Genomic DNA, 144179 nt, shown 5'->3' on the forward strand with positions numbered 1-144179 from the left:
CATATTAGATAGGGTTTTTATATTTAATACAACAGCGAAATACTACAGGACTATAGTATAGCACAGCTATCCACCTTTTTTCTTGTGTTAGAGTTGTAGTCACTTTAGCAGGCCACATTTGGCTAGCTGCATATTGTTCTAGTGATATAACACGTCTTTATCTATGTATACACATATAGTATAGGCATGTTTAGAGATATACCTTCTTCTCCATATATACATGTATGCTTTTGTATGTAAGGTTATATACTTGTTTAACTACGTTGCTATATGCTAGATGGCCTGTGCATTTTTGGTAGATATTTTGCTTATTATTTCTACGTTTGCATATATCTTTCTACATTCAGGTATATTTGATTTATGAAAGTATTTCATGCCCAAAATGTTTGCCTTCAATCATTCATTCATTTGTTCATTTGTTTATTTCCTTTTTATTTCCTTTTTATTTCCTCTTCATTGTTTGCAGCACACACTCTGGTGTTTATATCTTGTAATGTGCAATGTGAGTGTACATACATATGTACTAACATGTCAGGGTGTATTAGTTCTTTCACTCTTTTACGTTTTATGACCAACAGTGTACCTTTTTTATTGGTCTTAATCTTGTCCAATGAGTGTTGATTTTGTCTTTTAAATAGCCAGCACACTTGTTTCCAATTAGCTATGATTACGGTTTTTACCGAAACATATTAGCGGAACAACCTTGGTAACACTGTTATGCTGGATCCCCCATTTCTTCTTATTGCTTTTTTATCCTAAGTGGAATCTAATAAAGACTTTGGTTTTTAACTGCAGCCTGGATATCAGTTTTTTCGTTTGATATATATATATACAGGGAGTGCAGAATTATTAGGCAAATGAGTATTTTGACCACATCATCCTCTTTATGAATGTTGTCTTACTCCAAGCTGTATAGGCTCGAAAGCCTACTACCAATTAAGCATATTATTGTTACAACACACGAACAAAGGCACCACAAGGGCTATTTCCCTATTATTGTATAATTCTAAACTTAATGTTTGTTAGTTTATGAAATTTATATTATATAGGGAATGGTGCTAAATGCATAAAAATAAATATTCCAAAAAGACCAAGAAGACTCTCACTAGACTGTGGATATCTCCTGAAAGTATGCACAAGTAAGCACTCTTAGCCTAGACTTTTGAGGCGGTTTTTCCAGACCGGAGAAAAATAAAATATAACTTTTATTATGAATTGCACTTAAAATAAGGGTAACACACACATTAAAATTGACACTAGCACTATCATGTAATTGGACTGTATATCTTCACTTGGGTGGAGGATTATAATATCAGTGGCCTATGGTGCTTATCTTAATTCCCCCAGAATAATGTTGTATTAAATATGTTATACTTAGAAGAAAAGAGTCCCACAACACTGTGTATGTTAGGTGAACCTATACTATACACTCTCTATAGGAATGTTTGGGTACCCTGGTAATCCCTGTATATATAGTGTCAGCCAGGAATGGTTCTAAATGAACTCCCTCTGTTTATGTACCTGAGAGCTGTTATTTATTTGTAAAACAGCAATTGCAGTTTTTTGCTGTAGGATTCGCTAAAGCGCTTTGTGGATTCAATATTCTAGAGTTGCCTCTGTTCGCTAGAAAAATGTAACACTATGATGTGTACATTGGCGTTATAAAAAGTGATTTTAATTTTGGCGCAACTCTGATATCATGCAAAGTCTGAACGGCTTCATTTATAAAAGTCACAATATTTTTATTTTGCGTTTTGGAGACGTAACCCTCTCAGTAATTCCCCAATAAGGCACAATTTTTATTATCTTTTGTATATACTGAGGACTTCCAAATGCCCTTATCTTTATTTCAAGAAAACATATCTCTATAATGCCTGTATCGGTATAGTTTGTATTTGGCTATATATGTCTCTGGATTTTATAGGCAGTGTCTTGTGACACAGTTCTGTTCGGTTCTGTGTATATTATTCACAGAGCCTTAGGTGAACTAAGTAACGCTGTTCACAAAGCTTTAAGTCCAGTTTGATTCTTTTGCAGATATCACTATTATTATATTTGTACTGTCATTGCGTTTGCTGAGCTTTCCATACAGCAAATCCTCTCTGGTTTAGTTTAAGGGTAGTTGTTAGGCTAAATAACTCAGTATTGTATATATTTAACCCTGGCTAAGTCTGGCACAACCCAGACTATTCCACAAATTAACTAAGTATAGTTATAATCGTCGTTGGTCTAATTTAACATGAAGTGCTAGGCAGTTAAAAATTAGAGCGCCCAAACGCTCACATAGACTCCTGACTAGTTTCGCCCATCCGGGCTTTGTCAAAGGCGGCGAGCCGCCGATTGTTTGGGGGTATATACCGGTTAAACCGGAAGTCCCGCCTAGTTCTATTTTCAGTTTGGGTACTGATTGGTCATCGTTTTTGTAATGACAGCTTAGTCTTCCTATCAGTTTTTACTGTTATTAGTTACAGTATTATGCTGGGGTTTAGCGAGTTATTAATACATTGCATGTTAGATTATCTTGGGCTATTATTCTGATTACAATTTTGATATTTTCGAACATATTGTTACTGGCTAAATAGATTATAGAGGTACTAACTTATTATCACTCACAACTTCTGTTCTATTTAATTTGATCTTTTATTTGTTATATCCTATGTATTAAATGGGTCTCAATATGACATACTAGTACAATGTTATGATGGATTAATTATATACTCCAACTATATATACGGGTGGATGATCTTTGGTTCACCATAAGTGTATAAGTGACATTTTCAAAAAACTTTAATGTTTATTATTTGTGAATTGTGTTATTTATTAAACGGAATCCTTATGTTGGATGTGTTTTTATGTGTGTTCGATTATATCCTCTGATTCATACTTTACTACTTATAGTAATTTTGTGTGTGCTATATTAATGGAAGTGTGCATTTGAGATTCCTTGTGCCTCAATTGTATGCAGAAATCCTGTGAAAATTCGGTGACCTGTGACATTCATTGAGTGTGTGTGCTCTTAACATTTCTGAAGGGGATGTGCAAACCTTTTGATTTGTGTGGGAAGGGGTGAAGATTTGTTGTTGGCTTGAAATGACTTGTATAATATCTTGTTTGTATTATTATTCAATGATATTATATTTTTTATTTTTGTACCTTTTTGCTTTATTAAGTCTTATATTTAAATTTCACATTAATATCTGTACATAGTAATTCTTCAGTTCGATGAGTTGTACCTCTCCTGTTTATATGGAGTTTATATGGTTCTATATACTGTTACATTAGTATTCATTACAGAAAAATATAATAGTTGTTCTGCTCATTTAACCCATGAGGTTGAACTGAGTTCAGTAAATATATCCACCGGCTCTCAGCTTTTAGTAGAGCTGATTCTAAATTTCCTCCCCTCATTCCTAAACTCACTTTTTCTATACCCCAGCATTGTAGGTCATTTTGGTTTGAGTTATGGAATTTTAAGAAATGTGCAGCTACACTAGTTATGGATTTCATCTCTTCCTTGTCTTTCGCTGCATTTTTAATGTTCCTTAAATGTTCCATTAATCTCAGATGTAATTTCCTTGAGGTCATTCCTACATAGTACAAATTGCATGTACAGTATAGTACATAAATTACACTCTCTGTATTACAACTGATGTATCTTTTGATGCTGTGTTTCTTACCGAACCTGTCTGTAATAGTATCTGTATTGCGCATGTATTTACATGTGCTACAGTTGCCACATTTGTGTGCTCCTGGTTTAAATGCAGTTATGGTTTTCTTCCTTTGGAAGTGGCTACTAGTTACAAGATCTTTTATATTTTTCGTCCTTCTGTATCCAACTGAAGGCCTATCTCCTAAGAGGGTTTTTAATGTTGGGTCCATCATTAAGATGTTCCAGTGTTTCTGTACAATATTGAGGATTTGTGGTGTCTGGCTGTTGTATGTCATGATTAGCCTGGGTACATTGGAGCTGTTCTTATATTTTTTGTAAAGGAGGTCATGTCTTGGAGTGTGTAGAGCTCTATATTTCGCTTTTTTGGTACTTCTTTTACTGTATCCTCTTCTCCAGAGTCTCTCCTCCAATTCTTTTGCCCTGTCATTAAATACCTGGTCTTCTGAGCAGTTTCTGCGTAGCCTTAAAAATTCTCCTGTTGGTAAGCTTTTCATTGTGCTTGGAGCATGAGCACTAGTACTATGTAGCAAACTGTTAGCCGCTGTAGGTTTCCTGTACAGGTCGGTAGTCACATTGCCATCACTTGTTTTGTTAATTGTTATATCCAAAAAATTTATTTTTGTCAGGCTTTCTTCATGTGTTAATTTGATGTTCAAATCATTTTGATTTAGATGTTTTAGGAAATTCAATAAATCATTATGTGTGCCTTCCCAAATAAAGAGGATATCATCTATGAACCATATCCACAAAGGGATACAGTCCGTGTAGTTTTGATTGCTTTCTGTAAATACAAATTCTTTCTCCCACCAGCCTAAAAACAGATTGGCATAAGTGGGTGCACAGGTAGTGCCCATGGCAGTGCCCCTTGTCTGCAGATAAAATTGGCCATCAAATGTAAAGAAATTATAGGTCAGTACAAAATCTAACAATTTAAGAATAAAGTTGTCATGTTCTTTATTTTCTTCAGAGTACCTTTCTAAGAAATATTTTGTGGCTTGTATACCCTGTTGGTGGTTAATCGAAGTATAGAGGGACTCTACATCAGTAGTAACTAGCCACGTGGAGTCGTTTAGAGTTAGATTCTCTAATCTTTGCAATACTTGCATTGTGTCTTGTACATATGATGGCAGTTGTTCTACATATTGCCTCAGTCTTAAATCAATGTATGTACTGGCTTTTTCTGTTAGACTCTCAATGCCCGACACTATGGGCCTACCTGGCGGGTTTTTAGCATTCTTATGAATCTTAGGTATCATATAAAAAGTAGCAATCTTTGGTTTTTCAACTTTTAGAAATTTAAGTTCCTTAGTAGTGATGATTCCTTCTTTAAAGGCCTTATTGATCATGTTAGAGTAGATTTTTGTATACCCTTCCATGGGATTATGCAGTAATCTTGTATAGCAGGATTTGTCTCTTAGTTGTTTATTTGCTTCTTTCAAGTAAAGGTCTAACGGCCAGATGACTATATTGCCACCTTTGTCTGATCCCCGAATGACTACTTCATCCCATTGTGTCATCTCTTGTATTGCCTGTTGTTCTGCAAATGTCAAGTTGTGTTTTTTTGGGGCTAATTTGAGCGCTGTAATGTCACGGCATACACAGTCTCTGAACATTTCTATTTGGGGGTTATTGTAATTTTTTGGTACAAATGTAGATTTATTTCTTATGTTACCTTTCCATTTATCTGGGGTTTTAAGTTCAGACTCCCCTAATAAATCTTCCAGATCATTCAGAGTAAGTCTTTCTTCCTCTGTCCATCCTGCCGTATTTTCTTCTGATGTGAAGAATTTTTTTAGAAACAATTTCCTGGTAAACAATTGCACATCTTTTACAACATCAAATTTGTCCACATTGTTGGTTGGACAAAAAGATAAACCTTTGGAAAGTACTGAAATGTGATTAGATGTAAGTTTTAATGTAGATAAATTTATGACTCTCAGTGATTCATTCTGATCTGTGAGAAGGGACTCTGTTCCCTCCTGGGTGGTCTCCAGTGGCCTTGCTGCCCTCTCTGATATCTGGTTCTGCCTCTGGTTGTTTTTTTGTGTATGCCTCCCCCCTCTGCGTATTCTCCTCCTGACTCGCCTGAATCTAAAAAATCTTTCCTCTTGTTTCTGCTAGAGGATCTAGGTAAAATCAGGTTGGAAGGGGATGTAGTTATCTGTTGGGGGGGATTATTGCTAGAACTCCCTTCTTCTCCATCTGTATCAGAGATATCACTTTCTATGATATTCACTTTGGGGTTTTTATTAGTGTTTCTATAGAATCCTTGTTTTCGCCATTTATACACTCTATTATTGGTGAAATCACTGATGTCTCTGTTCAGTTTACCAGATTTGATGTTTTTGAGTTCTTGTTCATACTTGTCTAATTCTTGTTGGTAAGTTTCATACAGCTTGTTAAAGTCAGGATTTAGCTCAAATCTTTTGAGGTTTTCATACTGTTCTTTGATTTTAGTTTCAAATAGATCATATTCTAGTGTGTCATGTTTTACCAGTATTTTCATTAGTTTCTCTGAACATTCAGAGAGAGCTTCCTCCCACTCTGTTGTTAGACTGTCATTTTTGAACTCAAATGCTGGAAATAACTGTATGCGTAAACCTCTTGGTATGAGTTTCCTTTCTATGTATTTTTGAAAGAAGTGTTTATTCCACCATGTTTTGTCCTGTTTATATAGGGTTCTATGTAAATCTTTTAAGGCCCCATCAAGTGTGGTAGCTACTGATGTCTTTCCTGTACTTTGGCCACTGTCAAAAATATCGTTAAGATCTGCTGTTCTCTTAAGCTGTCTAGCTTGTCTATCTGTGTCAAATGTAGATTCCATTATATGATATAAATAAGTCTATGTGCTCTTTTTGTTCAGAAAAAATCTGGATTTACCAGACGACTGTTACTTTTGTTACAACACACGAACAAAGGCACCACAAGGGCTATTTCCCTATTATTGTATAATTCTAAACTTAATGTTTGTTAGTTTATGAAATTTATATTATATAGGGAATGGTGCTAAATGCATAAAAATAAATATTCCAAAAAGACCAAGAAGACTCTCACTAGACTGTGGATATCTCCTGAAAGTATGCACAAGTAAGCACTCTTAGCCTAGACTTTTGAGGCGGTTTTTCCAGACCGGAGAAAAATAAAATATAACTTTTATTATGAATTGCACTTAAAATAAGGGTAACACACACATTAAAATCGACACTATCACTATCATGTAATTGGACTGTATATCTTCACTTGGGTGGAGGATTATAATATCAGTGGCCTATGGTGCTTATCTTAATTCCCCCAGAATAATGTTGTATTAAATATGTTATACTTAGAAGAAAAGAGTCCCACAACACTGTGTATGTTAGGTGAACCTATACTATACACTCTCTATAGGAATGTTTGGGTACCCTGGTAATCCCTGTATATATAGTGTCAGCCAGGAATGGTTCTAAATGAACTCCCTCTGTTTATGTACCTGAGAGCTGTTATTTATTTGTAAAACAGCAATTGCAGTTTTTTGCTGTAGGATTCGCTAAAGCGCTTTGTGGATTCAATATTCTAGAGTTGCCTCTGTTCGCTAGAAAAATGTAACACTATGATGTGTACATTGGCGTTATAAAAAGTGATTTTAATTTTGGCGCAACTCTGATATCATGCAAAGTCTGAACGGCTTCATTTATAAATGTCACAATATTTTTATTTTGCGTTTTGGAGACGTAACCCTCTCAGTAATTCCCCAATAAGGCACAATTTTTATTATCTTGTATATACTGAGGACTTCCAAATGCCCTTATCTTTATTTCAAGAAAACATATCTCTATAATGCCTGTATCGGTATAGTTTGTATTTGGCTATATATGTCTCTGTATTTTATAGGCAGTGTCTTGTGACACAGTTCTGTTCGGTTCTGTGTATATTATTCACAGAGCCTTAGGTGAACTAAGTAACGCTGTTCACAAAGCTTTAAGTTCAGTTTGATTCTTTTGCAGATATCACTATTATTATATTTGTACTGTCATTGCGTTTGCTGAGCTTTCCATACAGCAAATCCTCTCTGGTTTAGTTTAAGGGTAGTTGTTAGGCTAAATAACTCAGTATTGTATATATTTAACCCTGGCTAAGTCTGGCACAACCCAGACTATTCCACAAATTAACTAAGTATAGTTATAATCGTCGTTGGTCTAATTTAACATGAAGTGCTAGGCAGTTAAAAATTAGAGCGCCCAAACGCTCACATAGACTCCTGACTAGTTTCGCCCATCCGGGCTTTGTCAAAGGCGGCGAGCCGCCGATTGTTTGGGGGTATATACCGGTTAAACCGGAAGTCCCGCCTAGTTCTATTTTCAGTTTGGGTACTGATTGGTCATCGTTTTTGTAATGACAGCTTAGTCTTCCTATCAGTTTTTACTGTTATTAGTTACAGTATTATGCTGGGGTTTAGCGAGTTATTAATACATTGCATGTTAGATTATCTTGGGCTATTATTCTGATTACAATTTTGATATTTTCGAACATATTGTTACTGGCTAAATAGATTATAGAGGTACTAACTTATTATCACTCACAACTTCTGTTCTATTTAATTTGATCTTTTATTTGTTATATCCTATGTATTAAATGGGTCTCAATATGACATACTAGTACAATGTTATGATGGATTAATTATATACTCCAACTATATATACGGGTGGATGATCTTTGGTTCACCATAAGTGTATAAGTGACATTTTCAAAAAACTTTAATGTTTATTATTTGTGAATTGTGTTATTTATTAAACGGAATCCTTATGTTGGATGTGTTTTTATGTGTGTTCGATTATATCCTCTGATTCATACTTTACTACTTATAGTAATTTTGTGTGTGCTATATTAATGGAAGTGTGCATTTGAGATTCCTTGTGCCTCAATTGTATGCAGAAATCCTGTGAAAATTCGGTGACCTGTGACATTCATTGAGTGTGTGTGCTCTTAACATTTCTGAAGGGGATGTGCAAACCTTTTGATTTGTGTGGGAAGGGGTGAAGATTTGTTGTTGGCTTGAAATGACTTGTATAATATCTTGTTTGTATTATTATTCAATGATATTATATTTTTTATTTTTGTACCTTTTTGCTTTATTAAGTCTTATATTTAAATTTCACATTAATATCTGTACATAGTAATTCTTCAGTTCGATGAGTTGTACCTCTCCTGTTTATATGGAGTTTATATGGTTCTATATACTGTTACATTAGTATTCATTACAGAAAAATATAATAGTTGTTCTGCTCATTTAACCCATGAGGTTGAACTGAGTTCAGTAAATATATCCACCGGCTCTCAGCTTTTAGTAGAGCTGATTCTAAATTTCCTCCCCTCATTCCTAAACTCACTTTTTCTATACCCCAGCATTGTAGGTCATTTTGATTTGAGTTATGGAATTTTAAGAAATGTGCAGCTACACTAGTTATGGATTTCATCTCTTCCTTGTCTTTCGCTGCATTTTTAATGTTCCTTAAATGTTCCATTAATCTCAGATGTAATTTCCTTGAGGTCATTCCTACATAGTACAAATTGCATGTACAGTATAGTACATAAATTACACTCTCTGTATTACAACTGATGTATCTTTTGATGCTGTGTTTCTTACCGAACCTGTTTGTAATAGTATCTGTATTGCGCATGTATTTACATGTGCTACAGTTGCCACATTTGTGTGCTCCTGGTTTAAATGCAGTTATGGTTTTCTTCCTTTGGAAGTGGCTACTAGTTACAAGATCTTTTATATTTTTCGTCCTTCTGTATCCAACTGAAGGCCTATCTCCTAAGAGGGTTTTTAATGTTGGGTCCATCATTAAGATGTTCCAGTGTTTCTGTACAATATTGAGGATTTGTGGTGTCTGGCTGTTGTATGTCATGATTAGCCTGGGTACATTGGAGCTGTTCTTATATTTTTTGTAAAGGAGGTCATGTCTTGGAGTGTGTAGAGCTCTATATTTCGCTTTTTTGGTACTTCTTTTACTGTATCCTCTTCTCCATAGTCTCTCCTCCAATTCTTTTGCCCTGTCATTAAATACCTGGTCTTCTGAGCAGTTTCTGCGTAGCCTTAAAAATTCTCCTGTTGGTAAGCTTTTCATTGTGCTTGGAGCATGAGCACTAGTACTATGTAGCAAACTGTTAGCCGCTGTAGGTTTCCTGTACAGGTCGGTAGTCACATTGCCATCACTTGTTTTGTTAATTGTTATATCCAAAAAATTTATTTTTGTCAGGCTTTCTTCATGTGTTAATTTGATGTTCAAATCATTTTGATTTAGATGTTTTAGGAAATTCAATAAATCATTATGTGTGCCTTCCCAAATAAAGAGGATATCATCTATGAACCATATCCACAAAGGGATACAGTCCGTGTAGTTTTGATTGCTTTCTGTAAATACAAATTCTTTCTCCCACCAGCCTAAAAACAGATTGGCATAAGTGGGTGCACAGGTAGTGCCCATGGCAGTGCCCCTTGTCTGCAGATAAAATTGGCCATCAAATGTAAAGAAATTATAGGTCAGTACAAATCTAACAATTTAAGAATAAAGTTGTCATGTTCTTTATTTTCTTCAGAGTACCTTTCTAAGAAATATTTTGTGGCTTGTATACCCTGTTGGTGGTTAATCGAAGTATAGAGGGACTCTACATCAGTAGTAACTAGCCACGTGGAGTCGTTTAGAGTTAGATTCTCTAATCTTTGCAATACTTGCATTGTGTCTTGTACATATGATGGCAGTTGTTCTACATATTGCCTCAGTCTTAAATCAAATCCTTTGAACAAGAAACTTGACAACCCCAGACGATCGTTTTGGCCTCCTGTGGGCCTCGTCAGTGAGGTGCAGCCATATTCCTCTAAGCTTCACTTGGCAAGGAGTCCATGTCTGGTTTCCCCTATCAACCTTAGGGAGACCTCCCCAGGGTCATTATTTAAATGCATACAAAGAGAGAAACGCTCTACCAGGAACGAACAACAGCTCAATAGCTTGTTCTTTGGAGCAGCCTCTTTTACTCTATTACTCAGTAGAGCGCTAATATCGCTTTTAAAAAAAGCGATATTTAGTGCTCCACTAGTAATCTGGCCCTTAGTAGGCACGTTACATTCCCTAACGATACATACTGCTAATAACGATCAAGGCTGGCGGAATCGGTTTTTATAAAACGTAGTAAATTATTAAAATTGTAGGTTCATTACCAACAGGACTGATTTCTAATAATCCCCAGGAAGATATTTATATATCTTTATATATTTTATTTTTTTATACAGGGAGTGCAGAATTATTAGGCAAATGAGTATTTTGACCACATCATCCTCTTTATGCATGTTGTCTTACTCCAAGCTGTATAGGCTCGAAAGCCTACTACCAATTAAGCATATTAGGTGATGTGCATCTCTGTAATGAGAAGGGGTGTGGTCTAATGACATCAACACCCTATATCAGGTGTGCATAATTATTAGGCAACTTCCTTTCCTTTGGCAAAATGGGTCAAAAGAAGGACTTGACAGGCTCAGAAAAGTCAAAAATAGTGAGATAACTTGCAGAGGGATGCAGCACTCTTAAAATTGCAAAGCTTCTGAAGCGTGATCAACGAACAATCAAGCGTTTCATTCAAAATAGTCAACAGGGTCGCAAGAAGCGTGTGGAAAAACCAAGGCGCAAAATAACTGCCCATGAACTGAGAAAAGTCAAGCGTGCAGCTGCCAAGATGCCACTTGCCACCAGTTTGGCCATATTTCAGAGCTGCAACATCACTGGAGTGCCCAAAAGCACAAGGTGTGCAATACTCAGAGACATGGCCAAGGTAAGAAAGGCTGAAAGACGACCACCACTGAACAAGACACACAAGCTGAAACGTCAAGACTGGGCCAAGAAATATCTCAAGACTGATTTTTTTAAGGTTTTATGGACTGATGAAATGAGAGTGAGTCTTGATGGGCCAGATGGATGGGCCCGTGGCTGGATTGGTAAAGGGCAGAGAGCTCCAGTCCGACTCAGACGCCAGCAAGGTGGAGGTGGAGTACTGGTTTGGGCTGGTATCATCAAAGATGAGCTTGTGGGGCCTTTTCGGGTTGAGGATGGAGTCAAGCTCAACTCCCAGTCCTACTGCCAGTTTCTGGAAGACACCTTCTTCAAGCAGTGGTGCAGGAAGAAGTCTGCATCCTTCAAGAAAAACATGATTTTCATGCAGGACAATGCTCCATCACACGCGTCCAAGTACTCCACAGCGTGGCTGGCAAGAAAGGGTATAAAAGAAGAAAATCTAATGACATGGCCTCCTTGTTCACCTGATCTGAACCCCATTGAGAACCTGTGGTCCATCATCAAATGTGAGATTTACAAGGAGGGAAAACAGTACACCTCTCTGAACAGTGTCTGGGAGGCTGTGGTTGCTGCTGCATGCAATATTGATGGTGAACAGATCAAAACACTGACAGAATCCATGGATGGCAGGCTTTTGAGTGTCCTTGCAAAGAAAGGTGGCTATATTGGTCACTGATTTGTTTTTGTTTTGTTTTTGAATGTCAGAAATGTATATTTGTGAATGTTGAGATGTTATATTGGTTTCACTGGTAAAAATAAATAATTGAAATGGGTATATATTTGTTTTTTGTTAAGTTGCCTAATAATTATGCACAGTAATAGTCACCTGCACACACAGATATCCCCCTAAAATAGCTAAAACTAAAAACAAACTAAAAACTACTTCCAAAACTATTCAGCTTTGATATTAATGAGTTTTTTGGGTTCATTGAGAACATGGTTGTTGTTCAATAATAAAATTAATCCTCAAAAATACAACTTGCCTAATAATTCTGCACTCCCTGTATATATATATATATATATATATATATATATATATATATATATATAGAGAGAGAGAGAGAGAGAGAGACCCCCTGGCTCCAATTAATTAAATTTATGGATCCAAAAGGTCTCCTTTCTCCTAAGCATTAATATGCGATCCCACCCCTCCCATTTTTTGGAATCACCTTAATCCTAAAAATACTCGGATTACATAGGAGGAATGAAATATAATATTTGGAAACAGAGCTATTTTACAAGTGGCACACTATTGTTAGCATGAGTCACAATAATCAATATCATGTCCACGCTAACTTGAGTGCATATTACAGGGTCAAAGTAAACGCAATTGCTTGAGTGCAAACAAATTTAGCGTGTGTCAGGTTTGCCAATGTAGAGACCGAAAAATGTGCACCAAACACAACATAAATACATTAAAATAAAGTGTTATATATGTATCTATTTTATATATGTACTGTATATACATACATATCTACAAATATCTACACACACACATATATATATGTATATATACTGGGCAATATTTCTTTTAAATAATTTAACCATATCTATCCCTTCACTATGTTGTGTAATAGATTTTACTTGGCTCTGATTCTTACTTCTTGTTAATTCATTTCCCTTACTCTTTCAGTAGTTTCTTGTTAGATTAATAATCCTATCTACATACAACTGTATAAAGATTTCACTTATATATATCATATTCAAATATGTTATGAATTTTCTGGCTTCATCTGCACTACCATCCCATATCATTACACATCCCATATAATAAAAGGCCAAGTGTGTTTGTCCAAAGCTGTCATGCGCAGTAGAGACTGTGCGCGCGAGGACAAACACACTTGGCCTTCCAACTCACCTGGTGTGTCAAGTGGTGGAGTGGGCGTGGCCGGGAGGGTGCCGAGTGGGCGTGGCCGGGTGTGACGTGGGCGGGGCCAGGCGTGAGGTGGGCAGGTCGGGTGTGGCGTGGACGGGGCTGGGCGTGGCAAGATGCCGGCCCGAGACATAGAGCTCTAAACATTGGGATAGAGAGAGCAGAAGACGGGGGATAGAGAGAGAAACAGCAAAAGAGAGAGGGGGGAGAGAGACAGCAAAAGATAGAGGGGGGAGAGAGACAGCAAAAGAGAGAGGGGGGGAGAGAGACAACAAAAGAGAGAGGGGGAGAGAGACAACAAAAGAGAGAGGGGGAGAGTGCACAAAAGAGAGGGGGGAGAGCGCGCAAAAGAGAGGGGGGAGAGTGCGCAAAAGAAAGGAGGAGAGTGCGCAAAAGAGAGGGGGGAGAGAGTGCAAAAGAGAGGGGGGGAGAGAGCGCAAAAAAGAGTGGGAGAGAGAGCAAAAGAGAGGGGGGAGAGAGACAGCAAAAGAGAGATGGGGAGAGAGACAGCAAAAGAGAGATGGGGAGAGAGACAACAAAATAGAGATGGGGAGAGAGACAGCAAAAGAGAGATGGAAGAGAGACAGCAAAAGAGAGATGGGGAGAGAGAAAGCAAAAGAGATGGGGAAGAGTGCGCAAAAGAGAGGGGGAAGAGTGCGCAAAAGAGAGGGGGAGAGTGCTTAAAAAAGAGAGGGGGGAGAGAGCGCAAAAGAGAGGGTGAGAGAGAGAGAGCAAAAGAGAGGGGGAAAGAGAGAGACAGCAAAAGAGACATGGGGAGTGAGACAACAAAAGAAAGATGGGGAGAGAGACAGCAAAAGAGAGGGGGAGAGTGCACAAAAGAGAGGGGGGGAGAGTGTGCAAAATAGAGGGGGGAGAGTGCGCAAAAGAGAGGGGGGAGAGTGTGCAAAAGAGAGGGGGAGAGTGTGCAAAAGTTCGGGGGAAGAGTGCGCAAAAGAGAGTGGGGAGAGTGCGCAAAAGAGAGGGGGGAGAGAGCGCAAAAGAGAGGGGGAGAGAGAGAGCAAAAGAGAGGGGGGAGAGAGACAGCAAAAGAGAGATGGGGAGAGAGACAACAAAAGAGAGGGGGAGAGTGCACAAAAGAGAGGGGGGAGAGTGCACAAAAGAGAGGGGGGAGAGTGCATAAAAGAGAGGGGGGAGAGTGCACAAAAGAGAGGGGGGAGAGTGTGCAAAAGAGAGGGGGTTGAGTGCACAAAAGAGAGGGGGGAGAGTGCGCAAAAGAGAGGGGGGAGAGAGAGCAAATGAGAGGGGGAGAGAGAGAGCAAAAGAGAGGGGGGGAGAGAGAGACAGCAAAAGATAGATGGGGAGAGAGACAACAAAAGAGAGATGGGGAGAGAGACAGCAAAAGAGAGGGGAGAGTGCACAAAAGAGAGGGGAGAGTGCGCAAAAGAGATGGGGAGAGTGCGCAAAAGAGAAGGGGGAGAGAGTGCAAAATAGAGGGGGGAGAGTGCGCAAAAGAGAGGGGGGAGAGTGCACAAAAGAGAGGGGGGAGAGAGAGCAAATGAGAGGGGGAGAGAGAGAGCAAAAGAGAGGGGGGAGAGAGACAGCAAAAGAGAGATGGGGAGAGAGACAGCAAAAGAGAGGGGGAGAGTGCACAAAAGAGAGGGGGAGAGTGCGCAAAAGAGAGGGGGGATAGTGCGCAATAGAGAGGGGGGAGAGTGCGCAAAAGAGAGGGGGGAGAGTGCACAAAAGAGAGGTGGAGAGAGCAAAAGAGAGGGGAGAGATTGAGCAAAAGAGAGGGGAGAGAGAGACAGCAAAAGAGAGATGGGGAGAGAGACAGCAAAAGAGAGAGGGGGAGAGAAACAGCAAAAGAGAGGGGGGAGAGAGCGCAAAAGAGAGAGAGAGCAAAAGAGAGGGGGAAAGAGAGAGACAGCAAAAGAGAGATGGGGAGTGAGACAACAAAAGAAAGATGGGGAGAGAGACAGCAAAAGAGAGGGGGAGAGTGCACAAAAGAGAGGGGGGAGAGTGTGCAAAATAGAGGGGGGAGAGTGCGCAAAAGAGAGGGGGAGAGTGTGCAAAAGAGAGGGGGAGAGTGTGCAAAAGAGCGGGGGAAGAGTGCGCAAAAGAGAGTGGGGAGAGTGCGCAAAAGAGAGGGGGGAGAGAGCGCAAAAGAGAGGGGGAGAGAGAGAGCAAAAGAGAGGGGGGAGAGAGACAGCAAAAGAGAGATGGGGAGAGAGACAACAAAAGAGAGGGGGAGAGTGCACAAAAGAGAGGGGGGAGAGTGCACAAAAGAGAGGGGGGAGAGTGCATAAAAGAGAGAGGGGAGAGTGCACAAAAGAGAGGGGGGAGAGTGTGCAAAAGAGAGGGGGTTGAGTGCACAAAAGAGAGGGGGGAGAGTGCGCAAAAGAGAGGGGGGAGAGAGAGCAAATGAGAGGGGGAGAGAGAGAGCAAAAGAGAGGGGGGGAGAGAGAGACAGCAAAAGATAGATGGGGAGAGAGACAACAAAAGAGAGATGGGGAGAGAGACAGCAAAAGAGAGGGGGAGAGTGCACAAAAGAGAGGGGGGAGAGTGTGCAAAATAGAGGGGGGAGAGTGCGCAAAAGAGAGGGGGGAGAGTGTGCAAAAGAGAGGGGGAGAGTGTGCAAAAGAGCGGGGGAAGAGTGCGCAAAAGAGAGTGGGGAGAGTGCGCAAAAGAGAGGGGGGAGAGAGCGCAAAAGAGAGGGGGAGAGAGAGAGCAAAAGAGAGGGGGGAGAGAGACAGCAAAAGAGAGATGGGGAGAGAGACAACAAAAGAGAGGGGGAGAGTGCACAAAAGAGAGGGGGGAGAGTGCACAAAAGAGAGGGGGGAGAGTGCATAAAAGAGAGGGGGGAGAGTGCACAAAAGAGAGGGGGGAGAGTGTGCAAAAGAGAGGGGGTTGAGTGCACAAAAGAGAGGGGGGAGAGTGCGCAAAAGAGAGGGGGGAGAGAGAGCAAATGAGAGGGGGAGAGAGAGAGCAAAAGAGAGGGGGGGAGAGAGAGACAGCAAAAGATAGATGGGGAGAGAGACAACAAAAGAGAGATGGGGAGAGAGACAGCAAAAGAGAGGGGAGAGTGCACAAAAGAGAGGGGAGAGTGCGCAAAAGAGATGGGGAGAGTGCGCAAAAGAGAAGGGGAGAGAGAGTGCAAAATAGAGGGGGGAGAGTGCGCAAAAGAGAGGGGGGAGAGTGCACAAAAGAGAGGGGGGAGAGAGAGCAAATGAGAGGGGGAGAGAGAGAGCAAAAGAGAGGGGGGAGAGAGACAGCAAAAGAGAGATGGGGAGAGAGACAGCAAAAGAGAGGGGGAGAGTGCACAAAAGAGAGGGGGAGAGTGTGCAAAAGAGAGGGGGGATAGTGCGCAATAGAGAGGGGGGAGAGTGCGCAAAAGAGAGGGGGGAGAGTGCAAAAAAGAGAGGTGGAGAGAGCAAAAGAGAGGGGAGAGATTGAGCAAAAGAGAGGGGAGAGAGAGACAGCAAAAGAGAGATGGGGAGAGAGACAGCAAAAGAGAGAGGGGGAGAGAAACAGCAAAAGAGAGGGGGGAGAGAGCGCAAAAGAGAGGGAGAGAACGCAAAAGAGAGGGGGTGAGCGCAAAAGAGAGGGGGAGAGAGTACAAAAGAGAGGGGGAGAGAGCCCAAAAGAGAGGGGGGAGAGAGCGCAAAAGAGAGGGGGTAGAGAGCACAAAAGAGAGGGGGGAGAGATTAAGCAAAAGAGAAGGAGAGAGACAAGAAAAGAGAGCAGAGAGAGACACCAAACGAGAGGAGAGAGAGAGCAAATGAGAGGAGAGAGAGCAAACGAGAAGGGGAAAGAGAGAGAGCAAAAGAGAGGGAGAGAGACAACAAAATAGGGGGAGAGAGAGAGAGCAAAAGAGAAGGAGAGAGACAGCAAAAGAGAGGAGAGAGAGACACCAAACGAGAGGAGAGAGAGAGCAAACGAGAGGAGAGAGAGCAAACGAGAGGGGGAAAGAGAGAAAGCAAAAGAGAGGGAGAAAGACAGCAAAATAGGGGGAGAGAGAGAGATCAAAAGAGAGGGAGAGAGACAGCAAAAGAGGGGGAGAGAGAGCAAGGGGTGGGACCGCTGTACTGTAAAAAATGGCCCGTGTACACGGGCTTTAGGACTAGTCATCCATAAAAGGCTTATAAAATATCCCATGAGGCAAAAAATAGTTATTTCCCCACACATATCTGTCTTCAGAAGATTTGTCCCCATCGCCATACCAAAATGCTTCCAACATTTAAAATGGTTATGCTCTAAGATAAAATGGGCATCCAGGTGGATTCTCCAAAGTTTTATGGATTTTGGGAAAATAATAAATTTTTGCTGATTTTGGTTTCTAAAAAAAAGTCTAAAAACTTAAACGTGTCAAAAGTTATGATGTGATCACCTAAAACGTTTTTTAGGAAAAAACTGAGATAAGCGATGAAAAATGAGAGATGGGCCACAAAAAGAAAACAGAAAGATTAATAAAATCCCCAAGATAATATTAACAAAGTGTATAGAAAAAAGTTGAATCTTTCTGCTCTAAAGGTAAAAAAAACGTTTTAACTAGCGCTAAATCAAAAATGGACGGATCTCTTTATTGAGGCTACACGGATAATTACAGATGGAATTTATTTATAGCACCAGAAAATATATATATAAAATTTATTTTATGCCAAATATTTTTTCCCTTAAAAGCATTCAATTAAAAAACATTAAATTAAAAACATATATATGAAAATTATAATTGGTTAGTATATCAGTGAGTTAGTATACACAATTTTTTAACACAAAAGAGCACAAATGTGCACAAAACAGCTGATTAGATACGTTATAAATAAATTACCTAAAAGCAGGCAGTTTAAATAAAAACAAAGGAGTAAAAACAAGCATTAATTGCGTTAATTGATGTTATAAAAACCAAATCATTAGGTAAGAGAATAGCAAGGTTAGTTTGCAAGAGGCTACGCAATGATATTGTGCAAAATTGAACTTCCCTCAATAGAATATAATTCACCAGTTAACACTTTGGTAGGGTCACCCTCTAATGTAGATTTTTTTTTTTGCTTTAGTACTCTTCACTGACTTGCATCTATAATGGCTGCAGAATATATTGTCTTTCATTAATGGATAGAACTTACTATTTACTTCTATTATCAAATTTGTTTCATTATCTTGTTCTCCTTTGCTGAAGGAAGTGCATTGCACTACTGGCAGCTTGCTGAACACATCTAGTTAGCCAATCACAAGACACAAAATGAGTGCAGGCACCAATCACCAGCTGGCTCCCCACTAGTATAGGATTTGTGCATATTCTTTTTCATCAAGGGATAACAAGAGAACGAAGCACATTTCAAAATAGAAGTGAATTTAAAAGTGTCTTAAAATGACATGCTCTATCTGAATCATGCAGGTTTAATTTTGACTTTCCTATCCCCTTAAATAAGACTTTTATAGTACATATATTCATTAATAGCACTACTGTGTTAATTATTGTATGTTTTTTAAATGAAGTACTCTGTGAGCAGTTATCCTTCAACTCCTCTTTTTACTGCCATCTGCATGATGAAGAAAAAAACAGCCAATCAACATCATCAGTGTTGAGTTGACACTTTACAGGGATTTTGTAGATTTTGGTATAGTCTCACAAGATTTTACAGTAAACTTCCTTAAACTGAGGAGGGAGGTAAAGTGACTAAGCCTGCACATGCCAGATATACACTCCCTAGAAAGTTATGGGACAATTATTCTGATTGGATGCTTGAATAGACATGAAACCAAACTTTTGCCTTTCACGATTCAGATTATGCATACATTTTTACAGAAATTTCCAGTATTCTTCTGTTACGATATATAATATTATGCTGCTGATGGGTGGCTGCACATATATGCATTTGTGATTGGCTCAATTGATGTGATCAGCTAGCTCCCAGTGGTGCAGTGCTGCTTCTTCAGCAAAGGATACCAAGAGAATATAGCACATTATATTATAGAAGTAATGGGGAAGGTTGTTTAACATTGTATGATATACCTGAATCATGAAAGAAAAAAATAGGTTTCATGTCCCCTTAAAGCAGGGATGGGGAACATTGGCCCTCCAGATGTTTCAGAACTACATTTCCCATGATGCTCAACTATACTTCAGAGTGCCTAAGCATCATGAGTAATGTAGTTCTGAAACATTAGGAGTGTCAAGGTTACCCATTCTTGCTTTAAAGGAACATTAAACTCTTTGTGATGGTAATATAAAATAATAAATCGTATATAAAAAAAAAAAAAAACTATGCAATATATTTTCATTATTTATTGTGTCCTCTTTTCCTGTAATTCCATTCTAAAAAATGTCAACTTTTAGTTTCCCGTTAGAAATCGAAGTGTAGAACACTGTTATATTCCACACAGTCATTGGCTGCACACTCTAGTGACCTATTTATAACTGTCCCTAATTGGCCACAGCAGAGAAGGTAACCTAAGTTACAGCATGGCAGCTCCCATCATTTTATAGAGACTAAAACTTTATACTTATTTTATCACTATTTAAACAACTAATGAAACTTTAAAAAATCCATCTACATGTTATTATCACACTAATCTTATCTTTGAATTCATCTTTATAACTAGCATTTGTTTAGTGTTTAATCTCCCTTTAAATTCCCTTTAAAATGGGATGTGGCTACTAAGGAAATTGTGTGGTGAAATAGCTTCCTTTTTTTTTTATACACTGAATCACTTTCAAGTTATTCAGCATTTGAGTATCATTAATTTACTTACAGTTAATCTGCACATTGAATATGTAGGCATAACATTAATTAGCCTTTTGTGCATACATTAGATATATGAGTAGTCTGACCATATTGCCGCTTTAAGAAGGAACACTTATGAAAAATACATATGTGAGGGTTCTTATACAAAACCATTTCTTTAAAAAGCCCTGAAAACAGCCCTGACATATGTATTTTTCATAAGTGTCCCTTTTTAAAGCGGCAATATGGTCAGCCTATATATGAGAAATAGCTTTAATCATATTATTCTAGATACAGAAACAAGATACAATGTTTTCAAGCTTTGTCATTTACTTTAAAAAGCTCCACATTAAACATATGGAAAATATTAATTGACAGATCACTAATTTACAAAAACAAAGTTTAATGTTCTATTGATTTACAGACCATTTGTGTAAATACTTTCCTGTTAATAGATAAACTGCAGTGCTGCTGAAAATCATAATTGTAATTATCCTTTGCTATTGATTTATGAAAGCAGGAATCAACCATGTTTTTTGGGAGGGGGAGCTGTAATTAGGAAACCTCAGGGAAATGTAAAATCTAGGGCGGGGGTTCCCCCACAAACCATCTTACAATCATTGGGTTGTTAATAACGCATTTTATTATTCTCAATAAAATACATTTTTATAAATATAAATATAAAATAACAAGTAGGCAAAATACATTAAAGGGACAGTCTACTCCAGAATTGTTATTGTTTAAAAAGATAGATAATCCCTTTATTAACATTTCCCAGTTTTCATAACCAACACTGGTATAGTAATACACTTTTTATCTCAGTGATTACCTTGTATCTAAGCCTCTGCAGACTGCCCCCTTATTTCAAATCTTTTGACAGCTTTGCATTTTAGCCAATCAGTGCTGACTCCTAAATTACTCCACGGGAGTGAGCACTTTGTTATCTTTATGACACACATGAACTAGGACTGTCTAGCTGTGAAAAACTGTCAAAATTTACTGAGATAAGAGGCAGCCTTCAAGGCCTTAGAAATTAGCATATGAGCCTACCTAGGTTTAGCTTTCAACAAAGAATACCAAGAGCACAAATCAAATTTGATGATAAAAGTAAATTGGAAAGTTGTTTAAACTTGCATACCCTATATGAATAATGACAGCTTAATTTTGACTTTATTATCCCTTTAAATATAAGGTGTCAAAATCTATTTAAAAAAGTATTTAATATGCATGGGTGCACTTAACAAAAGAGCGGATAAATATGATGAAACCAATACACAGCAAGAATGACAAAAATTGCCTCTGTCATTAACTCATACAAACAGGGAAAAACTCTGTCCTTAAGGGGTTAAAAGTAATTATATTTGTGCAATGGAAAAATAGGTCAACAGAGTACAATCTGACCTTCTTTTGAGAAACTTGGGAATTATGGGCTGAACTTAAAAAATGTTCCTCAAATTGTGGAGGGTTTTTTTCTAGGGTGCAATCATGGGTCTCAACTTGGCCATTAAAGGGACGTGAAACCCAAATTTATTCTTTCATGATTCAGATAGAACATGCAATTTTTTCCAACTTTCTAATTTACTTATAATCAAGTTGTCTTCAATCTCTTTTTACGTTTTGTTGAAGAGCAGGGAGGCAAGCTCTGGAGTGTACACGCTTCTGGCACACTAGATGGCAGCGGTTTTGCAAGAATGTTATCCATTTGCAAGAACACTAGATGGCAGCACTATTTCCTAGGTAGATATCTTTTCAAGAAAGAATACCATGAGTACAAAGCACATTTGATAATAGGAGTACATTTTTGGGTTTCATATCCCTTTAAAGTTGAGGATTTTGTCTAATAGCTGCATGGTCTAAGGTGACTGTGCTTGTCTTTTTCTCTTATTCTCTTTTTTTCATGCATCATTCTTTTCTTTTTTCACCATTCCTATGTTAAGGGATACAACAATTTGATTTGATATTGTTTCAGATTTTTACTACTAATGAGCAACTTGTGGAGTTTGGGGTGTGCCCTGATTAAGATTGATTTTAATTTGTGTTCTATAGATTCCAACATAGATAATACTTGCAAAGTTACATTAGACTGCTAATGTTTCCCCGACTGGAAACCCATATAACATCAAATATGGTTTAATGTAATCTTTGGGCTCAATGTATTAAACAGAGTAGCTGCTTTTGAGCCCTTGCGTTGCAGGGCTGCACATCCAAGCCTACTGTTTGGGGCAGTCTATCTTTCGTTCTATTGCCTTACTGTCATTTTTAACCCTTTTCTCTCCAGAACCACTGTTTTGTTTTTAACACAATCGGCTACATTATGAGTCTTGCGTTAGCCTTAAAAAGCAGCGTTGAGAGGTCCCAACGCTGCTTTTTAACGCCCGTTGGTATTATGAGTCTGGCAGGTACAGGTGTACCGCTCACTTTTCTTCCGCGACTCGAGCTTACCACAAATCCCCTTACGTAAATTGCGTATCCTATCTTTTTAATGGGATTGGCCTAACGCCCGTATTACGAGTCTTGAAAGAAGTGAGCAGTAGACCCTCTCCTGTCAAGACTGATACCGCATTTAAAAGTCAGTAGTTAAGAGTTTTATGGGCTAACGCCGTAACATAAAACTCTTAACTAAAGTGATAAAAAGTACACTAACACCCATAAACTACCTATTAACCCCTAAACCGAGCCCCCGCATCGGAAACACTTAAATACAATTTTTAACCCCTAATCTGCTGACCGAACATCGCCTCCACTTGAATAAATATATTAACTCCCGCCTCACAAACACTAGTTAAATTTTATTAACCCCTAATCTGCCGTCCCTAACATCGCCGACACCTACCTACATTTATTAACCCCTAATCTGCCGCCCCCAACATCGCCGCTACTATATTAAATTTGTTAACCCCTAAACCTAAGTCTAACACCCCTAACTTAAATATAATTTAAATAAAAAGAAGTAAAATTACTACAATTAAATAAATTATTCCTATTTAAAACTAAATAACTGTAAAATAAACCATAAGCTAGCTACAATATAACTAATAGTTACATTTGTATCTAGCTTAGGGTTTCTTTTTATTTTACAGGCAACTTTGCATTTATTTTAACTAGGTACAATAGTTATTAAATAGTTATTAACTATTTAATAACTTCCTAGGTAAAATAAAGACAAATATACCTGTAAAATAAATCCTATCCTAAGTTACAATTACACCTAACACTACACTATAATTAAATAAATTACCTAAACTAACTACAATTAAATACAATTAAATAAACTATAGTACAAAAAAACAACTAAATTACAGAAAATAAAAAATAATTACAAGAATTTCAAACTAATTACACCTAATCTAACCCCCCTAATAAAATAAAAAAGCCCCCCAAAATAATAAAATTCCCTACCCTATACTAAAATTACAAATAGCCCTTAAAAGCTCTTTTACCTGTAAAAAAAAATACAATACCACCCCCCAACATTAAAACCCACCACCCACACACCCAACCCTACTCTAAAACCCACCCAATCCCCCCTTAATAAAACCGAACACTACCCCCTTGAACATCACCATACCTTGAGCCATCTTCACCCAGCCGGGCACAAGTGGTCCTCCAGAGGGGCAGAAGTCTTCATCCGATCCGGGCAGAAGAGGACCTCCAGACGAGCAGAATTCTTCATCCAGGCGGCATCTTCTATCTTCATCCATCCAGAGCAGAGCGGGTCCATCTTGAAGCCAGCCGACGTGGAGCATCCTCTTCATCCGATGACTCCCGACGAATGAAGGTTCCTTTAAATGACGTCATCCAAGATGGTGTCCCTTGAATTCCGATTGGCTGATAGGATTCTATCAGCCAATCGGGATTAAGGTAGAAAAAATCCTATTGGCTGATTGGAAAAGCCAATAGGATTGAACCTCAATCCTATTGGCTGATCCAATCAGCCAATAGGATTGAGCTTGCATTCTATTGGCTGTTCCAATCAGCCAATAGAATGCAAGCTCAATTCTATTGGCTGACTGCATCAGCCAATATGATTTTTTCTACCTCTATTTTTTTATTTTCTGTAATTTAGTGTTTGTTGTTTTTTTGTACTTTAGTTTATTTAATTTAATTGTATTTAATTGTAGTTAGTTTAGGTAATTAATTTAATGATAGGGTAGTGTTAGGTGTAATTGTATTTTAGGTCAGGATTTATTTTACAGGTATATTTGTATTTATTTTAACTAGAAAGTTATTAAACAGTTAATAACTATTTAATAACTATTGTACCTAGTCAAAATAAATACAAAGTTGCCTGTAAAATACAAATAAATCCTAAGCTAGCTACAATGTAACTATTAGTTATATTGTAGCTAGCTTTGGGTTTATTTTATAGGTAAGTATTTAGTTTTAAATAGGAATAATTTATTTAATTGTACTAATTTTATTTCGTTTTATTTAAATTATATTTAAGTTAGGGGGTGTTAGACTTAGGTTTAGGGGTTAATAAATTTAATATAGTAGCGGCGACGATGGAGGCGGCAGGTTAGGGGTTAATAATTGTAGGTAGCTTGCAGCGACATTGGGGGGAAGATTAAGGGTTAATAAATATAATGTAGGTGGCGGCGATGTTGGGGGCAGCAGATTAGGGGTTCATAAGTATAATGTAGGTGGCAGCGGTGTCCGGAGCGGCATATTAGGGGTTAATAATATAATGTAGGTGGCGCCAATGTCAGGGGCGGCAGATTAGGGGTTAATAAGTGTAATATTAGGGGTGTTTAGACTCAGGGTTCATGTTAGGGTGTTAGGTGTAGACATAACTTTTGTTTCCCCATAGGAATCAATGGGGCTGCGTTAGGAGCTGAACGCTGCTTTTTTGCAGGTGTTAGTTATTTTTTCAGCCGGCTCTCCCCCATTGATCCTTATGGGGAAATCATGCATGAGCACGTTTTTCCAGCTCACCGCTACCGTAAGCAACGCTGGTATTGAGGTGAGATGTGGAGCTAAATTTTGCTCTACGCTCACCTTTTTGCGGCTAACGCTGGGTTTAAAAAATCCTGTAATACCAGTGTTGTCTTAAGTGAGCGGTGAAAAAAAACTTCTCTTTAGCAACGCACCCCTGTTACCGCAAAACTCGTAATCTCTGTGTTTGTTTCCCTGTATATATACAGGGCATAGATATTTTAGTCCCTTACAGCTTTGAGCATTTTATTTGAATAAATAATAAAATTTACATTTTATAATATAGGAGTTGTGCACAAACCATTTCCCCTTTTTTCTCTTTTTTTTTTGTTCTAAATCAATGTTATTTTATGTCATATTCAATGTATACATGGGATAGGTTAATTCAATATACCAGTCAGTTCTAATCAGCAGAAAAAAATCTTTGTTTATAATCTTCTTAATTATGTAGAACTTAATCTATACTGTTATTTCAGCTCTCTCTTGACATATGAGCATTCCTTTGCATTAATTTAGTTAGCATTCATTTTACATGACAAAGACAAGAAAATCTGAAATGGTTCTGGTTATCTATTTTCTAGCAGAGTGACCTTAAAAGGGTCTCTGTTTTTGTAATTTACTATTCAGTCTTCTAACTCCTTACCTGTAATAGAGCAATAGATAGTGTACCATTCTAACACATTAACATCTGCCTGTGTATTAAATGAATTCAAATGAATTCAACTGGTCTTCCCAATGGAGTCTGACTTGTAATTAACTATTATTTTACAGAATTATATAGAACTGCAAAGAAGCTGACCATCTAATTTGTAGAAATCCATAAAGGGTTCTGAATATAAATGTTATATTTCTACAATGCCATTTTTTTTCTAAAACATAAAGGGCAGGATTACAAACGGAGCAGTATTTAACGCACTTGTAACTGCACTAGAAGTAAGATTTTTGCATTCGTAAGTTGAAGTAAACTGTTTTTCAGGTGAAAACCTGATCACATATTTTCTCGAGAGCGCTAACCAAACATGAAAATATAAATATATCAAAAGTACACACACACACACACACACACATATATATATATATATATATATATATATATATATATATATATATATATATACACAGTATATATATATATATATATATACAGTATATATATATATATATATATATATATATATATATATATACCCACAACACACAGAAAACCTGGCACTCACCAGCAGATTCACAGTAATGTTTAAAAGCAAAACTGGGGGAAGTCAGTTACATTTGGTGCCAAAGGATCAAGCCCAGGACCACAACAAGGTCTCCCCCTTCCTGGGACCCTAAACCAGCACCCACACAGTGCATACTTCCAAACAAACCAACTGGGGACCCATGCATTGTGTAGGTGCTGGTTTAGGGTCCCAGAAGGGGGAGACCTTGTCGTTGTCCTGGGCTTGATCCTTTGGCACCAAATGTAAATGACTTCCCCCATTTTTGCTTTTAAACATTACTGTGAATCTGCTGGCGAGTGCCAGGTTTTCTGTGTGTTGTGTTGATAATGTTTGTAATATTTCCCTGCGGGCCTGTCACCCAGACTGCTCTGGGGTTAACTGCCTGGGTTGCTGGGAACTTTGCAGCTGTCTGTCAGTTTTCAGGGCTGTGGAGTTTGAGACATGTATATGTATGTATCTCAATGCTAAATCCCTTTGCCTGCCTTTTTTTCTCTAACAACTGAGATCTCATGTTTTTGAGCCCTTATAACGTTTTTGAGCATTTTGTTTTTTAATATTTCTTTAGATGGTGTTATGAGTGTAAATGTACTTTGTAATGTGTTTTGTGACACTTTTCTAATTAGAGAAACAGTTCACCAGAACTGCTTGTGCAATGCCGCCCCCTGCAGATTTGCGGCTGATCGGCCACTAGCAGGGGGTATCAATCAGCCAATCGTATACGATTGGGTGGATTGAAGACCGCAGAGGCAGGGGACCAGTTATGGAGCAGCGGTCTTAAGACTGGTGCTTCATAACTGCTGTTTCCGGCAAGCCTGAAGGCTCGTGCGAAAACAGTGGCATTAAGCTCCATTCAGAGCTTGATAATTCGGCCCCACTATCTTTAAAGTAGTAAAATATTGATTAAACTGTATCATTTCAAATTTAAGTTAATGTGTAATTGTTTATAATTGTTCATAAACTGTAGATTTGGCTAATGGAACATTTTCACTTGTACCTACAGTATTATGAAATATTACAGACAATTTGTATTTATGCTAAACTTATACATTTCTATACGAATTTGCATACTTTACATCTCAGAAAGAAAAAAAAGCCTTAATTAAAGGGATATTCAAGTCAAAAATAAACTTTTATGATTCAGATAGAGCATGCCATTTTAAGACACTTTCCAACTTACTTCCATTATCAAATTTTACACAGTCTTTTTATATTCAGACTTTCTGGGCAACAAGATCCTACTGAGCATGTGCACTAGCACATAGAGTATACGTATACTAGTCTGTGATTGGCTGATGTCTGTCACATGATACAGGGGGACGGAAAATGGGAGAAAAAATAAGTTTGCCAGAAAAAAAATCTACTGCTTATTTAAAATTCAGAGTAGGTGCTATTCCATTGTCTTGTTATTATGCACATTTTAATTATGCAATTCTATTGTATTGCGTGGTCCTTTAAAAGCAATCAGCTAGATAACAAGTTTTGTGTTGTGGCTTGTAACGCTGAAAATATGGCATTTTCAGCGTTAAAACAGCACAACAGCTATTACAAGTGTTGTCGGTATAGCTGTACCACAAACCTTTAAGCCTGTACCGCAACCTCAGTCCCGCACAAGTAAAAATGACGTTTTTTCATGGGATTCTCAGAGCGCCGGTATTACGAGTTTTACGGTGAGGCTGAAAGTGAGCGTTACAGCCTAAAATGACAAGATCTGTACCGCCATCTAAAGTCAGTAGTTAGGAGTTTTACGTTACAAAGCTGTAGCATAAAACTCATAACTAAACTGCTACAAAGTACACTAAACACCAATAAACTACCTATTAACCTCTAATCTTCCTTCCGCCCACACCGCCGCTATAATAAACCTATTAACCCCTAAACCTCAAGCCCCCCACAATGAAATATACTAAAATAAACTATTAACCCCTAAACCAAAAGCCCCTCACAACAAAATAAACTAATTTAAAGTTGGTAACCCCTAAACCTAACGACCCCCTAACTTTATATTAAAATTACAATTTCCCTAGCTTAAATTAAACTAAAACTTACCTGTCAATTTAAAAAAATGTTTAAAACTAAAAATTAAACTATTATAATTATTAAACTAAAATTAAACTAACTATCAATTAAATAAAACGAAACTACCGATAAAAAATCCTAACACTACTCTAAAAATTACAAAAAGTATCTAATTACAAAAAATAAAAACTAACTAAACTACAAAGAAAACAAACACTAAATTACGAAAAATAACAAACAAATGATCAAAAATAAAAAATAATTAAACCTAATCTAATAGCCCTATCAAAATAAAAAAGCCCACCCAAAATAAAAAAAAACCCTAGCCTACAATAAACTACCAATGGCCCTTAAAAAGGTCTTTTGTGGGCCATTTCCCCAAGTTATCAGCTCTTTTACCTGTAAAAAAAATACAAACACCCCCCAACAGTTAAACCCACCACCCAACCAACCCCCCCAAATAAAAACCGTAACTCTAAAATAACCTAAGGTCCCCATTGCCCTGAAAAAGGTATTTGTATGTGCATTGCCCTTACAAGGGCATTTAGCTCTTTTACTGCCTATACCCTAAACTAAAAAAAAACCCACTCAAAAAAACCTTAAAAAAAACCTAACACTAACCCCAAGACGATCCACTTACAGTTATTGAAATCCTGCTTGAAGGATCTATCCAGTCGGCAAAGTCCTCATCCATGTGGCAAGAAGTCTTCATCCAGGCAGCCTCTTCTATCTGTGTTTAGACGTAGGGTTTATGTTAGGGTGTTAGGTTTAAACTGTATTTTTATTTTCCCATAGACATCAATTGGGCTGCGTTACGGAACTTTTTTTTTTTTTGCCGGCTCTCCCCATTGATGTCTATGGGGAAATCTTGTATGAGCACGTCTCAACAGCGCTCTGATTGTGTGCGGTATGGAGCTCAATGCAACCATATCGCACGCAAAAAGCGTATGTTTGAGAACTTGTAATAGCAGCGCTATAGGAAATTAAATAAGGTTACTTTTTTTTGTGCCATTAATTTCTCTATAGCGCTCAAAACTCGTAATCTAGCTGAATGTAAGGTAAGTATTGCCTGCTCTTAAGCATTGTAACATCAATCTATCTGTCTGTCTATCTATCATATCATATTTAATTTCTACTCTCCAGAATGGAAGACCTAGACAACAGAGGGAGACAAAACAACATAAGGATCAGGGGGGTCCCGGAGTCTGTTTCTAATGTAGCTATAGAGCGTTACCTCCAGGACTTGTTCCGTACACTAAAAGGCACACCAGAATCTGAGAATATACCTATTGAAAGGGCTCACAGAGCCTTGAGACCTAGGCCATCCCCTAAAGCCCCACCGATAGACATTATCGTGAAGTTCCTCAGCTACAAGGACAAAGAGCTTATAACCCAAAAGGCTAGAACCCTCAAGAATATAACCCATACGGGGATCCCACTTCAGATTTTCTCTGACTTAAATTTGATTACCCTTCAGAAAAGAAGAGACCTAAAGTTTATCACAACTGAGCTTCAGACACATGGAATACAAATGGGGCTTCCCGGTATGCCTGGTGGCCTCCAATAATGGAGTACAGACCGTTTATAGGTCACCATCTGACCTCCCAGAGTTCTGCAAAATTCTAGAGATTGATATTCAACACCCTGATCCATCTGACATCTCTTCATATAATCACCCCAAATAGGGCGCTAAATGCATCTCGTGGACCCCAGACATTTGGGGAGTGACTGTAGCCCTTCCACTTAGACCCAGTGATGCGACACGGAGACTTTGATAAGTATAACTGTTCTTTTGTTATAAAATCTATACCTGTGCCCATCTCAACTGAGGTCAATAACTTTTTCAGATGGGGTTAATTAACACTTCTTTAATCTGAAACTATAAAGAGATGTAATATTTTGTTTTCAGTTTCTGTTTGTTATTGAATTCTCTGCTTGTTATTGAGCTTGGTACAACAATGTGATACACCTAATGTTGCCAGATAATTGCATTAAACCCTCAGCTTACAGTGGTTGTAATGACAGGTTGAATTTTACTAACCGAGAGCCCCTATATAGCTTTGTAACCATATTATAAATCAGACCGAGTAGGTAGAGATGATGGTGGGACTATCCAGGTTAATGTACCAGTACAAACATAAGGATAACAATAGTGTCCCCTGTTCATTACAATCCCCTCTATCTTCCTATCCCATAGGAAATTCCCCCCTCAGACAGCCTAAAATAGAATATAAAGAAACTAAAATGGTACATTTTTCATCCGTTACCTCTGTCTGAGAGAGAGCTATGCCCCCTCTCCTACCTCAACAAGAGAGACACCCCTGGCCTCTCATGCTTGAGTTTCCACTAGTTTGCAGTTTACCACTAAATATGATACCCCCAGAACGTAATGCACTGGCAAAAGGCCATAACCTTCTTGTTCTTATAGAACACCACCTCAGTACTTAGTAGCTAAAGGTTATCAATAACCACCTTCCTTGTTGGGTGGATAGTTTTAAAACTGAAAAAGGTTGATGGTTCATACTGTAACTGGCTAACTCATTTATTTTTATGTCCCCTGGGGCTGTAATTTACTAATGTTCTTGTTGTTTTCCACACTTTTATATTGATGATGTAAATTGTTCCTCTGCAATATGTTAACTTTTATCCTTCCCACTTTCACCGTCTGACCGGGCGGGTGGATACTGACCCCACACTTACTTTGCTGTACTTCCCAGTCTTCCCTTGTTGTAACTGGGAAAAATAGTATAAGTGTTTTCTGCTTCTTCTATTATTTTTCTCCCTGGCTGACATCTGGTTGCTTTCTGCCTGATTTCTATCTCCTTTTACTATCCCGTTCTCCCTTCTCTCCTTCTTCCCGCTCCCTCCTCTCCCCTGTCCTCTTTTCCTGCACAACTCCATCAGCACCTCTGCCACACACCTACTGATCAGGATGGCACCCTCATTCACACACAATCTGACCATTATGACGCTTATTGTCAAGGGTATTAACATACCCGAAAAGAGATCCAACTTTATACAAGACGAATCCAGGCTACACTGTGACATCCTTTACATACAGGAGACCCACTTTAAAAAAGGGAGGGAACTTAACTCAAAATTTCCACTAACATTCTTTGCATCTGGCCCAACAAAAAAAATGGTGTAGGGATTCTCATTAAGCACTCAGCAGCTTTTAACGTGACACACGAAGAAAAGGACCCGAAGAAAAGGACCCAGAGGGTCGTTATTTGATAGTGGTGGGCACCTTACACAGCAGGCCGGTGACATTGGTAAACGCCTATTTTCCAAACCAAAATCAAAGTAAATTTATGACAAAACTCACAAACAAAATTTTGGAACTGCAGAAGGAGGTACTGCTCCTTGCAGGAGATTTTAATTTGCCCTTAGACCCACACCTAGATACCTCTAAAGGAAAGGCCTCTATCCCAAATTGCATCATCAAACAATGTAACGCCAGATTAGAGGAACTAGCAATTCATGATACATGGAGAACCCAATACCCTACGAAATGAGACTATACATTTTTCTCGCACCCACATGACTTATACACGAGACTGGATTACATATTTACTGACCAACTGACGCTAGCCTGTGTGGCAAATACACAAATTCTTCCTATAACCTGGTCCGACCATGCTCCAGTTCTCTGTAAATTAAATTGGCCTACGACCCCGGACCGCCCCTTCATATGGAAATTTGATGAACATCTACTTAACAATCAGTTAAAAAAGGGAGGAAAAGTTATAAAAGGGAGGATAGAAACCACGCTTACTGACTATTTCCTCCTAAATGACACGACAGACCTCCCTAGATACACTATTTGAGAGGCGCACAAGTGTGTCCAAAGGGGCAAACTGATTAAACAAAAAGCCATTTTGGCAAAACAGACCAGAACCAAGTTCTCCTCGCTTCTTGCTACCATTCGTGACACAAAAAAATGCCATCAGACACCCACACTCTTTCGGAACTCACACAGGCCAGACAGGAGATCAGAGACGTACACACCATTGAACACCAAAAAATGGCACTGTGAAATCAGCAAAAATATTATGAGTTCGGTTATAAACCAGGGAGACTACTGGCGAGAGCCATTAAGAGAAAAACCTTGAAAACTCATATACATTCCCTAAAAGACAGGTTTAACACTGCACATACAAACAGCCCGGCCATCGCTGAGACACTACGAACATATTACCACGACCTATACAACATTCAGCACTCTCCCTGCTCCCCTCTGCAGGAAGATGGGGGTTCGGTTTTCCCCTTATCTGACCTCTTACCTGAACTCTATCTCTTTACCATCTCTCTCAGAAGCAGAAAGAGAAGCGCTTGATGTCCCAATTACAGTGGAAGAAGTATTGAATACTATTGACAATCTGCCGATGGGTAAAAGCCCAGGCCCAGATTGCTTTAGTGCCAAGTACTACAACTCTACAAATCAATAATCTCGCCCCACCTGGCTCGCATGTTCAATTCTATAGACGCCTCCCAGGGACTCCCTCCCTCTATGCTCCTGGCCCACATCACGACTATTCCTAAACCAGGCAAATTACCCAATAAACCCGAAAACTTTAGACCTATTTCACTTCTTAATGTGGATATAAAGATATTTGCAAAAATCCTCTCCAACAGACTAAACAAATTCCTACCCCAGCTGATCTCACCCGACCAGGTGGGCTTTGTACCTGGCCATGAGGCCAGGGACAACACTATAAAAGCTACCCTACTTTGTAATTTCGCCATATTCAGAGGATACCGGCGATACTGGTATCTACGGACGCCGAGAAAGCCTTCGACAGGATCAGCTAGAATTTCCTGAAGGAGGTCCTGTCGAAGATGGGGTTTAGTTCGGCCTTTACACACAAATTTTTTCCCTCTACGCAACCCCCTCAGCACAAGTCAGGGTTAATAATATTCTTTCTGACCCGTTCAATATTTCAAATGGCACCAGGCAGGGGTGTCCCCTGTCACCATTACTGTTTGCCTTGGTCATAGAGGTGCTTGTCCAAAGAATTAGAGATAATGTGAACATTTCGGGTCTCCAGGTAGGAGATAGGGAACACAAATTATCCATGTATGTGGATGACGTCTTATTATCTTTGTCCAGACCTTTGACGTCACTCCCAGAGGCGCTGAGAGAATTTGAAGAATATGGCAAATTCTCAAATTTCCTTTTAAACAAATCCAAATCTGAACTTTTAAGTATCAACCTCCCACAACAGGACCTGGTCCAGCTTTCTTCCCTGTGCCCCCTACGCATCCAAACTCGCTCCCTCAAATACCTAGGGATATTCCTTACCCTGAATGTAGATACACTTTTTGAAGCAAATTATATCAATCTACTATCTGCAATCACAGGAGACCTCTCCTCTTGGAGAAACAAGCCAGTCTCTAGGCTGGGGAGAATTAGTATAGTAAAAATGAATATTCTGCCTAGAATATTGTACATACTTCAGGCCCTCCCGATACCCCTACCTGCTCAATATCTACGTAAGCTACAGGGTGTACTGGAAGAGTTTATTTGGCGGGGGTGAAACCACGCATTGTGCGAAACACTTTATACCTGCCCAAAGACAAGGGTGGTCTGGGGGTCCCTAACCTTGCTGCATATAAAAAAGCAATTACCCTCCAACATCAAGTGGAGTGGTGTCATGGCTCTAAGGATAAAACCTGGGTCCAAAATGGCAAGACCATTGTGGGAACACATAATATGGGCACTTTAGGTTGGATCTCAGCCAAAGTCAGACCAAAGTTGATAAATAATTGCCCATTCCTAAGAGACTTCTTTGCATGTTGGGACCGTATCATAATAGAACACCCCCACATAACCTAAAACCCCTCTCCGCTCACACCATTTTTAGATAACCCAGACTTGCCCTTCACCCGTACACAACGAACATGAACTGACAGAGCATTAATCTCACAAGTGACCTTTCACCGACTTCGCTCAGAACGAAAGCTTATAAAGAGAACCAAACTAGAATGCACAGGGTTAGAACTGTCTTGGTATTTTCACACACAACTTCAGCACTTTCTGTCATCGGACGAAAGTAACAACCAAAAACCTAGACAACCAACAGTGCTGGAAGCATTATGCTTACTGCCGCATACACCTAGACATATGATTTCGATTGCTTACCATTTACTCTTATCACATAAGGATACACCGCCACCAGGGTATGTAAGACAGTGGAACAAAGAACTTGACCACCCCCCTTACAACCAAAGAATGGGACAAAACATTTAGTATCCACTTAAAAGCTTCTTTTTCGGCCAGATTGTTGAAATCTAATTACAAATACCTGTCTAGGTGGTATCTTACGCCTGATAGGCTACAAAAGATATATAAACAGACAGATGGGAAGTGTTGGCGTGGATGTGGGGAACAGGGCACCCTTATACATATATGGTGGAGATGCAGACATATTGAACCATACTGGCAGTCAATCCTGGACAAAATAGAAACAATACTTGGATCCCCTTTGACGAGATCGCCTAATCTTTTACTATACCACGGTCTCCCTAAGTTCAGGGACAAGCCAACCAAACAGCTCTTCCTTATAATGCTTAATAGCGCCAAATCTCTCATTCCCAGGAAACGGAAGAGTGTAGACGTCCCTACATCACAGGAATGGACTGTTCAAGTGGAAAGATACCTTCAGCTTGAGAGTTATAGATATCTTAGAGACGATAGGGCTGAACTGCATGAACTAATGCTTGTCTACTGGAAGCAGGCATTCCCCAATGCAGATGGTAACACATAAACGGCACTCTTATCTGAGTTAAGATGACTGAGACGAGCATCCTCCAGTTACTGTGAGGTCTGGTGAATTCCCCCTCTCCCTCTCCCAATAGTGACCTCCCTCCCCCCTCTCACCTCTCCCTTCCCCTCCCCCCCCCTTTTTTTTCCCTTCTCTCTCTCTCTTCTCCTTCTCTTAGGACTCCATGTCTTTACAGTAGGAATTCTAGCTTTCTTTTACCTGAGCTTCTTGTTATTTAATTATGTTATATAATGATACAGTTGTGATGTTTGCACCTTATTCCTTTTCTGACATACACCGGACTAGATGTGAAAGGGAAGTTAAACAGCTCTTCGGCTATCTATCACTTCCATATCCTGCAAGACTTGTGAAGTCTCTACAATACTGAAGAATGTGATAGGCGATGGGCATAAACTTTCTGCTTTTTGTATATTGTCTTATTCTGATGTATGCAATGTTCCTTTTCTTTAACTTTCAATAAAGCTTTTAAAACCCCCCAAAAAAAAAAAAAAAATTGTAACACAATTCTTCAACAAAAATAGTATTTTATCAAAAATGTAAAATTTGTATGCAAATTAATTTAAATACACTGGATGTGCAGAAAAACTCTTAGAAATGTATACTTTTAAATTCAAACTATAAAGCGTAATTGGGCATATATGAAATTGTCTCTCAAACCCCAACATAATTCTGTAAAGATTTTCGCACTGCAGATCTCACAGTTTTTCCTTGCCAACTAAAAGGTGGCTAGCTTTTGTCAAAAAACTGAAAATACTGAAAGACATTTTTTTTTAGCTCATTTCAATTTACTCTGAAGGGCTGATTTATTAAATGTCGGACGGACATAATCTGCAGTAGCGGATTATGTCCGCCCAACATCGCTAAATGCTGACAGCATACACTGTCGACATTTAACATTGCACAAGCATTTCTAGTGAATGCTGCCCCCTGCATATTAGCGGCCAATCAACCTCATAGGTGGCGACCGCTGTTTATTAACTCTTGTTTCCAGTGATCTTGAAAGATTGGCTGCGTGATAAATCTACCCCTAAGAGTGCGAGGATCCACTCACTTATTTACTCTGTATATTAATGTGTGACTTTTAGGATAGTCGGAACTTACCTAGACCCACTTGAGACTTTTAAGATATACTGTATTATAGATGTCACTGTTATATATGATTTGAATTTGAGATTATATTATAAGTTTGCTTTAGTAAGTTAATTTAATTTTTCCACATATGTAAATTTAAAATTTAAAATACCAGGGCTGGTTTTATGAACATTACCGATCGTATAGGATTTTCATCTGATTTATAATAAACGTATATTGGAAAGGGCCTTAGCGCTACTCTAGTGCATTTTTGGTATTGTATATTTTGTTACCCTTGGGGAGTTAATTATTTTATTTTTTTAGTTTTAGCAGTTTAAAGGTCCGTGAGTCAAACATTAGGGTTGTGTGTGGTTTTTTTTTTTTCTTGGTTTTTTTTTATGTTAAAATGTTCCATGAAATTGCAAAGAAAACTAAAGATATAGAAATAGTAGGAATTTGAAAGAAAGAAAAATCTTACAGTCTCCTACAGAAATGAAGATAAACTAAAGAATAAGTCAGCTCTCCAAACCCTATGTCAACTTCATAGGATAACATAGGCATTGGATAAATTAGCCTCTGGAGAGTTTGCTGAAACTAAGTGACTTCTGTATGAAAACAGTATCACTTCAAATAGTTTTTTTCCTGAACCCAGTTCACTTTTCATTAATGTCTTTAAAAGCCTGACTCAGACAGACCTTTTCAAATTGGGATAAGTGAAACAGGTTGATATGTGTTGTATTGTTTGGAACAGAATTAAGAATGGCTGTGTGTAGAGATCTTCAGTGAATTGGGGAGCTGTAGGAGGTCGCCTGTAAACCGACAGGGCTGAAAATTTCCTGTTTCTATTGCCTTTATTGTTTATGGCATGCTGTGGCCCCTGTTGTCAGAATCGGCTGCTGTCACCAGAGGCAACCACACAAGTAGCTTCCTTATGACCTCCCTCCTCTCAACTTAAATCTTGTATATACCTTTTGTTGTACTAATGACTGAAAGTAAAAGACTGAAGACACTTTTATTCCTTACTCAAGGCACAACAATAGTACCATTTTTAATAGTGACCCTTATAACAGTTTTCTGTACATATGTATGTGACAGATCTTGGCATATAATTGCTTATGTAGAATGTACTTTTCATAAATATAAATTAACATGGTGATATATTATATATTTTTAAAAAAAATCACTGTCATAGTTATTCCAAGTTCAAACATACAACTTCTTTGCTTAAGCAAAATTGAATTTGACTAATGCATTATTTTCTATTATTCAAGCTGAGAGGTGATGCCAGTTATCTACTACTGTTGAGAATGCATTTAAAGTGATGGTCAACTCTCCCCTTTTTAAAATCAGATACAGAATGTTAGGGATATCTTAGATGGAGTTGCATTCATCAGTTGTAATGAAGCTGCCCTATAACTTACTTTTTAATATAGATTTGAAATTCAAATACCCCGCACTCCACCGCCAACTTCAAAAGTCAAATTTTCTGTTAGTGCTTGTTTTCCTGGAGTTCTATTATATGGATAGCACCTGGTTGGCTGACTGATAGCAGACTATACACAAAGCAGAGGTGTTCGGAGTGTATTGGATAACCTGAGTGCCTAATGAGTAGTCGTTTATCTGGAGTATATTAAGCAACTGCAATTACAGTATCATAGCTGTCACAAGATATTGCTCTAAGTTTATCAAAGCATGAATGCAATAGAACATATTCTGCTATGTGAAGAACATTGGAATGTGAAATATTCATATTTTCATGTCAGGTAGCGCACTTGAGAATATGCAATCGTATTTGTGCATTAATGGGGTGCTAGTTTTTCTCTCCACTTTTTGCTTCATTAACTTCTATGGGGGAATACGTTATCTTGTGCGTGATATTTTAAGTTTGGCTTTTTGTGCTTGTCGGGTCATTACTTCTAGAGCAGTTAACATTAGAGTGGAAGCGTTAAATAATGCTCCACTTGTAATTTAGCCCTATTTGTGTAGTTTACATCTATTCACATAGGTTTTATTATGCAGATACTGAACATTGATCATGAATATTTTAATCAGCAATGTACATTTACTGTGTAAAAGTTTAAGTATATGCAGTTTTGGACATGGATTTACAAGTATTCATGGTGTACCTGTTTATCTATACACAGTGCTTGTCTAGTTAGTCAGGCCAATTTAAATGCTAAGTATGTACGTATTGTTGTGTATATGCATGTATATAGTACATACTGAAACTTTTTTAGACCTGGATCCTCTTTGGGAAACATCCCATGATGGCTTAGGGGTTAGCTAAGTTGTTAGTTATAAGTAATGGTTAGCCATTACTTATACTCACAGGCTCCAGTCTTTTCTCGCAGACCACGGTTTGCGAATCAATGTTCAAAAACCTCCTTATCTCCTGCTACCAGGGTAGCTTTTTAAGGAGCCATAATAGATTCAGTTCTTATGCATCCTACAGTGGTCAAAGAATCAGCTGCACTTGGACCAACAGATTGCTCTGGATCTGTTAGTCAAACAATTTCTCTCTTTGTGAGTACAAAGTACTTCTTTGACCCTTGGGGCATTTTTCTTCATCCTATTGTGTCAATGGACACCAGTATTTCTAGTTGGGATGCTGTCTAGAATTCTCAAACAGCACAAGGAGTTTGGTCTCCTCTGGAGGCGAGGTTATCAATCAAAATTCTGGAACTCTGAGCAATTCTTCAAGCTCTTTAGTTCTGGTCTATTTTAAAGCAGGAAATGTGTATCCATTTCCATTCAGATAATATCACAGTGGTGGCCTACATAAATCATCAAGAAGGTACCTACAGTCCATTGGCTTTGCAGGAAGTGTCTCAGATTCTGTCTTGGTCATAGAGTAGTCAATGCTCCCTATCAGCAATTCACATGCAGGTGTGAAAAACTGTGAAGCAGATTACCTCAGCCATCAATCAGTCCATTCAGGAGAATAGACTCTCCATCAGGACATCTTCAATTGGTTAGAGATCAAATGGGTTCTACTGGACATAGATCTGATGGCCTCCATTTAAATCACAAACTTCCAATGTATTGTGCAAGAAATCCAAAAGCTCAAATCATAGATGCCTTGGTGTGTCCATGGAATTTTCATCTAGCGTACCTGTTCATCCCATTTGTTCTTCTTACAAGAGTAATTGCTCACATCAAACAGGGGTCAGTCTTGGTAATCTTGATTGCTCCAGCTTAACCCTGCAGAACATGGTATGCAGATCAAGTGCAGATGTCCTCATCTCCTCCATGGTTTCTTCCACTAAGACAATATCTGTAGTCTTAAGGATGTCTTTTTCATCGGGATCACAAATCTCAAAGTTTAACAGCATGGAGGTTGAACACCTAGTTTTAAAACATAGAGGTTTCTCTGATTCAGTCATTTATACTATGATTCAAGCCAGAAAACCTAAAAACCTTTCACACAAAAAAATATAAAATTTGGAGAGCATATTTTGAATGGTGCTCTTCTAGAGGTTTTTGTTGGTATTATTTTAGGAATCCTAGAATTATCCAATGTTTACAAGATAACCTTGACAAGGGTTTTTCTGCTAGCTCTCTAAAAGGTCACATTTCTGTTTATCTATTCTCTTTCATAGAAAGTTAGCTACACTTTAGGATGTCCAAACTTTTGTCCAAGTACTAGTTAGAAGTGGGCCCCTGGAATTTGAATCTAGTTCTTTCTGTATTACAAGGTGCTCCATTTGAACCAATGCATTCCACTTAAATCAAGCTTTTATCTTTGAAAGTACTTTTTTGTAAGCAATTTCCTCAGCCATGAGAGTTTCTGAGTTGTTAGTTTTGTCCTGTAATCCTCTATGTTTAATTATTCACAAAGATAAGGCTGTACTTTAAACTAAGTAAGATTTTCTTCTTAAGGGAGCTTCTTTTTAAAAAAATATCAATTAGGGGATTATTGTTCCTTCTTTCTGTCCAGATCCTGCTAACTCCAAGGAACATTTTTTGCATAATCTTGATATAGTCATAGCATTGAAGTTCTATCTTCAATCTACTAAAGAATTCTGACAATCATCTAGTTTATTTGTTTATTACTCTGCGACTCATAAGGGGCAGAAAGCTAATAAGGTAGCATTGGTCTCTTGGCTCAAGCAGGTAATTCACAGGGCTTACTTGGTGGTGGGAAAGTCACCTCCTAAGCACATCACAGCTCATTATACAAGAGCAGTTGCAACTTCTTGGGCTTTCAAACATGATGCATATTTGGAAAAGATTTACAAAGCTGCAACATAGTCTTTCTTGAATACCTTTTCAAAATGTTACCACTTTGATGCTTTTGCATCTTTGCAAGCAGCATTTGGCAGGAAAGTCCTTCAGGCTGGAGTTGTTGATAAATAGGAACTTTCAGAAAATTTGCCCACCCATTCTATAACATGAACTATCTGCTTGGGCATTAATCCCACACGTTATTGGGTCCTATGGACCATCATAATTTTACAAAAGAAAACAAAATTTATGCTTACCTGATAAAAAAATTTTTTTTCAAAATGATGATGGTCCATAGGCCCTGCCCATTTCAATTTTCAAGTGACAGTTCTATTTGACACCTTTATAGACCCTGCTTTGTCTTTCCTACCTATATGTTTTCTATTCTCTGCTCAGCTATATGTTGAACTAAATAGAGGTGGGAGGAATTTTAAGCTCTTTTTTGGATTCTTGACCTCCTCCTAGTGGCAGGAATTATATCCCACATGTTATGGATTCCTATGGACCATCATCATTTGGAAAGAAAATAATAGTTTGCATGTTTCAACTAGGTAATAGAAATGTGCATTCTGCAGTTTTGTTCACTCACGAATGTGGTAGTATGAGGCTGCTTTTGGTATTCAGCTCTTTTCTGAGCCTAATATCCTCTTGTGCAAGTGAAACACACTGATATACAGTATGTGCAAATATACATCTTAGTGTGTTTCATTTGCACAAGAGGATATTCGGCTTCGAAAAGAGACGAATACTCAAAGCAGCCTCCAATTTCCGCATTTGGTAGTGAACAAAAATACTGAATGCACATCTCTACTAGGTAATAGTTAGTATAATATTAGGTATAATAGTATAATAATTAGGTAATATTACCAGGCGGCTGAATGCACATCTCTACTAGGTAATAGTTAGTATAATATTAGGTATAATAGTATAATATTAGGTAATATTCCCAGGCGGCTAGCAAGTAATTACCATGGCAATAGTGAGCTCCTGATAAATCCATATGCAAATGGAATACAATAATAGAGGTGGGGTAGCCATTGATCAGGCTATACAATACACAGGGGGCATAACCCCATATTATTTGAAAGAGGTATTGCTCCTCTTTCAAGTATGTGGCTCTCTTTCAATCCATATATCAAGTGATTAACCTAACACAAATACTTTCCAGCATTTTCCCTATTAAATTAGAGGTCCGGAGACTTTAAAGAAGCCTCCTTCAAAGGGGAATATATCACACAAATCTTAAAAAAAAAGAGGAGAAAATTCACTCACTTTTTTACCTTCAGGGCGCTGACTATTTTTTACCCACTATTTTCTAACTTTTGGTATTTCTACACATTCAAGACTTCTATTTTTGCATTATCTGCTGAGAACAACAATGTATGTTTTGTGCAGGCAACTCAGAAAATGAAATTTCTAAAATCAATGTGTAAATGCAATGAGTACAAAAGTCTAAAAACTGCTCAGCAGGGAAAGCAAGTGGGGTTGTGAATTCTAAAAGATCTACAGATGAGAAAGATGCAAACAGAAGGGGAATGAAAGGTAGAAGAGTCTCCTGTAATGGAGTTAAGGGATGAGCTGACAGGCTAGTGAAAACCCCAGTGCAGTGTAGTAGCAACAATGTTGCAAAGTGAGGGGAGGTCTTAGGCTTACCACTTATAAGGGAAGTTCTGGAACAATCTCGCCTCTTCCACCTGGGATTTACAAGAAGAAAGTTTTTGTGCCATCCTTCAAGTAAAGATGTTTCGGTCCAGGAGAAGTGCTGCGGTGCCCATTCGCTTCAGGGAGTCACCTAGGAGATCCCTGAGGAGTGCACCTAGAATAGAGGAAGAGGATGAGGATGTGGTGCCACCAACTCCTGCAGAAATCAGGCCTGTATTATCTGCTATCCCACCCAGCCATGTAGTACCCAGTTCCCCAGCCCCTGAGACTGCATCTGCCGGGCCTGGTACTGCTATGGTTGCAGGCCAGGCGGATGCAGGGAGTTTAGGCCCCTCTAGTTTGGACAGGGCATTGGAGGCCGGCTTGGGGGCTCTCACAGCCTCCGGGATGTCTCAAGAGGCGGCGGCGGCCGTGGTGGGCCTGTTTAAGGCTCTTACGGCCGCCGTTTTGCCTCCGGTAATACCCCAGGTAGAAGTGGGGCCTAGCGCCCCTCATCATTTGGGGCCTAGTACCGCGCATCAGCCAGGGCCTAGAGTTTCACATCATCCGACCGGGCCTCTCAGGCCCAGTCCAGATGCCGCATTGATGGCGCAGTCCGCCGCTGAAGTGGGGCCCACTGGCCTTAACCCTCTTACCACCCAGCAAGGTCCCACTGCTGGTCCGTCATTGGTGGCTAAGTCGGAGCCTGCTACTTCTAGTGCAGGCTCCGGTTGTGGCCTTGCATCTGGCATGCCCACTTCCGGTCCGTCACATGATGCGTGTGACATCACTTCCGGCATCGCGGCAGTCAGACGGCCGGAACAGGGAGCAGTCAGACGTGTTCCTGGGGCCAGGAAGAGGCCTACCCGGGTACTCTCCACAGGTGAGTGGGGAGTATCCAGGCGGGCCTGCTCCGCTGCGCAACACTCTGCAGCATCAGGCCTGGTGATTAGGGCCGCAAAACATTGCAAAGGGGGTGCGGCTTGCAAAGGGGGAGGCTAATGGGCCCAAAGTTAACAGGCAGGCTTATGGGAGAGCACGCAGTTCGCTGAGGTGGAGCCAGTGGGCAGACAGGGGGGGTGCCAGTAATACATATGTGCCCCAACTGGGAGAGAGTGTATTTGCGGATGGCGCACAGGGGGAGACAATGCAGCAAGGAAGCGCAGGGGTGCTGGGGGGCTCAAGGGCTATTGCTACAGGGGCCCAGAGCGCGAACGCAGATAGGGCGCGCGGAGCCAGGGCATTAACCACCGTTACAGGGACAATGAATGAGTGGAGTGGAGAGATGGATGATGAAGTTGCTAGAGGGGTCCCAATTAGGGCCGGGGTCAGCACTTCCACCCCAGTTAGGGGGGGCGGTCAAGGGGGTCATGTGGCAGGCCTGGATACTCCCCTCTCATTTGTTTCTCCCCCACAGGATACAATGGCTGCAGTGCCAAGGGCAGAGATCTCCAGCACAGCAGGAGCTGGGACATCAGTCCAGACAGCAGGAGGAGGAACAGTGGGAGCTGCACCCGGATCATCAATACCTTCCACATCTGCAGTTGGTGAGAGAAATTTACTAAATTTGTCACACACCATTGACACTGACTATAGCACTGATTCAGACTCAGATGGGGGGAGGAAATTTGTGCTCAATAGCAAGGGGCAGCGCCGCATGTTCAGAATGTTGAAGCTGCTGGTTGGAGAGCGTAATCAGGCTAAGGGTTTATGCAGCGTGGATCGGCCTTTGCTGCCAGCAGGGCAAAGCGCATCGGCGGCCTCCGCGGGCAGCACGGCGGGAGCGGAGAGTGTAGCACAGCTGCTGGATATACCAGTTAACACTAGGACGGTGGCTCTGCAGGGGGACTCTTACCCCTGTAAGATTCACTGTCTGCATGCGCATCTCAAGCCCAAGACGGTGCAAAAAATTTGAGAACACAAGTATGTTAATATGTTTGAGCTGTCACTGGAAGCGCAGCGCAACAAGGAGCATAGTGAGGATGGTACTGGACCAAAAAAGATCCAGCGTCCTGATACCTTTCAAGAGTGGAGGCGGTACTTCAGGGTATTCTCCTCCTGTTACATAGAACAGAAGCCGGAGGCCTCTTTAGATGTAATCAAGTATGCAGAGATTATAGAATGTATCTACAATAGATACGGGGAAGGCATGTGGAGGGCCTACGACAATGAATTCAGGAGGAAAATGGTTGGGAACCCAGTACTGAACTTTGGGGTGAAAGACTTGGACCTGTGGTCCCTGCTCATACCAGAGAAAGGGGGGGCAGGGGGATCTCTGCTGCTGACAGGGCCCCCTAGACCACAGAGCCTGGTCAAGCGTCGGGGCAGAGAGTGTTGGAAGTACAACGAGAAGCAGTGTGATAAAGGGGCTTCCTGCTCCTTTCGTCATGCCTGCATGTACTGCAGCGGACAACACCCAGGTGTCGAGTGCCCCAAGCGGAGGGATGGTGGAGCCTTCCGTGGGGCAAATAAAGGGGTATCTGGACATAAGAGCTCCAGCACCCCTGAAGCTGGATGCAATTAGGCCTTGGCTAGCGGCCTACCCAAATAGGGTGGCGGCTGACAGTCTATTAGCGGGATTAGAGACGGTTTTAAAATACCAACCATGGGGGTGGTAGTTGGGTCGGCCTCGCACAAGAATTTGAAGTCGGCTTATGAAATGCCGGGGGAAGTATGGGCGAAATTGGGCAAAAAAATTGCTCTTGGGAGGTTTGCAGGTCCATTTGAGCGACCTCCCATCCCTGACCTGGTTATTTCCCCACTGGGGGTGGTCCCTAAGAAGGAACCCGGGGAAATTTCACCTGATTCAGCATTTGTCTTATCCGAGGGGCGGGTCTGTCAATGACACGATCGACCCAATGATAAGCTCGGTGACCTACCAATCCTTTGACCAGGCATTGGAGTTGGTGGTAGCAGCGGGGCCGGGCACGCTGCTAGCCAAAATGGACATCGAGTTCGCCTTTTGGCTGCTCCCCATACACCCATCATCATTCAGGCTGATGGGATGTAAATTCGAGGGCAGTTATTTCATTGATAAATGCCTGCCCATGGGTTGCTCGCTATCTTGTGCTTTCTTCGAAGAATTTAGCTCATTCTTACATTGGGCTATCGTGGCGGTGGCTGGCGGGGGAGTAGTCACCCATTACCTCGATGACTTCCTGCTGGTCGGCGGCTCAAATACCCGCGAGTGCGATCGGCTGATTGCAGTAATGCGGGGATTAATGGCGAAATTCGGTGTACCGCTAGCTGAAGAAAAAACGCAGGGCCCCTGTACAAGGCTCACGTACTTGGGGATTGAGATTGACACTGCTGCAAGGCTATGTCATCTTCCCACCGACAAGGTGGAAGCCATGCTCTTAGCGGTGCGCAAGGCGATGGCGGCAAGGAGCATGCCATTGAGGGAACTACAGTCAGTACTAGGGTTACTCAATTTCGCATGCAAAATCATACCCATGGGCCGCGTATTTAACAGGAGGATGGAAGCTATGCTTTCCACCCCCCATGGTGTGCGTAAGGTTCCGGTTTCAGAGGACATGCGGGAAGACCTAAGGGTATGGGAGCGTTTCCTGAGAGACTTTAACGGAACGCTGCTATGGCGTGCTCCTCGGGCTTCCAGTCAGACAGTGCAACTGCTGACGGATGTTATGGCGCTTACCTGGACGGGCAATGGAGCGCCGAGCCGTGGCCCCTATCCTAGGTCCAAGGGAGCCTGACGAGGAATCTGACACTCATGGAGCTTTTTCCCATAGTCGTGGCTATGGAGCTCTGGGGGCCAGCCTTAAAGGACCGGATCATTGTGTTTTGGACGGACAACGCAAGCGTTGTGTTCGCCATAAATAGATTGTCTGCTTCATCACCTGTAGTGGTTAGGTATTTGCGCCAGCTGGTGCTTAGGTGCTTGCAATGCAATATTCAGTTTACCGCGAGACACGTCCCCGGGGTCAATAACACCTTGGTGGACGCACTATCAAGGTTTCAATGGGAGCAGTTTAGCAGACTGGCACCTAATGCAACTGCACTTGGTTTACCTTGTCCCCACTCTATTTGGCAGTTGTCGGGGCATGGAGGTCCGTAGGGCACCTCGTGAGGGCGTCCCTGGCACCGAATACTTGGAGAGCTTATTCACAGCACTGGGGGGAGTGGGTAAGTTATTGTCATGAACAGGGCGCAGCGGCAGGAGAAGCCCCTAGGGAACTGTTCTTGAAGTGGCTTGCAGAGAGGAACAGGCAGGGAATCTTGAAGCGTGCTATAGCTAAGAAGATAGCGGCTGTCTCCTTCTTCTGCAACATGCTGGAGTGGCCCAACATCACTAAGGGATTCCTGGTGAGGCAGGTGATTAAGGGTTGGGGTAGACTCGAAGGCAGATCGAAAGATGCTCGCGAACCAGTGACGTTGTGCAGATTATCCAAGCTGCTCGACACCACCGGGGACATTTGTGTCAAACCCGGAGAAAGGGAGCTGTTTCAGTGCGCCTTTTCTTTGGCATTTTTTGCTGCCCTTAGGCCGGGGGAGCTGGTCCCTGCTTCAAAGGATGCGGTTAAGTCTGGAATGCAGCTGGCCCATGTTAAATGGGCAGGGGATAATTTGTTACTGTTTATCTTGCATTCAAAGACGGACCAGGAGGGGAGAGGGGTGTAGTTGAACCTGACCCCTTCAGCCTCGGGTGCCTGCCCAGTTTTAATGACAAGGTCTTACATTGCACAGCGACCACAAACTCCTTCTCAGTTCTTGGTGCACTCTGATGGATCCAATCTTTCTCGGTACCAGTTCGCAGCAGTGCTCAAAAAGGTAGTGCTTGCGGCAGGTTTGGGGACCTATAGAATCACTCCTCATTCCTTCCGGATAGGGGCTGCTACCAGCGCAGAGGCACTGGGTTGGAGGGGGGAACACATCCAGAGGTTGGGCAGATGGAGGTCCCTATGTTATAAGTCATACGTGCGACCCGCCAGCAGAGGCGTAGTGGTTAAAAGGGGGTAAGAAATCATTGCGTCTTTGCAGTTATCTGGTTGTGTTGTCTGTTTATGGGTTTAGGTCATTAACTCTGTAATCCATTTTTAGGTGTGGCTACAGGTTCTACTCGAATCTGGATCATAGGGCACTCTTACGTGCACTGGGCGGCACTGAGGGCTCATTCTCTTCCTGAGGGGCAGCAGTTGGGTCTACCAACACCAAAGGCATCAATACGGTGGTTGGGCCGTAGAGGCTTACAGTGGGATGGTTTGCCTGCCCTCCTCCAGAATGCTGGACATAGATGGGGACAGCCCCACATCATCCTCCTCCACATGGGGGGGGGACGATATAGGAAGTGCACCGGCTTTGGACCTCATCAATTCAATGAGGTCCAATGTCAAGTGGATTTGTACCACGTTCCCAGGGGTTAGGTTGGCTTGGTCCAACATAATTCCCCGGTTGCGTTGGAGATTTTTCCCCACACCTAGAGTAGCTTATAGAGTTAGGAAAAAAGTTAACAGGGAGCTGGGTAGAGCTGTGCTGGCTATAGGGGGTTTTGTGGTCCGCCATGAACTGATCTCAGCGGACAAGAAAGGGCTGTATCGCCCGGACGGGGTGCACCTGTCCGATGATGGGCTGGCGATCTTCCTGGCGGACCTCAAAATGGCCCTGGTTAGGAATATTTAGCTGGTGGCAGCAAGAGCCCGGTTTTGGGGAGTGCCTGTCTCTTGTGGCGGGAGGTCGTAGCCATCAACAATTGAGGGCGTAGTCTGCAGAGGTTACAGTCGGGCTAATGGGCGGGGGTGATGTCCTCAGGTCGTGACCTGGGGGGCCCCGCCCCGCGGGTCTGCTGGTTGAAGATCCTTTAGGATGTCCCTGCCTATTAAACGGAATGGGGTGGGGCCACATTTGCGGCCCACCCTTGGCATTTGCAATTCCACAACATCTGGCTGCGACCTCTTGTCATATGGAGCTAATAGTGATCATTTTACTAGGCCTCGAATGCCGCCACAGGTTAAATATTTGAAGTGACTTCCGTTGAAGTCAAGTTAATCTTTGTTAATAAATATGACCATTGACATGGTCTTAAAACCCAGCTATCTGTGTCGTGTGTTTATTTCTTAGTATAAGTAGTTATTTAAGTGGTTTTGTTAGGGGTTGGAACTACCAAATACAGCATCAGCCCTTATGTGGCATTTTCATCTTACAATTATGGTTACATTCTCTGCAGGTACTAATAATTGGGCAGTTAAAGCTACATTTTTAAAATGAATTAGCAAGCAAAAAAGAAAGCCATATTAACTTAAAGGTACAGGCTAGTCCAAAATAAATCTTCATGATTCAGATAGGGCATGTAATTTTAAACAACTTTCCAATTTACTTGTATCACCAATTTTGCTTTGTTTTCTTGGTATTCTTAGTTGAAAGCTAAACCTAGGAGGTTCATATGCTAATTTCTTAGACCTTGGAGGCGACCTCTTATCTGAATGCATTTTGACATTTTTTCATTACTAGAGGGTGTTAGTTCATGTGTGTCATATAGATAATACTTTGTTCATGCATGTGGAGTTTCCTAGGAGTCAGTACTGATTGTGAAATAAGGAGGCACTCTGCAAAGGCTTAGATACAAGGTAATCAAAGAGGTAAAAAGTTTATTAATATTACTGTGTTGGTTATGAAAAACTAGGGAATGGGTAATAAAGGGAGTATCTATCTTTTAAAACGATAACAATTCTGGTGTAGACTCTCCCTTTAATTCCAACTTAGGCAACATTGGTATAGCTTTTTATTTGCAGTTATAGACTATTTCAGAATTCCTCCTTTTTTTTATCTACTTCAAGAAATGTTTCAGCAAATGGAAAAAAAGGTTTCCTTTCCTCTATGTCTTATTTTCTGAGAACTTTAACCACAGTATGCTCAGTAATCAGAGCCCAGAGCTGATAACTTTAAGAGCTCCCACAGTGCATTCTGTGGCCTGATATTGCTGTACAACTTTACATGACTCTTAATCCCATATGATACACACAAGGAGAGAAATTACCCTCCGCTTAGTTTAGCTGGCAGTCCCACTATATTAAATTGCACCTATGCTTGGAAAATTACCTGCTAACCTGCAGCTATCAGAAACTAGAAAAAGTGTTTAATACAAGGATAAAAAAGGTTTCAGATTGTGATTGAAAGTCTGTAGTAGACATGTGCATTTGTTTTGTTATAGATACATATTGGTGATTTGTTTTGTTTTCATGAAACGAATATCCAAACAAATGCACTAATTAATTTTAAAGAAAACATTAATTATATATATATATATATATATATATATATATAAACAAGACAAGAATATATATATATATATATATATATATATATAAACAAGAGAACCTGAGTACCTGAGTAGATGATCTGACAGACCAAAAACTCGGGGACTGCGCTTGTGGCTTGCCCAAATAAAAGAAGAAAGAGTGCAAGTAGGACTACCCCAACAGTATACTCAAGGGCTAAAATGTGGCTGTATTTACCAGACAAATAATCAGCTAGATTAAGAGTTTTGTCGGTAACGACCCGCGTAGCTAACGCTGGCTTTTTTTCCCCCCGCACCTTTTAAATACCGCTGGTATTTAGAGTTCAGAGAAGGGCTGCGTTAGGCTACAAAATGGGAGGGTATAGCATATTTACCGCCATTGCAACTCTCAATACCAGCGGTGCTTACGGACGCGGCCAGCTTCAAAAACGTGCTCGTGCACGATTTCCCCATAGGAAACAATGGGGCAGTTTGAGCTGAAAAAAAACACCTGCAAAAAAGCAGCGTTCAGCTCCTAATACAGTCCCATTGTTTCCTATGGGGAAACAGTTTCTAAGTCTGCACCTAATACTCTAACATGTACCCCGAGTCTAAACACCCCTAACCTTATACTTATTAACCCCTAATCTGCTGCCCCCGCTATCGCTGACCCCTGCATATTTTTTTTAACCCCTAATCTGCCGCTCCGTACACCGCCGCAACCTACATTATACCTATGTACCCCTAATCTGCTGCCCCTAACACCGCCGACCCCAATATTATATTTATTAACCCCTAATCTGCCCCCCCCACAACGTCGCCGCCAGCTACCTACAATAATTAACCCCTAATCTGCCGACCGGACCTCACCGCTACTATAATAAAGTTATTAACCTCTAATCCGCCTCACTCCCGCCTCAATAACCCTATAATAAATAGTATTAACCCCTAATCTGCCCTCCCTAACATCGCTGACACCTAAATTCAAGTATTAACCCCTAATCTGCCGACCGGACCTCACCGCTACTCTAATAAATGTATTAACCCCTAATGCTAAGTCTAACCCTAACACTTACACTCCCCTAAATTAAATATAATTTAAATCTAACAAAATAAATTAACTCTTATTAAATAAATTATTCCTATTTAAAGCTAAATACTTACCTGTAAAATAAAACCTAATATAGCTACAATATAAATAATAATTATATTGTAACTATTTTAGGAATAATATTTATTTTACAGGCAACTTTGTAATTATTTTAACCATGTACAATAGCTATTAAATAGTTAATAACTATTTAATAGCTACCTAGTTAAAATAATTACAAAATTACCTTTAAAATAAATCCTAACCTAAGTTACAATTAAACCTGACACTACACTATCAATAAATTAATTAAATAAAATACCTACAATTATCTACAATTAAATCTAACACTACACTATCAATAAATTAATTACATACAAATACTTACAAATAAATACAAATACATAAACTAACTAAAGTACAAAAAATAAAAAAAGCTAAGTTACAAAAAATAAAAAAAAAATAATTACAAACATAATAAAAATATTACAACAATTTTAAGCTAATTACACCTACTCTAAGCCCCCTAATAAAATAACAAAGCACCCCAAAATAAAAAAATGCCCTACCCTATTCTAAAATTAAAATAGAAAAGCTCTTTTACCTTACCAGCCCTTAAAAGGGCCTTTTGCGGGGCATGCCCCAAAGAATTCAGCTCTTTTGCCTGTAAAAAACATACAATACCCCCCCCAACATTACAACCCACCACCCACATACCCCTAATCTAACCCAAACCCCCCTTAAATAACCCTAACACTAAGCCCCTGAAGATCTTCCTACCTTATCTTCACCACACCGGGTATATATCACCGATCCGTCCAGGCTCCGAAATCTTCATCCAAGCCCAAGCGGGGGCTGGAGATCCATCATCCGGCTGAAGTCTTCTATCAAGCGGCAAGAAGAAGTCCAGAAGAGGCTCCAAAGTCTTCATCCTATCCGGGCAGAAGAGGAGATCCAGACCGGCAACCATCTTCATCCAAGCGGCATCTTCTATCTTCATCCGATGACGAGCGGCTCCATCTTGAAGACCTCCGGCGCGGATCCATCCTCTTTTTCCGACGTCCTAAGTCTGAATGAAGGTTCCTTTAAATGACGTCATCCAAGATGGCGTCCCTCGAATTCCGATTGGCTGATAGGATTCTATCAGCCAATCAGAATTAAGGTAGGAAAAATCTGTTTGGCTGATTGAATCAGCCAATCAGATTGAGCTCGCATTCTATTGGCTGTTCCGATCAGCCAATAGAATGCGAGCTCAATCTGATTGACTGATTGGATCAGCCAATCGGAATTAAGGTAGGAAAAATCTGATTGGCTGATTGAATCAGCCAATCAGATTGAGCTCGCATTCTATTGGCTGTTCCGATCAGCCAATAGAATGCGAGCTCAATCTGATTGACTGATTGGATCAGCCAATCGGAATTAAGGTAGGAAAAATCTGATTGGCTGATTGAATCAGCCAATCAGATTGAGCTCGCATTCTATTGGCTGTTCCGATCAACCAATAGAATGCAAGCTCAATATGATTGGCTGATTGGATCAGCCAATCGGATTGAACTTGAATCTGATTGGCTGATTCAATCAGCCAATCAGATTTTTCCTACCTTAATTCCGATTGGCTGATAGAATCCTATCAGCCAATCGGAATTCGAGGGACACCATCTTGGATGACGTCATTTAAAGGAACCTTCATTCGGACTTAGGACGTCGGAAGAAGAGGATGGATCCGCGCCGGAGGTCTTCAAGGTGGAGCCGCTCGTCATCGGATGAAGATAGAAGATGCCGCTTGGATGAAGATGGTTGCCGGTCCGGATCTCCTCTTCTGCCCGGATAGGATGAAGACTTTGAAGCCTCTTCTGGACTTCTTCTTGCCGCTTGATAGAAGACTTCAGCCGGATGATGGATCTCCAGCCCCCGCTTGGGCTTGGATGAAGATGTCGGAGCCTGGACGGATCGGTGATAGATACCCGGTGTGGTGAAGATAAGGTAGGAAGATCTTCAGGGGCTTAGTGTTAGGTTTATTTAAGGGGGGTTTGGGTTAGATTAGGGGTATGTGGGTGGTGGGTTGTAATGTTGGGGGGGGTATTGTATGGTTTTTTTTGCAGGCAAAATAGCTGAATTCTTTGGGGCATGCCCTGCAAAAGGCCCTTTTAAGGGCAGGTAAGGTAAAAGAGCTTTTAATTTTAGAATAGGGTAGGGCATTTTTTATTTTGGGGGGCTTTGTTATTTTATTGGGGGCTTAGAGTAGGTGTAATTAGCTTAAAATTGTTGTAATATTTTTATTATGTTTGTAATTAATTTTTATTTTTTGTAACTTAGCTTTTTTTATTTTTTGTACTTTAGTTAGTTTATTTATTTGTATTTATTTGTAGGTATTTGTATGTAATTAATTTATTGATAGTGTAGTGTTAGATTTAATTGTAGATAATTGTAGGTATTTTATTTAATTAATTTATTGATAGTGTAGTGTCAGGTTTAATTGTAACTTAGTTTAGGATTTATTTTAAAGGTAATTTTGTAATTATTTTAACTAGGTAGCTATTAAATAGTTATTAACTATTTAATAGCTATTGTACCTGGTTAAAATAATTACAAAGTTGCCTGTAAAATAAATATTATTCCTTAAACAGCTATAATATAATTATTATTTATATTGTAGCTATATTAGGGTTTATTTTACAGGTATTTAGCTTTAAATAGGAATAATTTATTTAATAAGAGTTAATTTATTTCGTTAGATTTAAATTATATTTAATATAGGGGGGGTGTTAGGGTTAGGGTTAGACTTAGCTTTAGGGGTTAATACATTTATTAGACTAAGGGCGAGGTCCGGTCGGCAGATTAGGGGTTAATACTTGAAGTTAGGTGTCAGCGATGTTAGGGAGGGCAGATTAAGGGTTAATACTATTTATTATAGGGTTATTGAGGCGGATTAGGGGTTAATACATTTATTATAGTAGCGGTGAGGTCCGGTCGGCAGATTAGGGGTTAATAATTGTAGGTAGGTGGCGGCGACGTTGGGGCGGCAGATTAGGGGTTAATAAATATAATATAGGGGTCGTCTGTGTTAGGGGCAGCAGATTAGGGGTACATAGTGATAACGTAGGTTGCGGTGGTGTGCGGTCGGCAAATTAGGGGTTAAAAATTTTTATTAGAGTGTCGGCGATGTGGGGGGGCCCCGGTTTAGGGGTACATAGGTAGTTTATGGGTGTTAGTGTACTTTAGAGCACAGTAGTTAAGAGCTTTATGAACCGGCGTTAGCCCAGAAAGCTCTTAACTCCTGACTTGTTTCTGCGGCTGGAGTTTTGTCGTTAGATTTCTAACGCTCACTTCAGCCAAGACTCTAAATACCGGCATTAGGAAGATCCCATTGAAAAGATAGGATACGCAATTGATGTAAGGGGATCTGCGGTATGGAAAAGTCGCGGCTGCAAAGTGAGCGTTAGACCCTTACCTACAAGAAATACCAGCAGTAGCCCAAAAATAGCGTTAGGAGCCTCTAACGCTGGTTGTGAAGAATAGCGCAGAACTCTAAATCTAGCCGAATGAAAGGTAGCTGAGAAAAGGTTAGAGCAGCTGAGTCACAAAAAAGAAAGTAATATCCCTATTAGACTTCCCAAAAGACAGAGGAAAAGCAAGGTTATTGTGATAAGAGCGCATAAAACCTACTTCCAATAACCACCTAAGAGTACCAGGTGATGCTATACCACAGTATAAATGAAAGCTGTGGAACAATGGTATTATTGTAGTACCAATAAGTATAAGTTAAATATCAAAAACATAAGCAAGATAAAACAGGCAATATTACAAGCAAAATTATCTTGTTGGTTGTGGATATCTCCAATACAGTCTATAATAAAGATATAGGAGTCCGAAAATATAACGAAAAAATGTTGTTAAAAATGTTGCTGTTACAGAAACATATTTAGCGTCTATAATCCAAAAATAATAACTTTCTGTAGCGGAGTTCACCAGAAGCAAATGTATCTGGATAATCAAATGTGCAGATCTTTCTATCCGATTCTATTTACAGGTGGGCACTCGCCAGATTTCACCTCAATCAAATAAGGTAAGTGTATAGCCAGCACCGGAACTCGTCCGTTTTTAAATGGAGTCTGGGAAGGAACTTTATCATGTATCTTTCTCCTTCTTTCTTTTTTTCTCCAACAAAATGACAGGGTAATTATCCAGATAGCTCTGATGTGGATTATATAATAAAACAGCAAGGAACACCAAGGCCTAGATTTAGAGTTTGGCGGCCAAAGGGGTGCGTTAGCTACGCGTGCTTTTTTCCCCCCGCACCTTTTAAATACCGCTGGTATTTAGAGTTCACAGAATGGCTGGGTTTTCAGTGCGTTAGGCTCCAAAAAAGGGAGCGTAGAGCATAATTTTACGCCACTGCAACTCTAGATACCAGCGGTGCTTACGGACGCGGCCAGCTTCAAAAACGTGCTTGTGCACGATTCCCCCATAGAAAACAATGGGGCAGTTTGAGCTGAAAAAAACCTAACACCTGCAAAAAAGCAGCGTTCAGCTCCTAACGCAGCCCCATTGTTTACTATGGGGAAACACTTCCTACGTCTGCATCTAACACCCTAACATGTACCCCGAGTCTAAACACCCCTAACCTTACACTTATTAACCCCTAAACTGCCATCCCCGCTATCGCTGACACCTGCATATTTTTTTAACCCCTAATCTGCCGCTCCGTAAACCGCCGCTACCTACATTATCCCTATGTACCCCTAATCTGCTGCCCCTAACACCGCTGACCCCTATATTATATTTATTAACCCCTAATCTGCCCCCCTCAACGTCGCCTCCACCTGCCTACACTTATTAACCCCTAATCTGCCGAGCGGACCGCACCGCTACTATAATAAAGTTATTAACCCCTAATCCGCCTCACTCCCGCCTCACTAACCCTATAATAAATAGTATTAACCCCTAATCTGCCCTCCCTAACATCGCCGACACCTAACTTCAATTATTAACCCCTAATCTGCCGACTGAAATAGCCGCTACTGTAATAAATGGATTAACCCCTAAAGCTAAGTCTAACCCTAACCCTAACACCCCCCTAAGTTAAATATAATTTAAATCTAACGAAAAAAATTAACTCTTATTAAATAAATTATTCCTATTTAAAGCTAAATACTTACCTGTAAAATAAATCCTAATATAGCTACAATATAAATTATAATTATATTATAGCTATTTTAGGATTTATATTTATTTTACAGGTAACTTTGTATTTATTTTAACCAGGTACAATAGCTATTAAATAGTTAATAACTATTTAATAGCTACCTAGTTAAAATAATTACAAAATTACCTGTAAAATAAATCCTAACCTAAGTTACAATTAAACCTAACACTACACTATCAATAAATAAATTAAATAAACTACCTACAATTATCTACAATTAAACCTAACACTACACTATCAATAAATAAATTAAATACAATTCCTACAAATAAATACAATTAAATAAACTAACTAAAGTACAAAAAAATTAAAAAGAACTAAGTTACAAAAAATAAAGAAATATTTACAAACATAAGAAAAAAATTACAACAATTTTAAACTAATTACACCTACTCTAAGCCCCCTAATAAAATAACAAAGACCCCCAAAATAAAAAAAATGCCCTACCCTATTCTAAATTACAAAAGTTCAAAGCTCTTTTACCTTACCAGCCCTGAAAAGGGCCATTTGCGGGGCATGCCCCAAAGAATTCAGCTCTTTTGCCTGTAAAAAAAAACATACAATACCCCCCCAACATTACAACCCACCACCCACATACCCCTAATCTAACCCAAACCCCCCTTAAATAAACCTAACACTAAGCCCCTGAAGATCTTCCTACCTTGTCTTCACCATGCCAGGTATCACCGATCGTTCCATGCTCCAAAATCTTCATCCAAGCCCAAGCGGGGGCTAGACATCCATCATCCGACGGCTGAAGAAGTCCAGAAGAGGGTCCAAAGTCTTCATCCTATCCGGGAAGAAGAGTAGATCCGGACCGGCAACCATCTTCTTCCAAGCGGCATCTTCTATCTTCATCCGATGAGGACCGGCTCCATTTTGAAGACCTCCACCGCGGACCCATCTTCTTCTTCCGACGACTTCCCGACGAATGACGGTTCCTTTAAGGGACGTCATCCAAGATGGCGTCCCTCGAATTCCGATTGGCTGATAGGATTCTATCAGCCAATCGGAATTAAGGTAGGAAAATTCTGATTGGCTGATGGAATCAGCCAATCAGAATCAAGTTCAATCTGATTGGCTGATTCAATCAGCCAATCAGATTGAGCTTGCATTCTATTGGCTGTTCCGAACCGCTTGGGCTTGGATGAAGATTTTGGAGCCTGGAACGATCGGTGATACCTGGCATGGTGAAGACATGGTAGGAAAATCTTCAGGGACTTAGTGTTAGGTTTATTTAAGGGGGGTTTGGGTTAGATTAGGGGTATGTGGGTGGTGGGTTGTAATGTTGTGGGGGGTATTGTATGTTTTTTTTTTACAGGCAAAAGAGCTGAATTCTTTGGGGCATGCCCGCAAATGGCCCTTTTCAGGGCTGGTAAGGTAAAAGAGCTTTGAACTTTTGCAATTTAGAATAGGGTAGGGCATTTTTTTATTTTGGGGGTCTTTGTTATTTTATTAGGGGACTTAGAGTAGGTGTAATTAGTTTAAAATTGTTGTAATTTTTTTCTAATGTTTGTAAATATTTTTTTATTGTTTGTACTTAGTTAGTTTATTTAATTGTATTTATTTGTAGGAATTGTATTTAATTTATTTATTGATAGTGTAGTGTTAGGTTTAATTGTAGATAATTGTAGGTAGTTTATTTAATTTATTTATTGATAGTGTAGTGTTAGGTTTAATTGTAACTTAGGTTAGGATTTATTTTACAGGTAATTTTGTAATTATTTTAACTAGGTAGCTATTAAATAGTTATTAACTATTTAATAGCTATTGTACCTGGTTAAAATAATTACAAAGTTGCCTGTAAAATAAATATTAATCCTAAAATAGCTAAGATATAATTATAATTTATATTGTAGCTATATTAGGATTTATTTTACAGGTAAGTATTTAGATTTAAATAGGAATACTTTATTTAATAAGACTTAATTTATTTTGTTAGATAAAAATTATATTTAATTTAGGGGAGTGTTAGTGTTAGGGTTAGAATTAGCTTAAGGGGTTAAACAATTTATTAGATTAGCGGTGAGCTCCGATCGACAGATTAGGGGTTAATACTTGAAGTTAGCTGTCGGCGATGTTAGGGAGGGCAGATTAGGGATTAATTCTATTTATTATAGGGTTATTGAGGCGGGAGTGAGGCGGATTAGGGGTTAATACATTTATTATACTAGCGGTGAGCTCCGGTCGGCAGATTAGGGGTTAATAATTGTAGGTAGCTGGCGGCGACTTTGTGGGGGGCAGATTAGGGGTTAATAAATATAATATAGGGGTCGGCGGTGTTAGGGGCAGCAGATTAGGGGTACATAGGTATAACGTATTTGGCGGCGGTATACGGAGCGGCAGATTAGGGGTTAAAAAATTTAAATATAGTGGCGGTGATGTGGGGGGACCTCGGTTTAGGGGTACATAGGTAGTTTATGGGTGTTAGTGTACTTTAGAGCACAGTAGTTAAGAGCTTTATGAACCGGCATTAGCCCAGAAAGCTCTTAACTACTGACTTTTTTCTGCGGCTGGAGTTTTGTCGATAGAGTTCTAACGCTCACTTCAGCCACGACTCTAAATACCAGCGTTAGAAAGATCCCATTGAAAAGATAGTATACGCAATTGAGGTAAGGGGATCTGCAGTATGGAAAAGTCGCGGCTGGAAAGTGAGCGTTAGACCCTTTAATGACTGGCTCCAAATACCAGAGGGCGGTAAAAAACAGCGTTAGGGCCTAATAGTGTAATACTGCATTTATTATGAATAACATACACACATCAAGGGATCCATTGTAAATATGCTTACTAGAATTACCCTCAACAAATGAGGTATGAAATGATTAAAATTGTGTGTCACCAACATATATAGATACATATATCTTGCTACAGTATTACACTATTGATGTTCCATTCTGTTTTATTATATAATCCACATCGGAGCTATCTGGATAATTACCCTATCATTTTGGTGGAGAAAAAAAGAAAGAAGGAGAAAGATACATCATAAAGTTCCTTCCCAGACTCCATTTAAAAACTGGCGAGTTCCAGTGCTGGCTATACACTTACCTCATTTCACCAAATGTGAGTATAAATTTGGCTTGAATATCTATTTGCTCATACCTGAATATGCAGAGGCACACCTCTGTTTTATGCTTTCTTCATAGTATCATCTGGATCCATCTGTGAGGAGGAGAGCTGCCTTTGTGATTTGATCCCTTAAAGATTGTGCATATTACACAGTAATTGGACTTTTTGGAACCTTGCACCTATTGTAATCTTTCAACCACTTGTGTTTTATTACCATACATATAGATGCATGGATTGATCTCAACTGTTTCTGATACTTCTGATATAGGCCTCTAGTTATCAAGCCGTCGACTTTCTTGCTTTCGATGGCACCAATACGCTCGCCTAAGATCGCCTAACATCAGCCAATCGGAATTAAGGTAGGAAAAATCCTATTGGCTGATGCAATCAGCCAATAGGATTGAAGTTCAATTCTATTGGCTGATTCAATCAGCCAATAGGATTGAGCTCGCATTCTATTGGCTGATTGGAACAGCCAATATAATGTGAGCTCAATCCTATTGGCTGATTGCATCAGCCAATAGGATTTTTCCTACCTTAATTCTGATTGGCTGATAGAATTCTATCAGCCAATCGGAATTCAAGGGACGCCATCTTGGATGATGTCATTTAAAGGAATACTCATTTGTCAGGTAGTCGTCGGTCTGGATGGATGCTCCACGTCAGATGTCTTAAAGATGGAGCCACTCCTCGCCGGATGGATGAAGATAGAAGATGCCGCCTGGATGAAGACTTCTGCCTGTCTGGAGGTCCTCTTCTGCCCTGATCGGATGAAGACTTCTGCCCCTCTGGAGGACCACTTGTGCCCGGCTGGGTGAAGACATCGTAGGGTGATCTTCAAGGGGGTAGTGTTAGGTTTTATTAAGGGGGGATTGGGTGGGTTTTAGAATAGGGTTGGGTATGTGGGTCATGGATTTTTATGTTGGAGGGGTATTGTTTTTGTTATTTACAGGTAATAGAGCTGATTACTTTGGGGCAATAGAATGAGAACAGCCAATAGAATGCAAGCTCAATCTGATTGGCTGATCCAATCAGCCAATCGGATTGAACTTGAATCTGATTGGCTGATTCCATCAGCCAATCAGAATTTTCCTACCTTAATTCCGATTGGCTGATAAAATCCTATCAGCCAATCGGAATTCGAGGGACGCCATCTTGGATGACGTCCCTTAAAGGAACCTTCATTCTTCAGTTGGACATCAGAAGAAGAGGATAGATCCGCGCTGGAGGTCTTCAGGATGGAGCCGTTCGTTATCGGATGAAGATAGAAGATGCCGCTTGGATCAAGATGGTTGCCGGTCCGGATTGCCTCTTCTTCCCGGATAGGATGAAGACTTTGGAGCCTCTTCTGGACCTCTTCAGCCGACGCTTGATAGAAGACTTCAGCCGGATTATGGATCGCCAGCCCCTGCTTGGGCTTGGATGAAGACTTCAGAGCCAGGACGGATCGGTGTGATACCCGGTGTGGTGAAGACAAGGTAGGATGATCTTCGGGGGGGTAGTGTTAGGTTTATTTAAAGGGGGTTTTGGTTAGATTAGGGGTATGTGGGTGGTGGGTTTTAAAGTTGGGGGGGGGGTTGTATTTTTCTTTTACATGCAAAAGAGCTGAATTCTTTGGGGCATGCCCCACAAAGGGCCCTTTTAAGGGCTGGTAAGGTAAAAGAGCTTTGAACTTTTTTAATTTAGAATAGGGTAGGGCATTTTTTTATTTTGGGGGGCTTTGTTATTTTATTAGGGGGCTTAGAGTAGGTGTAATTAGTTTATTTTTCTAATGTTTGTAAATATTTTTTTATTTTTTGTAACTTAGTTCTTTTTTATTTTTTGTACTTTAGTTAGTTTATTTCATTGTATTTAATTGTAGGTATTTTATGTAATTAATTTATTGATAGTGTAGTGTTAGGTTTAATTGTAGATAATTGTAGGTATTTTATTTAATTAATTTATTGATAGTGTAGTGTTAGGTTTAATTGTAACTTAGGTTAGGATTTATTTTACAGGTAATTTTGTAATTATTTTAACTAGGTAACTATTAAATAGTTATTAACTATTTAATAGCTATTGTACCTGGTTAAAATAAATACAAAATACCTGTAAAATAAATATTAATCCTAAAATAGCCACAATATAATTATAATTTATATTGTAGCTATATTAGGGTTTATTTTACAGGTAATTATTTAGCTTTAAATAGGATTAATTTATTTAATAAGAAATAATTTATTTTGTTAGATTTAAATTATATTTAATTTAGGGGGGTGTTAGTGTTAGGGTTAGAATTAGCTTTAGGGGTTAATACATTTATTATAGTAGCGGTGCGATCCGGTCGGCAGATTAGGGGTTAATAAGTGTAGGCAGGTGGAGGCGACGTTGAAGGGGGCAGATTAGGGGTTAATAAATATAATATAGGGGTCGGCGGTGTTAGGGGCAGCAGATTAGGGGTTCATAGGGATAACGTAGGTGGCAGCGGCGTGCGGTCAGCAGATTAGGGGTTAAAAAATTGTAATAGAGTGGCGGCAATGTGGGGGGACCTCGGTTTAGGGGTACATAGGTAGTTTATGGGTGTTAGTGTACTTTAGAGCACAGTAGTTAAGAGATTTATGAACCGGCTTAGCCCAGAAAGCTCTTAACTCCTGTTTTTTTTCTGCGCTGGAGTTTTGTCGTTAGATTTCTAATGCTCACTTCATCCACGACTCTAAATACCGGCGTTAGAAAGATCCCATTGAAAAGATAGGATACGCAAATGGCGTAGGGGGATCTGCGGTATGGAAAAGTCGCGGCTGCAAAGTGAGCGTTAGACCCTTTCCTGACTGACTCCAAATACCAGAGGGCGGTAAAAACCAGCGTTAGGAGCCTCTAACGCTGGTTTTCACGGCTACCGCCCAACTCTAAATCTAGCCGTACCATAGGAATCAATGGGATATCGGGCAATAGCGAACATAAGCTTTCGCTGCTGTCAGGCTTCCATTGATTCCTATGGCATCTGCCGCCTCCAGGGCGGCGGATTAAAAACCAGGTACGCTGGGCCGGAATAGTGGCGAGCGTACCTGGTAGTTATTTGATAACTTCCAAAAGTAGTCAGATTGTGCCGAACTTGCGTTCGAACATCTGTAATGATGTAACCATCGATCTGTGTTGGACGGAGTCTGAGTTACGTCACTATATTCTACTTTTGCCGGTCTGTAGGGTTTGATAACTATGGCAAATCAGGCTCGCCACAAATACGCTGCGGAATTCCAGCGTATTTGCGGTTGACAGCTTGATAAATAGAGGCCATAGTGTGCACCCCCTCACATTCTTAGATTACGGCTGAATATCAGCACACTTTGCCAACTCCAGCATTTTAATTTTAAGGCTGTTTAGTTGAAGCCATCCATCATATGGCTATAATCACCTCTGCAATTCACAATATCAAATTTTCACTTATATACATTTATATCATATTCACCAGAAATAATACATTTGCTTAAGACAGCAAATACTCCTATAGAAAACAGGTCAAGGACAAATAGGTATTTAGGCCCCTGGGGCCACTGTGTCCAAGTCCGCTATCCATTGGGCCTCCCTCTGTAGCAACAATTTCTTCCTATTTCCTCCCCTTTTCAATTTTAGTGCTGATCTATTGGGCAGCATCCCAAACTTGACACAGGATGTCTCTTTTCCAAAAAATGCTTCGCCACTGGTTGGTCAGTTTTGCCTGAGTCTATAGCCTGCCTTATGATGGATCTTTGTACAGCCATATGTTCTTTTAATGCACATTCCGTTTTTCCAAAATTAATAGTACACTTTATTAGTAGGCTAAGCATGGTGGATACCAGAGCCTGTGCTAAAGGAGAATATTCTTTATTGCAGGATCTGGGATCCACCGGGGTAAGCCTACTTGGGCTCTGTGAAGAAGGGTCGGGATTAGTACGGCTACCCCCACTTGCTATAGATAAGTATAATCTACAGGTGACATTTTTTCACCTGCATTAAAGGAATAGTCTAGTCAAAATTAAACTTTCATGATTCAGATAGAGCAGGCAATTTTAAGCAACTTCCTAATTTACTCCTATTATCATTTTTTCTTTGTTCTCTTGGTATCTTTATTTGAAAAAGAGAGAATGTAAGCCCATTTTTGGTTCAGACCCTGGGTAGCACTTTCTGAATGGTGTCTAAATGTAGCCACCAATCAACAAGCATTACCCAGGAGATGTACCTAAAATGGGCTGGCTCCTTAGCTTACATTCAAATAAAGATACCAAGAGAACAAAGAAAAATTGATAATTGGAATAAATTAGAAAATTGATTAAAATTGCATGCTGAATATTTTTTTCCGAATGATTCGTCCAAAACAACTTATTCACTGCTGCACAAGTTTAGTTTGTGTTCTATACCAACAAACCTCCATATTCGGAGCATATGAAAAAGCAATACTGAATTAATATTTTTATTTACTTATTTTTCGCATTGTCATTTTATACGTTTTGTATGCATCAGAAAGTAAGCATTGCATTGCCAATGTATTTAAACTGTCATTTTGTTTGCAATATTTGTATTGTTTTGCAATTCTGGGACACACCTCTTGAAATGCCTCTTGATTGTTATTTAACTTATTTTTTTTTTACAGTGACCAGTTAGGGGGACATATAAATAGGGTTGCCAGTTGTCCACTTCAATAATAGTAAATGTTTGGTAGATGACTGGGCACTGGTGATAGATAGAGTAATTAAATGGCCCCTCCACAAATCTCTACTTCAGGCCGCACATACATGTACATATTTTTTACAACTGAGCATAGATTTGATCTGCCAGTATGACTCAAATCAATGATTGTACCATTTTGTCTGCCAGTATCACACACACACCATTGATTTGACCCCCTATGACCTCTAGTAGCACACACTTAGCAGTGATTTTTCCCTAATGGATACACATCCTATGTCAAGCAATTACTGTTCTTTATGTCATTAGGTTATGAATTCCAAAGAATGAAACCCGGCATCTCTAGAAAAAGAAGAAAAATATTTTTTTAAAGCAACAGTCTACACCAGAATTGTTATTGTTTAAAAAGATAGATAATCCCTTTATTACCCATTCCCCAGTTTTGCATAACCAACACTGTTATATTAATATATATTTTACCTCTGTGATTACCTTGTATCTAAGCTTCTGCAGTCTGCCCCCTAATCTCAGTTCATTTGATAGGCATGCATTTTAGCCAATCAGTGCTGATTCATAAATAACTCAACGGGAGTGAGCACAGTGTTATCTATATGACACACTTGAACTTTCAGTGTCTAACTGTGAAAAACTGCCAAAATGTACTGAGATAAGAGGAGGCCTTTAACGACTTATACATTAGCATATGAAACTACCTAGGTTTAAAAAAAAGTATAATGCAAATTTCTATACCTAAGAAAGCTGCTTATATACATAAGATAGAGGGCACATATAAAGTTGATTTGTGTTTACAAAAGGTGTACAAAAAATATGTACAAAAATTGCTAAATAAAAAAATAAACTTTGTACAGATGAAACTTAAGTTTCAATTGTGTGTTCTCCTTTATATAGAATCTAAAAAATACTCTCAGCTAGATTACAAGTTTTGAGCGCTATAGGGAAATTAACGACTGCCACAAAAGCGGTGGCATTTAACCTCCCTGTAGCGCTGCCATTACAGGTTTTGTAAAACCCGGCTTGCGCGGGCGATATGGTTGCGTTGAGCTCCATACTCACCCAAATACAAGCTGTGTTTTGACGTGCTCATGCACGATTTCCCCATAGACATCAATGGGGAGAATTAGCTAAAAAAAATGCCTAACACCTGCGATCGCGGAAACAAAAGCTCTGTAACGCAGCCCATTAATGTCTATGGGGAAAGAAAAAGTTATGTTTAAACCTAACACCCTAACATAAAAAACACATCTAAACACCCCTAATCTGGCTGATTGGAACAGCCAATAGAATGAGAGCTCAATCCTATTGGCTGATTGCAACAGCCAATGGGATTTTTTTCTCTTTAATTCCTATTGGCTGATAGAATACTATGCTATAGCACAGAAGTGAGTGGGGAAGGAGGGAGGGAGAAGGAGGAAGAGGGGGATCCAGCATAATAAATCGACCCATATGTGGGATCTGTGTCTGTAAAGGGAGGGGGGTATGGTAATGAGGGAGACAGCTACACTACGGAAAAACACTTTTTTTTTTTTAAATAAAACTTTTTTATTGAGGTTTTTATCCAATACAACAGATAGAATACAACCTTTTTCATAAATAACAGGATTACAAATTGTTTTCAGACCAAGAGCAATAAAAGTACAAATTGAGATACCTTAAGTACGAATTAATACGGGAGCTAAGTGGGTAAAAAAGAAAAGAGAGAGAGAAAATAAAATAAAAAAACAAACAAAAAAACCCATATGCTCCTACTGTCACTGAGATGCCAACAAATACAAACTTTAAACATGACAATATGAAGGTATCTGCTTATACACTGGGAGTCTAATAGATCTTATTTTGACAAATAATAAGTAACTAGAATGTTAGCAACAAAGTTGTATTAATGAAATTGAAACCTCTTTTACTATTAAATGGCTTTGGAGTAACTACTGTTCAGGTCGATTGTGGACCGTCTGGTGTATTAATCTAATTGCAGATGAAAGTTACATATGAGGCCACTCTTGGGCCAAATAGGGAGTGAACAAAAGAAAAATATTTAGGTAGAACAGCGGACAAAAGCCGCTCAGTAATAGAAGTAGTTATAAATGATATGGGTCTAGCAGTTCAGTAATGTAATAGTATTCTGATGTACATCTTTAAGAGACATGTTGTATCCTACAAAGGCTGCTAAGCAACAACATAATCCCTAGATAGTTCTGGTGCTTCAAGTTATCTGGTGATTCTTCCCTAACTTTCAGTAGACGGGATGCTGCCTCAGCCGCCGGCAGCCCCCACGTTGGAATTACTTATGTCGTTATAGGAGAAAGATACCCAGTAGATTCTAGTTAAGTGGAAAAACCAGATGTCTATTAGGTATTGGTGTAGATAGGGATTGTTTTGCTTGCAAAGGAAAATCTGTGGGCATTCTAGTTTTATGTCCCATGCAGATGCAAACTTGTTATCTTTCTGGATCCTATAGTCTGTAGGGGTCGTGTAATCAGGAGGAACTTTAAGAGGAGTATAAGGGGAGTAAACTAATTCTACGGTCAGCACATATGTAATGTTAGGGGTTTACAGATCCCTTCAGGGAAAATACAAAATTACATAGTAAACAGTAATGGTTAGGATAGGAAAACATTCAAATATATATACAGTATAAGCTTCTAGTTCTTGTGAACACTAAGCATCCTATAAACCTAAACAATTTTCAAAAGGAACATAAATTAATGAATTAGAGAGATGTAGCTGCCACCTCTGTTATAGCATTAGAATTCTACTAACAGCTGAGAAAAAGAAAGTAAACATAACAATTACACAAAGGCCCGTAACAATGAGGGCATGAGCTCCCAGTCACACAATGTAAATAATGTAAATAGTCTGTTTTTAACCAATGCCAGACTTATGTAATTCTAGAGTAAATAAGGTGGTAATGGTCACAGGTCCGTTATGCTGCCTTGTTACCCTCAGTGAAGATAGTAACGAGGGGACTATGTCCTCTGCTTGGAAGCTAAGCAGTCTCTCATTATCTCTGGGAAGGGTAAAAAATGTTGGTGACCGCTTCTTAGGGCATCTGCTACTGACCTCAAGTTTGGGGGCTGCGGGTTTACGCTCGCAGACCCTTACATCTATAAGTGGAATGGCCTCTGGTGACCTGGAGAGAACCGTCTCAGATGTAAGGCTCCAGGCTCTAAGGTAGGGCAGGTCAGGGACTGTGCACAATGGTTCCCGGCAGTTGTCCTCACCTCATGTACTCCCGGGGAAGGCATTTTTGGCTACTGGCAGGTCCTTATGATTTCTCTGGCTTGACATAGCTGGAATGTTTTGTGGCAATAGGATTGCGTGTTCCCAGACTTTGATAAGGCTCTGCTTAAGGTTGTCAAAGGACTCCTGAGCGTTACCAGAATGGTGCATAGCCTTATGATGCATGTAGGAGGGTTCACCCATGTGTTCCATCAGAATACAGTACTTTGACCCAATTAGTAGATGCAAAGTAGATAGTAGGGGTTCTGCAGCCCTGTTCTTGGTATCGGAAGTTATGGTTCACTATGTTCAGGCACTTTAGATTAGAAGCGCACATACATGCGGGTCAGAAATGGCCGTTCGCGCCAGATTAATATGAGATTTCTATGCGATTGTCTGTGGCTTATGTACCAGAACTCCAGTTTATTGTCTAGATCCACTAAGAAAGAGTCACAGGACAGTGATAAGAGTTCAATGCTTCCTAGGATCAGGGCTGCTTCATACAGGAGTTATGCATCACAGCTCCCACTCAGTAAAATCACTCGACTTGGTTGTTCCAAAGGCTTCAGGTTCTTGTAGGCAATATTCAAGAGAAGTAGCTGATCTTATCTCACCTGGGCTCTCAGTGAAAATAAGTATAATATAAATATGATTGGGAGCTCCGAGAAAATGTGTCTGTTCTGTTCACAGGCTAGCTCCACCCCCCTTGTTTTTGTTTTTAAAGTTACCATAATTTACAGCAAACTGGGTACTGGCAGACAGCTGCCAGTGCCTAAGATGGAAGCAAATAGGTAGAGGGGGAGGGTTAGAGAGCTGTTTTGGGGGGATCAGGGAGTTTGGGGGGTAATGGGGGGTTCCTACACTGCAGAAAATAGATATAAAAAAAAATATAAAAAAATAAAAAAAAAATATTTTTATACTGGCAGACTTTCTGCCGGTACTGAAGATGGGGGTGACCATTGAGGGGTGGGGGGTGGCAGAGAGCTGTTTGAGAGCTATCAGGGAGGGATCAGGGGTTAAGATGTGTCAGGTGGGTGGGTAATCTCTACACTAAAGCTAAAATTAACCCTACACGCTACCGAATTAACTCCTTTACTGCTGGACATTATACAAGTGTGGTGCGCAGCTACATTTAGCAGCCTTCTAATTACCAAAAAGCATGTCATAGCTATATATGTCTGCTATTTCTGAACAAAGGGGATCCCAGAGAAGCATTTGCAACTATTTGTGCCATAATTACACAAGCTGTTTGTAAATAATTTCAGGGAGAAACCTAAAGTTTGTGAAAAAGTTAACAATTTTTTTTTTAATTGCATTTTGCAGTGAAATGGTGGCATGGAATATACCAAAATAGGCCTAGAATAATACTTTGGGTTATCTACTAAAATCAAAATATATACATGTGAAGGGTTATTCAGGGATTCCTGACAGATATTAGTGTTACAATGTAACTCTCGCTAATTTTGAAATAAAATGGTTTGGAAATAGCAAAGTGCTACTTGTATTTATTGCCCTATAACTTGGAAAAAAAGCAAAGAACATGTAAGCATTGGCTTTTTCTAAACTCAGGAAAACAATTAGAAACTATTTAGCATGGTAGTTTTTTGGTGGTTGTAGATGCGTAAGAGATTTTGGGGATTAAAAGTTAGAAAAATTGTGTTTTTTTTAAATTTTTCATCATATTTTATATTTTTTTATAGTAATTTATATGATATGATAAAAATAATGGCATCTTTAGAAAGTCCATTTAATGGCGAGAAAAACAGTGTATAATATGTGTGAGTACAGTAAATGAGTAAGAAGTTACAGCTAAGTAGTGATGTCGCGAACCTAAAATTTTCGGTTCGCGAACCGCGGACTCGAACTTCCGGTATTGTTCGTGAACGCGCGAACCGCGCGAACCACCATTGAATTCAATAGGCAGGCGAACTTTAAAACCTACAAGGACTCTTTCTGGCCAAAATAGTGATGGAAAAGTTGTTTCAAGGGTACTAACACCTGGACTGTTGCATGCTGGAGGGGGATCCCTGGCAAAACTCCCATGGAAAATTACATAGTTGATGCAGAGTCTGCTTTTAAGCCATAATGGGTCTAAATCAACTAACATTCCCAAAGTGGCTGTCTCAAAACATCCCGGACAGAAGATAGATTGATAGTGATAGATAGGATAGATAGATATACATAGATTGATAGTTAGATAGAATCGATAGAAGAGAAATAGATAGATTTGTTAGATATATAATTACCCTAATAAATTCTAATAATCAAACATGCGTTCTTGGACCCAACTAGCTTGTGTCAATTAGTACTTTTCTTAGCACTTTAATTCCTGCTCCCCCCCCCCCCTATCGGGGGAGTTCTATATGGCCTGCCAGATTACCCTGAAAAATTATAATAATAAGACATGTGGTCTGCTACCTATTTTAACAAGGTTGTGTTTTAAGTACAACCATTCTTAGCACTTTAATCTCTGTAACTCCCCCTATTTGGTGAGGTCTATACGGCCTGGATGATTACCCATACAAAATATAATTATAAGACATCTGCTCTTCGTCTGCGACCCATGGTAACTATTTTATGTTAATTAGTAATGTCCTTCGCATTTTAATAGCTGTTACTCATACTCACCCTATCGGTGGAGGTCTATATGGCCTGCATGATTACCCTTACAAAATATAACAACCAAACATATGTTCTGGGACCCATGGTAAGTAGGTTGTGTTATATAGTACTGTTCTTTGCATTTTCATACCTGTTACAACACCAAATGGTGGCAGGTCTATCTGTCCTTCATGATTAGCTGCACCCAAACCCAAAAAAAAAGCTGAGTGGTCTTAGACTAACACCCATGGCTAACTCTGTTGTTTCAATTAGTACTATTCTTAGCACTTTCATCCCTGTTACGGGCGGTCTACATGGCCATCATGATTAGCCGAACAAAATACTACAATCCAACCTTTGCTCAGTCTTCATAGGCCCTTCATTGTCTGTATTTTGATAGTACAGTTCTTATTATTTTTATAGCTGATACAACACCGAATGTTGTCAGCTCTATATGGCCTGCATGATTAGCTGCACCCAATACAAAAATAAATCCAAGCGGTCTTGGATTAACACCCATGGCTAACTCTGTTGTTTCAAGTAGTACTATTCTTAGCACTTTCATCTCATCATCCCTGTTACTTCCAGGACTCTCAGTGGTGGTGGTCTACATGGACATCATGATTAGCCTAACCAAATACTACAATCCAACCTTGGCTCAGTCTTCCTAAGGCCCTTCATTGGCTGTATTTTGGTAGTACTGTTCTTATTACTACATGGTGGTCCACATGGCCATCATGATTAGCCTAACCAAATACTACAATCCAACCTTGGCTCAGTCTTCCTAAGGCCCTTCATTGGCTGTATTTTGGTAGTACTGTTCTTATTAGTTTAATAGCTGATACGACACTGAATGTTGTCAGCTCTATATGGCCTGCATGAATAGCCGCACCCAAAGCCAAAAAAAAGCCAAGCGGTTTTGCACTAACACCCATGGCTAACTCTGTTGTTTCAAGTTCTACTATTCTTAGCTCTTTCATCTCATCATCCCTGTTGCTTCCAGGACTCTCGGTGGTGGTGGTCTACATGGCCATCATGATTAGCCTAACCAAATACTACAATCCAACCTTGGCCCAGTCTTCCTAAGGCCCTTCATTGGCTGTATTTTGGTAGTACTGTTCTTATTAGTTTAATAGCTGATACGACACCGAATGTTGTCAGCTCTATATGGCCTGCATGAATAGCCGCACCCAAATCCAAAAAAAAGCCAAGCGGTTTTGCACTAACACCCATGGCTAACTCTGTTGTTTCAAGTTCTACTATTCTTAGCTCTTTCATCTCATCATCCCTGTTACTTCCAGAACTCTCGTGGTGGTGGTCTACATGGCCATCATGATTAGCCTAACCAAATACTACAATCCAACCTTGGCCCAGTCTTCCTAAGGCCCTTCATTGGCTGTATTTTGGTAGTACTGTTCTTATTAGTTTAATAGCTGATACGACACCGAATGTTGTCAGCTCTATATGGCCTGCATGAATAGCCGCACCCAAAGCCAAAAAAAAGCCAAGCGGTTTTGCACTAACACCCATGGCTAACTCTGTTGTTTCAAGTTCTACTATTCTTAGCTCTTTCATCTCATCATCCCTGTTACTTCCAGGACTCTCGGTGGTGGTGGTCTACATGGCCATCATGATAAGCCTAACCAAATACTACAATCCAACCTTGGCTCAGTCTTCCTAAGGCCCTTCATTGGCTGTATTTTGGTAGTACTGTCATCCTTTTGAATAAAAGATTACAGTAAAGGCATTGATTTTAGAAACCCACAGATCATTATTTGCAACCGTGAATTTAGCAAAAAAAATTGATTACACACCCGTCACACTTATTTATGCTCAGGCCTTTTTAATTCGAGGGTCCCGGAGCCTCAACCGAAACAACAGCATGAAAGAGGAGATATGTCATCCTTTTGAATAAAAGATTACAGGAAAGGCATTGATTTTAGAAACCCACAGATCATTATTTGCAACCGTGAAATTAGACAAAAACATTGATTAGACAGCCGTGACACTTATTTATGCTCAGGCCTTTTTAATACGAGGGTCCCGGAGGCTCAACCAAAACAACAGCATGAAAGAGGAGATATGTCATCCTTTTGAATAAAAGATTACAGCAAAGGCATTGATTTTAGAAACCCACAGATCATTATTTGCAACCGTGAATTTAGAAAAAAAAATTGATTACACAGCCGTGACACTTATTTATGCTCAGGCCTTTTTAATACGAGGGTCCCGGAGCCTCAACCGAAACAACAGCATGAAAGAGGAGATATGTCATCCTTTTGAATAAAAGATTACAGGAAAGGCATTGATTTTAGAAACCCACAGATCATTATTTGCAACCGTGAAATTAGAAAAAAACATTGATTACACAGCCGTGACACTTATTTATGCTCAGGCCTTTTTAATACGAGGGTCCCGGAGCCTCAACCGAAACAACAGCATGAAAGAGGAGATATGTCATCCTTTTGAATAAAAGATTACAGGAAAGGCATTGATTTTAGAAACCCACAGATCATTATTTGCAACCGTGAAATTAGACAAAAACATTGATTAGACAGCCGTGACACTTATTTATGCTCAGGCCTTTTTAATACGAGGGTCCCGGAGCCTCAACCGAAACAACAGCATGAAAGAGGAGATATGTCATCCTTTTGAATAAAAGATTACAGGAAAGGCATTGATTTTAGAAACCCACAGATCATTATTTGCAACCGTGAAATTAGAAAAAAACATTGATTACACAGCCGTGACACTTATTTATGCTCAGGCCTTTTTAATACGAGGGTCCCGGAGCCTCAACCGAAACAACAGCATGAAAGAGGAGATATGTCATCCTTTTGAATAAAAGATTACAGGAAAGGCATTGATTTTAGAAACCCACAGATCATTATTTGCAACCGTGAAATTAGAAAAAAACATTGATTAGACAGCCGTGACACTTATTTATGCTCAGGCCTTTTTAATACGAGGGTCCCGAAGCCTCAACCGAAACAACAGCATGAAAGAGGAGATATGTCATCCTTTTGAATAAAAGATTACAGGAAAGGCATTGATTTTAGAAACCCACAGATCATTATTTGCAACCGTGAAATTAGACAAAAATATTGATTAGACAGCCGTGACACTTATTTATGCTCAGGCCTTTTTAATACAAGGGTCAAGAAAGGCTCAACCGAAACAACAGCATGAAAGAGGAGATATGTCATCCTTTTGAATAAAAGATTACAGGAAAGGCATTAATTTTAGAAACCCACAGATCATTATTTGCAACCGTGAAATTAGAAAAAAACATTGATTACACACCCGTGACACTTATTTATGCTCCGGCCTTTTTAATATGAGGGTCCCGGTGCCTCAACCGAAACAACAGCATGAAAGAGGAGATATGTCATACTTTTGAATAAAAGATTACAGGAAAGGCATTGATTTTAGAAACCCACAGATCATTATTTGCAACCGTGAAATTAGAAAAAAACATTGATTACACAGCCGTGACACTTATTTATGCTCAGGCCTTTTTAATACGAGGGTCCCGGAGCCTCAACCGAAACAGCAGCATGAAAGAGGAGATATGTCATCCTTTTGAATAAAAGATTACAGGAAAGGCATTGATTTTAGAAACCCACAGATCATTATTTGCAACCGTGAAATTAGAAAAAAATATTGATTACACAGCCGTGACACTTATTTATGCTCAGGCCTTTTTAATACGAGGGTCCCGGAGCCTCAACCGAAACAACAGCATGAAAGAGGAGATATGTCATCCTTTTGAATAAAAGATTACAGGAAAGGCATTGATTTTAGAAACCCACAGATCATTATTTGCAACCGTGAAATTAGAAAAAAAATTGATTACACACCCGTGACACTTATTTATGCTCATGCCTTTTTAATACGAGCGTCCCGGAGCCTCAACCTAAACAACAGCATGAAAGAGGAGATATGTCATACTTTTGAATAAAGGATTACAGGAAAGGCATTGATTTTAGAAACCTACAGATCATTATTTGCAACCGTGAAATTAGAAAAAAAAATTGATTACACACCCGTGACACTTATTTATTCTCAGGCCTTTTTAATACGATGGTCCCGGAGCCTCAACCGAAACAACAGCATGAAAGAGGAGATATGTCATCCTTTTGAATAAAAGATTACAGGAAAGGCATTGATTTTAGAAACCCACAGATCATTATTTGCAACCGTGAAATTAGAAAAAAACATTGATTACACAGCCGTGACACTTATTTATGCTCAGGCCTTTTTAATACGAGGGTCCCGGAGCCTCAACCGAAACAACAGCATGAAAGAGGAGATATGTCATCCTTTTGAATAAAAGATTACAGGAAAGGCATTGATTTTAGAAACCCACAGATCATTATTTGCAACCGTGAAATTAGAAAAAAAAATTGATTACACACCCGTGACACTTATTTATGCTCATGCCTTTTTAATACGAGCGTCCCGGAGCCTCAAGCGAAACAACAGCATGAAAGAGGAGATATGTCATACTTTTGAATAAAAGATTACAGGAAAGGCATTGATTTTAGAAACCCACAGATCATTATTTGCAACCGTGAAATTAGAAAAAAAAAACAGGCTTGGAAGGCTGTAGAAAAGTGCAATTCAAAGGCACGAGCAAACTGAGGGTTAAGATCATCAACAATAAAGATTTTTTTAATTGTAATTAGTAACTATACTGTGACAAAAAATTTGGATTGGTGTAAATAGTTGGCAAGACGGCCTGGCAAAAAAGGATGGCAGGCAGGAGGGAGATGCAATTCAAGGAAACTAGGAGACTGATTACTGACAGTCTAAACAGTGATGATTGACAATTTTTGAAATACTGTTAACAGAAATATGATTGCTGACAACAATTGGCTAGGTGGGCCTGGCTCACAGCAGGCTGCAAGGCAGGAGGAAAGTGCTATTTAATGGCACCAGCAAACTGAGGATTCAAATCACAGCAACTATTACCAAAAATTTTAATTTTTAATTATTAGAATACTGTCCCAACAAATATGATTGGTGTAAATATTTTTTTAAGTAGGCCTGGCACACAGGCTTGGAAGGCTGTAGAAAAGTGAAATTCAAAAGCACGAGCAAACTGAGTATTAAGATCATCAACAATAAAGATTTTTTTAATTTTACTTAGTAACTATACTGTGACAAAAAATTTGGATTGGTGTAAATAGTTGGGAAGACGGCCTGGCACAAAAGGATGGCAGGCAGGAGGGAGATGCAATTCAAGGAAACTAGGAGACTGATTACTGACAGTCTAAACAGTGATGATTGACAATTTTTGAAATACTGTTAACAGAAATATGATTGCTGACAACAATTGGCTAGGTGGGCCTGGCTCACAGCAGGCTGCAAGGCAGGAGGAAAGTGCTATTTAATGGCACCAGCAAACTGAGGATTCAAATCACAGCAACTATTACCAAAAATTATAATTTTTAATTATTAGAATACTGTCCCAAAAAATATGATTGGTGTAAATATTTTTTTAAGTAGGCCTTGCACACAGGCTTGGAAGGCTGTAGAAAAGTGAAATTCAAAAGCACGAGCAAACTGAGTATTAAGATCATCAACAATAAAGATTTTTTTAATTTTAATTAGTAACTATACTGTGACAAAAAATTTGGATTGGTGTAAATAGTTGGCAAGACGGCCTGGCACAAAAGGATGGCAGGCAGGAGGGAGATGCAATTCAAGGAAACTAGGAGACTGATTACTAACAGTCTAAACAGTGATGATTGACAATTTTTGAAATACTGTTAACAGAAATATGATTGCTGACAACAATTGGCTAGGTGGGCCTGGCTCACAGCAGGCTGCAAGGCAGGAGGAAAGTGCTATTTAATGGCACCAGCAAACTGAGGATTCAAATCACAGCAACTATTACCAAAATTTTTAATTTTTAATTATTAGAATACTGTCCCAACAAATATGATTGGTGTAAATATTTTTTAAGTAGGCCTGGCACACAGGCTTGGAAGGCTGTAGAAAAGTGAAATTCAAAAGCACGAGCAAACTGAGTATTAAGATCATCAACAATAAAGATTTTTTTTTAATTTTAATTAGTAACTATACTGTGACAAAAAATTTGGATTGGTGTAAATAGTTGGCAAGACAGCCTGGCACAAAAGGATGGCAGGCAGGAGGGAGATGCAATTCAAGGAAACTAGGAGACTGATTACTGACAGTCTAAACAGTGATGATTGACAATTTTTAAAATACTGTTAACAGAAATATGATTGCTGACAACAATTGGCTAGGTGGGCCTGACTCACAGCAGGCTGCAAGGCAGGAGGAAAGTGCTATTCAATGGCACCAGCAAACTGACGATTCAAATCACAGCAACTATTACCAAAAATTTTAATTTTTAATTATTAGAATACTGTCACAACAATTATGATTGGTGTAAATATTTTTTAAGTAGGCCTGGCACACAGGCTTGGAAGGCTGTAGAAAAGTGCAATTCAAAGGCACGAGCAAACTGAGGGTTAAGATCATCAACGATAAAGATTTTTTTAATTGTAATTAGTAACTATACTGTGACAAAAAATTAGGATTGGTGTAAATAGTTGGCAAGACGGCCTGGCACAAAAGGATGGCAGGCAGGAGGGAGATGCAATTCAAGGACACTAGGAGACTGATTACTGACAGTCTAAACAGTGATGATTGACAATTTTTGCAATACTGTTAACAGAAATATGATCGGTGACAACAATTGGCTAGGTGGGCCTGGCTCACAGCAGGCTGCAAGGCAGGAGGAAAGTGCTATTCAATGGCACCAGCAAACTGAGGATTCAAATCACAGCAACTATTACCAACAATTTTAATTTTTAATTATTAGAATACTGTCACAACAAATATGATTGGTGTAAATATTTTTTTAAGTAGGCCTGGCACACAGGCTTGGAAGGCTGTAGAAAAGTGCAATTCAAAGGCACGAGCAAACTGAGGGTTAAGATCAACACTAAAAAATTTTTTTATTTAAATTAATAACTATACTGTCTGACTGTGACAACAATTATGATTGGTGTAAATAGTTGGCTAGACGGCCTGGCACAAAAGGCTGGCAGTGGCAGGCAGGAGGTAAATGAAATTCAATGGCCCTAGGAGACTGAATATTTGCAGTCCAAAAAATTATGTTTTTTTTTTTTTATTACTGTTACAAGAATTGTGATTGGTGCCACTAATTGGCTACTTGGGCCTGGCAGACAGGCTGGCAGATATGAGTCGTGGATGGTAGGTAGGGCAGTAATTTAACACAGTATGCTGTGTAAGTGACAAAAACACAGGACTGATAGAAAATTAAGTTACATTACACTAGTAAAATATTTTAAAATTTTAGATTTTAATATTAAAATTATGTTAAGAAGTGCAATGCACATATGACTCTATGAGTGTTCGCACTGGCTGGCTGCTACGTAGGGCAGCAATTATAACAACAGTATGCTGTGTAAGTCAGATAGACAGTTAGACACAGGCCTGATAGAAAATACAATTAGATTACACTAGCATAATGATTTAAAGACTTTTTTTTGGAAATTTAAAGAAAAAGGTTAAGCACATACATATGAGTCGTGGCTGATAGCCTTGGAAGGGCAGCTATTAAAAACAGTAGGCTATGTATGTCGGATACACACACGCCTGATAGAAAATACTATTAGATTACACTAGAAAAATGATTGAAATTATTTTTTGGGGGGGGGAATTAAAAAAAGGTTAAACACATATGAGTCGTGGCTCATAGACTAGGGAGGGCAGCAAGTAAACACAGTAGGCTCTCTATGTCTGGATAGAAAATTAGATTTGATTACACTAGCAAACAAATTTAAACTTTTTTTTTTTTTATATTAAAATTAAGGTGAAAGAAAAATAGATATGAGTGCTGGGTGGCTGCCTGGCACAGACCAATTAACCAAAAGACTGAAAAAAAAGAGGTATATTAATGCTGAGTAAGCCTGACAGACACAGGCATGATAGTAAATGTAATTAGATTACACTAGAAAAATATTTTTTTTTGTTTTTTTTTAAATTAAAAATAATGTTATAAACGGATTTTAACACTGCTGGCTGCTGGCTGGCACAGAGCAATGAACCAGAGTATATGCTGTGTGACACTGGCCTGATAGAAAATGAAAAAGAATTACACTAGAAAAATAATTATATTTTTGGGTTAGTTAAATTTAAACTAATGTTGTTAGGGAGATATCAGTGGTGGCAGTAGTCACAGCATATGCTGTGAGCCTTAAACACACAGCTGAAAGCCAGGCAAATGCTAATAAAAAAAAAAAGAAATAAAAAAAAAAAACGGCACGAAATATAGCCCTAAAAAGGGCTTTTTGGGGTGCTGTGCTTGCAGCAGAGATGAGTGGAGTCCTTCTGGACTGTAAATACACTAGCCTAGCTATGTTTTTCCTATGAATGTCAGGAGTAAAAACATAACACGTCCTCTCATTAAAAAAGCAAGGTCGTTATGAGTCTAAAATGGCGGATTCCGAGTAGCTGGGAGTGTCTGTGAGGGAGTGTCTGATGTTGATTGGCTCTAATGTGTCAGGCGGCTGTGACATAAAGGGTCAAAGTTTCCACAATGATGACACATAGGGGCGGATCGAACATCGGCACGTGTTCGCCCACAAACGCGAACGCGAACAAGCTATGTTCGCTGTGAACCGTTCGCGGGCGAACAGTTCGGGACATCACTACAGCTAAGCACAAACCATGCAGAAATGTATAAACATAATTTATGTAAGAACTTACCTGATAAATTAATTTCTTTCATATTGGCAAGAGTCCATGAGCTAGTGACGTATGGGATATACAATCCTACCAGGAGGGGCAAAGTTCCCCAAATCTCAAAATGCCTATAAATACACCCCTCACCACACCCACAATTCAGTTTAACGAATAGCCAAGTAGTGGGGTGATAAAGAAAGGAGGAAAAAGCATCAACAAAGGAATCTGGAAATAATTGTGCTTTATACAAAAAAATCATAACCACCGTAAGAAAAGGGTGGGCCTCATGGACTCTTGCCAAAATGAAAGAAATAAATTTATCAGGTAAGTTCTTAAATAAATTATGTTTTCTTTCATGTAATTGGCAAGAGTCCATGAGCTAGTGACGTATGGGATATCAAATACCCAAGATGTGGAACTCCACGCAAGAGTCACTAGAGAGGGAGGGATAAAAATAAACAACAGCCATATGCTGAAAATTAATCCACAACCCAAAATATAAATTATTCTCATGAAGAAAAGAAAATTTAAAACATCAGCAGAAGAATCAAACTGAAACAGCTGCCTGAAGAACTTTTCTACCAAAAACTGCTTCTGAAAAAGCAAATACGTCAAAACGGTAGAATTTAGTAAATGTATGCAAAGAGGACCAAGTTGCCGCTTTGCAAATCTGATCAACTGAAGCTTCATTCTTAAAAGCCCATGAAGTGGAGATTGATCTAGTAGAATAAGCTGTAATTCTCTGAGGCGGGGCCTGACCCAACTCTAAATAAGCTTGAAGAATCAAAAGCTTTAACCAAGAGGCCAAGGAAATAGCAGAAGCCTTCTGACCTTTCCAAGAACCAGAGAATATAACAAATAGACTAGAAGTCTTTCTGAAATCTTTAGTAGCTTCAACATAATATTTCAAAGCTCTCACCACATCCAAAGAATGTAATGATCTTTCCAAAGAATTCTTAGAATTATGACACAATGAAGGGACAACAATTTCTCTACTAATGTTGTTAGAATTCACAACCTTAGGTAAGAACTTAAATGATGTCCGCAAAACCGCCTTATCCTGATGAAAAATCAGAAAAGAAGAATCACAAGAAAGAGCAGAAAGCTCAGAAACTCTTCTAGCAGAAGAGATAGCCAAAAGGAACAACACTTTCCAATAAAGTAGTTTAATGTCCAAAGAGTGCATAGGCTCAAATGGAGGAGCCTGTAACGCCCTCAAAACCAAATTAAGACTCCAAGAAGGAGAAATTGATTTAATGACAGGCTTAATACGAACTAAAGCCTGAACAAAACAGTGAATATTAGGAAGAGTAGCAATCTTTCTGTGAAATAAAACAGAAAGAGCAGAGATTTGTCCCTTCAAAGTACTTGCAGACAAACCTTTATCCAAACCATCCTGAAAAAACTGTAAAATTCTAGGAATTCTAAAAGAATGCCAAGAGAATTTATGAGAAGAACACCATGAAATGTAAGTCTTCCAAACTCAATAATAAATCTTCCTAGAGACAGATTTATGAGCTTGTAACATAGTATTAATTACTGAGTCAGAGAAACCTCTATGACTTAGCACTAAGCGTTCACTTTCCATACCTTCAAATTTAATGATTTGAGATCCTGATGGAAAATGGACCTTGAGACAGTAGGTCCGGCCTTAACGGAAGTGGCCAAGGTTGGCAACTGGACATCCGAACAATATCCACATACTAAAACCTGTGGGGCCATGCTGGAGCCACCAGCAACACAAATGATTGTTCCATGATGATTTTGGAGATCACTCTTGGAAGAAGAACTAGAGGCGGGAAGATATAAGCAGGTTGATAACATCAAGGAAGTGTCAGCGCATCCACTGCTTCCGCCTGAGAATCCCTGGACCTGGACAGGTATCTGGGAAGTTTCTTGTTTAGATGAGAAGCCATCAGATCGATTACACCCAAACAAGTATCCGAGATACTTCTTTTATAGCTTGGGGACTGTAAATCCCACCCTGATGATTGACATATGCCACCATTGTAATATTGTCTGTCTGAAAACAAATGAACGGTTATCTCTTCAACAAAGGCCAAAACTGAAGAGCTCGGAGAATTGCACGGAGTTCTAAAATATTGATTGGTAATCTCGCCTCTTGAGATTTCCAAACCCCTTGTGCTATCAGAGATCCCCAGACAGCTCCCCAACCTGAAAGACTCGCATCTGTTGTGATCACAGTCCAGGTCGGCCGAACAAAAGAGACCCCTTGAACTAAACGCTAGTGATTTAACCACCACGTCAGAGAGTGTTGAACATTGGGATTTAAGGATATTAATTGTGATAACTTTGTATAATCCTGGCACCACTGATTCAGCATATAAAGCTGGAGAGGTCTCATGTGAAAACGAGCAAAAGGAATCGCGTCCGATGCTGCAGTCATGAGGCCTAAAACTTCCATGCACATAGCCACTGAAGGGAATGACTGAGACTGAAGGTGCCGACATGCTGCAACCAATTTCAAACGTCTCTTGTCTGTTAGAGACATAGTCATGGACACTGAATCTATCTGGAAACCTAAAAAGGTGACCCTTGTCTGAGGAATCAAGAAACGTTTTTGTAAATTGATCCTCTGACCATGTTTTCAAAGAAACAACACTAGTTGATTTGTGTGAGATTCTGCAGAACGTAAAGACTGAGCTAGTACCAAGATATCGTCCAAATAAGGAAACACCGCAATACCCTGTTCTCTGATTACAGAGAGTAGGGCACCCAGAACCTTTGAAAAGATTCTTGTAGCTGTTGCTAGACCTTATGGAAGAGCAACAAATTGGTAATGCTTGTCTAGAAAAGAGAATCTCAGGAACTGATAATGTTCTGGATGAATCGGAATATGAAGGTAAGCATCCTGCAAGTCTATTGTATACATATAATGTCCTTGCTGAACAAAAGGCAGAATAGTCCTTATAGTCACCATCTTGAAAGTTGGTACTCTTACATAACGATTCAAAATTTTCAGATCCAGAACTGGTCTGAATGAATTTTCTTTCTTTGGGACAATGAATAGATTTGAATAAAACCCCAGACCTTGTTCCTGAAAAGGAACCGGCATGATTACCCCTGAAACCACCAGGTCTAAAAACACACTTCAGGAAAGCCTGAGCTTTTACTGGATTTACTGGGATGCGTGAGAGAAAAAATCTTCTCACAGGAGGTCTTACTCTGAATCCTATTCGGTAGCCCTGAGAGACAATGCTCTGAATCCATTGATTTTGGACAGAATTTGCCCAAACATCCTTGAAAAACCTTAATCTGCCCCCTACCAGCTGAGCTGGAATGAGGGCCGCACCTTCATATGGACTTAAGGGCTGACTTTGGTTTCTTAAAAGGCTTTGATTTATTCCAACTTGAGGAAGGCTTCCAAATGGAAACAGTTTCCTTGGGGGAAGGATTAGGTTTTTGTTCCTTATTTTGATGAAAGGAACGAAAACGATTAGAAGCCTTAGATTTACCCTTAGGTTTTTTATCCTGAGGCAAAAAAACTCCCTTCCCCCCAGTAACAGTTGAAATAATAGAATCCAACTGAGAACCAAATAAATTATTACCTTGGAAAGAAAGAGATAGTAATCCAGACTTAGATGTCATATCAGCATTCCAAGATTTAAGCCACAAAGCTCTTCTAGCTAAAATAGCTAAAGACATGGATCTAACATCAATTTTGAGAATATCAAAAATTGCATCACAAATAAAATGATTAGCATGTTGTAGTAAACGAACAATGCTATATAGGTCAGAATCCAATTCTTGTTGCGCTAAATTCTCCAACCAAAAAGTTAAAGCAGCTGCAACATCAGCCAAAGATATTGCAGGCCTAAGAAGATGACCTGAATATAAATAGGCTTTCCTTAGATAAGATTCAAGCTTCCTAGCTAAAGGATCTTTAAAGGAAGTACTATCTTCCATAGGAATAGTGGTACGTTTAGCAAGAGTAGAAATAGCCCCATCAACTTTGGGGATCTTTTCCCAAAACTCTATTGAAATTGCTGGTAAAAGATACAATTTTTTAAACCTTGCAGAAGGATTAAAAGGAGTACCCAGCTTATTCAATTCCTTAGAAATCATATCAGAAATAGCATCAGGAATAGGAAAAACCTCTGGAGTAACCATAGGAGGTTTAAAAACAGAATTTAAACGTTTACTGGTTTTAATATCAAGAGGTCTAGCTTCCTCGATATCCAAAGTAATTAACATTTCTTTTAACAAAGAACGCATATATTCCATTTTAAATAAATAAGTAGATTTGTCAGTGTCAATATCTGAGGAAGGATCTTCTGAATCAGATAGATCCTCATCAGAGGTGGATAATTCATTATGTTGTCGGTCATTTGAAATTTCATCAACTTTATGAGAAGTTTTAAAAGACCTCTTATGCTTATTTGAAGGCGGAAATGCAGGCAAAGCCTTCTGAATAGAATCAGTAACAAATTCTTTAAAATTCATAGGTATATCATGTACATTAGAAGTTGAAGGAACTGCAACCGGCAATGTACTATTACTGATGGATACACTATCTGCATGTAAAAGTTTATCATGGCAACTAATACAAATGACATTAGGAGATATAATCTCCACAATTTTACAACAAATGCACTTAGCTTTGATAGAACCTATGTCAGGCAGCAAAGTTCTAACAGATACTTCTGAGGCAGGATCAGATTGAGACATCTTGCAGAATGTAAAAGAAAAAACAACGTATAAAGCAAAATTATCAATTTCCTTATATGACAGTTTCAGGAATGGGAAAAAATGCAAACAGCCTAGCCTTCTAACATAGAAAAAGGCAAGAGGCAAACAGCAATGGGGCAAATAAATAAGGAAAAAAGTTTGGCGCCAAGTATGATGCACAACGTAACTTAAACATTTTTTGGCGCCAACCATGTCCGGAAATGACACACTCGCGTCACTAACGACGCAACCCTGTGTGAAACCTATGCGTCAATTACGATGCCGGAAATGATGAACTTGCGTCAACAGACGTGCATTTTGCGCCAAAAAATGCTCGCGCCAAGAATGACGCAATAAAGTGTAGCATTTTGCGTACCCGTGAGCCTAAGTCAGCCCGCAATTTGAAACAAAGTAGTCAATTGAAAAAAAGACTAAACCCAAGGTAAGAAAAAAATATTTCTTAATATTAACTTTCCCCAAATATGAAACTGACAATCTGCAAAAGGAAATACATGAACCTAACTCATGGCAAATATAAGTACAATACATATATTTAGAACTTTATATAAATGCATAAAGTGCCAAACCATAGCTGAGGTATCTTAAGTAATAAAAACATACTTACCAAAAGACACCAATCCACATATAGCAGATAGCCAAAGCAGTGCTGAAACGGTTATCAGTAGAGCTAATGGAATATGAGAGTATATTGTCGATCTGAAAAGGGAGGTAGGAGATGAATCTCTACGACCGATAACAGAGAACCTATGAAAAAGACCCCCATTAGGAAAATTATTGCATTCAATAAGTGATACTCCCTTCACGTCCCTCTGACATTCACTGTACTCTGAGAGGAATCGGGCTTCAAAATGCTGAGAAGCGCATGTCAACGTAGAAATCTTAGCACAAACTAACTTCACCACCTCCATAGGAGGCAAAGTTTGTAAAACTGAATTGTGGGTGTGGTGAGGGGTGTATTTATAGGCATTTTGAGGTTTGGGAAACTTTCCCCCTCCTAGTAGGATTGTATATCCCATATGTCACTAGCTCATGGACTCTTGCCAATTACATGAAAGAAAATAGCCCTGGTCCCTAACGGTATAAAAATTGAAAAATGGTCTGGTCACTAAGGGGTTAAATGTCCTGGTTTTTGTTCATGTAGCCACTGAGCTGTTGTTCGTTCCTGGTAGAGCGCTTCTCTCTTTGTATGCAAATTATTATGACCCTGGGGAAGTCTCCCTATGGGTGATGGGGGAAACCAGACGTGGACTCCTTGCCCAGTGTGCTTAGAGGAATGTGGCTGCACCTCACTGACGAGGCCCATAGGAGGCCGAAACGATCGTCTGGGGTTGTCATGTTCCTTGTTCAGAGGAGAATTGCCTGGTATTTCGGGGCTGGACTGACCGTACTTGGCGGGATCAGACTGATATACTTCAGGAAAGTTTTCTTTTGTGAAAAGCACACTGGTCTAAAAGAGGCTGCTTCCGGGTGGTAAATCGCTATAGAACAAGCCACTGAGCTGTTGTTCATTCCTGGTAGAGCGCTTCTCTCTTTGTATGCAAATTATTATGACCCTGGGGAAGTCTCCCTATGGGTGATGGGGGAAACCAGACGTGGACTCCTTGCCCAGTGTGCTTAGAGGAATGTGGCTGCACCTCACTGACGAGGCCCATAGGAGGCCGAAACGATCGTCTGGGGTTGTCATGTTCCTTGTTCAGAGGAGAATTGCCTGGTATTTCGGGGCTGGACTGACCGTACTTGGCAGGATCAGACTGATATATTTCAGGAAAGTTTTCTTTTGTGAAAAGCACACTGGTCTAAAAGAGGCTGCTTCCGGGTGGTAAATCGCCATAGAACAAGCCACTGAGCTGTTGTTCGTTCCTGGTAGAGCGCTTCTCTCTTTGTATGCAAATTATTATGACCCTGGGGAAGTCTCCCTATGGGTGATGGGGGAAACCAGACGTGGACTCCTTGCCCAGTGTGCTTAGAGGAATGTGGCTGCACCTCACTGACGAGGCCCATAGGAGGCCGAAACGATCGTCTGGGGTTGTCATGTTCCTTGTTCAAAGGAGAATTGCCTGGTATTTCGGGGCTGGACTGACCGTACTTGGCGGGATCAGACTGATATATTTCAGGAAAGTTTTCTTTTGTGAAAAGCACACTGGTCTAAAAGAGGCTGCTTCCGGGTGGTAAATCGCCATAGAACAAGCCACTGAGCTGTTGTTCGTTCCTGGTAGAGCGCTTCTCTCTTTGTATGCTTTTTGTTCATGTATCCTGAATGGCAACTAAATTTTAGAGGCCTCCTGTATCTTTCTACAATACAAATCTGACACATAAAGTAGTGAGATAACATTGCACACTGCTGTTTGTGTGTATTAAAGGGAAATGATACCCACATTTTTTCATAATCATAATTAAGATAGAACATACATTTTTTTTAAAACTTTCCAATTTACTTTTATTGTCAAATTTGCTTTGTTTTCTTGGTTAATGTTGTTAAACGAGCAGCAGTGCACTGCTAGGAGCTAGCTGAGAACATCGGCTAATGACAAGATCCTGAGCCTACCAAAGCATTCTTTTCAACAAAGGAGAGCTAAGAAAAAAATAATCTAATTAGATATTAGAAGTAAATTGGATAGATGTTTAAAATATCATGCTCTATCCGAATTATAAAAAAAAAAGGTTTCATATCCCTTTAACCACTAGGGTACTATTGTTGCTCTGTGCATTTTTTTTTTTTTGCTGTCAAAACATTTCTCTATATGTGGTAGTGACAAGGAGATACCTACCATTCATGCCCTGTCACCTACTGGTCATCTAGTATCTAAGTATATTGTGGAAGGTAGCTGATAACACTAGGGGTAAACAAGGTATCTACAACTCAAGAGATCCCTCTGGAAGGGGGAACAGCAGAAAGAGGGCACCCTGTGCCACAGGACATTTTTATTATATATATTATTATTTGTGCATTTAATATTAATGCATTAATATGCAGTCTAAAAATATTGATCTGTGGTCCCCCATGTGTTTGGGGAATCATCCATCACTGGTATAAATTGCACCAAACTGGTATAAATTGCACCAAATAAATATAATTCAGCTGTGGTCTACATATTGCTAAAACCTTTATAAAATAGGTAGAAAAAAAAAGTAAAATAAATGTTGATTTTATCTTCTCCGCTAGCCTTTCTGTGCCAAAGGAAGAAACAGAATTTAATGTTAACATTACTTAAAGATCACTTCTGGAGGCAGTTTTAACATTGATTTCTTTTTCTTTATACTTTTTCTATGTAGTTTTGATGGTTGTAGTGTTGTTTCCAATTGTTGATTATAACCCTCCAGACATAATTTGGTTGGATAAAAAAAGCTGTTTGAGAGGTATCAGGGAGGGATCAGGGGTTGGGAAAAAAAAGTATGTGAGTGTGGGAACTGTATAGACAGAAAATAATTAAAGCTGCATTTTTTTTAATGTCCTAATAGTTCCTTATTAAAAATAAATAATTACTTTGAGAACTGAAATTTATTTCCTCCAACAGAGAAAATAAAAAGGAATATCAATTTAAAAAGGAAGACTATGATGAACCAATTTATAACTTATAAATTGAAGATTGTTAGAAATATTTAAGCAATATTGCTTTTTTGATCTTATATCTATCTATCTATCTAACTATATATATATATATATATATATATATATATATATATATATATATATATATATATAGTATATATTTGCACAAAAAGTCCAATACCATGGTGCTGGAGAAATAGTAGTACAGCAAGAAATAATCTGCACACAGTATATAATTTGTGACTGAAAAAGGGGTAAATGTCCCCAAAGGTCACAGATTAAACACTGAGCGATTAAACCCAGAGAGTGCGGATTAATACATATTTACACCTAGGACGAGATGAAAGAATGTATGACATTTGTATCAGATTCAAATTTATTTTTTTTGTTGTGAATGGGCAGATTCTGCAGTCAGACAGAGAAAAATAGACACTGCACTTATATAAATGTGAATAAGCAATATTGCTAAATAATATATATATATATATATATATATATATATATACAGTATCTCACAAAAGTGAGTACACCCCTCACATTTTTGTAAATATTTTATTATATCTTTTCATGTCACAAACACTAAAGAAATGACACTTTGCTACAATGTAAAGTAGTGAGTGTACAGCCTGTATAACAGTGTAAATTTGCTTTCCCCTCAAAATAACTCAACACACAGCCATTAATGTCTAAACCGTTGGCAACAAAAGTGAGTACACCCCATAAGTGGAAATGTCCAAATTGGGCCTAAAGTGTCAATATTTTGTTTGGCAACCATTATTTTCCAGCACTGCCTTAACCCTCTTGGGCATGGAGTTCACCAGAGCTTCACAGCCTGCCACTGGAGCATCGCATGGACTCACCTGCTTATGACTCGGGCGAAATTTGGCTTTTCAAATAATTTTGTGCACTTTGTCAGGAAAATCCATCGGGACCCAGTGTCATTTCTGCTTGTTAATCGCATGCTTTCTCCTAAGATAATATTAGAGAGGGGGACAAGACAGGGTTGCCCCCACTCACCTCTTTTGTTTACTCTATGCGGATGATATTTTAATATGTCTACAAAATACCAGTGAGACAATCCCTAAGGTCATAAGTAACTTAGAGGAATTTAGCTCTTTTGCGGGATATAAGACTAATTTGGATAAAAGCGAATTAGGTAAACATAATAATGAACAAACTAATTCAAATGTTTCGTACAGTTACAGCCAATAAAATACTTGGGGTTGGAAATCCATAAAAATCCCAAACATTGGTATTCAGCAAATTTCTGAGCTCTTTTTCAAAAGATCAAAGAAGATCTTGAGCTATGGCATGCATTTCCTTTATCCATCACAGCGTCTATTAATTTGATTAAAACCATAATTTTTCCACGGATTCTTGATCCTATGCAAAATTTGCCACTTATCATATTAAACAAAAATCTACGCAAATTGAACTCCTGGTTCTCCAAATGTATCTGTAAATCTAAAAAAACACGCATATCATTGGAAAGACTCCACAATTTTCTCTACATAAGGGGAATCGTTTTGCATACTTTCAAATCCGTCATTATGTTTGCTCTCAAAGCTGGTACTCTTCAATTAGGTCTGAGTGGTCCGAGGTCAAGATCTGTATTCAAAAATTCATAGCAGGAGATACATCAATCTCTTTAATCTACAATATTATGCTCACTAAACAGGGCATACTGGCGGGTGAAAAATTGGTTAACTCATGGCTTTCCTATATCCCTACAATTGATCAGGAGAAGATTTTTCATAGCCTCATGATGGTAGCCAGTTATCCTATTTCGGTAAGCTGGAAAGAATCTCATGTCAAATTAATGAATAAAGTTTATTTATCTCCTCTTAGGATAGCTAAATTCTATCCTCTTAAAGGGGCTGATTGCCCGCGCTGTTCATATGGTAAAGCAGATCTCATGCATATGTTATGGCACTGCCCAAAAATAAAACAACTCTGGCAGAAAATTCAATATTGGTTCAATAGACTCTATAATGGGGTTTACTCGTTTTCTCTGGAAAATATAGTCTGGTTGGTACTTAATCCCAGGCTAGACTCGAAAATTCGGATCTTAAACACCATCATACTAATAGTTAGATACAATATTTTCAAATGCTGGATCGCTAAGCGCCCTCCTATCTTGGGGTTAATTCTTAAAGGTATACAATCCCAAATTATATATGAATCCTTTCATTTATCCCAGGCTTCAGAGAAAAGAATTAAGATATTTTTGGTAGAGTGGTCACCTATCATTAAGACTTATTCATTACAACTCCAGATTCTGTCTCCATTTGTCTCCTTTATCAACTTCGCTAAACTAGTCCTGTTACAAGTTTCCCTGGCTCTTGGATAAGAAATTTTAGACATATACCGTAAGATACAAAGGTAGGAGCTACAACTTCTATGCTAGATCCTCGCAGGCCCGGAGGTCCCCCCTCCCCTCCCCTTTTTTTTATTATTTATTTTTAGATTTATAGGATAAAAAAATATATAGCCACTTAATTCATTCAAATTATTTGTTTATTGTCTCTGCAGGACGAAAATACATTTAAACTTACAGTTTTTTTTTTTTTTAATTTTTTTTATTGTTTTTTTTTTCTCTCTCCACGGTGCTTTAAGCCAATTGTTTTATTATTCTTTAAATATGTTCACACCGAGAAGGTATCAACTTTGTTTATTAAGTCCTGTGTAATGATGTATGTTTTGATTCTTGCTTATTGTATTTTATGTTGGCTATGTATAATAAAGAAATTTAAAAAAAAAAGGTATCCTCATAAATCAGCCCCCCCTTTTGACATATCCTTATGTGGATTTTGGGGAAATGGTAAAACATGTTTCTTTATTTTTCAAGGAGAATCTAAATACCAATTTTCATGTCTGTAATTTTGTCGGTTTTTAAGATATAGGTATCCTCATAAAAAAGTTCACCCCCCTTTTTCACCCCCTTAGGGACGTAATTCAAAAAAATCCTTTCTTAGCGGATGCCTACATCATAAAAACAACATAACTTCCAAATTTCACATTCCTAGGTTAAACGGTTTGAGATGGGCGTTGATGAGTCAATCAGTAAGTCAGAACTTTCTCTTTATATATATATATATATATATATATATATATAGGAATATCTCTTTTCCCTGATCTGTTACTGCTAAGCCAATGGATGACTCACTCTCCACACAACAGTCCTTAATACCACAGAGGAAGGGACCCTGCCTAACTGCAGCATACAACAAGGATGACGAAGTAGAGGAAGCGGTGGAGCTACCCCGCACCGCCACTCCGCCACAGGAGGACAACCCTTTCGACATGAGACCTAGGCTATTTAAGTTTGGGCATTACATGCAGGGCTTACTCCCTCCTGAAGCCTGAACACTTACCCCTGAGCCTGCCCCGGGTAGAAACTTTGTTTGCTGCGGTCCGGGACTCTTTGCCAGTTTGTTCCTGGCTTACAACTAACTCTTTGGGATGCAGACCAAGCCCAAATCTGTGAAGCAGATATCAGAACTAAATTTAAACAATTAACTTTAGAGGTTGCTTTCTTAACAGCATCAGAGATGCCGCCACTGTTTTTTCTTTAAGTTTTTATGTAGGCTTATTTACTATAACTGTGACCATTTAAGTAATGTGTTCTGTTAGCACATGATTCTGTTTAGAGCTACTAACATTATTAACCCTTTTATGAAACATAAGTAGAATAACCTCATTACTGGAGCAAACACTTATTTTTATGCCTGCTAATTTCCATGGCCTCTGGGTAACGTGGATTCACAACAAACCATACCTACTGGTGGTGATTTACACACGCTGCAGGACTGATTATGGATTGTAGTACGTTAGTTGCATAATGTTTTACTAGCTAACTAACTCATGAATCTCCCTCTTCAACTATTAAAAATAAAAAATAAAAAATGTTAACCACACTATATGGTGATCCTCTACGTGTACTCATTGAACCCATCTAACCTGACGTTAATCTAATTGTCTAAGAAGCTCTGACTATATTACCTGGTTTAATGCCCAACCAAAATGTATACTCTTACTAACATCTGCACCACTACCTCAGGATAGCCTTTAGTTATGAGCAGTTACACAGTTTGGGTCATTATCTGTTTAAATGGCAAGAGCGGTTATGGCTCTCATTCCCAGTATCTGGTAGTGATATAGTATATCATTAGGTAGTCTAAGACATAGACAATTATCGCAAATTTTTATTATGTCATCACTGAGTCTTACTGCCTTAGACTGTTTGAGTAACCTATAAAGAATTGCAGAACTTGCTTCTCTAACGGGATTAGAAATGTTTACACTTTTTATCTTTAAGCCCACATGTAAGGGTAGATAGCATACCAGTGATAATACCAGGGATATGCCCAATTGATACATGAGCAGGATTGATATTGCTAATGTTAATAACCCTAGTTAAGCAACATAGACAGAATAACTCTCTTTACTGTGCTTACAAATATGTACACAATTGCCACTATAATATGGTTTTTAGTATGCTACTGTAATGCTTGTGGGATACTCCTCTATCAGACCGAACTCGGCCAGTAGTCTTGTTATCCCGGTGTCAAGCCGGAAAGATAGGGAATATCCCAGAGCAGGGAATATTAGACAAATGAGGAGAGCGGCATTCACCACAGGCAGGACAGCACAAGGCAAATTACGAGAATGGTCAAGAAGGCAGGATTCAGCAACAGTAAAACAGTCCAAGGACAAACCACTAGAATGGTCAGGCAGGCAGGATTTGGCAACAATAAATCAGTCCAGCAATTCAGGGGTTAACCAGGTAGCGTAGTGAGACAGGCAGGGTTCAGCAACAATATATCAGACAGTAATGCAGGGGTTAACCAGGTAGCGTAGTGAGATAGGCAGGGTTCAGCAACAATATTTCAGTCAGTAATACAGGGGTTAACCAGGTAGCGTAGTGAGACAGGCAGGGTTCAGCAACAATGTATCAGACAGTAATGCAGGGGTTAACCAGGTAGCGTAGTGAGACAGGCAGGGTTCAGCAACAATATATAATGGTCCAGCAAACGATCTATCACTCCCAGGAGTACACAAAGTAGCACCTATACTTGGGCAGTGACAGATCGCTTGCTGCCCGTTTATTTAAGCAGAGGATTGGCGCCACAGGACCGATTGGCGCCACGTCAGCTCCGCACGCATCCAGACCCGACACAGCCCTAGGCAACGAGCAAGAGGGAGACGCCTACATACTCATAAACATTCATACTCTTAGGCTGAAATATCTGTATGCTACAAGATTATATAGTTTGTTCTGAAGGCGCATCTAGAAGTATTTGTTGGGGTATTATAGTCCATCAGATGGACGACGGGGTGTTTTGGGGTGTCTTATCTGTATCTAATGGCTTCACACTACATGAGCGACATAAACAGAATTTTTTCTCGCCCCCACCAGCCCATAGAACTAGTTAACTACTTAGCATACACTATTACACAAGTGAATACAAGATACCTAGATAGAGCCTATTTATATTCCAGCTCACCTTTATGGAAATCCGCAATTATGCAGACGTTTTATAGATGTAAGATCACACAAACTTCTAGTTCCCCTTTACTATCTCTGAGTTACATTCTGATAATGTAATTTGTCCCACCATCTGATCCCTCAGTTGTTTTGCATATAGATAGCTCCTCTTTTACCAATGTTTCTTAAACCCCTCCAACAACCCACAATTACATTAATATTCCTTGCTACACTCTAACGCCCCCCCCCCCCCCATAGAGCGGCTCTTGCCCGCTGATTCTCCTAAATAGAAGTCATAATGACTTCCATTTGCACATACTTGTAGGTCCAATGGTCTCTTAATATTTTACACTTTGCCTTTATTATGATAGACTGTATATATAATTTTCAGATCAGTAAACCCAAAGCCTGCGATTCCTATACATTTTATATAGAAAATGAGGCCTCATAACATAGTCATTGGAAACAAACTCCAAGCTAAAGTTGCCAAGCTTTAGTTATCTATACAGCTATATAGATTTTATTGATATTTTTCTTTATAGCTAAAGTTTTTAGAAATTGGTTGCTGTGATATATGTAAACTGTGACTGGGATTTTTTTTTTACCATTGAGCAACTTTTGCTTTAATAATTTTTTACAAATAAAGGCCCAGATTACGAGTTTAGCGTTAGAGGCTATGCGGTGCTAACGAGCAGTTTTCACTCACCGCTCACTTACCTACAGCGCTGGTATTACAAGTTTTCAGAAATCCGTTGTTAAAAGACAAGAAGTGAGCATTGAGCAAAATTTTGCTCATTACCGCACTTCAATACCCTCGCTGCTTAAGTCAGCGGTGAGTTGGTGTAACGTGCTCATGCACGGTTTCCCCATAGGAATCAACGGGGAGAGCAAGCTGAAAAAAAGTCTAACACCTGCAAAAAAGCAGGGTACAACTCAGTAACGCAGCCCCATTGATTCCTATGGGGAAATAAAATTTATGTTTACACCTAACACCCTAACATGAATCCCGAGTCAAAACACCCCTAATCTTACACTTATTAACCCCTAATCTGCAATCAGCCAATAGGATTGAACAGAATGCGAGCTCATTTAACAGAATGCGAGCTATTGGATCAGCCAATAGGATTGAACTTCAATCCTATTGGCTGATTGCATCAGCCAATAGGATTTTTTCTACCTTAATTCCGATTGGCTGATAGAATTCTATCAGACAATGGGAATCTAAGGGACGCCATCTTGGATGACGTCACTTAAAGGTACCTTCATTCTGTTTTAGTCGTCGGATGAAGAGGATGCTCTGCGTCGGATGTCTTGAAGATGGACCCGCTCCGCGCCGGATGGATGAAGATAGAAGATGCCGTCTGGATGAGACTTCTGCCCATCTGGAACACCACTTTTGCCCAGCTTGGATGAAGACTTCTGCCAGTCTGGAGGACCACTTCGCCTGGCTTGGATGAAGACGTCTCCTGGTAAGTCGATCTTCAGGGGGTTAGTGTTAGGTTTTTATTAAGGGTGTATTGGGTGGGTTTTATTTTTTAGATTAGGGTTTGGGTGGCAAAAGAGCTAACTGCCCTTTTAAGAGCAATGCCCATCCAAATGCCCTTTTCAGGGCAATGGGGAGCTTAGGTTTTTTTAGCTAGTATTTTATTTGAGGGGTTGGTTGTGTGGGTGGTGGGGGGTTGTTTGTATTTTTTTTTTACAGGTAAAAGAGCTGATTACTCTTTGGGGCAATGCCCTGCAAAAGGCCCTTTTAAGGGCTATTGGTAGTTTAGTTTAGGCTAGGGTTTTTTTTATTTTGGGGGGGGGGGGTTATTTTAATAGTGCTATTAGATTAGGTGTAATTAGTTTACATTTCTGTAATTTGTTTATTATTTTCTATAATTTAGTGTTTGTTTGTTTTTGTACTTTAGCTAATTTAATTTAATGTAGGAAATCATATTTAATTTAGTTAATTTATTTAATTATAGTGTAGTGTTAGGTGTTAGTGTAACTTAGGTTGGGTTTTATTTTACAGGTAAATGTGCCTTTATTTTAACTAGGTAGTTATTAAATAGTTAATAACTATATAATATCTATTCTACATAGTTAAAATAAATACAAACTTGCCTGTAAAATAAAAATAAATCCTAAACTAGCTACAATGTAACTATTAGTTATATTGTAGCTAGTTTAGGGTTTATTTTACAGGTAAGTATTTAGTTTTAAATAGGAATAATTTAGTTAATGATAGGAATATTTATTTAGATTTATTTAAATTATATTTAAGTTAGGGGGTGTTAGGTTTAGGGTTAGACTTAGGTTTAGGGGTTAATAACTTTAATATAGTGGCGGCAACGTTGGGGGCGGCAGATTAGGGTTAAAAATGTAGGTAGGTGGCGGCAATGTTAGGGCCGGCAGATTAGGGGTTAATTATATTTAACTAATGTTTGCGAAGCGGGAGTGCGTCGGTTTAGGGGTTAATATGTTTATTATAGTGGGGGCGGCAGATTAGGGGTTAAAATTTTTATTTTAGTATTTGAGATGCAGGAGGGACTCGGTTTAGGGGTTAATAGGTATTTTATGGGTGTTAGTGTACTTTTTAGCACTTTAGTTATGAGTTTTATGCTACGGCATTCTACCATAAAACTCATAACTACTGACTTTTAAATGAGTTAGGACTCTTGACAGGAGAGGGTGTACTGCTCACTTTTTGGCTTCCCAGGACAGACTCGTAATATCAGCGCTATGTAAGTCCCATAGAAAAAAGACTTTACGAAGTTTACGTAAGTCGTTTTGCGGTAAGGCCAAAGAAGTGTGCGGTGACCCTAAACCTGCAAGACTCGTAATTCCAGCGGGTGTAAAAAAGCAGCGTTAGGACCTCTTAACGCTTCTTTTTTACCCTAACGCACAACTCGTAATCTAGCCGAAAATTCATAAACTTTTATTTTCCTCTTGCTGAGTGAAGTCTTTTAATACTCTTTGCAATAAAGGTGAAAATGTTCATGTTTAAAGTATAATTTTGTCTGAGGTAATATTTTCTACACTTTAATAAATTAATCCAAATCTGTAGTTAAGGTGTTATTTTTTAATCAATTCATAAAAGATTATTATAGTCACTTTCAGCAATGATAATATTTTAATTTAAAACACTTGCTTTTAGCAGGTTACCTTAGGCTAGAATATGCAAGTAAAATGTCAGCCATTTTAAATCAATTTGCAAATTATAGACAAGAAATTAACTGATAATATAAATACTTAAAACTAATTTTTCTTAGTAAAAAATTAAAAATTGGGACAACTTGACTGAATATTTTAATTTTATTTTTCTATATTTTTTGCCACATTCAAATAGAGCCAGTCTGTACATTTGAAGATTGTGGTAAGTTTCCCAGTTACTGCATTAACCACAGAAATAAATTAAACTGCTTTCAAAAAAGTTTTTAGGCACTTTGAAAGACAGGAACATTGTAAGCATATAAAATGTTATTGGAAATCCAGAAAAGGGTTATAATGTTTGAGAGACTGATAATTTAAGCAATCATAGTGATAGGCTGTAACTTTATCCCAGAACAAAATAAAGTGTTATTAGAGATTATTACTTCATTTCTGTGTCTGCCCTTGGAATTTCTGCCTATATAAAGGTATTTATGTTCCATTAAAACAGTCATTACAGGAAGATTTAAGTGCCTGAAGTGACACAGTAGAGTATTTGTTGAAGTGTGTAATTGAAATATTTCTACGAGTGTTGATAAGAGACCTTAGCCTGTGGAGGAGTCTTGTGGACAAGAGACTCTTTGCAAACTGGGCATAATAATAATGAACTTTCAAGCATCTCTAATACAAAAAGGCTTTAGCTAATCTATGTAATTGAGCTCAGTACCTGGAGAAAAGCACCCATTCCTTAAATACAATTATGCATAAAATCAAAGTAGACTAGAGTAAAGGATATGTGGTTGTCCTAGATTTATTAAAGGGACATAAAATCACAGAAAGAAAATGCAGTAATGTGCAAAAAAAAAACACCATTATTTTGCTCTCTTGCTTGCATGTAACTATGTGTTTAACGCTGTATACCAAAGCTAGATGAAAATATATCTTACACTATTTTATATTCAGGTGCTGCTAAACCAGAAACTCTATAATGGACCACACAGGATATATTGTCTGAATTAATTTGGTACCAAATATGATGTCTAGTGTAAGAGATGTCTTGAAGGCACAATATTTAGAATAATTTCATCCTGATATGATTCAGCTCTAGCCCTTAGTTGAACTCCGGGCTATGTGGTGAAGAGGAGCTTTGTCTCTCCTCACTCTGTGTTGAGAGCTTACTGACTTGAGGAACCAGGTCTCAGGTTGTATGTTCACTCAAATGAAACTTAAAAACTATTTAAGACAGGAGGTCTGATTTTATAAGGATAAACATAGGAAATACTAATTTGAAAAAACTAAACAAAATAATTAACACACAGAGAAAAAAGTTAACCCCTCGCAACCTAAAATTATGAGGTCTTCATGACATGCCTGTTTTAAACCCTCTTGCTGCAGGAGGTTGCGGCCTTGGGTATATGGGAGGGGTAAAATGGTAAAGTGATGGCCAGGCTGATGGGAGGCTTTAGATGATTCCTGATGCCTTAAAGGATGCCTGAAACACCCCTCCCCCATGTATATAGGCCAAAAGAACTCCGGAAACCTCTAGTAATACGACACAAATTTGTGACTCCACCTCACTGACAAGGTCCACACTAGGCCGAAATTTACGTCTGGGGTTTTGCCGTTTCTCTTGTTCAGAGGGGGATTGCCTGGTATTTCAGGGCTGGACTGCACTGTTAAGCAAGGATCAGACTGATATACTATAGGAAAGTTCTTCTCTTTGAAAGGCACATGTTGAGCAAAAAGAGGCTGCTCCTAGGGTGGTAGCCATAGAACAAGCTATTATGCTATTGTTCATTCCCAAGTTGAGCCCTTCTCTCTTTTTGTATATGCAGATTATGACCCTGAGGGAAGTCTCCCTAAGGGTGATGCGGGAAACCAGACGTGGACCAGTTGCTCAGTGTGCCTAGAGGAATATGGCTGCACCTTGCTGACGAGGCCTAAACTAGGATGAAACATATGTCTGGGGTTTTGCTGTTTCTCTCATTCAGAGGGGTAATGCATGGTATTTCAGGGGGCCAATTTATCATTTGTCTGGTGGACATGATCCGTTTTAGCGATCATGTCCGCCAGACATCGATAAATGCTGACAGCATACGCTGTCAGCATTTATCATTGCACATGCAGTTCTGATGAACTGCTTGTGCAATGCCGCCCCCTGCAGATTCGCAACCAATCGGCCGCTAGCAGGGGGTGTCAATCCACCCGATCGTATGAGATCGGGTGGATTGATGTCTGCAGCCTCAGAGGCGGCGGACGAGTTAAGGAGCAGCGTTCTTAAGACCGCTGCATCTTAACTCCTGTTTCCGGCGAGCCTGAAGGCTCACGGGGAAACAGGGGTATTTGGTCCCATTTGAGCCAAGATAAATCGACCCCCAGGACTGGACTGCACTGTTTAGTCAGGACAAGACTTATATACTACAGGAAAGTTCTTCTCTGTGAAAGGTACATGTTGATCAAAAAGAGGCTGCTCCTTAGAATGGTAACTAGCCATAGAACAAGCTATTAAGCTATTGTTCATTCACAGGTTGAGTGCTTCTCTCTTTTTGCATATACAACTCTGTAGTAGAGCAGATGGGGCCACTGACCTCTTGTTGCTTCTGAGGAGTTAGCATATGCTGCCATCTTTGTTTGTTTTTATTATTATTATTATTATTACGCTATTTTGCTATATATTATTTGATAGAAGCGACCAGTGCTGCTCTGGTTTATTCCATACTTTATTTCAGTGAATTTTTTCATAAGGATTAGGTAATGATAGCTCCATTTTAACTGGAAATTACCCCGTTAATCCCTTATGCTCCTTTTATGTTCCCTTATTGCTCTTTTTTATGACTCAGTTATATGCAATTGTTATTGTCTGGTGTTCAGATGAAGCACCAATCCCATAAAACACATTTTTATACTTTTCATATGTGCACCACTGTCTTGGTTGTTTTTGACCCATTACTTACAGGAAAGTTTGCCCTCAAGGGCATTGGGTACTTTTGTGTTTTGTTTTGACTCAAATTAGCCAAAGCAATTGTTTGCTTGAGTAGGAATTTCACATAATAGACTTACAATATGTCTGGTGGACGCATGAAAAATGCAAGGGTCTATTGTTACGACCGTATACGAACCTGAGGAAGAGCGTGATTTTGAAAAGCAGACGCACATATAGGTTTGTGGTAGTAACTCTATGCACACATTTCAAGCATATTTCAATATGATTTAACACTAGGCTTGATTTTTGAATAGCATTGATAAAGTTTTGTTTGGCTTTACATGCAATAACTAAATTCTGCTGTAAATCTTCGATTTTCTACTCAACATTCCCTAAATTTGTTGCTACAGCGGTGGTATATTGGGATCTCTGGTTAACAGACAGATAACAACAGTAATACAAAGAATGTATTTATTGTAAAATGACTACATATCAGTAGATAAAACCTGAGAAAATCACTGATATTTTGCTTCAAAATCATACCTTACTTCAAGATGGTTTTCCTCTGTGTGTTAGATATCAATTGTAACTGGAATGTTCAGTGTGAATTACTTGCCGGAGAGCCAAACACAGGATGGAATAAGTGCTCAACAGACAAATACAGGGAGTGCAGAATTATTAGGCAAGTTGTATTTTTGAGGATTAATTTTATTATTGAACAACAACCATGTTCTCAATGAACCCAAAAAACTAATTAATATCAAAGCTGAATAGTTTTGGAAGTAGTTTTTAGTTTGTTTTTAGTTATAGCTATTTTAGGGGGATATCTGTGTGTGCAGGTGACTATTACTGTGCATAATTATTAGGCAACTTAACAAAAAACAAATATATACCCATTTCAATTATTTATTTTTACCAGTGAAACCAATATAACATCTCAACATTCACAAATATACATTTCTGACATTTAAAAACAAAACAAAAACAAATCAGTGACCAATATAGCCACCTTTCTTTGCAAGGACACTCAAAAGCCTGCCATCCATGGATTCTGTCAGTGTTTTGATCTGTTCACCATCAACATTGCATGCAGCAGCAACCACAGCCTCCCAGATACTGTTCAGAGAGGTGTACTGTTTTCCCTCCTTGTAAATCTCACATTTGATGATGGACCACAGGTTCTCAATGGGGTTCAGATCAGGTGAACAAGGAGGCCATATCATTAGATTTTCTTCTTTTATACCCTTTCTTGCCAGCCACGCTGTGGAGTACTTGGACGCGTGTGATGGAGCATTGTCCTGCATGAAAATCATGTTTTTCTTGAAGGATGCAGACTTCTTCCTGTACCACTGCTTGAAGAAGGTGTCTTCCAGAAACTGGCACTAGGACTGGGAGTTGAGCTTGACTCCATCCTCAACCCGAAAAGGCCCCACAAGCTCATCTTTGATGATACCAGCCCAAACCAGTACTCCACCTCCACCTTGCTGGCGTCTGAGTCGGACTGGAGCTCTCTGCCCTTTACCAATCCAGCCACGGGCCCATCCATCTGGCCCATCAAGACTCACTCTCATTTCATCAGTCCATAAAACCTTAGAAAAATTAGTCTTGAGATATTTCTTGGCCCAGTCTTGACATTTCAGCTTGTGTGTCTTGTTCAGTGGTGGTCGTCTTTCAGCCTTTCTTACCTTGGCCATGTCTCTGAGTATTGCACACCTTGTGCTTTTGGGCACTCTAGTGATGTTGCAGCTCTAAAATATGGCCAAACTGGTGGCAAGTGGCATCTTGGCAGCTGCACGCTTGACTTTTCTCAGTTCATGGGCAGTTATTTTGCGCCTTGGTTTTTCCACACGCTTCTTGCGACCCTGTTGACTATTTTGAATGAAACGCTTGATTGTTCGATGATCACGCTTCAGAAGCTTTGCAATTTTAAGAGTGCTGCATCCCTCTGCAAGATATCTCACTATTTTTGACTTTTCTGAGCCTGTCAAGTCCTTCTTTTGACCCATTTTGCCAAAGGAAAGGAAGTTGCCTAATAATTATGCACACCTGATATAGGGTGTTGATGTCATTAGACCACACCCCTTCTCATTACAGAGATGCACATCACCTAATAGGCTTAATTGGTAGTAGGCTTTCGAGCCTATACAGCTTGGAGTAAGACAACATGCATAAAGAGGATGATGTGGTAAAAATACTCATTTGCCTAATAATTCTGCACTCCCTGTAGACACTTGGAAGTATTTTTCCTTACACTCAACTGTTGTTGAGATAAAGTGCAGTGCAAGGTGTATTTAATGGTTTTCAGTATGAGATGAATTTAAGACAAATGGAATTTTTAGGGAAATTATAGTCAACATTGATTATTTCTGTAGAATGTTTAATTAGGAAAAAAAAAAAAAAAAACATTTCCATTTACATGAATTACTTATTTTGCCTGTTTTTACTGTAAAATACCTCTTAAAATTGTCATAGAACCACTCCTACCAGAAAGTCCGGAGAGCCTCCTTTATTCTTGAATAAAAGTACATGCATCTGAGCCGGAGCTAGTGATTAGTTAACTCAGATCACTCCTTTACATTTGTTCTTAAAGAGATATTGTATTGTAAATTTTCCCTATAAAGTGAATGCCAATTTTGATGCTAAAGTGCCAGGTTTTTAAAAATTCGATTAAAAACAGGGGCCCTTTAATTCATCAAAATTTACATTTCACTCCTGTTGAGAAAAAAAAACTTACCTTTTAAACTTCACAGCAGCTCCAGATCCTCTGCCCGTCACAAAGCCTCTTCCTGGGTCTAAAATGAGGAATCCGGCTTCCTCCAATCACTGCGTTGAATCAGACACTGATTCCCCCGGGGGGGGGGGGGGGAGCCGTGATTGGAGGATGACCTATCCATCATTTCTGACGTAAGAAATGGCTTGCAACGACCGGAGGAAGCTGGAGCTGCTATGAAGATTAAAAGGTAAGGTTTTTTTTCCTCAACAGGAGTGAAACGTAAATTTTGATGATTTTAAAATTTTTAAAAAATGGGCACTTTAGCATCAAAATTGACATTCACTTTAATGTGTTCCCAATTATCTATTTTACCTTCCGGAGTGTATTACACCCCCAATTGTTCCTTTATCTTTGTTTTGTCATTTGAAATAACATGATGCCCATTGAAACCACCACCTATACTGAAAATATGAATACTGTTATGTACACAGGAGGCAGAAGCATAAATTAACCTTCCAGTGGGAAGTCAGAGAGCTATTTGTGCATTGTATTAAACCCCAGTTATAATTAGCATTTCAACAATTAACTATTAGGCGCATCTGGTTTTCCGCTCGTATTACAAGTTGAAAGTAAACACGGTTAGGGCAACCTCAGAGCTCTGGTATACTGTTTTGACAAACAAAAAAGTGTGACAAAAGACATAAAAAAAATACAAAGTACAGTACTATCAAAATAACAGCATCTAATAAAAATTATTAAAAAAAATATTGCACAAAAAAGTTATAAAAGCTCAAAGATATGAAGTCTCAGGTGTTAGAATAAAAGCAGACAAAGGGCTTTAACATAGAGATACATACATATACCTGTCTAAATGTGGATATGTAAGTGTATATATACTGTGTAACATGTGTGTTCATAGTTATTTATGTATTTGTATGTGTATATATGCATTTACAGACATTTTCATTTTATTAAAGTGATATACTGTGAATTTACTGTAAATATTTCAGATTCCAATGTTCTGCAAATACCATCAGATATATGTAGAAATATGTATTTATAAATAAATAGAACATATTTTTATATGTGAAGAACATTGAAATGAGAAATATTCATATTTTCATGTCGGGTTAGTGCACTTAAAGGGATTACTAAACCCAATTTTTTCTTTAATGATTAAGATAGACCATACAATTTTAAGCAACTTTCTAATTTACTCCTACTATCAATTTTTCTTTGTTCTCTTGCTTTCATTATTTAAAAACCAGGAATTTAAAGCTTAGAAGCCAGTCCATTTTAGTTTCAGCACCATGGATAGTGCTTGCTTATTGGTGGATACATTTAGCAAACCAATAAGCAAGCATAACCCAGGTTCTCAGCCAAAAATGGGACGGGTCTTAAGTGTTACATTCCTGCTTTTTAAATAAAGGTAGCAAGAGAACAAAGAAAAAATGATAATAGGAGTAAAAAAGAAAGTTGCTTAAAATTGCATGTTCTATTTGAATATTTAAAGGAAAAGTTTGGGTTTAGCATCCCTATAAGAATATGGGATCGGGTTTGCAAGCGAGAAGGGTGCTTGTTTTTCCCCCCACTACAATTACTTCTATGGGGAAATATGTTATTGCTCGTGCGATATTCTAAGTTCGACTTTTTACGTGTGTCGGGTTAGCGCACAAGAGAAAACAGTTTATTTTCAACTTATAATAAGAACGCAACCCAACGCACACAAAAATCTTACTTCTAGTGCAGTTAATGCTAGTGCAGGAACTTTAAATAACGCTCCAATATTTGATAATCTGATTGAAAAAGAATGAATCAAATCAAAATATGCCAGCCAATCAGAGTTTTACCTACCTTCCATATGGTTTAACATTGAATTTGCCTGGCTGCAGATTCCACTTTTCTCAATACAAATAACAGGTAGGGAGCATTTTTTTAAATTAAAACTTTCCTATTTGCCTTCCACACATCTTTAATTATCACTGCTTTGCTTTATATTTCTCCCTTTCTCGCTCCATTTTTTCACTTTATTACCTTCATTTTTTAACCCATTCTCTTTCCTGACTTCCTCTTTTTGTATCTAAAGTACAAAGCAAAAAAACAATACAATAGAAACATTTCATTCCTTTGTTTTTAAGCGTATTTTATATTGTAGTAAATAATTATACCACACACTTAAATAGTATAACTGTTGACAGAACAAAACTTAGGCTATAAACCATATACCAAGGCAAATGAAATGTAACAAATGCATTTATCTCATTATGGTTATTAAATTGAGCGTATAAATTAGTTTAGCACTTATATCATTTATTATAATCTCGCAAAATAACATAAAAATACAGCTCCAACTGGCTGCTGACTACAAAATAAATATTAACAAGGATAATCATGGTTTACTATTTATTGTAATGCATAAATTATAAAATATTTTTAAAATGTACAAATTCCTGTATTGTCAAGAATCACTATCTTTGGACGGGGAGCCCCCTATTACTAGAGCGAACTTGAAAGATCTTCCAACCAGAGCAGATCTCTCTACCTTTTTTCCAACAGGTCAATCAGATATTAAAAGTCGGTCTTTCAGAGATTAAAAAAAGATGTGGCTGACCTGGGAGGAAGGGTATCCTTTCTGGAGGAACAAAGCGAGGAAAGCTCATCAAATGTCGATTTACTCACAAGGAAAATAGAAACACAGGAATCCCAAATAGATTTCCTACACTCAAAACTGGAAGACCTAGATAATAGAGGCAGGAGGCAAAACCTTTGTATCAGAGGGATTCCAGAAATAATATCTTCTCAAAACCTCCAAGCCTTTCTACAAAAAATATTCAAGCAGTTATTGAACAACCAGCAGCTAGAAGAAATGCCCCTGCATAGGGCACACAGAATTTTGAGACCATCACCTTGGGACAATGAACTTCCAAGGGATGTTATTCTTAGATTTCATAGATTCACAGATAAAGATCTGGTTATGAACGCAATGAGGAAACTGTCTTTCCAAATAGATGGCATCAAGCTACAGTTCTTCCCTGACCTGAGTCCAATCACCCTTCAAAATCGTAAAGAAGTGAGATTCCTCACCCTGCACCTGAAAGACCAAGGTCTAAACTACAGATGGGTATTTACTTTCAGTGTAAAGGTTATAAAAATCAACAAATTAGTGACTTATCGCTCCATAGAGGATCTGGAAAACTTTTTTTAATTCTCTAGACATCCCTTTACCTTCACTCCCTTCTCTGGCCACCTCTAAATCTTCACCTCCATGAGGGGACACTTCCCAACCTAGACCCCAACGCTCTCAATGGATAAAAGATGCTAGAAAGAGATCCAGAGATAAAATGCCTGCACAACACGTTCCAGCCACTGAAATTGAACCTGGCTGAGTCAAAATCTCAGTAACACACTCGTGGCAATCTTATCAGGAGATTCAGGTCTCACTAGAAACATAAAATAGAACTCTTTCAGGACAGTTCTCCACAAAGGAGTATCCTTTGATGCTGAGTATGACTTGTGTTGATAGTTTTGCTGTATATTTTCTCTCAATTGTTGAAATCTTTATACTGAACTAATAGTTACATTGTAGCTATCTTAGGGTTTATTTTTATTTTACAGGCAAGTTTGCATTTATTTTAACTAGGTACAATAGTTATTAAATAGTTATTTACGATTTAATAGCTACCTAGTTAAAATAAAGTCAAATTTACCTGTAAAATAAATCCTAACCTAAGTTACAATTACACCTAACACTACACTATAATTAAATTAATTACCTAAACTAAATACAATTAAATACAATTATCTACAATTATCTAAAGTATGAAAAAAAACAAGCACTAAATTACAGAAAATAATAAAATAATTACAAGTTTATTAAACTAATTACACCTAATCTAATCCCCCTAATAAAATAAAAAAGCCCCCCAAAATAATAAAAAGCCCTACCCTACACTAAATTACAAATAGCCCTTAAAAGGGACTTTTGCTGGGCATTGCCCCAAAGTAATCAACTCTTTTACCTGTAAAAAAAAAGTACAATACCCCCCCAACATTAAAACCCACCACCCACACACCCAACCCTACTCTAAAACCCACCCAATACCTCCTTAATAAAACCTAACACTAACCCCTTGAAGATCACCCTACCTTGAGAAGTCTTCACCCAACCGGGCCAAAGTCCTCAACGAAGCTGGGCGAAGTGGTCCTCCAGATGGGCAAAAGTCTTCATCCAAGCCGGGAAGAAGAGATCCTCCAGACGGGCAGAAGTCTTCATCCAGGCGGCATCTTCTATCTTCATCCATCCGGCGCGGAGCGGCTCCATCTTCAAGACATACGACGCGGAGCATCCTCTTCAAACGAAGTCCAACTGAAGAATGAAGGTTCCTTTAAATGACATCCAGGATGGAGTCCCTTCAATTCCGATTGGATGATAGAATTCTATCAGCCAATCGGAATTAAGGTAGAAAAAATCCTATTGTCTGATGCAATCAGCTAATAGGATTGAGCTTGCATTCTATTGGCTGATCTAGACTGATGAAGACTTCTGCCCGTCTGGAGGACCTCTTCTTCCCGGCATGGATGAAGACTTCTGCCCGTCTGGAGGATCACTTTGCCCCGCTTCGTTGAGTACTTTGGCTCGGTTGGGTGAAGACTTCTCAAGCTAGGGTGATCTTCAAGGGGATAGTGTTAGGTTTTATTAAGGGGGTATTGGGTGGGTTTTAGAGTAGGGTTGGGTGTGTGGGTGGTGGGTTTTAATGTTGGGGGGGTATTGTACTTTTTTCCAGGTAAAAGAGCTGATTACTTTGGGGCAATGCCCCGCAAAAGGCCCTTTTAAGGGCTATTTGTAATTTAGTATAGGGTAGGGCTTTTTATTATTTTGGGGGGCTTTTTTATTTTATTAGGGGGATTAGATTAGGTGTAATTAGTTTAAAAAACTTGTAATTATTTTATTATTTTCTGTAATTTAGTGGGGGGGGTTTTGTACTTTAGATAATTTTTTTAAATTGCAATTAATTGTATTTAGTTTAGGTAATTAATTTAATTATAGTGTAGTGTTAGGTTTAATTGTAACATAGGTTAGGTTTTATTTTACAAGTAAATTTGTTTTTATTTTAACTAGGTAGTTATTAAATAGTTAATAACTATTTAATAACTATTGTACCTAGTTAAAATAAATACAAAGTTGTCTGTAAAATAAAAATAAACCCTAAGCTAGATACAATGTAACTATTAGTTATATTGTATCTAGCTTATGGTTTATTTTATAGGTAAGTATTTAGTTTTAAAGTGAAGGTAAACTTTGATGAATGAATGTCCGTTTTTTAAAAATACTATTAAAAACAGGGGCACTTTCATTCATCAAAGTTTACAAATCAGCCGTTTTGATTAAAAACTTACCTTTGTTTTTTTCACAGCCAGAGCAGCTTCCCCTCCTGGAAATCCACTCTTCATACGTCAGCAATGACTAATCCGGCTTCCTCCAATCACAGCATGGCCTCAGGCAATAACCACCCTGGGGGGAAAGCCATGTTTGGAGGAAGCCGGACTAGTCATTGCTGACGTGTGAAGAGCGGATTTCCAGGAGGGGGAAGCTGCTTTAGCTGTGAAAAGAAACAAAGGTAAGTTTTTAATCAAAACGGCTGATTTGCAAACTTTGATGAATGAAAGTGCCCCTGTTTTTAATAGTATTTTTAAAAAACGGACTTTCATTCACCAAAGTTTACCTTCACTTTAAATAGGAATTATTTAGTTAATTGTAGTAATTTTATTTAGATTTATTTAAATTATATTTAAGTTAGGGGGTGTTAGGGTTAGACTTAGATTTAGGGGTTAACACATTTAATATAGTTGCGGCGACGTTGGGGACGGCAGATTAGGGGTTAATAAATGTAGGTAGGTGTTGACGTTGTTAGGGACGGCAGATTAGGGGTTAATAAAATGTAACTAGTGTTTGCGATGCGGGAGTGTGGCAGATTAGGGGTTAAAAATGTTATTTTAGTGTTTGCGATGTGGGGGGTCTCGGTTTAGGGTTTAATAGGTCGTTTATGGGTGTTAGTGTACTTTTAAGCGCTTTAGTTAAGAGTTTTATGCTACGACGTTAGCCCATAAAACTCTTAACTACTGACTTTTAAATGCGTTATCAGTCTTGACAGGAGAGGCTGTACTGCTCACTTTTGGTTAGACTCGTAATACCGACGTTAGGCAAACCCCATTGAAAAAATTGGATACGCAATTGACGTAAGTGGATTTGCGTTATTTTCGAGTCTGGCCAAAAAAGTGAGCGGTGAGCCTGTCATTTCAAGACTCATTCTACCAGCGGGCGTTAAAAAGCACCGTTGGGACCTCTCAATGCTGCTTTTTAAGGCTAACGCAAGACTCGTAATCTAGCCGTATGTTATCTACCTTGTAGAGTGTAACCTATGTCTCAAACAATATGTAGGCCTCACTACTAGGGATGTCCGTACGAGAGTGAGGGAACATTTAGGTTACATTAAAAATATTCAAAGCTGCTCTGCTCTCACAGAACACTTTATTTTTGAACATCAACAAAAGGTAGACACATTCAGGTGGAAGGCTATAGAAGCTGTACATATCCCCTTTAGGGGTGGAAACAGAAATACACTCCTGGGTCACCAGGAAGTGTATTGGATACATAAGTTGCAGACTTTGGTACCCAATGGGTTTAATTCACAATACAACATAATTAATTATTGCAAATGATTTTTTCGATCCATCCCAATGAGGTACTTTTTATGTCTATTTCAGATTCCCATTTTATATATTTATGTATTTAGCTATTATTTATTTATCAGTACCAATTTAATTGGCTGGCCACCTAGATTTCTTACATCAAAAAATACATCTACATGTGTAATAATTAATATCTAAGTCTATATAATGTAAGAAGGGTCTCCGTCTAGGGTTAACTAAATTATCTGTTGACAAAGTTTATAATGAGTAACTATTATGTAAGCATATATTTGCCTTAGGTAGGGAGAGTGTTATATATTTTTAAAGGTTTATTTAAAGGTACAAATTGAAATTTACTATGTAATGAATTCGTTCAAATTATGACATTTATTATGCTCACTGAGTGCATTTATTCTGCTTGTTTAAATTTTAAATAACTTAAACTTTCACCTAAGGTAAAACCCCTCCCCTCAGTATATGACTGATTGGTTTTTAAATGTGTATTTTTTACTCGCTAAGGGTTTAATATTTACAACAAATAATATGCATATCCCAACTGTTTCAACAAGTGTAGCCCCTATTATACTTATATCCATTATATCATATGTGAGTACTACATTATAAACTATCTCTTTGATTGTGTGTATTTACTAGCTGAGCACACTGTATAAAATGTTTATTTTTAGTCTTTTTAATTAATTCTTAAATAGGAGGGGCTAATATCCCCTTAAAAGCACACCTCCAACAAGGAGGTTTAGATCTATGATTACGGCCAATGGCCGAAACGAGTAAGATCAGGCTTATGCTCCATATGCTGATGCTTTCACTACATTTTTAATGATGTTTGGAATAAAGAATATGTTTTAATATTACCTGGGGGTCAAGATCCGAACTTTTCTTTTGTACAGGTTGTCTTTCTTTATAGATATGATGGGGATACTTTGGTAGCCTCTGAGGGTGGAATCTCAGAGTCGGACAGTATTATTTATTTTTCTGTTGCTGAAGTGGTATTCTTCAGATTTAAGCTTGATCACCTTCGTGTATTGTTTAAGGAGGTTTTGGCTTCTACGGGCGACTCTGATACAGCTATCATTGTCAACCCCAGGGAATTTCGTCAAATTAATAGTTGCTTGATGTTTTTTCTCTGTGGAAGTGTTTCCTGTTCCAGTCCGTGCTTGGAGTTTTTATTCAAGAATGGGAGTAGTCAGGGTTTTCATTTTCCCTGTCTCCTTAATGACGATTTTCCTGTTACTATCTCCATTAAATATCATGGCACACGGTGCCTTTAGTAGTAGCCTTTTTTTCTACTCTGGCTAGAGAATTTTGATCCCTATAGAGAAAAGCTGCTCGTTTAGGATCTATGGTCTAAGCTAAAGACTTATATGGAGGTTTGTATTGCCTCTGTGGCTAGTGCAACATCTTTTGGTGCAATGTTATATATATATATATATATATATATGATTTTCGAGGGGTATTTTCTACCACCAGAAGGATGTCAGATTAGAAAACTGCAGCTTAGTCTATTTTAGCGTGTAGGGTTTACCTCCAATACATAAACTATTGGGGGCTGATGTTTTCTGTTTTTCTTCAGAGATGGATACGAGATGTCCCGGTTAGGCTGTGGAATTAGTGCCTCAGGATTGCTAACTAAAAAACAGACCCTTACTCAGACGCAGATTCCATCTCTCAGTTTTATCTGTGGACCAGATAACAGAGAAGCGTTCTTAATTGTTTTTGGGACCTTTTTCCCAGGAAGTGATAGTCCAGTTTTCGTGTAAGACAACAGGATCTAGGATTCTATTCATCCTGTTAGTGGTTCCCGGAAATGTAGAAAAAAAATTCTCATAGTTTGGACCTTTAAATGTCTCAACTAGTTTTCTCAGAGTATCTCCCTTCAAAATAGAATCCTTTGATTTGATTCTTCCTTTTGATCTAAGAGGGCCAGTTTATGATGATCATAGACCTGGAGGATGCGTATCTTCAAGCTCCTGAGATTTGTCCTTTTGTCACACACTTTCAGTTTGGCCCTTCCTGGACAACATATTGGTTCAGGCGCAGTCCTTCCAATGAACAACTCTCATTCAGGGTCTTGTTGTCCTTTCTTTGTTCCCAAGGATGCAAAGTGAATCTGAACACGAGTTCCCTTGTTCCAACTACAGGGGTAGTTTTTCTTAGGGACCATAATAGTTTTCATATCTCTAAACTTTTTTTCTGACAAGAGGTCAGAATATCAAGGATTTTCCATCTTGCCTCCTTCTACATTTCTGTTAGGCCCTCAGTGGTTTAAAGTTTGGAGGTAATTGGGCTGATGGTCACTTGTTGGATATCGTTCCTTGCTCGTGTCCATCTGAGAGTTCTGCTGTTATGCATGCTCGGTTAGTAGTACTGGGTGCAGGTGAATCTGTCTTGGAAGACTCTGGAGTCCTTCCTGGATGATAATGCCCATGGTCGCCAGCCGGTCGGGCTAGGAATTATGGATTCAAGGGGAGTTTTCTCTATTTCGATCTTGGAGTTGAGATCAATATGCAATGTTCTGTTGATCATTTGGCCTTAGCCCAGTTTATCCGGTTCTTGTTGGACTTTTTCTCCTCAGTGGTTTGCATCAACCACCTGGGAGGAACCTGGAGTTCTTTAGCCAGTCAGTGGGCAGACGCTCACTATTGCTGTTTATCTTCTATTCTTTCCAGGAGTGCATACTGGGAGTGGGCTTTTTGAGATGTTAGCCTTTTTCTCCAGGCACTCTTTCTGGAGGTCTCTCCAGATTAACCCTTGACTAGGGGGGTTCTTGAGTTGGATCACCTGGCAGTATGACTAGCTTCCTAGGATGCAGCCTTGTGGAGATGTAATTTATTTTACCTTGCGGGTTGTTTCTGAGGAAGGATATTCCGATCAGGGTCCTTCCTTCATCCAAACTTGTTTTCTCTAAGACTCTCTGTTTGGTGTTTTGTACACTTAGTTTTGTTTATGCGTGGGTTTTCTGTGGTGGTCATTGTGTCCTTCATCAGGCTCACAAACATGTTACTGGTAAATTTTAACATAAGGTATGGCACGTATACCTTATTAGTGATAATTCCCAGATGTGTATTCTTTTTGTCAAGTCCTGGTTAGTTCAGGCCTGTATTTTAGTTTGTTCCTCCTATGGAGCCTTACCCTTGCTTTTTTTTCAGCTGGCTCAGGTGAGCCATTGCATTCCATAGATAATTAATTTTAGCTTGGAAAGTTTTTCTTTCTTTTGCTATCTATTCTGCTCGAAGAGTTTCGAACTCTCAGCTTGCAGTGTAATTCATCTTATTTTCTTCAGATAAGACGGTTTGAATATCTTTTTATCGGAATCTTGTTGTTCCTTTTCTACATTTTTTTCCTTATTCTTATAATGAACGTTTGTACACGTCCTGGATATGGGCGTATTTTTTATATTTTTTCTACTGGCAACTAGGATTTCACAAGTTTTCTGTTTGGTAGAGCCAGAAAGCTACTGCCTCTCCTGTTCTCTGATGTAGAAGTTTGAAGTTTGGTTTTTCAGATAACTGATCTGCAGTCTTCTGAGAGAGTTATAGTTCATTCCACAAGGGCTGTCTTACATCTTGGACTTTCAAAGATAATTCTTATGAACAGCTTTGCAAGATTTCTATGGTCTTCTTGCATACTTTTTCCAAATTTTTCAATTTTATTTTTTTGCCTCGGCTGAGGCTTCTTTTGGTAGAAGGGTTCTACAAGCTGTGGTGCCATCTGTTTAGGTTACCTGTCTTGTCCCTCCCTAATCATCAGTGTCCTCTAGCTTGGGTATTAATTCCCAACAGTAATTGATGATCCCGTGGACTCACCGTGTCTTGAGAAAGAAAACAAAATTTATGCTGATAGATGTATTTATTTCTAGACACAGGGAAGTCACGGCCTGCCCTTATTTTCAGACAGTTTTTTTATATAAAACTCAGGCACCTCTGCACCTTGTGTTATTTCCTTTCTCTCCTTTTCCTTCGGTTAAATGACTGGGGTTTATGGGAAGGGAAGTGATACTTAACAGCTTTGCTGTGGTGCTCTTTGCCTCCTCCTGCTGGCAAGGAGTGATATTCCCAACAGTAATTAATGATCCTGTGGACTCGCTGTGTCAAGAAATAAATACATTTATTAGATAAGCATAAATTTTGTTTTTGTGAGCAATTTCTAAGCCTAGACACAGCCATTATGGCAAGAATATATAAAATATCTCATTTTCACTCAAGTCAAACATTGCTCTTTCTATTTCACTACCTCTCAACCTACAAATTTGCGAGATTAAAAACAGTGTATATTAGATGCGCCATTTTTCATAAATATATGAAAACTGCAAATATATGTGGGCATTTTAAAATGCCAAAAGAAATTAATACACATTTCCAGACAACTCTTTTCCATATATTAAAGACTTGCAAATGATCATGTGAAAAGTTGTGACTTTCAGCTAGATTATGAGTTTTGAGCGCTATAGGAATTTTAACGACCGCCACAAAGCGGCGTTATTTCACCACCCTATAGCTCTGGTATTACGGGTTTTATAAAAGCAGGCTTGTGCAGGCGATATGGTTTGCGTTGAGCTCCATACTGCACCAAAATCAAGCGCTGCTTTGACGTGCTCATGCACAATTTCCCCATAGACATCAATGGGGAGAGCCGGCAAAAAAACGCCTAACACCTGCGATCGCGGAATGAAAAGCTCCATTGATGTCTATGGGGAAATAAAAAGTTACGTTTAAACCTAACACCCTAACATAAACCCTGAGTCTAAACACCCCTAATCTGCTGCCCCTGACATCGCCACACCTAAATACAGTTATTATCTCCTAATCTGCCATCCCCAACATCACCGCCACCTACATAAAAACTATTAACCCCTAATCTGCCGCTCCCGATGTCGCCGTCACTATACTAAAGTTATTAACCCCTAAACATCTGGCCTCCCACATCACTACCACTAAATAAATCCATTAACCCCTAAACCTAACCCTAACCCTAATGTAACCCTAACCCTAACGTAACCCTAAGCCTAACACCCCTTAACTTTAACATAATTAAAATACAGCTAAACTAAAGTTAGAATTATTAACTAAATAGTAACTATCTAAAACTAAATTCAAACTTACCTGTAAAATAAAACCTAAGATAGCTACAATATAACTAATAGTTATATTGTAGCTAGCTTAGGTTTTATTTTTATTTCACAGGTAAGTTTGTATTTATTTTAACTAGGTAGATTAGTTAGTAAATAGTTATTAACTATTTACTAACTACCTAGTTAAAATAAATACAAACTTACCTGTGAAATAAAACCTAACCTGCCTTACACTAAAACAACATTACAAAAAACAATAAACACAAAAAATAAGAAACAAATTATCAAAAATAAAAAAGAATTACACCTAATCTAATAGCCCTATCAAAATAAAAAAGCCCCCACAAAATAAAAAACCCTAGCCGACAATAAACTACCAATGGCCCTTAAAAGGGTCTTTTGTGGGGCATTGCCCCAAATATATTAGCTCTTCTACCTGTAAAAAAATACAAACACCCCCCAACAGTAAAACCCACCACCCCCACAAACAACCCCCAAAATAAAATATCTAAAAAAAACTAAAGCTCCCCATTGCCCTGAAAAGGGCATTTGGATGGGCATTGCCCTTAAAAAGGCATTTAGCTCTTTTACATGCCCAGACCCTAAACTAAAAATAAAACCCACCCAAAAAAAACCTCAAAAAAACCTAACACTAACCCCCTACTATCCACTTACAGTTCTTGAAGTCCCGCTTGAAGGATCCATTCAGCCGGTGAAGTCCTCATCCAGGCGGCAAGAAGTCTTCATCTGGACAGCTTCTTCCATCTTCATCCAGCCTGCGAAGATAGAAGATGCCGTCTGGATGAAGACTTCTTGCCGTCTGGAAGGACTTCGCCGGCTGGATGAAGATGGAAGAGGCCGTCCGGATGAAGACTTCTTGCTGCATGAATGATGACTTGGCCGGCTGGATGAATCCTTTAAGCTGGACTTCAAGAACTGTATGTGGATAATCGGGGGTAGTGTTAGGTTTTTAAGGGTTTTTTGGGTGGGTTTTATTTTTAGTTTAGGGTCTGGGCATGTAAGAGCTAAATGCCCTTTTAAGGGCAATGCCCATATAAATGCCCTTTTCAGGGCAATGGGGAGCTTAGGTTTAATTAGATAGTTATTTTAGATTAGATAGTTCCGATCAGCCAATAGAATGAAAGATCAATCTGATTGGCTGATTAGATCAGCCAATCGGATTGCACTTGAATCTGATTGGCTGATTGAATCAGCCAATCAGATTTTCTTACCTTAATTCCGATTGGCTGATAGAATCCTATCAGCCAATCGGAATTCGACGGACGCCATCTTGGATGACGTCATTTAAAGGAATCTCCATTCGTCGTTCAGTCGTCGGGCCAGCTGGATGTTCCGCGTCGGAGGGCTGAAGAAAGAAGATTGAAGATGCCGCTTGGAGGAAAACTTCGCCCCGATGGAGGACCTCTTCTTTGCCGCTTGGATGAAGACATCGCCGGATGGAAGACTTCTTCTTTGCCGCTTGGATGAAGACATCACCGGATGGAAGACTTCTTCTTTGCCGCTTGGATGAAGACATCGCCCGGATTGGATGAAGAGTTCGGCCCGGCTGGGTGAAGACGACTTAAGGTAGGGAGATCTTCTGGGGCTTAGTGTTAGGTTTTTTAAGGGGGGTTTGGGTGGGTTTAGAGTAGGGGTATGTGGGTGGTGGGTTTTAATGTTGGGGGGTGTTATTGTGTTTTTTTTACAGGCAAAAGAGCTGTTTACTTTGGGGCATGCCCCGCAAAAAGCCCTTTTAAGGGCTGGTAAAAGAGCTGGTTAATTTTTAATTTAGAATAGGGTAGGGCATTTTTTTTTTTTGGGGGGCTTTATTATTTTATTAGGGAGCTTAGAATAGGTGTAATTAGCTTAAAATTCTTGTAAATCTTTTTTTATTTTTTGTAATTTAGTGTTTTATTTTTTTTGTAATTTAGTTTAGTGTATTTAATTGTATTTTAGTTTAGAGATTTGTAGTTTATTTAATTTATTGATAGTGTAGGTGTATTTGTAACTTAGGTTAGGATTTATTTTACAGGTAAATTGGTAATTATTTTAACAAGGTAGCTATTAAATAGTTATTAACTATTTAATAGCTATTGTACCTAGTTAAAATAAATACCAAGTTACCTGTAAAATAAATATAAACCCTAAAATAGCTACAATGTAATTATTAATTATATTGTAGCTATCTTAGGGTTTATTTTATAGGTAAGTATTTAGATTTGAATAGGAATATTTTAATTAATAATATTAATATTAATTAGATTTATTTTAATAAGAATTTAGTTAGGGGTGTTAGAGTTAGATAGGGTTATTATACTTAATATATATATAATATAATAAGTATATTAACTATATTAACCCTAATATAATTAGGGTTAATATATTTAATATATATAATATAATAAGTATATTAACTACATTAACCCTAATATAATTAGGGTTAATATAGTTAATCTATATATAATATAATAACTATATTAACTATATTAACCTTAATATAATTAGGGTTAATATAGTTAATATAGGTGGCGGCGGTATAATGGAATTAGATTAGGGGGTAATGTATTTAATATAGGTGGCGGCGGTGTAGAGGGATTATATTAGGGGGTAATACATTTATTATTGGTGGCGGCGGTGTAGGGGGATTTAGATTAGATGCAAAAGAGCTGATTACTTTGTGACAAAGCCCCGCCAAAAGCCCTTTTAAGGGCTGGTAAAAGAGCTGATTACTTTAGGGCAATGGCCTGCAAAAAGCCCTTTTAAGGGCTGGCAATAGAGCTGTTTACTTTGGGGCAATGCCACACAAAAAGCCCTTTTCAGGGCTATTTGTAGGGTTAGACTTAGGTTTAGTGGTAGGGATAGTTTAGTATTTTAGGGGTTAATTAATTTAGTATAGGTGGCGTCAGTATAGGGGGATTAGATTAGGGGTTAATTAATTTAATATAGGTGGCGGCGGTATAGTGGGATTAGATTAGGGTTAATAAATGTAATATAGGTTGCGGCGGTGTAGGGGGATTTAGAATAGGGGCTAATTAATTTAATACAGCTGGCAGTGGGGTAGGGGGATTTAAATTAGGGGTTAATAATTTTAATATAGCTGGCAGCGGGGTAGGGGGATTAGATTAGGGGTTAATAATTTTAATATAGCTGGCGGCGGGGTAGAAGCTGACATTAGGGGGTAGTTAATGTAGCTGGCGGCGGGGTAGGAGCTCACATTAGGGAGTAGTTAATGTAAGTGGCGGCAGGGTAGGAGCTCACATTAGGGGGTAGTTAATGTAGCTGGCGGTGGGGGAGGAGCTCACATTAGGGGGTAGTTAATGTAGCTGGCGGCGGTGTAAGGGGCTCACATTAAGGGGTAGTTAATGTAGGTGGCGGCGGGGTCCGGGAGCGGCGGTTTAGGGGTTAATAACTTTATTAGGTGGCGGCGGGGTCCGGGAGCGGCGGTTTAGGGGTTAATACATTTTTTATTATTAGGAGAGTGAGGGGGGATAGCGGATAGAGGGGTAAAATGTCGGCTATGTTTGGGAGGCGTGTTAGACAGTACGGGAGATTTTATAACTTAGTCAGGTTTTGTAGGCTCCAGCAGTTTCTAAAGTGCCGTAAGTCACTGGCGACTCCGGAAATTTGTACTTACGCAGATTTGTGGACATCGCTGGTTTATCCGACTTACGACACTTTAGCATCTGACGGCGCCGTATATGTGATAGCTCGAGTTGCGAGCTGAAACTACGGGCGGCAGGGGTTCCCTCGCTTGTGCCGCAAACTATGATCTATATTGGATCGCGCCCCTGATATCTTTGGTGCAATGCCCTACAAGAGGACCTTTTAAGGGCCATTGGTAGTTTATTGTAGGCTAGGGTTTTTTTATTTTGTGGGGACTTTTTTATTTTGAGAGGGCTATTAGATTAGGTGTAATTCTTTTTTATTTTTGATAATTTGTTTAATATTTTTCGTAATTTAGTGGGGTTTTTTTGTAATTTAGTTATTTTATTTCTTTTGTAATTAGATACTTTTTGTAATTTTTAGAGTAGTGTTAGAATTTTTTTAATGTGTAGTTTAGTTTAATTTAATTGGTAGTTAGTTTAGTTGTAGTTTAATAATTATCTTAGTTTAACTGTTAGTTTAAAATGTATTTATTTAATTTGACAGGTAAGTTTTAATTTAATTTAAGATAGGGAAAATGTAATTTTAATATAAAGTTAGGGGGTGTTAGGTTTAGGGGTTAATGGTTTATTTTAGTATATTTTGTTGTGGGGGGCTTTTGGTTTAGGAGTTTATAGTTTATTTAAGTATATTTCGTTGTGGGGGCTTGCGGTTTAGGGGTTAATAGGTTTATTATAGCGGTAGTGTGGCCAGACGGCAGATTAGGGGTTAATTATATTTAAATAGTGTTTGCGAAGCGGGAGGGCGATGGTTTAGGGGTTAATGGGTCTATTATAGTGGTGACGATGTTGGGGAGCGGCAGAATAGAGGTTAATACATTTTAATAGTGGTGGCGATATCCAGAGCGCCAGATTAGGTGTTAATAAATTTATTATAGTGTTTGCAATGCGGGAGGGCCTCGGTTTAGGGGTTAATAGGTAGTTTATGGGTGTTAGTGTACTTTTTAACACTTTAGTTATGAGTTTTATGGTACAGCTGTGTAACGTAAAACTCATAACTACTGACTTTAGATGGCGGTACGAATCTTGTGGTTATAGAGTGTACCGCTCACTTTTTGGCCTCCCAGGCAAACTTGTAATACCGGCGATATGGGAGTCCCATTGAAAAAGGACTTTTTTAAAAGTGCAGTACTGCTGTTGCGTGACTGGCTAAAAGGTGTGCGGTACACCTATACCAACAAGATAGCAGCGTTAGGGAAAATGAAGCATTATGGGCCATAACGCTGCTTTTTCATTCATAACGCCAAACTCTTAATCTTGCTGATTATTGGAATATAACTCTTTATAAACATGGTGATATAATTTGTGAGCATTTTTGTGACAACAAATATGAGATTTTTCTTATTCTAACCTTGATAAATTTTGCTCTTATTATTACTTTATTTGAACAAAAAACTCATAACTCATTGTTAAAACCATTGCTGTTTCATAGCTTTTGCATAGTAACCATATACACGCAGCTAACCCCACTGCTTACTAAGTCTTCTTTCTAGAAGCAAGGAAGTTTAATTTTCCCTTTATAAATGTTTTATTTATTAATTGAAAGTCCAGGAACATTTTATTAATGTTTGCAGAAATAATGTTATGTCCATTCTCTGTATTAGCAGAGAATATAATGTGATGCGCTTGAATAAATGCTGTTCGTAAAAGTAGATTTGTTTGTATAAAGTAGTTTTTAACCTTTCAGTTTTGTGTACAGAACATTCAGTCAAAGTTAACAATGAAACTTTTTCTCATTATCTTACTGTTTGTATAGGTTCCTGGAGGCTAAAGCTGTTTTGCATGTGCCAGTTTATAAATATACTGTGGGTGAACAAATATGAATAGACACTATGGCAAAAAAAATAAAAGAATAAATGCGTATGCCAGAGTTTAAGATTGAAGATTTAGGGCTAGATTAGAAGTGGAGTGCTAAATATGGCTTTCAAGAAAGCGATGTTAGCGCTCCACTTTGTAATACTAGTGCACGCTTATGTGCGCTGGTATTAAAAGTTTACAGCAATGCATTGCTGGGAAGCATTAAGCTCACAAGAGTGGGCTTCCATTTTCTCCAATGGGAGTGCAGCAATAGGCAGCAAATATAAATACATATGTATATGCTGATTTACATATATATGTATGTGTTAAGATGTTTTTAAACACATATTAACACAAAAATATATATGTATATAAGCATATACAAAACACGGAAGGGCACTGCACTCTCAGACTGGACTGGGTACACATCCCATGACCCTGCAACATGCTCAGCCCTGAGTGCTCATTGGAACTCACAGGAAGCTGTGCTGTCCCCAGAGTCACAGGCAGTTAACCCCAGACAGACCTGGGTGCAAGGCCCATAGGGAAAATTACAGCTTTGCTCTCACAGGGTTAGATACCTGTTAGATTCCCTGTGGAAAAGGAATGGTGTGTGGGTTAAGCAGGAGTAAGAAGGCTGTATACACTTCTATTGCAATTAACGCTCGCTCAGGAACGTTAAATATCGCTCCACTCGTAATCTAGCCCTACAGTATATGTATTAGTAGCATTAATACATAGCATGAATGTAATAATCCTAACACAAAATAATATTATTTAACATGCCTCAGGATACAAGCAACTGCATAGTATGAGTTAATGCGTTCTCTGCATTTTAAAGAATGGAACTCTTCTTGCGCTAATGGTTTAATTTTCAAGAGTAACAACATAATAGTGTCAGTGACTAGAATGAGTGGGTGTCATCCTATTTTATAATTGCCTCAAGAGGATGTCAGCTCTGTATGACTCCTAAAGAAGACTTCATATCTATATACAATAACATTTTGCCTGCCACAGGCTGACTGATTTCATTGTCCCCTCTGTTCTTATGTCCAATTACCAGGAATCTGCTCACAGAAATGTGTTTGCCTGCGTGGTCATTTTATCTTTTTTTTTTTTTCAAATCAGCATCCTTTTTTGGGCCATTGATGGTATCTGCCATTTTAGATCCTTGTCAAGAAATCTATTTCAACTTTAATTAAACTCTGCAGATGATAACTTTAGTTATTAATGCTCCAGGGACAATGTGTCAGAGGGTTAGACAAGTCCACTAGCAAAATGCTAACTAATAATAAAGAAGGGTATACAACATGTCAACTAAGTCAGTTCTGAAAGAGACTAAAACATTGTGCAAAGAAAAATGGTGTTATTATTTATATATACTGTATGGCCAAATGTATGTGGACACCCCTATTAATTATTGAGTTCAGGTATTTCAGCCACACCTATTGCTAACAAGTGTCTACATTTCAGCACATAGCCAGGAAATCTCCATAGACAAACAATTGCAGCATAATTGGTTGTACTAAAGAGCTCAGTGACTTTAAATGTGGTACTGTCATAGGATGGCACTTTTGCCACAAGCAGGTTTGTGAAATTTCTGCCCTATTAGATGTACACTGAGTCAACAGCAACCCAGCCACTAAGTGGTAGACCACTCAGAAAGGGAATGCAGAATTACAAACTGCCTCCTGAAGCAACATCAGCAGAAAAACTGTGCGTCAGGAACTTCATAAAATGGGTTTCTATGGCCCAGTAGCTGTACATAAGTCTCACATCAAAATGACCAAGCATGACATGAGCAATACCAAGTGTTGGTGTCATGATTCTGGTCTCTTTATCAGGGTGGAGCTCTATGGCAGGGTTAGCAGGGAACTGGGCAGATTGCATAGGAATAGACTGGAGACTCAAATATATACAACAGTCCTGTTTATTAGGAGACAGTTACACAGGGTAATAGCAAGTAATGTCCTGAAATAGTTTATTCTGGGAAACAGGAAAGGGTTATTAGAGGGTGATGAATATAAAATATACACCACACTCATAGGGGGCGCTAACAGATTGCTATAAAATAAAATAAAATGTGCAAGCATAAAACAAACTATAAATAGATAGAATGCTCACAAGAATACCCAAACCAGAATGATATATGCAAATATCATATAATGTCCATAAAAATACTCCAAAGGAAGAAGGCAGCTCTCTGTCAAAGGACGGTCATCCTGATGTATCGTGATCTAAGAAGAAAGAAGAACAGAGGCGCCAAACATGGCCTAGTAACGTCAGGAACCCCAGACAAACAACATCAACAGGATAGGAAATATACTCACAAGTGAAGCGCACCCAAATGGTGCTATTGTAGCAGTCTGGAACTCAAACAGTGGTCCAGCTCACTGATAACTCCAGCCAAATAAAGAGGATCCTTGCAAGGGCCTATCGGTTTATGCCTGGAAGGACAAGAAAGGCACAAGCATAGCCCAGTAACGTTTTGACAACGAATAAAGAAGATTTAAAGTTGCACTTACAAGAGGCAAAGCACCACCAGGTGCAATATCAGCAGTACTGGGACCTCTCAGCCGCCCAGTGGACTGTGGAGTCCAGTCGCCAAGATGAGGATAGTCACAACTTGGAAGAAAAAAATCCAGCAAAGCGAAATATTCTGCCCCCACAAGAGCAGAATAAAGAAAAGGTAGCAAGTGTATATTTAAAACCTTTTTATTAAAACCAGCAACGTGTTTCTCAGCCACCACAGGGCTGTTTCCTCAGGCCCTGCAAGAGCAAGGGTTAACAGAAGAAAACTGTACAAACCAGCATAGCTGATGTTGATGTACACGTTCAGATAGACAAGAACCAAATACGGAAAGGCCCATTTCAGGGCTAAGGACTGTAGTACACACTTCTGGGATAAACAGGAAATGTCTCTCCTGGGCAAAGGGAATGCCAGCTTCTGTGTTAAACAAAGTAAATAGAATGTGCTGCATATAAGCTGCAAGCAGCAGCAAAGGGAATTCTGGAGACAGGATAAGCAAATAGTTACAGCAGGCAATGAGGTACTGGAGCTGGAAATTGGAACAGGGAAAGTCCAAGCAGTAGTACTAACTGTGCCGAATGCAGAGAGATCAGGACAGTCCAAGGTTCAAATGCAGGCAGCAAGTATCCAAACATAGGTAATGTCACCAGCAGGAAGTCCAGCAACAAGCAGGAACAGGATAGACTTCAATGCCAAAGCAAATAGTGAAGGCATAGTCAGAGAGCACTTCCATGATTGGCTAGCATTCAAAGAGGGTGGAACTTAGAGACACACATACTGATGATAATATTCCTCCATAAAACTCTGCAAGTAAACATCCTCCAGTGGCATAGACAGAGCAAAATGGACTCTGAACCTAGAGTCCCTGGTTCAATCCTAGACAGGGCCCAGCAAAGGGGTCTCCAGTTAATGTCCCCAGTGACGTTTGTATTTTAGTACGAACAGAGCTTATGGAATCCTGACAGTTTGCTGGAGTGGTGTAAAGCACTTTGCTACTGTAAGAGTGGAAAGAAGTTCTCTAGAGTGATGATTCACATTTCAATATCTGGCAATCTGGTGGAAGAATCTGGGTGTGGTGGATAACTGCCCTTGCTAGGATAACTGGCCCATTGTTCACTGACTTAAAAGCAAAATTTCAGTGTTTTATTAGTGGACAAATAACCCCTAATCTGCCGACCGGACACCGCCGCTACCTACATTATAGCTATGAACCCCTAATCTACTGCCTCTAACATCGCCGACACCTATATTATATTTATTAACCCCTAATCTGCCCCCCCCCAACACCGCCGCTACCTAACTACAATTATTAACCCCTAATCTGCCTACCGGACCTCGCCGCCACTATAATAAATGTATTAACCCCTAAACCGCCGCACTCCCGCCTCGCAAACACTATAATAAATAGTATAAACCCCTAATCTGCCCTCCCTAACATCGCCGCCACCTACCTACAATTATTAACCCCTAATCTCCCGCCCTCAACGTCACCGCTACTATAATAAATGTATTAACCCCTAAACCTAACACCCCCCTAACATAAATATAATTTAAATAAAACTAAATAATATTCCTATAATTAAATAAATGAATCCTATTTAAAACTAAATACTTACCTATCAAATAAACCCTAATATAGCTACAATATAAATAATAATTACATTGTAGCTATTTTAGGATTTATATTTATTTTACAGGCAACTTTGTATTTATTTTAACTAGGTACAATAGCTATTAAATAGTTATTAACTATTTAATAGCTACCTAGTTAAAATAATTACAAAATTACCTGTAAAATAAATCCTATCCTAAGTTACAATTAAACCTAATACTACATTATCATCAAATTAATTAAATAAATTAACTATAATTACCTACAATTACATTTAATTAAATAAACTAATCTATAATACAAAAAACCCACTAAATTACAGAAAATAAAAAAATATTACAAGAAGTTTAAACTAATTACACCTAATCTAAGCCCCCTAATAAAATAATAAAGCCCCCCAAAATAAAAAAATGCCCTACCCTATTCTAAATTACAAAGTAATCAGCTCTTTTACCAGCCCTTAAAAGGGCTTTTTGCGGGGCATTGCCCCAAAGTAATCAGCTCTTTTACCTGTAAAAAAAAATACAACCCCCCTAACATTAAAACCCACCACCCACATACCCCTATTCTAACCCTTCCAATCCCCCCTTAAATAAAACCTAACACTAACCCCCTAAAGATCTCCCTACCTTGAGCCGTCTTCACCCAGCCGAGCTGAATTCTTCATCCAATCCGGGCGATGTGGTCCTCCATCCGGGCGAAGTCTTGATTCAAGCGGCAAAGAAGAGGTCCTCCATCCAGGCGATGTCTTCCTCCAAGCGGCATCTTCTATCTTCTTTCTTCCGGCTCCATCTTCAGACCGCCGACGTGGAACATCCACCTTCCCCGACGGACTAACGACGAATGACTGTTCCTTTAAGGGACGTCATCCAAGATGGCGTCCCTCGAATTCCGATTGGCTGATAGGATTCTATCAGCCAATCAGAATTAAGGTAGGAAAAATCTGATTGGCTGATTCAATCAGCCAATCAGATTGAAGTTCAATCCGATTGGCTGATCCAATCAGCCAATCGGATTGAGCTTGCATTCTTTTGGCTGTTCCAAAATTTTTCCTACCTTAATTCCGATTGGCAGATTAGGGGTTCATAGCTATAATGTAGGTTGCGGCGGTGTCCGGTCGGCAGATTAGGGGTTAATAAGTGTAGGTAGGTGGCGGCGAGGTTGGGGGGGGCAGATTATGGGGTAATAAATATAATATAGGTGTGGGCGGTGTTAGGGGCAGCAGATTAGGGGTTCATAGCTATAATGTAGGTTGCGGCGGTGTCCGGAGCGGCAGATTAGGGGTTAATAGTATAATGCAGGTATCAGCGATAGCGGGGGCGGCAGATTAGGGGTTAATAAGTGTAAGGTTAGGGGTGTTTAGACTCAGGGTTCATGTTAGGTTGTTAGGTGCAGACTTAGAGAGTGTTTCCCCATAGGAAACAATGGGGCTGCGTTAGGAGCTGAACGCTGCTTTTTTGCAGGTGTTAGGTTTTTTTGCAGCCAGCTCAGCCCCATTGTTTCCTATGGGGATATCGTGCACGAGCACGTTTTTCTAGTTTACCGCTACCATAGGCAATGCTGGTATTGAGGGTTGAAGTGGAGCTCAATTATGCTCAACGCTCCCTTTTCTGACCCTTACGCAGACACTCAGACAACTCTAAATACCAGCGTTGTCTTAAGGGTGCGCTGGAAAAAAAAGCAGCGTTAGCTACGCGGGTCTTTACTGACAAAACTCTAAATCTAGGCGTTTTTTTTCTAGGGCATCCATTTAAAACAATAACAAATAAAAAGCTGTAATACATTTTAAACGAACATTACAATTGTAGGCATAACTACAACAGTATGGTTACTACTCACCATACTCTTGGTGTTTCTTCTGTGCCTGCATCTCTCTCAAAGCCATTTTTTAAATTTAAAGATGCTGGTCCACATCTACACACTGTTGCCATATTGTAGTTCCAGTATTCTTGCACCCTGAGATAAAAATGGTACACCTTAAAAGATCAATATATAGAATGCTGATTAACGGCAGCAACACTACCTTGGACTTCACCTAGATTATAACTATTAAAGGCTGTTTTCTGAATACATGTGACATTCAGGTCTCAGTTCAACATGTCAGAGATGGGTTTTTTGCTCATACTCTGTAGCGATTTGCATTGGTCAATATAGGCCATGTGACCCACACAATAAGGAATTATGTCTAGTGTGGCAGACAAACATTTCTAACTTAGATCTCATAATCACACATGGATCGGATCAAAACTAAATGCTTGAGATCAGTAATCTATTGGTTTAGACTTTAAGAAAATCTGTTGATGACACGCTCACAGTGATTTTCCCAATGGGGATTTATAAGTTTAGTTGATACAATGAGGAAGTACATTCGTATATGTTTATAGTTTGTTGCAATTTTTTTTTGAGCTATGTAGCTCAAGTGTATCATAGCAACTGTAATATTAGTACACTGCTGTATAATTATAAATTATGCAGACAATTTTATATTCAAGAATATAGCTCTTGTGTATCATAGTGACCTAAATAGCGTTATATTGCTGTATATCATCATAATAGCAATAATCTAGAATATTTGCGATTGTCATATACTTACTATATTAGAATTTATATCAATACTGGGAATTTTAACTTGCACATGTAGTGATTTAAATGAATATGGAGGTATTAGATATGACCTAATATATAATGTATATGTGTTTAACAGATTGGTGTATTTTGGATACTATGCTTTGTTAATTATCATAAACACGCCCCAATTAACAAATGAAGGATGTTATTGGTCAATGTGGGTTTATAAAGTTTGATATCATATGGTGCTGTAACCCTGATGAAATGGCTGTCCATGAGCCGAGAAACGCGTGGCAAGGAAATAGGTTGCACATATGCCCATGTTCACTTTGAATGCTGATGTTTTTAATTGGATTTTAAATAAACAAGCTTTTAAACTTAGCAAAGTGACAGCACCTCCTTAAGTTGGAGTATTTCACTCCCACCTATGAAACAGCACATTGGAACACAGCAAATAAACACCTAGATTGTGAGTTTTGCGCTAAACAGGGTGTGAAACTAATGCCAAAAAAGTTGCATTATTTCACTCTCCATAGCGCTGCCATTACGAGTTACTGAAAAGCCTCCTTCTGCGTGTGATATGGTGGCGTTAAGCTCCATACTGCACAAAATCCAAGGGCTGCTTTGACATGCTCGTGCATTCCCCATAGACATCAATGGGGAGAGAGTGTTAGAAAAAAACCTAACACCTGAAGTGCGGATTAAAAAATCTCTGTAATGCAACCCCATTAATGTCTATGAGGGGAAAAAAGTTACGTTTAAACCTAGCAGCCCAACATAAACCACAAGTCTAAACACCCCTAATCTGCCTCCTGACATCGCCGACACCTAAATAAATTTATTAACCCCTAATCTGGCGCTCCTGACATTGCCGATACTAATAAAAGTTATTAACCCCTAATCTGCCGCTCACCGACATTGCTGCCACTATAATAAAGCTATGAACCCCTAAACCGCCACTCCCCGATATCGCAGCCACTATAATAAAGCAAATAACCCGTAAACTTCCAGCCTCCCACATCGACGCCACTAAATAAACCTATTAACCCTTAAACCTTCACCTCCCACACGTCACCACTAAATAAACCTATTAACCCCTAAACCTCCGGCCTCCCACATCTCCACAACTAAATAAACCAACTAACCCCTAAACCTCCAGCGCCCCACATCACAAAACACTAAATTAAACTATTAACCCCTGAACCTAACACCCTCCTAACTTTAAATTAAAATTACAATATAACTATCTTAAAATAAATAAAAACTTACCTGTGAAATAAAAATAAACCTAGCATTAAACTATAAATTAACCTAACCTTATTATTCTAATAAAATAAAAAATACTACCAATTAAAAAATCTAAATTACAAATTTAAAAAAACCTAACACTACAAAATAAAAAATTACAAGAAGTAATAAACACTAAGGCCTAGATTTAGAGTTCGGCGGTAAAAGGGCTGTTAACGCTCCGCGGGTTTTTTTCTGGCCGCACCATAAATTTAACTCTGGTATCGAGAGTTCAAACAAATGCTGCGTTAGGCTCCAAAAAAGGAGCGTAGAGCATTTTTACCGCAAATGCAACTCTCGATACCAGAGTTGCTTACGGACGCGGCCGGCATCAAAAACGTGCTCGTGCACGATTCTCCCATAGGAAACAATGGGGCTGTTTGAGCTGAAAAAAAACCTAACACCTGCAAAAAAGCAGCGTTCAGCTCCTAACGCAGCCCCATTGTTTCCTATGGGGAAACACCTCCTAAGTCTGCACCTAACACCCTAACATGTACCCCGAGTCTAAACACCCCTAACCTTACACTTATTAACTCCTAATCTGCCGCCCCCGCTATCGCTGACCCCTGCATTACACTTTTAACCCCTAATCTGCCGCTCCGTAAACCGCCGCCACCTACGTTATCCCTATGTACCCCTAATCTGCTGCCCTAACATCGCCGACCCCTATGTTATATTTATTAACCCCTAATCTGCCCCCCACAACGTCGCCGACACCTGCCTACACTTATTAACCCCTAATCTGCCGAGCGGACCTGAGCGCTACTATAATAAAGTTATTAACCCCTAATCCGCCTCACTAACCCTATCATAAATAGTATTAACCCCTAATCTGCCCTCCCTAACATCGCCGACACCTACCTTCAATTATTAACCCCTAATCTGCCGACCGGAGCTCACCGCTATTCTAATAAATGTATTAACCCCTAAAGCTAAGTCTAACCCTAACACTAACACCCCCCTAAGTTAAATATAATTTTTATCTAACGAAATAAATTAACTCTTATTAAATAAATGATTCCTATTTAAAGCTAAATACTAACCTGTAAAATAAATCCTAATATAGCTACAATATAAATTATAATTATATTATAGCTATTTTAGGATTAATATTTATTTTACAGGCAACTTTGTAATTATTTTAACCAGGTACAATAGCTATTAAATAGTTAAGAACTATTTAATAGTTACCTAGTTAAAATAATAACAAATTTACCTGTAAAATAAATTCTAACCTAAGATATAATTAAACCTAACACTACCCTATCAATAAAATAATTAAATAAACTACCTACAATTACCTACAATTAACCTAACACTACACTATCAATAAATTAATTAAACACAATTGCTACAAATAAATATAATTAAATAAACTATCTAAAGTACAAAAAATAAAAAAGAACTAAGTTACAGAAAATAATAAAATATTTACAAACATAAGAAAAATATTACAACAATTTTAAACTAATTACACCTACTCTAAGCCCCCTAATAAAATAACAAAGCCCCCCAAAATAAAAAATTCACTACCCTATTCTAAAATACAAATATTACAAGCTCTTTTACCTTACCAGCCCTGAACAGGGCCCTTTGCGGGGCATGCCCCAAGAATTTCAGCTCTTTTGCCTGTAAAAAAAAACATACAATACCCCCCCCCCCAACATTACAACCCACCACCCACATACCCCTAATCTAACCCAAACCCCCCTTAAATAAACCTAACACTACCCCCCTGATGATCTTCCTACCTTGTCTTCACCATGCCAGGTTCACCGATCCGTCCTGGCTCCAAGATCTTCATCCAACCCAAGCGGGGGCTAGACATCCACTGAAGAAGTCCAGAAGAGGGTCCAAAGTCTTCCTCCTATCCGGCAAGAAGAGGACATCCGGACCGGCAAACATCTTCTCCAAGCGGCATCTTCTATCTTCTTCCATCCGATGACGACCGGCTCCATCTTGAAGACCTCCAGCGCGGATCCATCCTCTTCTTCCGACGACTAGACGACGAATGACGGTTCCTTTAAGGGACGTCATCCAAGATGGCGTCCCTCGAATTCCGATTGGCTGATAGGATTCTATCAGCCAATCGGAATTAAGGTAGGAATTTTCTGATTGGCTGATGGAATCAGCCAATCAGAATCAAGTTCAATCCGATTGGCTGATCCAATCAGCCAATCAGATTGAGCTCGCATTCTATTGGCTGATCGGAACAGCCAATAGAATGCGAGCTCAATCTGATTGGCTGATTGGATCAGCCAATCGGATTGAACTATATTCTGATTGGCTGATTCCATCAGCCAATCAGAAAATTCCTACCTTAATTCCGATTGGCTGATAGAATCCTATCAGCCAATCGGAATTCGAGGGACGCCATCTTGGATGACGTCCCTTAAAGGAACCGTCATTCGTCGTCTAGTCGTCGGAAGAAGAGGATGGATCCGCGCTGGAGGTCTTCAAGATGGAGCCGGTCGTCATCGGATGGAAGAAGATAGAAGATGCCGCTTGGAGAAGATGTTTGCCGGTCCGGATGTCCTCTTCTTGCCGGATAGGAGGAAGACTTTTGACCCTCTTCTGGACTTCTTCAGTGGATGTCTAGCCCCCGCTTGGGTTGGATGAAGATCTTGGAGCCAGGACGGATCGGTGAACCTGGCATGGTGAAGACAAGGTAGGAAGATCATCAGGGGGGTAGTGTTAGGTTTATTTAAGGGGGGTTTGGGTTAGATTAGGGGTATGTGGGTGGTGGGTTGTAATGTTGGGGGGGGGTATTGTATGTTTTTTTTTACAGGCAAAAGAGCTGAAATTCTTGGGGCATGCCCCGCAAAGGGCCCTGTTCAGGGCTGGTAAGGTAAAAGAGCTTGTAATATTTGTATTTTAGAATAGGGTAGGGACTCTTTTATTGTGGGGGGCTTTGTTATTTTATTAGGGGGCTTAGAGTAGGTGTAATTAGTTTAAAATTGTTGTAATATTTTTCTTATCTTTGTAAATATTTTATTATTTTCTGTAACTTAGTTCTTTTTTATTTTTTGTACTTTAGATAGTTTATTTAATTTTATTTATTTGTAGCAATTGTGTTTAATTAATTTATTGATAGTGTAGTGTTAGGTTAATTGTAGGTAATTGTAGGTAGTTTATTTAATTATTTTATTGATAGGGTAGTGTTAGGTTTAATTATATCTTAGGTTAGGATTTATTTTACAGGTAAATTTGTTATTATTTTAACTAGGTAACTATTAAATAGTTCTTAACTATTTAATAGCTATTGTACCTGGTTAAAATAATTACAAAGTTGCCTGTAAAATAAATATTAATCCTAAAATAGCTATAATATAATTATAATTTATATTGTAGCTATATTAGGATTTATTTTACAGGTAAGTATTTAGCTTTAAATAGGAATTATTTATTTAATAAGAGTTAATTTATTTCGTTAGATAAAAATTATATTTAACTTAGGGGGGTGTTAGTGTTAGGGTTAGACTTAGCTTTAGGGGTTAATACATTTATTAGAATAGCGGTGAGCTCCGGTCGGCAGATTAGGGGTTAATAATTGAAGGTAGGTGTCGGCGATGTTAGGGAGGGCAGATTAGGGGTTAATACTATTTATGATAGGGTTAGTGAGGCGGATTAGGGGTTAATAACTTTATTATAGTAGCGCTCAGGTCCGCTCGGCAGATTAGGGGTTAATAAGTGTAGGTAGGTGTCGGCGACGTTGTGGGGGGCAGATTAGGGGTTAATAAATATAACATAGGGGTCGGCGATGTTAGGGGTAGCAGATTAGGGGTACATAGGGATAACGTAGGTGGCGGCGATTTGCGGTCGGAAGATTAGGGGTTAATTATTTTAAGTAGCTTGCGGCGACGTTGTGGGGGGCAAGTTAGGGGTTAATAGATATAATACAGGGGTCGGCGGTGTTAGGGGCAGCAGATTAGGGGTACATAAGTATAACGTAGGTGGCGGTCGGCAGATTAGGGGTTAAAATTTTTAATCGAGTGGCGGCGATGTGGGGGGACCTCGGTTTAGGGGTACATAGGTAGTTTATGGGTGTTAGTGTACTTTAGGGTACAGTAGTTAAGAGCTTTATAAACCGGCGTTAGCCAGAAAGCTCTTAACTCCTGCTATTTTCAGGCGGCTGGAATCTTGTCGTTAGAGCTCTAACGCTCACTGCAGAAACGACTCTAAATACCGGCGTTAGGAAGATCCCATTGAAAAGATAGGCTACGCAAATGGCGTAGGGGGATCTGCGGTATGGAAAAGTCGCGGCTGTAAAGTGAGCGTTAGACCCTTTAATCACTGACTCCAAATACCAGCGGGCGCCCAAAACCAGCGTTAGGAGCCTCTAACGCTGGTTTTGACGGCTACCGCCGAACTCTAAATCTAGGCCTAAATTATGAAAAATAAAAAACAATAAGCCTACAAAAAATAATATATATTTTTTTTAAAATAAAAACAATTACACCTAATCTAATTGTCCTATAAAAATAAAAAGCCCCCACCCAAAATAAAAACACCCCCTAGCCTTTAATAAACTACCAATAGCCCTTAAAAGGGCCTTTTGTAGGGCATTGCCCTAAGTTAAACAGCTCTTTTACCTGTAAAAAATACAAAATCCCCCCAACAGTAAAACCCACCACCCAACAACCCCCAAAAATAAAAAAACCTAACTAAAAAGACGCTAAGCTACCCATTGCTCCTAAAGGGGCATTTGTATGGGCATTGCCCTTAAAAGGGCATTCAGCTATTTTTAATTGCCCTTAAAAGTGCATTTAACTCTTTTTCAAATTGCCCAAACCTTAAACTGAAAAAAAGCACCTCCAAAAATAAAAAAAATTCCTAACACTGACCCAAGAATATCTACTCATGCTTCCTGTAGTCCGGACATCCATCTCCATCCAGGCGGCGAGAAGTCTTCATCCAGGAGGCAAAATCTTCATCCATCGCAGGGGCGTCTTCTTTCTTCATCCCAGCCGCGTGGAGCAACGAAGACATCTAGCGAGGAGCGTCCTCTTCATATGGTCCCCACCGTACACTGAAGCTTCAATGCAAGGTAGCCGTTTCAAAATGGCGTACCTTGAATTCCTATTGGATGATTTGATTATTCAAATTCAAATCAGCCAATCGTTTGAGAGCTTCTGAAATCCTATTGGCTTTTCAAAACAGCCAATAGGATGAGAGCTACTGAAATCCTATTGGCTGATTTGAACAGTTTATTTTAGGCTGTTTTTATTTTGGGGGGGGGGCTTTTTATTTTTATAGGGCTATTAGATTAGGTTAATTGTTTTTATTTTTTATCATTTCATTTATTATTTTTTGTAAGCTTAGTGTTTTTTATTTTTCGGAATTTAGTGTTTATTATTTTTTGTAATTTTAGTTCGTTTTTTTTTTAATTTGTAATTTAGATTTTTTAATTGGTAGTATTTTTATTTTATTAGAATAGTAAGGTTAGGTTAATTTATAGTTTAATGTTAGGTTTATTTTTTTTTCACAAGTTTTTATTTATTTAAATATAGTTATAATGTAAATTTAATTTAAAGTTAAGGGTGTGTTAGGTTTAGGGGTTAATAGTTTAATTTAGTGTTTTGCAATGTGGGGGCGTCGGTTTAGGGGTTAATAGGTTTATTTAGTGGGAGGCCGGAGGTTTAGGGTTTAATAACTTTATTATAGTGTTGGCGGTGTCGGGGGGGGGCATATTAGGGGTTAATAAATGTATTTAATAGTCACAATGTGGGTGGGCAGCGGGTTAGGGGTTAATAGGTTTAATATAGTGTTTGTGATGTGGAAGGGTGGTGGTTTAGGGGTTAATAGGTAATTTATGGGTGTTAATTTACTTTGTAACATTTTAGTTATGAGTTTTGTAAAACATTTTTGTTACACAAAACTCATAACTACTGCTCTCAGATGGCGGTATGGATTGTGTCGGTATAGACTGTAACACAAGCATTTTAGCCTCACTACACAATCTGTAATACTGGCGCTATGAAAATCCCACACAAAAACGTCATATTTTGAGCGTGGAATGGACGTTGCGTTACAGGGCAAAATGCTTGCTGTATAGCTATACCGACACAACTCATAATAGTGTGTTACTGCCATTGCTCTGAAATTGCCATTTTTTCAGCTTTAAAAGCCGTAACACAAATTTCGTAATCTACTTGTAAGTGGTTGGCTTCTGATACCTGGTGTGGGTGAGCTGATACACCCTGTTATATCAGCCTGCTTCTACTAGCACACAAGGGTGCTTGTACTAAATGTGAGTACCCATTTGACCACCATATTAATTGAGGTTGCAAATGTATTGGTTGATCTACACATGAGACACCCCTCTATCTGCTTATTATTTTTAGAACTGTCATACTGTGTGAGGAGGAGAGCGGCCAGAATCACCATGTCTTTATTGGAAGAATTATTTGACTTTTGCACAGCACCTGACTGGTTGTGTGTTTATTGTAAGCTAGAATGCCTGTTTCTTTGTGTTGAATTGGGAATGTTTGCCTGCCAATTTTTATTTGCCATTTATACTTACAATTGGTTATGTGTATATTGTAAGCAAGAGCCCCCCCCCCCCTTTTTTCATGTTTATTTTATCTAAGTTTTTGCTTCTTTTAGCATTGAGGGGAGCAGCTTTTTCAATTAAAATGTTATCAGTTATGGAAAGGTCATAATTCACAAAACAAAGATCAAACTGATCCTATTGTGAATACATCTATTGGGAGTCTCTTCTCTAAATTAGAAGACCTTCTTAAAACTGAACACAGGCACTGGTGGGATCTTGACACCCTTAGAAAATATAAAGAAAAAAAAGCAGATCCCAAGAGGTCTCAGAGTTTTTAAAAATTGTTCTTTTAAAAATGATAGCACACTATTGGAAAAATGGTTTTCTATTTTAGATGACTGCTTCTTTAAATTAATTGATCTACTCATCTTTTACAGGCCAAATTATCAAACTTCGAATGGAGCTTGATGCCCCTGTTTCTGCAAGAGCCTTCAGATGACTGCTCCAAAACTGGTCCACCTGCTCTGAGTCTGCAGACATCAATCCGCCCGATCCTATACGATCGGGCTAATTGACATCCCCTGCTAGCAGGCGATTGGCCGCAAATCTGCAGGGGGTGGCATTGCACAAGCAGTTCACAAGAACTGCTTGTGCAATGATAAATGTCAACAGAGTATGCTGTAGGCATTCATCAATGTCTGTCGGACATGATCCGCTGAGCGGATCATGTCGGACAGATCGATGATAAATCGGTCCCAATGTCTAGTAGATGAAACGCTAAAGAGATAGCTTTAATCCAGAAAAAATGTTTTTTAAGGATCATTAGGACTATCAAAGAATAAATAATAAGACCATTAAACTTCTGATAGCTTTCAAAGTGAAATAATAGAAAAAAAAAAAGAATCTTAAAATAGAAAGAGATGAAGAAGATTACTCAAAAGGAGTGGTTTATACTTACAACTAATTTAGATCAAAATTGGAGTGTATTTCAACATAAAAGAAACACAAACAAAACCAGAGGGTCTTTCTCTAGTAATAACAATCAAAAACAAAAGAAGGACCCTAATAAAGCTAATTATTACCATCAAACAAACGTCACAACATTGGTCACTGACAGAATGAGTCAACTAACGGTAGCTGGAGACCCCAACAAAATGGTAGATTTCAGGCAATTGGATGCCCAATAGACCATCTATCCAAGCTATCCAGCACCCTCTCTCTTAGCATAAACTCCTCCAGGAATCCAAATAACCATATTCAAATATCCAACATGCTATACAGGGAGTGCAGAATTATTAGGCAAATGAGTATTTTGACCACATCATCCTCTTTATGCATGTTGTCTTACTCCAAGCTGTATAGGCTCGAAAGCCTACTACCAATTAAGCATATTAGGTGATGTGCATCTCTGTAATGAGAAGGGGTGTGGTCTAATGACATCAACACCCTATATCAGGTGTGCATAATTATTAGGCAACTTCCTTTCCTTTGGCAAAATGGGTCAAAAGAAGGACTTGACAGGCTCAGAAAAGTAAAAAATAGTGAGATATCTTGCAGAGGGATGCAGCACTCTTAAAATTGCAAAGCTTCTGAAGCGTGATCATCGAACAATCAAGCGTTTCATTCAAAATAGTCAATAGGGTCGCAAGAAGCATGTGGAAAAACCAAGGCGCAAAATAACTGCCCATGAACTGAGAAAAGTCAAGCGTGCAGCTGCCAAGATGCCACTTGCCACCAGTTTGGCCATATTTCAGAGCTGCAACATCACTGGAGTGCCCAAAAGCACAAGGTGTGCAATACTCAGAGACATGGCCAAGGTAAGAAAGGCTGAAAGACGACCACCACTGAACAAGACACACAAGCTGAAACGTCAAGACTGGGCCAAGAAATATCTCAAGACTGATTTTTCTAAGGTTTTATGGACTGATGAAATGAGAGTGAGTCTTGATGGGCCAGATGGATGGGCCCGTGGCTGGATTGGTAAAGGGCAGAGAGCTCCAGTCCGACTCAGACGCCAGCAAGGTGGAGGTGGAGTACTGGTTTGGGCTGGTATCATCAAAGATGAGCTTGTGGGGCCTTTTCGGGTTGAGGATGGAGTCAAGCTCAACTCCCAGTCCTACTGCCAGTTTCTGGAAGACACCTTCTTCAAGCAGTGGTACAGGAAGAAGTCTGCATCCTTCAAGAAAAACATGATTTTCATGCAGGACAATGCTTCATCACACGCATCCAAGTACTCCACAGCGTGGCTGGCAAGAAAGGGTATAAAAGAAGAAAATCTAATGACATGGCCTCCTTGTTCTCCTGATCTGAACCCCATTGAGAACCTGTGGTTCATCATCAAATGTGAGATTTACAAGGAGGGAAAACAGTACACCTCTCTGAACAGTGTCTGGGAGGCTGTGGTTGCTGCTGCACGCAATGTTGATGGTGAACAGATCAAAACACTGACAGAATCCATGGATGGCAGGCTTTTGAGTGTCCTTGCAAAGAAAGGTGGCTATATTGGTCACTGATTTGTTTTTGTTTTGTTTTTGAATGTCAGAAATGTATATTTGTGAATGTTGAGATGTTATATTGGTTTCACTGGTAAAAATAAATAATTGAAATGGGTATATATTTGTTTTTTGTTAAGTTGCCTAATAATTATGCACAGTAATAGTCACCTGCACACACAGATATCCCCCTAAAATAGCTATAACTAAAAACAAACTAAAAACTACTTCCAAAACTATTCAGCTTTGATATTAATGAGTTTTTTGGGTTCATTGAGAACATGGTTGTTGTTCAATAATAAAATTAATCCTCAAAAATACAACTTGCCTAATAATTCTGCACTCCCTGTATTATGGTATCAACGGCTCTAGAGCTCCACACGACTACAATCAGGTTTAGCTACAAGTAGATTTCCTTTTTCAGCATATGGATTGGGTCAAAATGTCCTAGTCATGTCTCTCTGGTCTTCAGGCAGCTGCTCACTGAGGGCCTGATGATCAGAAAATTGTTGCCATGGAGAAAAAGGGCTGAACTACTACTGTTTGCGTATATTATACAGACTCAAAAAGGGTTAAATCACTGCTCTGTGCAAGGCATATAAAAAGGGTTAAATCTATTATTTGTGCACTACTAGTTCAAAGTTGGATACATTACGGTTTTGTATGTTATTGAGTCAAATCTGGTTTAATCACTCTTCTTTGTATAACATTGGTTAAGAGGAGTTAAAATAATGATCTGTGTGATACGTGTGCAAAAAGGGTTAAATAAATTATTTTCTGAGTACTATTGGCTTGAAAGGATTAAATTACTGTTCTTTGTGTACTGTAAGTTCAAAGGAGTTCAAACAATGACGTATGTACTACACACAAAAAAAGGGATAAATAAATATCTGCCTGTGTATTGCAGATGAATAATATGCATTGCCTGCAGACAAGATTGGTCTGTTCTGAGGGCTGATATAACCATGCAGCCTGCATAAATTAGCTGCAGGAGAAATTAATCTGATTTGGAATCTAGTGTATGTGCTCATTAAGGGCATAATGTGGCTACAGCAGGCATCTGGCTTCGTCTGAACTCCAATGTGGTAATTGATCTAACATAAAGGGTATGCAGAGGTCACTGGTCTGGTCTAATGTTTTTGTATGTAGCCAGGATGAAAGTCTTTCTGGGGCACATATACACACCTTCTGCAATCTTTATTTTTTCCTCCATTCACTACCTCTCTTTCTCCAACATTGGTGTGTCCGGTCCACGGCGTCATCCATTACTTGTGGGAAATATTCTCCCCCACAGGGAAAGGCAAGGAGAGCACACAGCAAGAGCTGTCCATATAGCTCCCCCTCTGGCTCCGCCCCCCCACTCATTCTCCTTGCCGCTCTGAACAAGTAGCATCTCCACGGGGATGGTGAGGAGTTTGTGGTGTTAGTTGTAGTTTTTTATTCTTCTATCAAGAGTTTGTTATTTTAAAATAGTGCTGGCTTGTACTATTTACTCTACAACAGAACAGTGATGAAGATTTCTGTTTAAGAGGGCTATGATTTTAGCACAAGTAACTAAAATCCATTTCTGTTACCACGCAGGACTGTTGAAACCAGAGAACTTCAGTTGGGGGTAACAGTTTGCAGACTCATCTGCTTCAGGTATGACTAGTCTCCTTCTAACAACACAGGCTAATGCTAGATGACAGTCATTTTTCCCCTCAGGGAAAACGGTAAGCCATTTTTCTTTCACCTCAGCAAAAAAGATAACAGGCTTCCCCCTTTTGATTTTTATGCTGGTAGACACTGTTAGGGGCCAAATCGATTGTTTTTTATTACAATATGATGGCACATGAAATGTTTTATAAGCTCATATACACTTGGGGACGTTTTTTATTGATCTGGCTTGCTTTAGACACCTAAATCTAGTCAGGAAGGCCCCTTCACTCTAGTGTACTGAGGGAGGAGGCCTCATTTTGGCAGTTGATTTCAGGCAGTGCATGCAGTCTCATGTGAGAGGGTCCTGTGGCTCAGAAAGTGACTCCAGAAGGCTTATTTCTGTGGATGGTTGACCCCTAAGGAAGGTAAAAGCTACAGCAATGCTGTAGCAGTGATTGTGGTGTATAAAAACGGTTAAATCCAACAATTAGCTCCGGTTTGCTTGTTTTAAGAGCTAGAGTCTCCATATTTGCTGTGCAATACTTTCTAAGCATTAAGACACTGGGGTCCAAATTTCAGAAAAATCGGATATTGCCTTCATAGTTTTTTGAACATTCAGAAATAAAGTGTGTCATTTTATTATTTAAAGAGACAGTAACGTTTTTGTTTAAAATCGTTTTTATTGCATTGTTTGCCTGCCTAAATCTGTTTAACATGTCTGTGCCATCAGATAACCTATGTTCTGTGTGTGTAGAGACAAATGTGGTTCCCCCTTTGAGTGTTTGTGATAATTGTGCCATAGCGTCCAAACAAAATGAGGACAGCTCTGTTACATTTCATAATGTTGCCCAAGATGATTTATCTAATGATGGTAGTGGGGATAGTTCTACATCCTCTCCTTCTGTGTCTACACCAGCTTTGCCCGCGCAGGCGACACCTAGCGCGCCAGTGCTTATTTCTATGCAACAATTAACAGCAGTAGTGGATAATTCTATAGCAAATCTTTTATCCAAACTGCCAGCATTTCAGAGAAAGCGTGATTGTTCAGCTTTAAATACAGATAAAAGGGATGAACAATCAGACGCTGACGATGCTTTATCTATTTTACCCTCACATCAATCGGAATTGGCTGTGAGGGAAGGGCTGTCTGAGGGTGAAATTTCAGACTCAGGAAAATTTCTCAACAGGCAGAACCTGATATAGTAGCATTTAAGTTTAAACTAGAACATCTCCGCGCTTTGCTAAAGGAGGTATTAGCTACTCTGGATGACTGTGATTCTATGGTAGTACCAGAGAAGTTGTGCAAATTGGACACATTTTTAGAGGTCCCAGTGCACGACGACGCTTTTCCAATACCCAAAAGGGTAGCGAACATAGTGGAAAAGGAGTGGGAGAAGCCAGGTGTACCCTTTGCCCCACCTCCTATATTTAAGAAAATGTTTCCCATAGTAGACCCTAGAAGGGACGCATGGCAGACGGTCCCGAAGGTTGAGGGAGCTGTTTCAACACTAGCGAAGCACACCACTATTCCTATAGAGGACAGCTGCGCTTTCAAAGATCCTATGGATAAAAAATTGGAAGGATTGCTTAAAAAGATTTTTGTTCAGCAAGGGTTCATCCTTCAACCAGCTACGTGTGTTATTACTGTCACTTCAGCGGCATCCTTTTGGTTCGAGGAACTAGAAAGGTCGCTCCAGAAAGAGACTTCCTATGAAGAAGTCATGGACAGAATTCACGCATTGAAATTAGCTAATTCCTTTATATTGGATGCCGCCTTTCAAATAACGAAATTGGCGGCGAAAAACTCAGGTTTTGCTATAGTAGCGCTTTGGCTAAAATCCTGGTCGGCAGATGTGTCGTCTAAGACTAAGTTACTTAATATTCCTTTCAAGGGTAAGACCCTTTTTGGGCTGGAATTGAAGGAAATTATTTCAGACATCACTGGGGGTAAGGGCCATGCCCTCCCACAGGATAGGCCGTTTAAGGCTAAGAACAAGTCTAATTTTCGTTCCTTTCGCAATTTCAGGAATGGACCGGCTAATAACTCCTCTGCCGCTAGACAAGAAGGTAACGCGGCCCAGCCCAAACCCGCTTGGAAGCCCATGCAAGGCTGGAACAAGGGTAAACAGACCAAGAAACCTGCTGCTGCTACCAAGACAGCATGAAGGGGTAGCCCCCGATCCGGGACCGGATCTGGTAGGGGGCAGACTATCTCTCTTCGCTCAGGCTTGGGCAAGAGATGTTCCGGATCCCTGGGCACTAGAGATAGTCTCCAAGGGATACCTGCTAGAGTTCAAGGGACTTCCTCCAAGGGGAAGGTTCCACCTGTCTCGCTTATCTTCAGACCAGATAAAGAAACAGGCATTCTTACATTGTGTAAGAGACTTATCAAAGATGGGAGTGATAAACCCAGTCCCCTCCGAGGAACAAGGTCTAGGTTTTTACTCAAACCTGTTTGTGGTTCCCAAAAAAGCGGGAACTTTCAGGCCAATTCTGGATTTAAAGATATTAAACAAGTTCCTCAGAGTTCCATCCTTCAAAATGGAAACCATTCGGACAATCTTGCCGACAATCCAGCAGGGTCAATTTTTGACTACCGTGGATCTAAAGGATGCGTATCTGCATATTCCAATCCACAAAACTCATCATCAGTTCCTGAGGTTCGCCTTTCTGGACAAACATTACCAGTTCGTGGCTCTTCCATTCGGTTTAGCCACCGCTCCCAGAATTTTCACAAAGGTGCTAGGGTCCCTTCTAGCGGTCCTAAGGCCGAGGGGCATCGCTGTAGCACCTTATCTAGACGACATCCTAATCCAAGCGTCGTCTCTTTCCAAAGCAAGGGCCCACACAGACATTGTGTTGGCTTTTCTCAGATCTCACGGGTGGAAGGTGAACATAGAAAATAGATCACTGTCACCGTCCACATGGGTTCCTTTTCTGGGAACAATAATAGATTCTGTGGAAATGAAGATCTTCCTGACAGAAGTCAGAAAGCTAAAGCTTCTAAACGCTTGTCGAGTTCTTCATTCTATTCCTCAACCCTCCATAGCTCAGTGCATGGAAGTAATAGGACTAATGGTCGCAGCAATGGACGTGGTTCCTTTTGCTCAAATTCATCTAAGACCATTACAGCTGTGCATGCTCAATCAGTGGAATGGGGACTATATAGACTTGTCTCCCCAAATACAAGTAGACCAGGTAACCAGGGACTCACTTCTCTGGTGGTTGACCCAGGATCACCTGTCTCAGGGAATGAGTTTCCACAGACCGGAGTGGGTCATCATCACGACCGACGCCAGCCTCTTGGGGTGGGGCGCGGTCTGGGACTCCCTGAAAGCTCAGGGCCTATGGTCTCGGGAAGAGTCGCTTCTCCCGATAAACATTTTGGAACTAAGAGCAATATTCAATGCGCTCCTGACTTGGCCTCAGCTAGCGGAAGCCAGGTTCATAAGATTTCAGTCGGACAACATAACGACTGTTGCGTACATCAATCATCAGGGGGGAACAAAGAGTTCCCTAGTGATGAAGGAAGTAACCAAGATTATCCAATGGGCAGAGAATCACTCCTGCCATCTATCCGCTATTCACATCCCAGGAGTAGACAACTGGGAGGCAGACTATTTGAGTCATCAGACTTTCCATCCGGGGGAGTGGGAACTCCACCCGGAGGTCTTTGCTCAGTTAACCCAATTATGGGGCATTCCAGACATGGATCTAATGGCGTCCCGTCAGAACTTCAAGATTCCTTGCTATGGGTCCAGATTCAGGGATCCCAAGGCGACTCTAGTGGATGCATTAGTGGCACCTTGGTCGTTCAACCTAGCGTATGTGTTTCCACCGTTTCCTCTCCTTCCCAGGATCATAGCCAGGATCAAACAGGAGAAGGCCTCTGTGATTCTGATAGCTCCTGCGTGGCCACGCAGGACTTGGTATGCAGACCTGGTGAATATGTCATCGGCTCCACCATGGAAGCTACCTTTGAGACAGGATCTTCTAGTACAAGGTCCATTCGAACATCCAAATCTAGTTTCTCTGCAGTTGACTGCTTGGAAATTGAACGCTTAATTTTATCCAAGCGTGGGTTTTCGAATTCTGTGATAGATACTCTGGTCCAAGCCAGAAAACCTGTGACTAGAAAGATTTACCATAAAATATGGAAAAAATATATCTGCTGGTGTGAATCCAAGGGATTCTCCTGGAGTAAGATTAAAATTCCAAAGATTCTCTCCTTTCTCCAAGAAGGTTTGGATAAAGGGTTGTCAGCTAGTTCTCTAAAAGGACAGATTTCTGCTTTATCTGTCTTGTTACACAAACGACTGGCAGCTGTGCCAGATGTACAAGCTTTTGTTCAGGCTTTGGTTAGAATCAAGCCTGTTTACAGACCCATGACTCCTCCTTGGAGTCTAAATTTAGTTCTTTCAGTTCTTCAAGGGGTTCCGTTTGAACCTTTACATTCCATAGATATTAAGTTATTATCTTGGAAAGTTCTATTTTTGGTTGCTATTTCTTCTGCTAGAAGAGTTTCTGAATCATCTGCTTTGCAATGTAATCCACCCTATCTGTTTTTCCATTCAGATAAGGTTGTTTTGCGTACTAAGCCTGGTTTTCTTCCAAAAGTTTTTTCCAACAAGAATATTAACCAGGAAATAGTTGTTCCTTCTTTGTGTCCGAATCCAGTTTCAAAGAAGGAACGTTTGTTACACAATTTAGATGTTGTTCGTGCTTTAAAGTTCTACTTAGAAGCAACAAAAGATTTTAGACAAACCTCATCTTTGTTTGTCGTTTACTCTGGTAAGAGGAGAGGTCAAAAAGCTACTGCTACCTCTCTCTCTTTCTGGCTGAAAAGCATTATCCGATTGGCTTATGAGACTGCCGGACGGCAACCTCCTGATCGAATCACAGCTCACTCTACTAGGGCTGTGGCTTCCACTTGGGCCTACAAGAACGAGGCTTCTGTTGATCAGATATGTAAGGCAGCGACTTGGTCCTCCCTGCACACTTTTGCCAAATTCTACAAATTTGATACTTATGCTTCTTCGGAGGCTATTTTTGGGAGAAAGGTTTTGCAAGCCGTGGTGCCTTCCATTTAGGTAACCTGATTTGCTCCCTCCCTTCATCCGTGTCCTAAAGCTTTGGTATTGGTTCCCACAAGTAATGGATGACGCCGTGGACCGGACACACCAATGTTGGAGAAAACAGAATTTATGCTTACCTGATAAATTACTTTCTCCAACGGTGTGTCCGGTCCACGGCCCACCCTGGTTTCCTAATCAGGTTAAAAAAAAAAATCTTTATACACTACAGTCACCACGGCACCCTATAGTTTCTCCTTTTTCTCCTAACCGTCGGTCGAATGACTGGGGGGGCGGAGCCAGAGGGGGAGCTATATGGACAGCTCTTGCTGTGTGCTCTCCTTGCCTTTCCCTGTGGGGGAGAATATTTCCCACAAGTAATGGATGACGCCGTGGACCGGACACACCGTTGGAGAAAGTAATTTATCAGGTAAGCATAAATTCTGTTTTTCTCTATTTTTTTTTTTACTATTTTTCTGATGTTCTGATGTTCTTTTTCCTTCTTTCCATCCTTTCTTCATTCCCTCCCTTGCTTCCTCCCTCCCTTTCTCCCCTCCCTTCCTTCCATCCCTCCCTTTATTCCTTTTCTCTTCTTCCCTTCCTCCTTTCCATCCTTCCTCCCTTCTTTCTTTCCTTCCTTCCATCTATCCCCCTTGCTCTCTTTATTCCTTTTTATCCCTTTCTTTTCTCCTTCATTCACTGCCTCTATTTTCTCTATTTAATTTCTCTTTTGCTATTTCTCTTGATGACTTTTCATTTTAGTTCCTTCCTTCATTCCTTCCTTCCTTCCTTCCTTCCTTCCTTCTTCTCTCCCTCTCTTTATACCTTCTTCATTCCATCACTCCATTTTCTTCCATACCTCCCTTCATACCCTCAATTCTTTCCCTCTTTCCTTTCATCTCTCCTATTTTCTTTCCTTCCATTCTTCCTTCTTCACTCCCTCCCTTCCATTTATCTTCCCTCTTGCTCTATTTTTCCTTCCTTCTTCTCTCTCCCTCCCTCCCTTTTTTCCTTACTTCCTTTCTCCCTTAATCTATTCCTCCATTCCTCTTATTATCCCTTCCTTCTTCTCTTGCTCACTTTTTTTTATTCTTTCCTTGCTTCTTCTCTCTCTCTCCCTCGCTCTCTTTATTCCTTCCTTCTATCTTGTCTTCCTCGCTCTCTTTATTCCTTCCTTACTTCTTCTCTCCCTCACTCTCTTTATTCCTTCCTTCCTTCTTGTCTTCTTCGCTCTCTTTATTCCTTCCTTATTTCTTCTCTCCCTCACTCTCTTTATTCCTTTCTTTCTTCTTCTCTCCCTTACTCACTTTATTCCTTCATTCCTTTTTGTCTCCCTCGCTTATTTTATTCCTCCCTTCCTTCTTCTTTCATTCGCTCTCTTTATTCCTTCCTTCTTCTCTCCCTCCCTCTCTTTAATATTTTCTTCCCTCTTCTCTCCATTGTTTCTTTATTCCTTCCTTCCTTCTTCTCTCCTTCGCTCTCTTTATTCCTTCCTTCCTTTTTCTCTTCCTCACTCTCTTTTTTCCTTCCTTCTTCTCTCCCTTGCTCTCTTTATTCCTTTCCTCCTTCATCTCCCCCTATCTCTCTTTTTTCCTTACTTCTTCTCTCCCTTGCTCTCTTTATTCCTTCCTTCCCTTTTCTTTCCCTTCCTCTCTTTATTATTTTCGTCCCTCTTCTCTCCATTGTTTTTTTTATTCCTTTACTTCTTTTCTCCATCACTCTCTTTATTCCTTTCTTCCTTCTTCCCTCCCTAGATCTCTTTATTACTTCCTTCTTCTCTCCCTCGCTCTCTTCATTCCTTCCTTATTCTCTCCCTCGCTCTCTTTATTCCTTCCTTCTCTCCCTCGCTCTCTTTATTCCTTCCTTCTCTCCCTCGCTCTCTTTGTTCCTTATTTCCTTCTTCTCTCCCTTGCTCTCTTTATGCCTTCCTTCCTTTTTCTCTCCCTCACTCTCTTTATTCCTTCCTTTTTCTCTCCCTCACTCTCTTTATTCCTTCCTTTTTCTCTCCCTCACTCTCTTTATTCCTTCCTTCCTTTTTCTCTCCCTCACTCTCTTTATTCCTTCATTCCTTCTTCTCCCTTTCCTCTCTTTATTCCTTCCTTCCTTCTTTCCTCTCTCCCTTGCTCTTGTTATTCCTTCCTGCATTCCTTCGTTTCTCCCTCACTCTCTTTATTCCTTCCTTCCTCCTTCTCTCCCTCACTTTCTTTATTCCTTCCTTCATACCTCCTTTCAATTCCGTCTTTCCTTTCTTCCCTCTTTCTCTCTCATTTAATTATTTGTCTTGTTCTTTTCTTTTTAAAATCATATTTAATGTTTAAAACGTTTACAGGGTAGCAAGCTCATGTCAAAGAATAACACAAAAATCGTGTTTACATTCAATGGTACAAAGCCTATAATATAAAAGCTAACTAAACACAATACAAATGCCATGGTGAGCTGAACAACTGAATATTATGAAACAAGCCTAAAATAAATCATTGAGAACTAGGAGTGGATTAAAATAAGCTAGTCATATAAAATGAAGGATGAAATTATCAGAGATATCACAAGATAAATAAGCATTGATAAAGTATAGAACCCACACAAAATATTATTAAATCAATATTTTACATTATAGTCAGAGCTCACATTAAAATGGACAATGTACTTAGTCAAGTAGCTAATTCTATTAAAAGCTACTGCAAGTACAGCCTTTCAAATAGGCTTGCCTGTCTCCCCCATCCTCACTTAGAGGTTGATTTCTACTGCTGTTTTCTCTTGTTTGCATAACCTTTTTTTTACACCCAGTACTACAGTACTGCAGGTGGTAGTTTCAACAGATAAAAGCAACTATTTCAGATGTCAAAATAAAAGAAATGTCATTATTGCAAACAATTGAATACACTTCAGCATGGGAAATATAAATACATCATTAGTTGCTCAATATGATGTGCATTCAAATCTTCAGTTGTGAAAAACATAAAATA

Source organism: Bombina bombina, chromosome 6, assembly GCF_027579735.1.
Source record: "Bombina bombina isolate aBomBom1 chromosome 6, aBomBom1.pri, whole genome shotgun sequence".
Taxonomy (NCBI): domain Eukaryota; kingdom Metazoa; phylum Chordata; class Amphibia; order Anura; family Bombinatoridae; genus Bombina; species Bombina bombina.